General features: G+C 33.3%; 2 protein-coding genes across 6 annotated transcripts in view; both read left to right on the top strand.

Annotated features, from left to right (window-relative positions):
- Positions 1–564, top strand: part of LOC124363074 (eukaryotic translation initiation factor 5B-like) — a 24127-nt gene extending 23563 nt beyond the window's left edge. For both annotated transcript variants that reach the window (XM_046818161.1, XM_046818160.1), the window contains one exon: positions 315–564. In XM_046818161.1, the coding sequence (XP_046674117.1) occupies positions 315–513 (199 nt within the window). In that variant the 3' untranslated portion in view covers positions 514–564. The remainder of the gene's footprint in view (positions 1–314) is intronic.
- A 9647-nt stretch (positions 565–10211) lies between these two features.
- Positions 10212–117973, top strand: LOC124363075 (TGF-beta-activated kinase 1 and MAP3K7-binding protein 2). 4 transcript variants are annotated; one of them, XM_046818165.1, is made up of 9 exons: positions 10212–10443; positions 33726–33870; positions 53656–54328; positions 84127–84275; positions 100229–100334; positions 102776–102856; positions 104064–104195; positions 109187–109252; positions 113335–117973. In XM_046818165.1, exons 2-9 carry the CDS (start codon positions 33763–33765, stop codon positions 113358–113360), a joined length of 1341 nt encoding a protein of 446 aa, XP_046674121.1. In that variant the 5' UTR covers positions 10212–10443; positions 33726–33762; the 3' UTR covers positions 113361–117973. The 4 variants fall into 4 exon arrangements, with proteins under 4 accessions (XP_046674121.1, XP_046674119.1, XP_046674122.1 ...); XM_046818163.1 differs by having other exon boundaries at positions 33729–33870; XM_046818166.1 differs by lacking the exon at positions 33726–33870.
- Positions 117974–123848: the final 5875 nt, after the last annotated feature.

Here is a 123848-nt window from a genome sequence, read left to right on the forward strand (position 1 = left end):
GAGTTGTAATAGTTTTGTAGATGTTAAGAATTAGGAATTTTAGTTATAACTTTCTCTTGAAAAGAGACATTTTTCATTTCATTTCAAAGTCGTTAGTTAAGATATTCTGAAATTGTGAAAACTTCTGTTGCATGTTTGTTGTGGCAACACCAACACGTGTTAAGGTTTATAAAGAAGCAATTACATTTGTTTGTGTTTCTGTATGGAACAGTTTTCTTTATCATAATAGTATAAAGTTTGTGGATATTCATAACAGTATTCCTTTCACAAATCCAGATCAGATAAGCTCTATAAAAATCTCTCCTTGACTCTAGAGTTGACCTTGGAATTAGAGTCGACCCGGAGATAGTGGAGAGGATAGAAGACTTAGCTCCGGACAGAGTGAATGGCATCCCCTGTGTGTTTGATTCTCTGTTCCATCTCTCTGCCAGTCTACAAGAGCTGAAAAACTTACACATGGAGCAGTCCAAGACCAATATTCCAGGGAAGTACCCTCCTTTGAAAGTAAATTAGACCCTTCAATGTTCATCAATTCTGTAATATAAAACTGTATTTGTCCATCAATTATTGTCTTGTCTGAATCATGTGATTAGTTTGATTTATGTTTATGATTAAAAAAACTACAGTGCTTGATTCGAGAGAGAAAGCGCCTGAAAGAGTAAGCACTTTTGGTTTGAGTGGAAAACTTCCCTCGCACCATAGAAATGTATACACTACAAAGATCTCATATTTTTTGGAGGGTTCCTAGACTCTTCTTTCTTCTATGAAATTTCTTCTATGAGATATTTCCATACTTTCCAGACCACCTGGAGGTTCCAGATCCACCACCACCTTCACTTCTTGAACTTGAGCACTATTTTACATACATTTGGTAAAATGAAAGATTCTTTGTATGGTATTAATAAAAAGGTTTTAACGATAATCTTTGGATTAGAGCAGCCCACAAAAAAAAATAGTTCAATGGTGGATGGTGCCTTCTCCTTCTACAACCCACGCCCAACACTGTTGCCTGTTTTAAAGTATATGTGAAATTACTGATCCGTCTCAGCATCTGTTCCAGTAAACAAACATCATCATCTGTCACTGTAATCAAATATATGTACATTTGATTTAATTTATCTGTTTTGCAAACAACATGTAAATGAAGCATACAGTATATGGCCATAGCCAAGTATGTTCCACCTTCCTCTTAGAACAGCGTCTGAAATCTGACACTGTCACAGACTTGACTTATGGAATCTTAAGTCTATCTGGAAAGTTGAAAAACATCGGTGAGGAAGACGTTCAAAACTAACACTGCATAGTATCAACATCAGCAATACCTAGACTACAAACAAGTACTGTCTGTTATAACCAGCAGCTATCCAGTGGAAAAGCTATTCACATTGTGTCATCATCAATGTGGGATTTCCTGCAGTAAGTGGAAGATGTAATGGAGCTAAACAACTTTCTCATTGAATCAACCTTCCCCACAATAGCTATGTTATGTGTAAGAATATCGGTTGCTCCGCTGTTCTTTCGGTTTGAGTCTAAAACATTTTAGTGCATTCAATTGTGCATCTGATGAGATAAATATTCTTCCGAGAACTAAACCTTATAAAGTAAAATATCAGTATATAAAACTATTGCTTCTTGAAATCAAATATATTTCCAAAAGAAATAAAATCTACACAAATGCTAAATTAAAACAGATTAGGAAATAAAATAATACTGTACAAAACTAAACGGTTGCAACCTAGACAATTAATATAAACCCAGTTTGACAATTTTGTAAAAATTGGTAAATAAGAGAGATCAACTTTGGTATTAATTGGTAGAAATTGGCACTGTGGATTTCCACAAAGTAATCTATGAAAATTATACATACATCGGTGTTACACATTTTAAAATACATCTAATAATATTTAAAAGTTATGTACATTTACAAAATCTTTATAAGAATACAATACTAAGGTTAATAAATACATTTTAAATAATTGTTTGAATTTTTTCTTTGCATATTAAGAGGAAGATTCATAAAAAGTTGTGTCCCAATAAAACTAGATTTATTTGTATGAAACTTCATACTATGTTGTTCCATGTACCTACTATACCTTATATTGTAAAAATTAATAGCCTTGAATTGGGTTTTAAACATAAAAAATTGTATTGTCATTTACAGTAAAAAACTTGATGATGAGAAAAGTATACTTATTTTTTATTACCTAAAGTACCTAGTAATATTTGCATCATGAGCATATAAGCAGTATGCCTCAGTTTGGAGCCATCACAACAATCTCCTTCTGATTTAATTACATTTACTTCCTGGATAACTTAAAGTATTTTAAATAAGTTTATAACACTCTATGAAAATCAATGTTATTTGTTTATCATGATTGTTATAGGTTATGTGCTGTAAACATTAAAAAATAAAGAGTTGCAGTTTGTGTTCTTCAGTAAGGTATTTGTTATATGTCTTTTATTAATATAAATCATTATTCTGAATGGACACAACAATTTGGAGACGAGTGGTAATTGATGTTTTATTTTATGTTTTATATTTGTTGTTTAGCCATTTATTGTAACAACATCATGGCTGATGAGAATGTTTTAGTTTTGACTCAACTGAACTGAACCATGGAAGCCGGTGTGGATCCCCTTGAAGCAGCTTCTGAAACAAATGTCCCAAGAGTGCTGGAGAGCAGAAGCATCAGTGTACAATGACGTAGCCAGTCAGTGGGAGGGGCCCAAGGGGTCCGGACCCTCCCATTTTTTCAAATACATTTTTAGTAAACTATTATTGTTATTTAAATAATTCAGTATTACTCACATTTATTGCTGAAAAACCTTTCTCAACAAAGAAACGAATCAAGAACTTTATAAGGAACAAAATGGGGCCTTACTCTCTGTCCGCTACGGGGAAATTCAGTTGTTTGGATCCCCAACATTTTTTCCTGGCTATGTTCTTGTCAGTGTATTACAGCACACACTTTAGTACTGGAGAAGAATGGTATAGTGCTGAATTGTAGGTACTGGAATTAAGTCAATGATAATTAGGTGAATGATGGAGAAGATATATATGGTTTTGACATTGCTGCTCTTCTAAACAAACTTGGTGGTATCATAACAGCATAAGCTAGCTCAACATCTCAAATAAGCAATACAGGATTATTTCCTTGTTCAAACATAAACTTTGAAGCTTTTAATAATTCAAAAGAGACTTTTACATGATATAAAGAAAGGTTAGAAAACTTGTTAAACAAACTTACTTCTAGGATAGGAAATAGTTAAGCAATGAAGGCTCGCATACTGATTGTCTCCGACAGCTTCTGTCCCACTTGTTACTAAATCGTACTCTGAACTTATTGCATTATTGGAACACACACCACTTACGTCCTGCTCCAAATTTTTGCAGTACACTGATTGAGCAACATAAATTTGTATGCCGGGTACAAGATCCAGATGAGTCTATTGCACCTGTTCGAAAGTTTACAATTACTTACCAATTTAAGAGTGAAACACAGGAATGTGACACTTTGGACACCAATCAATTTCTACGAACATAATTTATCAGGGGCACAAGTGATACTTTCAGAGAAAAGCTGTTAGAAAAAAATACTTTTGCACGAGCTTGAGAATTTCTCTTAGAAGCATCTAAACAGGTAAATAGGAAATATATTTTTATTGCTCTAAAAACAGTACACAATTGTACAATAATTTTTTATTTAAAACAATTAGACAATTGTTTATTTTCTTTTATGTCAATAATTTGGTTTCCAGTAAGAAGATATTAGACGATTGCGGAGTGGGGGGACGACGATTATGATAAAGATGATCTCTTAAATCACTGTATTGATAAAATAATAAAGTACGAGATAAAAAGTTATCAGAATTGTTTTAAATATATGTCAAGCGCGTTCGCCGATGGGAAATTTGTTTTGTAGCATTTGTTGGTATTACTTTTGGGAAGAGAATACGAGTGTAGTGTTGGTATCACTCAGTTGCGATTGTTTACTTGTGGAGACTCTTGAGTTGTTTAGGCTTATGGGGTGGAGGTAATGAAGAAGTCAGGTTTATTAATGGCACAAATGTTTTTGAGAGGGTTGCGTAAGCATGGAAGATGATTCTCATAGTTGATGACCTTCAATTGCTACCAGTAGTTTTGTTCAACAAATAAATATAAACCAATTCTTGGAACTTTTTGACACTACCTCACATTAATAATGGGTCTTCTACTAGCCAAAATAATTATTATAAATGTATTGTACCTGCCAAAAATGGTTAAAAAACAACGCCTTTTGGAGTTATTGTACATATATATATATATATATATATACCCTGTATACTATATATATATATATATACTATATATATATATATATATATATATATATATATATATATATATATATATATATATATATATATATATATATATAGTATACAGGGTGTATAAAAAAGAATCATCCGATTTAATAAAATCATAACTATTTTGTTTGTTGAGCTAAATGCGCCAACAACGTGCTGTTGAAAAGAGTACCTTTTAAAATGAGCGCCTACTTGAGTGAACGCCTACTTACTTCATTTCTAGTGAAAATGGCGTCTGCACCACAAAAAGCGTTTTGTGTTCTACGTTTTTCGAAGTGTGAGTCTGTAATAACTGTTCAGCGTGACTTTCTTAATAAGTATGGTGTTGATCCTCCTACATCACAGATAGACAATGGTATGCACAATTTCAAGAAACAGGTTGTCTGTGTAAAGGCAAGTCACCGGGCCGTCCCAGAGTGTCCGATGAAGACGTGGAGCACGTCCGCTATTGTTTAACACGCAGCCCTCAGAAATCTGTTCGCCGCGCTGCTCGACAGCTCAACATGCCTCTTATGTCCGTCTGGCGTGTGTTGCGTCGACGATTACGTATGAAAGGATACAGGCTTCAGATACCGCAAAGCTCTTCGTGAGGGTGATAAAGAACGATGCGTGGAGTTTTGTAACTTCATTTTTGATAAGATGATGGACGATGAACATTTTGTATCGCGCATAGTGTTTAGCGACGTGGCAACATTTCATTTAAATGGAAAGGTAAACCACCATAACTTTAGAATATGGTGCAACATGAGAGAGACTCTCCAAAATTTAATGTGTTTTGCGCGGTTTCACGGGAAAGGTGTACGGTCCATTTTTCTTTGCTGAGAACACTGTTACAGGAATAACATATCTCGATATGCTTGAGAATTATCTTTTCCTCCAATTGGAGACTGATTCGGACGACTTCATTTACCAACAGGATGGGGCACCGCCACATTGGCATCTGGCAATTTTTAAATCAAAGAATTCGTGACCGGTGGATCGGCCGCACTGGACAAAATGACGCATCCTTATATTTCTGGCCTCCAAGGTCACCGGACCTTACTGGATGTGATTTTTTCCTGTGGGGTTTCATCAAAGACTCTGTGTATGTGCCTCCGCTACCAACAACAATGGATGAGCTGAGGAATCGCATTGCAACAGGAGTGGAATCAGTAACTCAGGACATGCTCGCTGCAGTGTGGGATGAATTTGAGTACCGCATGTAAAATTACGAGCATATATATATATATATATATATATATATATATATATATATATATATGCGGTACTCAAATTCATATATATATATATATATATATATATATATATGCTGTGTATCTAAAGGTGGACATATTGAACACCTTTGAAAAAGTAAGAAAAAAAAACTTTTCGAGTTTCCCTTTTAGCCAAAAAAATAGTAATTGTATATGTTTACTACTGTTCGAAATATAGACATGCCAAATCGGATGATTCTTTTTCTTTTTGACACCCTGATATATATAGGCGAAGGATTTACTCTATTAGGGATAGTAACGGTTCCTGTCTAATAGGAGCGCACCGACGAGGGGGAGGACGAATGGGACCTGCCCCCCCCCCCCCAGAGCATTGTATTTCAAAATAATCGATTGCCTAATAGCCTATTTCGACTAAAAATAACATTCATGTCGGAACTTTTAGATAAATCGCAATAAAATCACACCTTACAACTACTGTATTTTAATTTACAAAATATAGGCACTGCATATACAATATTTTTTTCAAAGGTTTAAATATTTGCATTTCACCGTCACGAATCAACCACGAAAGTGAGATTAGTTCTTACTATTTCTATTCTATCTGTAACCGGTTCTTCAGTAACCGAGTAAAAAAATGTACTGATTTAGACTCATACTTTATAGAGTGTTTCTAAAATGGTACAGGTACAAGTTCCAGTAACTGTTACTGCTAAGAGTCCAAGTACAGTACTTTTTACCAAGAACGGCGGTAAGCGTGTAAAGTATCAGTATCGTAAAATTACGTGAAACAGTTACGTATACCGGATACTTTTTGTTTACAGTGACTTGTACTCTCTGTACAGACGAGTAACCGAAAAAAAATATCTTTTGTGGCAGTCCCGACGTGATCAGTTGTCACAGTAGTGAGACTTGCCTGCGAGCTCCGTGTCGTTCTATATATGTGTTAATATGTTGTCATTCGTTATTACTATGAGGCAAAAACGCCCAAGCCAGTCTGGCGATTGCGAGTTGAAACTAACATTTACCGTTTACGGTGAATTAACAAAACACTCAATTTAATAAGTGTTAAAAATTAATCGTTTTGATTACTGGTTTACAAATTTTCATACTCATGATAATGAATAAGAGCTCATAATGAGACGAATGCAGAATTTTGTGAACCACACGTTCAAGAATAAAAGTTACGATAGTTATTTAATAACAACATTTTTAATGCTAATCTTAAAATTACATAGCACATTTACAATTATAGAACACCTGTATCTATCTAATATAAATATTTGATCATAATTGAATTAAGTTCTTATAGAAACAAAGCATTTCAACTTAGCAAATTCATTAATTGTGGGAGGACGGGTGCAGGCATGCAATTATTCTCCTTCAGATTCTTGGCTCTAGGATACAGTCGTAGAGAAACTGGGCAAACTCCATTACATTGTTGAGCTTTACAAATAATGTTATACTATTAAAAGACACATAAACCAACTAACAAAATATAAAAAAAAACTTATGCTCAGCTACTAATCCTACATGGAAGTATCCAACTCCTGTACGTCTGCAGCAATCTGTGTCTAAAACACAGAAAACAAGAAAATGTTATTACCATGTTTGAATGAACAAACCTGCACTACTTCAGAAGCTACACAAGATACTAAGAATCAAGATTCAACAGGTCCAATAAATTCGACTTCTAATAACAAATCAGGTATCACATATGTTGAGCCAACACACAACGTGTGAAACTTCTAGTCATTAAAATAGATTTGTAAAAATTATAGTGTTAAATGGCAAGAAAATCTCTAGCGTGAAAGAATTTGTTGTAGCTAAATGAGTTTATGAGTCATCGAACAATAACAACTCTTTGGTTAAGTTTGTGTATAAGGTATTCATTATATTTCTGTATTCAACTGAAGTAATTTTTATGAATTACTATTACAGCATGTTGAATTTCAGTACATTAACACGCCCAGTTCTCACATATGGTGATTGGGCTTCTGGGCCATGATGCATATCTCCTTTTTCGGTTAGTTGGGTACCAAAAGGAGTATTAGTGATGTAACTCGTTCCTGATTTCGTTGTTACTATTTTACAGGTTTTGTCGACTATTATATTCGTGTATTTAAATTTCAGCAACGAGCAAGAAAAAAAGGCTTCTTTAATTTTTCAAGAAACTCAGAGGTTAGCATTTTTCATAATTACGTGTTTCATTATGATTGTTAATGTAAATAAACTTAATTTCGTTGATAGACTACGGTAAGTTAGTTTTTTTCGATTGTAACCGGAAACTTTAATCTTAGGATTCCGCTGAACTACAATAAAAGAATGAGTTGACACATAATCTTGGAACCAACTATGAACACTGACTTTTCTCTACATTGATTCTTTACCCTCTATCCATTGTTGTCTATTCTTTATATATGGTTCAGATATTCTCATTGTAAACTGATCATTATAAATATTTATACTATAGTATTTTAGTAAAAATAAATTGATTTTGATGTGGAGTTTTGTTTAGGAGATTTCAAAATTATCAGAGTAGAAGAAATTAATGTATAAGATTTGAATGCGTTAATTAGTAAACATCAATCACCAAATGTGTGATTTTTATTATAATTAGTAGTGACAACTAACCTAACTTAGGCCACTGAACAGCAGTTCTTTCTAGACAAAATGAGTTACTCAGTGGCATTGTAAAACGATTTTGGCATATGTTATACTGTTGTGTATAGTAGTTTATAGAAATTACACTTCAGTATACAAGTTAACAAAAATGGACTAATTTTGGACACCCAATTTGTTTTCCATCAAATTTAGAAGTTAAACGAGAAGTTAATTAAGGTATATGCATGCACATGTGACAAAAGAATAGTTACAAACAATACAATACCCAAACTTATTTTAAATAAGCGATGAAAATATAACGATTACCGTACAGGAACAGAATTTTAGGTGCCAAAAGATATATGAGATATAAAATGGTAGTCTAATTCAACTGAACAGGAACTGCAAACTTCCCTTTAGACATAGTTAGAGAAGCCATTTCAGCATCAAAGTTTATTGATGTGTGGAAATAAATTGTCAATGAGAACATTAAAATGCCTATTGGGAGTTTTGCTCAATCAAGTACTGGACACAACAGTGTACGAGTATAACTCTTTAATGTAGTTTCATTATTACCTTTTCCTGGAATCAGAATGAATAACTTCTCTTTTTTTACATAAAATGGCTTTTTCTCTTTCTAACAGGTTTCTACAAAATAAGATTTGAAATTGTCCTATTATAATCTTTAGTATATTTTACGATCACTTTTCTCTAATTTAAAGTTTCTTCAGTTCCTATTTTAAGTTTATTGGGATAAATAGTTAAATTTTGGAATAAATAAAACCAAATATTGCTTCAAGCGCATGGAAATTCTTTGTTAAGTTGTGTATACTATGTTTTTATCTATTTAAATCATAAAGTACATAAATAAAATGCATATATGACTTGTTATAACCTGACGACTTCACTGAGTTTTCTTTTGTTAGATATTTAAATCATTCACAATGCCTATTACTTGTAGCTAACGGCAAAATTAATTTTGACATAATTTGATTTAATTTACAAATTATGATATAGAATTAGGAACAAATATAAAATGTCCAGGGGTGAGGTTGGGGAGAGACAATTGGATTGAGCAAAGATCAGAAACAAGATGACTAAATGAATCGTAGTCCTAAGAAGCATAAGTAGACTTAAACATAGATGTCTACCTACAAGTATCTAAGCTACAACGGCTTGATGGAGTTGCATTTCTCCTATTCAATCCCTCTCTGGGGCATCAGAGACTAACCTACAAGAAGTAGTTTTTATTTTGGACTTGATGAACAATGTTTGGCTTGCAACAGCGCACATTGCAAGGAACACTCTTTAAAATTGAATTTTCAGTATAGTACAGAAACTGTTTACCAAATTATGTCAGTAGCGTTCATACTCATAATACTAGAAATAAGAATTTGTTTTTCTGATTAATACAAACGAGTAGGAATCTAGGCAGAAAAATTCACAATTACCAAGTAAAATGATTAAAAAAAAACGTTTAAGACAGAATTCAAAGGCTTTCTAGTCAGAACTACTTTTATAGCTTGAAAGAATTTCAACAATAAATCACATGTTTGCCAAACCCAACCCGATAACTCTATTCTATTGAAGTTTTCCCTCGTATGCTAGAGAGGAAACCTATGACACCTCCAAAGCTCTAACGAGCCAACGGGGATGAAGATCAAGAATCAAAGCAAGAAAAATAGGTTGATTAAACAATGTAGAAATTGTACAAAGAGTATTGTGTACAATTCTTGTGACAACATTATAAACAATTTAGACAGGCGCCAGAAGTTGTCAATTTAAAAAGTGTTATGTTTGAAAAGATTCTCGACATTAGTTGGATATGGCTGCTTCAAATCAACAGAAAAACATCTTTGTATGTACACTTCAATGATGTTGAAAAACGGTACCATTCCTGCGCGTACCATAAATACACATATACTTCTTGTAGGTTTTTAGTTTATACCAAATCATGGTTGTTATATGTATACATTCTGTCTTGAATGTTTGATATTTTAATCTCTATGCTTAAAATGTCACTTGTGATTTGACAGCAGCTGACCGACTTGTATTTTGTAATGTTTTGCAGCTGATTACGTATATTACGTTTTGATATTGTATTTTGAAGTGAAGTATTTGCGTTGGGTTTATAGTGAAACGGTCAAAATTAATAATTAGCTTATAGTTATAAATTTGCATTATTTCTGAAAGATTGGAAAGCGGTGTTGTGCATATTAATTTTGTAGTGAAAAAGTTTAGACGTGTGACCCTTAGCTGCTTCTTGGTACCATCTAGTTTTGTAAGTTTGTTCTACATTATATTCTGTAGTTTTATTTATATTGGAAATAGGCTATATAGATTAAATCATTTACAGTGTTTACTGCAATGATTGATTACCTACTTTAACAATATTGATCCTGTTTAATGTTAATCTTGCATAGACAACCAACATTCAGGGTTAGTTTTATATTTTTATTTGAATCCAAGAATCTCCTGCTTAATAAATGTTATTCCTGCTCTTGACATTTATGGGAATTAGGTTTAATGTCAAGGGCAAATTTGGTCTCAATGCTTCTATTCAAGTTCTGTGTATTCATAACTTAAATGCGAAACAAGCAACATTTTGTTAGAATATTTACTAATGACACCCCAGAAGACATCAATTCTGTGTAGATTTTATTGTCTTATTTGATTATCATTTTTCTTGGCATATTTAACTCTCTTAGTAGACAAGCCACTATTCTTTCGATTAATATTTTCCTTAAAATAATAAATACCTCAATAAACAATAGCGGTGCATGTCTTAGGGATGAACAGTTTGTAGCTGATCATATTTTAGTGTAGGCTATCACAATCTTTTTTTATTGATTTACAATAATCTGTTTCTCCATAAAATCAGTATCATTGTAAGGAAGTGTATTGCACGAAACTTCTAAATAATTCATATTGTTCTAGTTTTTCCAATACTGTTACCATATATGGTACGTGTCAGCCATTTCATTATTTTGGGATGAATAAATGAACTGTTTCTTTTACCAACACAAAATTAGGATATAGCCTAGTCCTTAAGCTTAATGTGATTCAGCAAGAATGCGACGGACCAGGAATATCCTGAGGTTTATGTCACCATAACAGCCCGGCTCAGCGGCTTTGTAAATTGCATGGTGTTGGTTAGGGAAGAAGAGGAATTATAAAAGTCACCTCCGGGCTAATGTTTACTCCTATCTCTCTTTGTAGACCCCTTAAGTCATTGTACATATATTAAAATTTTATTTCAAAAGTTTTTGTACTTTTTATTTTGTTTGTTTTTTTCTTTTGGTAAATATTAAGATCAGCGACTACCGCTCCAATCGCCGTAATTTTTTGCATACTAACAGGTTAACGTAATTTCACCGAAAAAAATAGTCCCAATTATCGATAACATATAAAAACCAGTTTTTCGGCAGTACAATGTTGTCAATACAAAACACATAAATAACAAGATCTTCGACTATCAAACTAAAAACAATAGCCGACCATAGTCGTTTTGATGAGTTGACAGTAGTCACGTGACAAACAGGAAAGTTTCCGATTGGCCGGGCGGATCACGTGACCTATAGGACGGCTTTGATTGACCGCCAGACGTAAACAAACAAACCCATATGGACAAGGAATAATTAGTGAAGTTATTGACATGGCGTGCGATGGTTCTTATCACACGCTAAAAAAAAACTCTAGCTTGCCTATTCAAAACTCAGATCACGCGATGCTTGCCCGCTGCGCAGTGCTTTGCGCTGCTTGCTCATTTAGAAAAAAAATTAACTTGAGCTTGCAAAGTCCAAGCCCAGATCACGCCATGACTGCTTACACACACAAAACTCAGACAGAACTAATGCAGGTTTCATTACAGGCAAAAGATAAGCGGCGCGCGTTTATCACTGATAAGATAAGATGAGTTTATACTAGAAGTAGTACCTGGACTACTGCCCTACGAACTAATAATACCAAAAAATCGAATAAATGCACTGTCAGTCAGGTTTTTTTTTCAAATTTTTTTTGGGTGGGGGAGAGTAAATGGCTACAGCGATTAATTGGGACTATTTTTTTTCGGTGAAATTACGTTAACCTGTGTTAGTAAGCAAAAAATTACGGCGATCGGAGCAGTAGTCGCTGATCTTAAGATTTACCCTTCTTTTTTATTATTGGTAGCTACAGTGGCATTACTTCATCTTTAATAAAAAGTTTATGTATAAAGCCTTAATTCTTTTTCTGTTGTACAATTTGGTTGGCTTCATTCCATTTCATGTAATGATTTTCATACCAGAAATCTTGAGCAATTTTTCTTGAGTATTTCATTTCTTATTTATTTCATGGAGACTTTAATAAGTGACCTACACTCGTTATTCGATTGTTATTATGGAACTATTCGATATATTATCAAAATTTGTTATTATATATTAATCGTATGAGACAAGAATTATAATACATGTACAACAAGAATAATACATTACAATTTTTAATAACATAAATCAAAAATACGTTACAATATTTATAGATTGCGCGGATAGCAGTGAGAAACCGCTTTTGTGAAGGCAATAGCCAACCCCACATGTATATCTAGAAATTTGTCACATAATTTCCTCATATTCATGTCATTTTCAAATTCCCAACAAGTTAGTTACTTCTTGCTGTTTATTATTTACATGACAAAGGACTGTAACTAATAAGTAGGACTCATATGTTTTTTTAAATAAATTGTAATATCGAATTATTCATTTGGATAAAAACAATTAAACCATTCAATAAAAACAACAGAATAAAGAGTGTAGGCCGCTTATTAAAGTCTACCCTTTATTTCAACAGTTTCCCATTACATAGACTTAATACAATATTGTGCAGTATATAAACTTAACATACAAAAGAGGTTTAAACTTAACAACAATAAATTAAATTCATGAGCAACAAAGTAATCCATAACAACCAAAGGAGAAGCTAAAGTGCATATAGTAATTAACAACAATAAAAATTTGACATAAACAAACAAAGTAGGTGTGGAGCCACTTCAATTTAGTCAAAATTACGTAATACAGTTTGAAATTAGTGCAAAAAATTAATTAAAGTACAGCACAATTAATTGGTCATAGGTTGTGGTTCTGTGTATAGGAATTCTGAGACAGTGCAACAGACAGAGTTTTTCTTACACCACTCCCTGTCAAAAACTGAAAGTTTTCAGATAAATATTTTGGTGAATCTGTATTAATAATAGAGAACAGCTATGACAAAATGCTAATCGATCTTAAATCAGCTTATTTTATAATTGATGAATGAATAAAATATGGTGTAATATGATTCCTTTGACATAAACCAAACAGAAAGCGAATGCAGGAATTTTGTGCTCTTTGCAGTTTAGTTCTAAGGGCTACATTGATTACAAAATTGTAGTAGTTGAAGTAGAGTAAGATAAGTGATTTGATCAACAGAAGATTAGTGTGAACTGGTAGAAGATTAGTGTGGTCCTTGCATTCATTTCAGTGTTTGCATAGCAACAAATATCCTGTTACAGGTGTACACCACTGCATCGGTCCATCCAAGTGTTGTTTATGATTAGTCCTAGACTTTTCACCCTTTCAGTGTATGGTAAGAGTTTTCTGTCTACAGTTATTTTCTGTGTATTTTGTAGGTCAATGGAGTTGGCAAGTCATTGATGACAGACAATCATGGGTTGGGTTTTGTCCGGGTTAAGCTTAAGTCCAGTTTTTAAAGCACATTGAACAAGTCGTTGTATGTCTTCATTCATCCATTTCACAGTTTGGTCTATCTCGATAATGTTAAAGTGTGAGTAGATTTGTAAGTCATCAGCTTAACAGTGAAATTTGCAATGTCGCAATACAGTGTTAATGTCATTTATGTACACAATAAAAAGTAGTGGGCCAAGAATTAATCCTTACAGAACTCCGCTGGTCGGAGACACTCCTTGTAAGCTCCCATCGACTGGCCGAAGATGTCAGCACTGCTCCCCAGCTTGATGGCGTCGTTATAAAGATGAGGAATACATCCGTGTTGACCATAAAGTAGTGGCTGAAATCATTTAGCAAAGAGATTCCTCGATCGATTTTCTCTTGGCACTTTAAAGTCAATGGAGTCCAGAATCTCTAGGCAATCAATAAGTCTGTTTAGCTATTTGTAGAGGAAAAACTGGTCATAAATTAATCTCCGCTGACCAAGAGCCTCAATTTAAAACAAGATTTGAAATTTATTAACTGATACTTCAGAGTAACGGAAGCCCATGCATGTCCCAATCAGCTGCACCAACCTCAACTAAATTTTATCCAAAGGATCAGTGTATCCTCATGTAGGTGTACCAGGTAACAGATGTGTTCTCTAATAACGGGTGCAAAAGTGTCTTGTAGAGCGTAATTAGAGAAGCAGGTGAAGTAAAATCTCGGGACGAACTGAAGATGAACCCTAGCTGTTGGCATGCTTTAACCCTTTTCTGTTTTTCTCTTAAAATATTCTTTAACATTAAAAGGTATTTTTGTTTTGTCTGGCTGTATTTCCTATCCCAAGAATATGACAATATCATAAATCTTATGATTTAACATTATGGGGCAGCTATGTAGGAGTTATACAAGTTTAGAGCACAAAAGGAAGCTGTCAAAATTCTTTTAAAATTGAATTCCGGAGAGTGCGAATTGGTCCAAGGAAGAGATATTCACCAATGAGATGAGAAGCAGGGACAACTTCAGAAATAAGCAACATAGAACGACAGTGTTTCAATACTTTTCATTTCAAATTGGTGTGAGGCTAATCAATAAGCTCCCTGAGAGTTTTAATTAAACATCTAAGTCTAAATAAATCCCAAACAGTTCAAATCTGGATTGAAAAACCTCCTGTTGTCAAATTGATTTTACTTCGTTAAAGAGTTCATAATGGGCCGCTGGGAAAAAAATAGTTGATATTATAATTGATAGTGAAAATGAAACCCCAGTTTTGATACCAAAAGCGATGCCCCAAACCTTATTATTGGCTTTGTAATAATTATTATAGTAGTATTAACACATGCTATACAATTGTATGATTATTTAAGGAATAAAGGATATTATTATTATTAAATTAAGTAAACACACTTTTTGAGTCTTGATTGCCATTTCTTTGTGTGCTTTTGATGAAACTGTGTTCTGAACATGTTTGTAAGGAAACTCAATTTTCTCTGTAGGCTATGTTGTACAAAAACTTTCCCTTTTTTTATTTTCTGATTCGGTATGTTTCTATTCGAATCTTTGATACTTATTTATAGCAGAGTGAGGGTCTCGAAGCCTGCAGTGATGGCCAGGGGCTTTTCCAATCTGTCTTATCAACCTCAGATCAAGGACCAGATCATCCAAAGTGATCTGACGTTGGAAAAGCTGAACGATCTAGGACATGATCTGAGGTTGGGAAAGTACCAATTGGAAATGTGTCTGGCCACCAGATTAGGCTTCAGCAACGCCATCCCGCACTTCTAGGGAAGGCAGAAAAACATCCAAGATAGTACCCAAATTCAAGCTCAGATCACATTCTGAGCACTTGTTAAGGTTACCTTTAACTTTGGTACTACTAGTAACATATTTATGATTACGTAACCTAAACCTACTTAAAACGCGTAATAACAATAAGTAGATAGGGACAGCATGGTCTTCTTCTCAACGACATTACTTTCCTTTGGGAGGCCGAAAACAAAAACTCGGATAATACCAAAGTACTGCAACTCTTTCTGTGACGGATATTTTAATGGTTAGATTGCAAATTTAAATATTCACCTAGTTCTCTTTTGATAAACTGATGATGTCCCTATTCCAAATTACACATATACCTCCAAAAAAGGGAGCTTGTTTTGGTCTTTTACCTAGACTGTTTATGTGGATAAAAAAATTCATTAAAAAGTTACTTTAATGTCTCTGAGGAAAGATAGTAAATGTGTCATCCATGTACATCCACAAAATCTTCAGATTTAATTGAGCTTCTGTGTCATGCAGTGGTCTCGCTTCATATGGGGAAACAGTTCTGTATCAGAACACAAGAGTATGTGGCCTAAGATGGTATTTGGCTTTACAAGATCATTGTTAGGCCCTTGATCGCCATGGTTGTCTTGTTTAGTGGTTAAGCTAGATCAGAAAGCAGAGATCACCAGATTCGATAACATTCCATGTTTAGTTTGCCAGGTATTGGAGACATTGTGTGCCAGTCACATGGAGGTCTTGTAGGATGGTTTCTCTTTCACTTACATGTGAACGGCTAGGTGGGCCCTAGTGCTATAAAACTGCTTCATGGATAAGAAGCCAAGCTAGTTGGCTTGACATATAATACTAATAATTAAAAGGCTAACTTTATATGCTCTGCATAACATTACTAAGTTAACCTGCATACTCTCTGATATCTCACAAGTTAAATATGGAAGTATGTAATCTCACTTCATAAAATTGGTTAAGTACTCTTTTACGAGTCAACCATCTTACTTCTGTATGAAGAAGAAGTTGTGTGTTTTTATAATCTTTAACAGTACAACAATTTATGAACATCCTACATTTAAGTGGTTTAATTTTTAACATGATTAGCCTCTTCTGCAAAATTTGTCAAATATTTCTTCCAGTTAAGGAACCAAAGGTATGGCCTATAATGCTTCTGTATATAAAAAACATTTTAAAAACTATATTTGAATCTTATGTTTTACTCAAGCGAAAGTTAAGCAAACGATCATGGGTTGATTTCTAGCAATGTAGACAATTAATAGGGTTGAGATGACATTTTAAAATTTTAAAAGTATTTATCAAATACATTTAAAATGTCAACAAACCTCTTGTAAGTCCATGAAGATCTTTGCAAAACAGGAATGGTTTAATAATAGATTTTTTATCAATGAACCATACAAAACTAATCCCTTGTTGTGGTGGTTTCATTTAACCCTTAATGCCATTTCAACTTTATTGTAAGTTTATCTATATCATGAACTACCACATTTTTATCATTTGTCTTATTCTTTGAAAAATGCCATTGTTTAACATTGGTATTTTCTTAGCTTGCTTTAAAAACTCCTTACCAAACACAATTTTGGAAATTATACAGCAAACAAGGGTAAATCTCTGTTATTGCTATTTGAACTTAAATTATTTTATAGTTGAAATATATTACAAAGTTAACGGTTTAAAATATGTTTAAGATAACTTTGTGTTGCATAGACTAAATAAATCACAAAAGTAAAAAGTAATACATCAAATATTCTGTCTTCATCTACTATTTTAACTACGTGACTTTAAACTATTCCATGTTTATTTTGTAATTACTTGAACATGTTGTTTATAATATTAAAGTAAAGGAAAATTCAAACTTGACATAAGACGGAATGATAAACTGAGATACAGGCAACTATAAGAAACTGATTGTTTTCAAGCCATTCTGTTTCTTTATTTGTCCAACTTGAAGAGGATTTGAGGTGCTCATGTGATCTGCACTTGATTTTTAGATACTGTCTGAAGGGATGTTTTTAGTTTCTCTCCAGAAGAGCAGAATGGCGTGGGAGGTGCGAATGAAATCCATGCTTATGACCCAAGTGCATTTGTAATCATATTTTTCTGTGGTTAGATCGTGTTGAGTGATTTGGCATGAGAAATTATCAATCATAATAATGTCGCTGCCCATCAATACAGATTTCTGTGACGTCTTTGGTTCCACCCTGCACTTAACTGTTCAGGGGTAATCGGAAAAGACTTTAAACACCTAAAGAGGAGAATCATGCTTTTGGGTGAAAAAAAATCATTCCTCCTGATAGTACCTAAATTCAAGCTCCAATCTCTAAGGCTCTTATATTGATCAATTAAAAGATAAGGTTAAATTTACCCTTTTCTATACCAAAATAATATATCTATCTTATCCTGTAAGGATCTAATATATCACATACTGTAATATAACTAATGGGTTATTATTATTTGATTCATTCCATATTTTCAAATTAATATTTTTGTCTATAGTCTCAAATTTTATTACAAAAGTATTTAATCGTAAAAATATTGAAGGATTTGATACAGTAAATGTAAAGAATTGCTGCATGTAGTTAAAGTATTACCTGATATATTAGCTTGTTTTTACATCGATTATAACTAACGTTTCTTCAGAAGAATGTAATATTTTTCTTTTAACCATTGCTTCAGAACCTGGATAGCTCCTTGTGCTGTATTAGATGTTAATTTTGTTTAGTGAAAACATTAGACTGCGCTATCATTCCAGATAAAATCCTTTTATAGTGTTGTATAAGTTTCTCAACTGTGACGGGCCTGTACAAAATTTTATGAAGGTTTTCAGAGTGGTTTACAAGTGATTTTCTCAAAGTTGTTAAGATCCTGTCGGTGAAATTAATGTTGAAGGAACCTTCTTGTGTCGGCATGCAGTTGAAAAATATCCAAATGATCCTAAATTTACAGTTAAATGAAATAAATAATAAATTCTGATCTCAAATAGAAAAAGGGATATAGTTGCTGGTTTAAAGAAAGTTAGCTGTTAAATAAGAATCTAGTTAAATTCCACTAGTTTATCATAAAATGGGTGTTACTACCCTACACTGTACACTACACAGGCTAGTTTATTGCAGATGATGGATGATGGAGGAAATATCTTCTCAATATTCCAAGAACAACGCTGAATCTATTTCCATTAGACCCAGACCGTGTTTTCCAAGTTACATGAACACTGGATTTATTTATTGGTTGAGTTTTAGCAAAGACTATCGCTGGAAGGGTTGGACAAATTTCATTTCTGTAAATTTGTCTATCTGCACAACATCTCAAAAACAAATTCACATACTTTAAACTATGCATGAAGTTTCAGTTCTGTATAGGCAACAATGAGTTTGATGATGGTGCATGCCACTCCATGGGTTTTGGCTGAGTGTTATATTTTTACATTACTTGTAAGGGTAACCATGAGGGCAACGAGAAAATATGAGAATAACTAATTTGTACATGAACTGAGTATTATATAATATATAAGATTTTAACATGTGATATTTTTATTTATAGAATAAAAAGAAAAAAATGTAGTGGAAAGTCAGTATTAAAAGACATTGACAAGACTCGATTTTTGCTCACTCTTACGTTATAGTGACCTCCCAAGTACATCGGAACTGGCAAGATATTTTGATAAAAATTTCATCAGTATACTTTAAATTTTGCATGAAATTTCTACATAGACAAGAATGGGTTTTATTATGGTGCAATAGACAATAGACAATAGACAATATACTTTAATGACATATTCTTTGAGAACAGTACATCGAGTCAGTGGTCATTAGATTCATAAAAATAAACATGTTTAATTGTCACAAAATTCCTTTTCTGTATAGTAGGGGTTGTCTTGTAGCCATAGATTTAGCTTCTCTTTGAGTGTCTTGATTGGTTCTTGTTTGAGATGGTCTGGTAGGCGGTTGAAATATGCTGCTCCCTTGTATGAGGGTTTCCTTCCAAACAGGCTGAGATGGTGAGTTGGTAGTGCGAAGTCTGCAGCATGACGAGTATTGTGCTGGTGCATGTCTCTATGCCTGAGTTGTGCTGTATTAACAGCATGTAGAATCACTTCTTGAATGTGAAGTGATACTACTGTGAGGATCTTTTAGCTCTTTAAAAGCGTCTCGACAGCTTTCTCGTGGGGCGATATTTGCAAGGCATCTGATTTGCTCTTTTTTGTTGTACCAGAATCCTCTCTAGATTGGTATTACTTGTACCTCCCCAGGTTGCAATACCATACCTCATATGTGATTCAAATAAGGCAAAGTATGATGTTTTTGCTGCTTCCAAGCCACTTATTTGTTTTAGTCTCCTAATTGACATAAGTGCATGATGAGAGCTTTTTTGCAGAGGCCGTCTATGTGCGCTGTCCAGGACAGGGAAGAATCTATTGTTATTCCAAGGTACTTTGTGCTGTTTTTTGAACTCTATATCTGGTAGTGTTATGTTAGTGTTGTTTTTGTTTCTGGTAGTAAAGGTTAGCTGACTGTTTTCTTTCATTAAGAACCAGTTCGTTTTGTTGTGCAGTACTGTTTTGGTAATGTTGAGGGGCGGTGTTGGTGTTTCTGGTGAGTGTTTCAAGTGATCTATGTGCCAGTGTGATGGCTGTATCGTCGGCGTACATTACTGTATGGCAGGAGTCTTGTAGCCAGCTTGGGAGTCATTTGTCAATAGAAGGTACAGTATGGGCCCAGGACAGAGCCTTGCGGAACTCCTCTATGTACACTGATGAGTTCTGATTTCATCTTCTGTTTGATGTTGTTATTTGTGTACTGTATCTCGACAAGCTGCCTCTCCTGTCCATGTAAGTAGCTGTGAAACCATTTTTCCGTTGTCCCTGTCACACCTAGAGCTCTTAATTTTGGGAAAGTAGTCTGTTATGATTGAGACAGTCAAAGGCCTTGCTAAAGTCTAGGAATAGGCTTGTTACTTTGTTTTCCCTCTTCTAGTTCGTCAATTATATGTTCTGTGAATTGTATCATGGCAGTGGCAGTTGACCTTCCTTTTAGGAATCCATGCTGTTGGCTTGTGAGCAAATTGTTTTGCTGTAGGTGAAGGAGAAGTTTTTCCAGAACTACTTTTTCTATTATTTTTTGAGAAAGTTGAGATGAGGGAGATTGGCCTATAACTACCTGTGCTGGTGTTTTTCCGCCGTTTTTGTATATTTTGGATACACTTTTGCTGTTTTCAGTAGATCAGGGAAAATTTCCTTGTGGAGTGATTTATTTGTGATATCTGTCAGGGGGATTGTTATCTCTTCTTTGCAGATCTTGGTTAGTTTTGCTGATATCTCGTCAATGCCTGAAGAAGTTTTTTGGTTTGAGTGAGTTTATGGCTTTTTTTATATCAGAATGCGTCACAGGTTGAAATTTAAATTCAAAATTTGCTGCTGGTGCTGGTTTCGTCTTGTTGTGAGGAGTTTAGGCTGATATTACTGGCTTGTAGTGTTCTGTCTGCAATTGTGAGCAAAAAAGTTGTTGAAGCAATTTGCTATGTCTGCTGGGTCTTGTATGATTTCATTGCCTGTTTGTAGCTTCCATTCAATGGTTGTGTTTGATTTTGCCTTTCTTTCGTTATTTATTACTTGCCATAGTGCTTTGGGCTTGTTATCAGCTTGTTCTATGTGAGCTGTTGCTCGTTCTCGTTTCAGAAGCTTTAATCTTATGTCGTAATCTTTCTTTCTTGCTGCTGCCTCTACCTTGTCCTCAATGCATCCTGTAAGTTGTTCTCTTTCCAGAGCTTGGATATATATATTCTTTAGTCTTGTACATTCTGCATCCCAGCACTGTATTTTTGAACAAGGCTTTCTATTTGTTGTTATTTGAGGGCATGTTCTGTTTAGTGTTTGCTGCAGGATTTCGTGGAAGTTACTATAGGCTAAATTGGCGTCATTTGTTAAGAGTACAGAGTCCCAGTTTTGGCCCTGAAGACTTGTTTTGAAACGATCTGTAGATTTTTGTTAAATATCCTTTTCTTTTCCCTTTCACGTGGTGGGTTGATATTTTTTGGCTTTGCACTGAGATGGCTTGTGCTGTGTGGTCTGAGAGGCCTGATGTTAATTACAGCTGTTTTGGATGAGATGGTCGTCGATATTTGTACAGATCCAGTTAATAGATTTGGCCGTTTCAACAGTGATTCGCGTAGGCGGTAGGTTCTCTCGGACAATACCAAAGGAAGCAAGGAGTTCTTCAATTTTGTTGTTTGTCACTGTTTTCAACTAAGTTGTCAACATTTATATCTCCCATAAGGATCGTTCTCCTTTTTGTTTGTAGAGCGATTTCGAGTTGGGCTGATAAAAATGTTGACTGCATGGTTCAGGTTTCCACTTGGTGGTCTGTAAACTCCCAGTACTTGGATAGTGTGTTTTTTCATAGCTATTTGAAATAGGGCCGATTTCACATATCAGTTCTGATTCAGCTCCGCTCGTGTTTAAGAGCTTTATTTGATTTTCTATTTCCTTTTTTGCATATCCCAGAACACCCCCTTTTTGGTGATTTTTCCTTGTGAAACCTCCGATTAGAGAGTACCCGTCAAGGTTCATGTAATGTAGGTTTTCTTCAAAAATGCCATGTTCTGTTAATATTATAAGGTCCGGGAGGTGATCATTCAGGAAATGGCCCAGCCTATCCAACTTATTTGAGAGCCAATTTAATGTTTTGGTGCATGACGGTGACTTTGTGTGGCCCATGATATGCTTTAGATTGTTTTTGGTTTTTTTGAGGTACGAGTTCAGGAAGATTAGAGTTGGAGACTTTGGTTTGTGTTTTTTCTATTGGGAACTGATGTGTGGCTAAAAAATGGGGTTGTGATATGTTTTTCCATGGAGTGTTCTGGATTACAACTGGTTATTATGTCTGTGGTTTTTGTTCCACGAGCAGTTTTGAGGATGGGGATAAGGGTTATTGCTTTCTTGTGATGTGGGTTCAGTAGGAGTGTCAGTGGAAACATAACTTAACTCTTTTGAGTTGAGGGTGTTTGCATGAGTTATCCATTTGCTCAGTGTGTCATTTGTATTTGGCCGTGATATAGATAAAGGATTCCGTGTGTCTTGTTATTGCTACCAGACAGTGAGGTTTTGAGTCATATATTTCTTCAGGTTTTCTGGAGGTGCGTATTACTGCTATTTTCTCAGCTTGCCTTCCTTGGAATTCATGGATAGTTTTAGTTTTGTATCCTATGCGGTTAGTTCGCGTTTTCTCGGACTGTTTGAAGACCAGGCAGGTGTATTCATCTTTTTCAAGGATTTCCTGACTATTCTTTAAGGCCTTTATGTGGTTTGAGACTTAGTTCCCTTTCACACTCTGCTTGTTGTCTTCATTCCATGGCTATAACTGCTAGAGAGGAAGAGCTGCTGTAGTTCGTGTGCATCTGTATGACATGTTAAGCACCTTGGTGGTTGTTGCTATTTCTGAGATTCTGTAGTATTTTACTTCCTGATTTGTTCTATTTATGTATGGGAATTTGGTTGGTATCACCGATAAGCATTACTTCAATGCATGTCCTGTCATGGAGATTGGCTGACCATCATTGAAGCTTATCACTCTGTAGGCTGCACAATATCTCTATTGTCTGCCGGGGAATGTAAATGGTGTCATCTGTATGATTGTCTGTCTGTCCATTTATCCTAAAGGTCATCTGAAGAATGAAATGAGTTGTATTTGAAATTTTGTATGGAACCTCAGAGAAACCGGTTACATGAGTCACGTGATGTGACGTACTCCAAACTTATAACTTCTAGGAAAGGAATGAGATCAATTTTAAATTTTAAACTTGACTGCACAAAAAAAAACTTTTGTTGAAATTAATATTGAATGTAACAATGAATCAAGAATATTGACAACTTTATGTAGTGATGATAAGTAAAATAAGTTAAGTAGAAAATGTTGTATATAAAATATCCTATTAATCTTGTGAAAATTACTATACCAAAATGTGATGAAAAGAATGTTCTTAATTCTTTTGAAAGATATTTTTATTAAATTTGAAACACTTAAAAATAAAATACATAATTTTTTAATGAAATACAATGAGAATATTGTAGGTCTTTTATTGTTAAAAAATTATTATAATTCTTGTATCGATAAAATTGACCTATTTTTTAATTATAGTAATTAAAAACTAATTTAGTAATCGCTCATCTAAAGACATTGCAAATTAAACATTGAGTCTTGGTTTTATAATTATCTATTTCAAAACTGTTAAAAACTATAGAGCCTGGACATTTTATGCAAGTAGGCTAATATTGCAGAGTGCTGTAAGTGAGCCAAGTGTTTGATCAGCTGGTCTGACAAGTGGGCCGGTCCACCGCCACCACCTCAGCCTCAGCCACCGCCGACTTGTATCTCCGCTATAAATAATTTGTTTGTTGTGAAACTGGTTTTATTTAATCTCCAGGTTGGCATCAAGGCAGCTTGGCACCTGTCTGTCTCAGAAATGGCCTAAATACTTTACCGATTGTCTTTGTCCTGACCCATTCATACTGGCCACAATGACCAAGTGAGGAACCCTGTTAGTAATGGTTTCCGCCAAAACGCCACCCAAATTTATTTATTACAATGTGCTTCATAAGAAAACATTATGCAATAGTAATACAAGCTAAATGGGATGATACATTGTACAATAAATAACACAGAAAACTATTAACATATAACAGGTACCAATAACAAAACTAAATTGTAGCAAAATTCCCCAACAGCATAGTACTACTTAAAAATAAATTTAATAAAAAAATGAGAATGTTAAAAATACTTACACTTGTTCTAATATGTAAAATTAGTTTGGTATACTTTTTGATAGAGTGTTTTTATCTATAATATTCCAGAACTTCAAAACATGACATAATGAAACTTTTTTTCTATATGTCGATATGATTACTATTGATTTTGCTCATTAGTGTTAATATATATATTTAGAAACCTTACAACACTTGACTTACCATAAGACTTTTATTGGAGAGACGGTAGACACTGAACCTTGAACCGGGATAAATATAGTGTGGTTCAAGAACTCCGTTACAACAGATCAAGCAATCTTTAATACAAGTGTGGCTCTTTTCATTTCTCTTATGCACATATCAATAATAATGTTCACGGTGCTGCAAATAAAGAGAATGTCTTCTCCATGAAAAATCTCCAAACAATAACCAACAGGTTTGAATCCGTCAGTTGAAGTGAATTATGTAGATAGGGATCTTGACATCCTTGTCATCAGATTACAAGTTAAATTCTTTATTATTAAGACAATAATCCCCAGGAGGATTTACTTCCGGCTGGTTTATACCTTCTAGTTGAACCTACACTGGGTACGGCATAAACCGATGTGTCACTTAAATCTGAGCAACCTTATGGATGTCCAGGAGCGGCACATCACTAACCGCAAATGTCGAGATTCTGGGGTGTAAGGGTAGATCGATAGGTCTAGTCTACTGCGGGAGATGGCTGTTGGAGTTAGTGGAATTCACTAAGTATCAAAGATTCTTGCTAGCCTACACATAAAGGTAGGCACCTCCTGCCTGTTTTGACCGGTTCAGAGCTGGCTTCCTTTTTTTCCGAGGAGACATGGCTGAGATTAATACCCTAGATTCTTCCTCATGGTTCTTGACAAGAGGCGGCCCCTACTCCCAACCTTTCCCACCCAGAATATCCTGTCACTCCAGAAGTAGCACAAAGGTACTTTTAGGACTATATGCAATTTCTACTCTTCTTGTCCTAAGGGAGAGAAAAAATTGAGACAACGAATTGCATAATTTATTTTGTTGCTTGTTTTTATTCGATCAGGAGAACCCCTCACTGCACTTTGTCCAAAAAGGAGCTTTGGGCTGCTTTCATAGTGACAGGATAATCAGGATAGGTAAGGTTTGGGGTAGAGATTGCCTCTTGTCGAGACCCCATGAGGAGGGTTAACAGGCACTATCTCAGTCTTGTCACCTTGAAAGAAAAGGAGGTCAGCTCTATTCCAGCTCATATTCCAGTCTAGGCGGACATGGAAGACCGGCAGATTGGGGGACAATACTCCCTCATGTTTAGGCTTAAAAGAACTTTTAACATTAAGGGACCCTCACCCACTCCAACAGTCATCCTCCACTCTAAACTAGATCTATTGGCCAGCCTTTTTACCCTAGTATTTCAACATTTGCGGTTAACTATGTGCCACTTTTGAACATTTATTGACTTACGCAGATTTAAGTGATTCATCTGATTTTTCTGTACATATTATAGCTTGTACAAACCAGCCGGAATAAAACTCTCCTGAGGGTTGAGTTTTAATGTTAGTTCATGATGTTTAAAACAACAAATCTGAGGGAATGTAGAATTAAGTATATTTACAAAGTAAGCAACATTGAACAAAATAAACTAATTTCACAGCCCTTAAGTTATTGAGGTAATATTGAGTCTTCTTCTACTGATTGAAAACCAGTTTAAAAACTAAATAATGTAAAAATATACTGCTAACTGTCTGCTTTTACAGAGACAGTCCTTATAATATAGGATGGCATGTCATTTTAGTTCTCATGGTTTATTGCTTCGTTATAATTAATAACACTTTTCAAGAGATTGGTGTATGCCATTTCAAACTATTCAACGTGATGTAAATTTTTCTATTTCATTATAATTGGTTAATTTTATCAAAATCACAGTAGCCATGTTGCTTTATTAGACCATTAACAAAATTGTTTATTTAAGATAATAATAAAGTATTTTTAACAATTTGCCTATAAAGTGGAGTAATGTTTGATAATGGGAGTGTAATCACAGACCACTACTGTGTCCTTCGATAGCGAACATATTATACACAAGTACTACTCTGGGTATAGTACACAATTTTTAACACTTTGGCTACAAAGTGGAGCATCATCATCATACACCACTCTTGTGCCCTTCAGTAGTGAACGTAGTAAACATTTTATTATTGTGAAATGTTAGATTCAATTATATATTCTGTTCAAATATTACAACAAGAACGTAAAAAGAACTTTTCAAGAAGTGCTGGGCCATTTTCCAAGGATATTGTTTGGGTTTTTTTACGTTTTAAATACGAACATGCCTTTAAATTTCAGTATCATATTTTTTTATAAACATTTCCTTTATAATCATTTTGGATTTAGAAAGATTATTGTGTAGACGTGATAACAAAAAGTTGTAATGTTTCTAATTAATTGATTAGGTGTATATGTAAAACGTAATAATAAAAATTCTAAAGTAAGTAAATATACTGTTTAAAAGTTATTCGGAATAAGATAAAATGTTCCACCAAAGCTTTTTGAAAAAAAAAATACAATTTAAAAGTCAGCTAACACGAACAATGTTGGCTGATTTTTCTGACTTATATTTCTCATACTTCTCACAATCTTCCGAATTAGTGGTGTTAAATCTGTCAGTGCATGAAGAAGTTCTTACTGTTTTATTTTACAAAGAATGCAAGTATTGAACAAAACCGTTTGGGTGTAACATAATGAAATGAAGACATTACACAGGTTGATGCTAACATTTTGAGGGTTAATTGAAATTAGACAATATGTAAGGCTTCTATCATGTTTTCAAGTTCATTTTACTTAAAATCAAATTTAAATCTGATATTGCTTTCAGATGGTGGATGATGATAATCTAAGTACAGATCATTAACTGTCACTTTTAACCTATCAGTGATCAAGAACTGTAACAAAATAACCATCATTTGGCTCTTATCCAAGAACTAACAAGTGAATATAGCTTAACAGTGTTCAAGCTACTGTCCTTGTACATGGGGTACAGCACAAGCAGTTCTAGTAACCAAAATAGAGATAATTGTCACTTCTGTCCTGTAAGAGATCAATAATCACATCAAAATAGCCATCACTTGGCTCACTGCCTTGGTGTTTCTGAGGTAGAGAGCCTAATAAACTTTCATCCACTTACACCAGGATTACTCTAATACTCTTCTTCCTTCAAAGTTGTCCTTATTTCACATTTTGTTTTATACTGTCGTTATTTTAGTGACAAAATTAATTTTTAGAGGGTTTAGATCAAGTTAGTTTTCTTTATTTTTTCAGATATTTAGTAGTAATTTTTTTAATTGTTAGATTTGAAAAATGTTATTATAAAACAAGGAGTAACAAGAAAAAATTAATAACTAGGGGATTTATGGTATTTCTGGATTTTAACACTACAATTGTTAATATTTTAGTAGGTTATTTAGTTATTAAAATTACTTCATGGGTTCATAACAGAAACAGTGAAAAGATTTTTTTTGTAATTGACTTTTTACATATTTGATTGTCTTTTAGTTTTTGAACACAGTGATATAAGTTATAAGCTCTTTATAACAATTTTTAACATGATAAAAAACAATTAAAAGTGCTGGTTCTAAAATGTCCTATAGTATAAAATTCACATCTCCCTATTTTACTTAATTTATAAACAAACACTCAAATAATTATTAGAGTGTTTCTTTATAAATTAAGTGTTATATTCCAATAAGAAGAAACTGGTAGAATGTCTTCGTATTTTGTTTCTGTTTCATATTACATATAATTTTATATAATATTCTTATTAATTTGTTAAGTATAATATTCGTATTTGTTAAGTTTCAATACGTAAGGAATAATATTCCAGAAGGAAATATATTAGTCGATTGTTTTGAGTAATAGTTTCCAAGTACCAACACACTATTGTCTCTTTTTGTTTGAAATTAATATATTTCAGGTTCTATCATGTTCTTTTTCTTCTTTTTTTTTTGCTGTTCAGCTTGTTTGGTTTTGTGATCTGTATGATGGGTTTCAGGAAATCCACTGTAATATATCTGGTATAAATTAAGTCCTGATACGCCTGGATATATTCCAATCGGATTGAAGTATTGATGCACAACCCTTACCAGGATAGTAAACAAATTTTCCCCCTTTGAAAAGAAGGTAGAAGGGAGTAACTTTAAATTTTCAAATTGCAACTGCAATCTTTTGACATGCCCTTTTAAAGGTCAATTAAAACTTTTGTACTTACTTGTACTTGAAGTCATATCCAGTTGACCAATGTTGGCGTTGGACGAGTCACAGTGCCTCTTGTAGTAAAGGGTCACTTTGGTTTGGGGGGAGAGGGGCGTATTTAGGGATGAACTCTTGGAGTTTTCGGGTTTTGAGTTTTGAGTTTTAGGATTGGGATTGGGCAGGTCTATGGCAAAAATTTTCAAAAAATTCACCCATTGAGTATTAACTCTTGGTGATAAGGAATGATTTTAATTCACTCTTAAATTTTTTCCCATCAGCAATGTTTTTTATTTGTGTAGGCAGAGATTGAAAGATTTTCAGACCTGCATATTTTGGCTTATTTTCAAAAATCTTTAATCTGTGCTGTATAGAAAAATTGTTTTTGTGTCTAGTGTTATATTTGTGTGTTGTGTTTACATATTCCAGGTTATTGAGTTTGATGTAAAGCGAAATTTCAAAAATGTAAAGGCAAGGTGCTGTTAAAATTCCCAGATTTTTGAAATGATCTCTGCAATGAGCCCTAGGTGGAAGATTCAAAAAGGCCCTAATGGCCTTTTTCTGCCAAACAAGAATCCTTTCTAGATTTGACTCCCTATTCCCCCATAGGCAGATTGAGTAGGAGATGCGCGACTCGAGCAAGCAATGGTATATATTTTTAGATAGTTTGTGGTTTTGAAGTTTGCTGAGGTTGCGTAGGACATAAACGCCCTTGGGCAGCTTATTTTCAATTTTTGTCAATTGCTCACTCCAGTCAAGACCATCGTCCAACATCACCCCTAACAGTTCTGCTGTTTTTGTGACTCCCAACTCAGTTTCACCAATGCATACAGGCCTGTCAGCAAATGGCAAGAAAAAGAAAAAGAAACACAATGACACTAATAAAACAACTCTACAACGTTTCTAGCAAAAGTTAGGAGCAAATGACACAAGAAAAATAATAATCTGAAGAGAATAATAATCTCCATAAATGTCAAGTCTAATGTGTGTTATTTAGACATTGGGTCTAAGCAGTAGAAAACTATAGAATTAGTCATCAGCGGCGAAGTAGAGGAAGAGAAGCAGTGTAGACTGCGTCTCACAGGTCATCTCACACGGTCCGTTTCATTAAATAATGTTTGTACAATGTAATGATGCTCTACCCTACAAATGTCAAGCTTAATGTGCGTTATTATTCTCCCTCAGTGTTAGTATTGGCAGTTTAGACATTGGGTCTTAGCAGTAGAAAACTATAGAATTAGTCATCAGCGACGAAGTAGAGGAAGAGAAGCAGTGTAGACTGCGTCTCACAGGTCATCTCACACGTTCCGTTCCATTAAACAATTTTTTTACAATGTAATGATGCTCTACCCTACAAATGTCAAGCCTAATGTGTGTTATTATTCTCCCTCAGTGTTAGTGTTGGCAGCCACTGAAATGTCCCACTTGCCAAAATAACAAACTAAAATAATATCTGACTAAAGACCAATAGGTGCACAGAGCACAGTTTGTGAGGGAGATCCCACTGCGGTTCTCAGTGCTTTGTAACGTAAAAATAATTGAAGATTACTTGTAATTCACCTTGAGTGATCTCCCCACCTGTAGAGACCTGAAAAAGACCAATCTTTTTTTGTCTTTGAAAATTTTAATTTTTTTACCCTCAACACTTTACCATAAAATATTTATTCCGATCTCTTTTATGAAAATTATCTTAGAAACTGTGAAATAATTTATTTTTGTAAGTTAGTGACATTCGCTCTTTCAGTTATATGATATATCATATTTGTTTCTTAAAAAAAAAAACATTCACATGTGAATGTTCCCATTTTTTGTAGGTGAGCACATATAACTTTGTTACTTTAAACATTGTTAGATTATTAAAAGCCATTCCATTTTTATAAATTTTCAATGTTACGTTCTAAAAATATTTACGTCATACGGTTTACTAGAATTTATAAAGCAAAATTTTATTGCATTTTGTTGTAATAAATACAAAAAACACACTCTCGACAAAAATAAAAACTAATATTTACTGTGATGTTAAAGAAACTTAAAGAGTGATAAGTCAGGGAAAGAAAATAAAATTGCCAATTAGATAAGTTTAGTAGATGATAATATTAATTATATGAATGTCCAATACACACTTATGAACGAAATAAAGTGCAGACACTCATGAACCAAACACAATTGATTGCACAAGTCCTAAAAACAGCACCATCTCTTTCTTTTTGGGTTTTCTAACAAAAAATTAATGAGAGGAACAACAAAGCCAGTATGCTTTGGACAAGTAGTATCAAAATAAGGAACAAGTTTACAGACAATAAACTTATGTCAGGTGTCACATTTATCAGTAAATAGACTGATTTCTATATAAGTGTTTGAGTTGATTACTTTGTAACTACAGGGCTTCAGTAAATATTTACACTTTTTAGTTATAACATATGAAGTCTCCATCAAAATTAGGGTTTCATTACTTTTTTCAGAAGATTAAGTGGTAAACTCAACTTATGTATAGGCAGATTTTTATTGGTTAATCAAAATTTTATTATATTAATTTTTTAGTGATAGGTGGTTTCAGTATTTTCTTACAAAGACTTAAACACAGAATTTTATGACTTTTCACTAGACATGCAGAAGGTCTTCCACATGGCATTTTAACAAGATAGATGTATTTTCCTTCAGTTTTCATAAGATCTTATTTGTTTCTGGTGATTTATTTATCTCTGATAATTTTTTATATAAAAACAGGTATTTTGGTTCACACAATGAATTCTTTTATCTACTATTTATTGATAAAGTTACGTTAAATGCTACAAAATAATAACATCTATTAATGCAGTTTTTTAATCTTAAAAGAATTCTTCAATTTAGGTATTTAAATGTTTTTAGATTTATGATTAAGCATTACCAATATGAATCTAACCTTTTTAAGAGAAAAGTTTGTAGAATATCATGATAACCTTGCAGCGTTCATTGATCTTAGTAGAAGTTAAACACCTTTGTTTTAATATTATATGGTGATAAACTGTATATAATAGAGTTAGTTAATAAGTGTTTTGTCAAAAAAATGAACTATTTTGGGTTCAAACAAAGAGTGTTTGATTACATTTAAAATGACCCTAAAAGAGCCCTGCTCAATTCCCTTGATGCTTAGAATCTCAGAAGCCACCCTGAAATCTTCCCAAGAGGTGAAAACAAATTTATTTTCATCACAAACATTAATCATCTTGTTCTTTGTTGGCGTGGAGGAGAATGCAATTTATTTGACAAGCGTTGATGATGTATGGACCATTGTATCCGTTGTCCCTCAGTTGTCAGAGTAGTTTGAACTCAGAACTGGAGTCTCAACTGTGTTAATGTCGTGTAAGGTCAATAGGAAAGTTGCACTTGATATCATAGATAACTGATGTAGATTTCTTGTGATTAAAAGACAAGCATTGATAACGTATGGACCATTGTATCCGTTGTCCCTCAGTTGTCAAGAGTAGTTTAAACTGGGACATAAGAGGGATCTGGATTAAAAAGAAGCAAAGATGTGTGTCTGCATATAAACTTAGCTTGTTATCATGGTACTTCTAGAAATATTATTTAAAAAAGTACAAAACAAATTGGTGCAAGAATGAACTCTTGAGGGAACATTTCTCTAAAGAGAATTAGATTTTCTTCTGATAACTGGTACTTCAAATATTTGTAAATTGTCATAATTAATAGAATTTAATAAATTATAAATTGTTTAAAAGTAGTACAACTGAAAAAATATCCTATTAAAGGTAACATTGATTGCACTACAAAAAATGTAATTTATCAACTAACCTGTAGATTGCGTCCCAAAGACTCTATTGAAAAAACAATCACTCCATTAAGAGTGAGAATGACCAATCATCGGTTTGATGTTGTTCATCAAAATTATGAGAGACCATTATCTGCTCATGCGATTCAACATAATCAAAATAAATTAGAAAATTGCTTCAGCCTAAAAGGAATTTACCATTTAGAGCCAAATTCCAATCAAAATACTAATCTTATAAATTTAGAAACGTTGAAATCGCACATCAATTAATTTTAAAATCAAGGCAACCAGATGGGTTGAACCTAAGATGATTCTCTTTTCCTTCTTATACAAAAAAATTTTAGTTCTATGTAAACATTTACAAACATTCTACATACAGCTGATTGGAATCTTGTTGTTTATGGTATTTATTTGTTAAAATTTTATTTTGGTATGTTTTTAATTCTTGGTTTGAGTTCTGTTTGTATGTTTTTAATTCAGTGTGTTTCTGATGAAGGGCTCTGAGAACTCGAAAATTAAAACATGAGCACTGGATATTCCTTTTTTGTCTAAACTTTAAAGTACTTAGAATAGTATTGAAGCCGATTGGTATTACAGAAGATATATATATATAGCAGGACCTACATTTCTTTAAGACTTTTAAGCCGTAAAACCTGAAGATATATATATAGCCGTGTTTTTTTTACGGCTTAAAAGTCTTAAAGAAATGTAGGTCCTGCTGGGAAAAAAATTACACTTGATTTTGTAGTTAGGAACTCCTTAATTTGAGAGATTGATTCAAAGATATGCAAGCCAGCAGTGCATAATGATCTGAAACTCCAGAAGACGAGAATTAACTCAGATATGTTAGTGAAGATGTGGTGTGGTGTCAGACGAGCCCAATGTACACTGCCTCGTTTGTAGGTAATTATTTTGGGTTCCAGTAACAGCATCAGCAATTCACCTGCAAGTGGGACTATCAATCAATGACTGAGCTTTTAAACTTTCTAGATGTTTTGAACCAAAGATGTGATTTGATTGTGGCTTAAGTTTTGGGTTTCTTCTTGACTTGTATTAGCCTTTGTTGTCTTCTGTCCTGTGGAAAAACTTTGATGTAACAAACACTTGGTGATGATAATAAAACAGTGTTGCTTTAATACAGAAGAGCATTTCAACAATTTTTAACAAATTCTCTGTCTTTGGGTTTTTAAGTTTTGAAATTAGTCAGTTGTTTGTTAGGATGAGATTAGAGCTTGTAGTTTAAATTCTCTGTTCAACATTTCCTCAGCTGAGTTCTCACGCAAATTATTAAAAATGTGTATGATCTGTGATATTTTCAAGGTCTTCTAATTTTCACCTGTGTGTAGCAGGGCAGAGCGGGGTGGGCCATGAGGGAGCCCTGAGATGGCAGAGTGTTGCTGCTCCAACATCTCTATCATGCAGCTGTTCCATGAGCTCAAACAGAAGTTTCCTGCTGTCCCAGACAGAGTCGTCACAGAGTGTATCAAACTGGTAAACTCCTCCACATTCACTGCATGACTGAGTGTTGGAATTGTTTGACTACCAGAGATTTCAGATGTGAGATTGTTAGCACATCTCCTGCAGTAAATTAGTCAGGGAATACAATCTTCAGCCGGTAATGTTGCCCAGATTTGTGCAGATTAAACATTGCTTGAAGAGTAAACTAAGGATGTATATCACAAATCAAACTATCAACAACATTTGTTCCTCTCACTAACAGCTGAAGTTGCCAATGAATTCTCAACGACATAAGGAGTTTCATCAATGCTATCATGTAACTGTAATTGTCTGCATTAGCTGAGCTTGTCAAAGGATTTTTCTACTTGTCAGTTCAGAGGCTTAGCAGTAATGTGCCTTCTTCAATTCGCAGACTAATTAACTCAACTCAATCACTTAGACGTGATCAATACTGAGCATATCTCCCCATAACTAAGCCTCAAAGAATTTGTCCAGAAGCGTTTGAGAATAAATGAGGAAGAGTTCACACTAGAATAGTTTCTCAGCGTTGCGTAGGGAAGCTACTTGGCACTGATGAAATATTTTTACTTCGCCTAGTCTCAATTACCAAATGCTTAAATAGTAAAAAATGCTGAATGGGTAAAATCTTGCAGATACATTTTTTAAATATTGAAAATAGGAAAATTGTGTGACACATATCGTAGAAATCAGGTTTTGTACTATAATATCTTTCTTACCAATATTTATAGTGTAATTTTTTACTTACATTTATTTATACTTATTTCATACACACATCATATATACATATTATTCATTACATAATCCATGAAGAGCACTTATTTTAGACCAACTGCTAGGGACACTTTTGTACACTTGTCTGATGCTATGCAGCAGTATTCATCTCAGGTTATATCAGCATTATCAGCAATTGCCGAACTAAACCGCCTGGGCATTTTAATTGGTGTGATTGTGTGTTTTCCTTGTGTTTTACTATTTTGTTAATGGAGGTAGTGTACATAACCTAGCTTGAAGGAAACAGGATTTTTCCGGACATTTGCCATCGTTCAGTGAAACAAGAAATCAGTAACACTACGTTTCGAGATCTGCAATCTGATCTCTTCTTCAGGTAAAGAACTAACCTAATAGCACTTTATTTATTTTAACCTAGTTTGTAATTACGTATTAGGTTAGTTCTTTACCTGAAGAAGAGATCAGATTGCAGATCTCGAAACGTATTGTTACTGATTTCTTGTTTCACTGAACGATGGCAAATGTCTGGAAAAATCCTGTTTCCTTCACAATCCTTCCATCGTCAAAAATAACCTTCTAACCTAGCTTGTTCTTTGTCCTGATTTATTACCTGCTCTGAGGAAGAAATTAGTGATGGGAAAAGGTCATATTTATTTATATGATGTCAATTTTTCCAGTGTTTCAGGTGCTTTTAGGTAAGTCCTGGTTCTCTATGAACATTTCTCATATTCACTTTATAGTTTGAACAAGTGTATATAGCCTATTCACTAAATCTGTTCTATCTAGCAAATTAAACATTAATATAGAAAATTTTAGTACTTCAGATAATTTGTTGTTGAAATAAATAATTGGAACTCTACTAAATGCGTTGTATTTATGACTTTATTCTGCTATTTTTATGAATTTTCTCTAGCTTTCATTACTTTAATGTAAAACTTAGATTCTTTTTTGGTAGAATAATTTTGTTTTTCAATTGACCATTACTAACTACCGAACTGTTATCACAATTCTTATGTTTTAAATAGTAATTTAATACAACATCAGTACACTTGCACTTTTCTTGTATAAAAATTTGGTCTTAATCAGATCACAAGTTTCTGAGTGTATTATTAAGTTATTGTTTGTAAATTATATTATTTATGTGTCTAAATGCAGAAATTAGCTACCTAAATTTTAATGTAACCCCCATTGTTGTAACTTTACAGGTTACTTTTGTGGTTAACTTCAAACTCAATTTTTTAAACTTTTTGATCCGAGAATAAATTGTCTTTAGAGCAGACGCACAATTAGTGATCTCAAGAATAATTTTTTCAATTGAATTTGATGGTTTGTATTTTGTGAGGCTTTCATTCACCCGTAGATATTAACAATCCTTGTATTGGTCAGTGACTTCTGACCAGTAGAACTAAAAAAGTTAAGTGTCCAAAAAAACCTGACTTCTAAGCAAACAAATTGTGAGAAGAGTGAGGCTTTTCTTAAAAAAAAACGTGCATGAAAAAGTCACACAATCGTTACTGATATAATTTTCATGTTTTGTAAAAACTTGCCAATACCATATTTGAAATACTAAATTATTAAAAGTGTTGCAATACCAGTAATTGTAATTACAGTCACATGCTCCAAACAGTGACAAAACTAGTTTCCCATATGAAAATCATACACTGGAATCATTAGATCTATATTTTCTCCTTATCACAGGTCATGAATATGTAGACTTCAATACAAAAACAAGTCTACCACAATACGACAAGCTGAAAAAGCAGGAAATCGAAGCTTATTTCTCACATGTAGGCTACTCCAATCAGCTCAAGAAACTTTAAGATAATTCTTGAAAGGTTCATTTAACGGTGACATGTTCAAAATTGCTTTCGGCGACCTGTGAAGTTTTAAACAAAAATCTGTGGTGTTGAAAAATTAGGTGATCCACATATCACATTGTTCTTGCATCTAAACAACACTACTTATGTGTTCATAGAAGATGACTCTAGAATCTATGAAAGCACTAAAATCATTCAAGATGTACTTTCAATTTATCCCCCCCCACTCACTGACCCTAAAAAGAAATAAAAGATTAATTTTATGAGTAAAAACTAAAGGCCTTATGAACTTCTCCGGGTGGATTAAAGTTACCACAATTCTATCTACGTTATCTATCACTTATCAACCTGATCTAATCACCCAGCTGTAGGAACTGCCACCTCTATAAACGATAAGTTTTTGGCAGTTGAATGACCTCTTATGGAACGGTTCTAGTGTGGAGAGAAAATTACAAACTTTTGTATAAATAAAACTGCGTCAAACTTTCAAAACATCTTTGGTATACATCTACAACAATACTTGGTGTAGGGCTGTATTTACCTTCGTGCTGTCCGTAAGGTTTGCCTGCCTGCTTAGAAGGGTAATTGATGCTGATAGGGGAGTAGCGGTAGAGAGAAAAAACAATACCAACACACCAAAATTTATAACAGTTCAAACAAACAACTAATTTCCATATTTTTAACTTATTTTGGTGAAAAAGTTTTGTGTGAAATTAAGGAACCCCTTTGTTTTTGTTTCATCTCGCACATGAATGCCAAGCGAATGCTAAAAATAGCTCAACAAACGGTTCCACTCGTCTTTGGTGTGTTCTGGTGAATGGATGCTTACTAACGATCTAGAGACAGCCACTTTGTTTTTTTATATTTCGCACATGAATGCCAAAAAAACACTGAAAATAGTTAAACAAATTATTGCAATATGTTTCAAAGTATTTTTGATAAGGGTGCTGCCAGCTTTATATGGCTGGATGAGCGTGATACGCATGGACAGTGAGGAGCAGGTGGCGGGATAATGGTTTTTTTTGTACAGAATAATACAGCGTGAAGAGTTTGTGTATTGCCTGACACTGCAGAGCCTCTTACTACACATTGTTGCATCATGCACAAGCTCTGCTGTAGTACGTATTTTAGTGGCTGTCAAATGATGGTTTTCTGTGTTCATTTGCTGGTCACCGCTAAATCCAAAGTTACCACCCCTGAAAATTTGCTGCCCTAGGCCTTGTCGGCCTTACTAGAAATGCTGCACTGAATTGTGCACAATTAGAGAGATTTTAGGGAAACTATTGGGATTGGTGGAATTACTGCACTAAATAAGGTCAACATTTCTTTAAAATGTTGTATGTTTTTATTGCATCAAGTTTCTTTTAAAACTGCTCTTCAGCATATTGATATACACAAAAAATTGTTTTCCAAACTTTGATTATAACCTCATCATCAGTATTGATAAGTAGAGCCAAAGGAGAATTCTCCTGAAATTAGTAGGGATAGTTCCAGAAGTTGGTCAATTGAAACCTAAAGTCACTACTACTAAATTCCAAAAAAGTTCCAACTCTTACTAAATTTTTCTGTAATTATTGAACTACTTAAGGTAATTGGCAAATGTAAGCTTTGTAAACAGTGAAATAATCTAGGATGAAGGAGACTGATAATTGGATGGATGATATCCATGTTTCACCTTATATCAACCATATATCACCATGCATACAAAGTTTTTAAAGGATATATGTGAACGACACATCTTCAAAAATATGTTTATTTTTAAGAAGAGGCCTTTCGAAATGAAATAAATTTCAGGTGATTCCACAAATAAATATTTACATAATGTGTTTATTACAAATAATATTCAAAAATACCAATAAGGTGTAAACTAAATACTTAGGTCTGGAAATATTGAAAAGTATGAAAAGCTTTGACAGTAAAATATTTTTTATACATTTTGAATTCTTAGCTTTTCAAAAAGGCCTTCTCATTATTAATACGTTTTTTATTTATGTTTATATAGGATAGTTTCCAAGCATTAAAGTAAATTGTTTTTGTAGCTTTTTTACAAATTAAAGATTTTTGTTTGAGTTCTATGTCTTTATTCATTGCAGTTTTTGGTTATACTAGATATTTTTCTATTATCCCTTAAGGTATGAGTAAAAAATGTTCTTCAAATCTTGTTTTGATGTTTCTTGTAATTTTGTAATAAGAGTTCTTAATCTGCACAATATTTACAATATGCAGTGTGGGTATTTTTTTAAGAAACTAAAAAAATTATAAAAATTAAAAAACATCATCAATCGTGACTGCATATCAAATTTGCTTAAAATCTCAGTCTTCATTGAACAACTGGTATTTTTATTTTTTGACTGGTGGGTGAATACCGTAATTGATATTTACGCTGAAGATCATATTTAATTTTTTTACTACAGTACTTTCTCTTATGCTACGTGTGATAGAGAAAGTAAAAATACGTTGCTAGTACTGGAGCAGAACGTTTCAGTCGGGAGTTTGAAACGCTTACTGATACCATCAATATCCAGTTGCCAGACGTTACTCCAGAGACCCGCAAAAATAGTGTTTATAATTTGCGTGAATAGAAACTAATTATATCCTGTGTTGTGAGGGCTGTAAATACCGGTGTCCACCCACAGTCGAGGTGGAGAAGTGGGGTGGGGGGGACCACGGTTCTATTTGCAACGCAAGGTGGGCCGTCTCGCTTCCTCCACCACACCGCGCATCGTGCCGCACGTTGATTGATCAGTCCTACCTTTGTCGCATTCCTAACCTACCGTGCTGTCACCAGGTCATATTAATTCTGTGGCGTCCTAGCGATATCGCTTCCACACTAATTGGTCCTTACATAGTACGGAAATAGTATACACCTCCATTACTGGAATAGATATGTTGACATGAGAAATAGGGCTGGGATGTTTCCAATAGATTGAGTCTGTAAAAATTAACCAGAGCCCATTTGTCATTTGGGGGCTCAAAACGTGCTAATCCATCACAATGAGGATCAGCTTTCTTTGGCCTTTTCCCATTGTACATTTCTCGTATGATGGATGGTGATGTGTTTACGCAATATTATATACCATACTTTTCTTAATCTGTAGATAGTTTGGTTTCATTATTTTGCTTCTTTCACCCCACTCTTTAAATTTATAATTTTTTATATCATCAGATCAAATTTACAAGAGTACTAGAGAAAATAATTTAGTTTTCCAATTATAAATTCAATAAAACATTAAACCATTTATGGAGCCTAAACCATTTATGGAGCCTGAAACAGGAAATTCTGCCAGACTCTAGTAGGTTCATGATAAAAAATTCTACGGTTTATATCATAATTTTGCAATTTGTTTACGAATCATTGTCATAACAGCAAAATTTATTAGTTAAACATTTGTAGCTCATAAACTACTCAAGGTTTATGACATAGATAAAGATAAAGATAGATCTTTATTGCACTAAGTTTATAAACAGTGTAAAACACACTGAGGCATTGTCAGAATGTAAAATACTGATACTTAAATTATAAAATGTACATCAGATAAAACTAACTAGCTTAGTTATATTAAAAAAATATCATCCACATATTCTCTTACACTAAATTAACATGTTTCATTTACATCCCTTTTGTGAACACCCTGTATATCTTTATTTATTTAATTTATATACATAAAATAATAAATACCTTATCTTTGTCCCCATGAAGAAAAAAACTCCTGCACCACTTGTGCGTAGCGCTACATAGTAAACAAATACATTTTAATGTATAATAATGTTTTAGGTAATGAAGAAAGTGGACGGGTTTATGTATTATTACATTATTTAACATTTATCATTAGGAAAGGAATGCAAAAATAGTTTTTAAGTAACTGACGTATGTGTTACAGAGGCACTTGTCACTGGCTATCTGTGGTTAATAAAATAGGTTAACCATTTTAAGTGCAAGAGATTATCTAAGATTTTTATTCTGAACACAAGAGCATCAGTAATATATAAGAAATGATAGAAACTCAATCTTTATCTACATAATTAATTACAATAATGACTAGGGAATTGTTCATAAAAATAATCTAATAGTTTTGGACTAAATCTGTCATTAATAAAATATATTAGCCATTTAGAGTGCGAGATATTAACTAAAATTATTATTTTGGAACACACAAGCATCAGTAAAATATAAGAAATGATAGTAAAAACTCAATATTATCTACATAATTAATTACAATAAAGACCAGATAATTATTTGTCAAAATAAACTAATAGTTTTGGGCTAAATATTTACCTATAGCATTTAAAGAACTATTACCAGGCGGATTTAATCTTCATATATATTTTTGTTAAATAATAATTATTATAAATATTAAATTCAGGAATTATGTTTTTTTTTTTGTTCTCTTAGGACAAGAAGCTTATAAATTGCACTTAGTCCTGTAAGAACATTTGCGCTCCTTCCGGAGTGACAGGATATTCAGGATGGGTAAGGTTAGAAAGTAGGGGCCGCCTTCTATCAAGATCCATGAGGAAGAATTAGGGCACTACATCTCATCCCAGAAGAAGGGGAGGCCAGCTCTGAACCAGTCTCTCCAGTCAAAGTAGGCAGGGTGTGGCACACCCTTGTTGAGGCTAGCAAGAACCTCTGAGGTTATGGAATAAACCTCACCAACTCAACAGTCATCTCCCACAGTAGACTAGACTTATCGAATTGCCCATGAACCCCAGAATCTCAACATTTGCGGTTAGTGATGTACCGCTCCTGGACATCCATAAGGTTGCACAGATTTAAGTGACACATCGGTTTTTGCTGTGCCCAGTGGTGGGTTCAACTGGAAGGTATAAACCGGCCAGAAGTGATCCCTGCTGGGTAATTATGTTTCTTAGTTGATAATGGCAATATACATATATTTCGGTTATTTATGTATATCGAGGTACCCGTTTATCGAAGTTGTGGGACCACCGTTACAGGAACCAGTGCTATAAGTTACTACCTATTTAATTTTTGTGGTCTTTTTACGCTTCTCTATAGACTTCGATATTGGACGCAAATATACTATTATGCTCTTTTGTTATGTTACTATGTTATTGTTCTGCTAATTACGTTAAATGCTTGATACTCGGGACCAACATTGCAGGCAAAAAACATACTGAATTTATTTTAGCTTAATTTTTTAAGTATACCTATTAATTAACTTAAAACAAAGCAATTACCAGCACAGCTGTGTTATATACCCTCACACAAGGTACTTCCTCACTCGTTAATATTGCTGGTGCATTCTAGCGGCAAACATAGCAATAAACTCATGTTTGGGACTGTCGTTAAGACAATATCTCAAGACTTACAAGCAATCATAACACAAATTGAGTCATGTCACCCAAATTCTGGATTCAGGAAAAATTAGATCAATCTGTGTATTAGTTAATTTGATAAAGGTTTAAGCGTTCATATTAGTATAATGCACTTTAAAAAACCTGTAAAGTTTAGAAAATGGGTGAGGGACACGGGAGCGCCTTTATATTTTATGAATATATAATTTTTTTAGTCATAAAAAATGGTATTTGGGATTATTTTTATCAAGAGATTATTAGTGCCTCATATATGCCCGAAGTTGAAACAAAAATAACACTTCAGAAAACGGTATTAACGTCGAAACATCTAAAGGACTGTGAATGTCCCGTAAAATAATATTGGCTCTGTTAATGGTGTGTATGCATGTATGTGGGTATTACATACACCTGCAGCTTGCATTAAGGTTTGTCATTGGTTTAACATGCACAGCCCCACAAGTGGCAGAATATTCCAATTTTGAATTTTTCTTTATCCACTTAGTAGTATTTATACTCAACGATATTTAGTTTAAATAAGACTATTTTGTTTCATCGTAACACATTTTGGAGTACTATGACCTTTTATAAAGTATGTTTAAATATACTGGTCATCTATGTGTACTGTAGTGAATATATCCTGAAAATATTACTTCAATAATTGAAACTGCTATGAAGTAAACAATATTAGAATCCACCCAAACTCAACTTCTTGTTGTGCCTTGAACCCATTAAATGTTTTTAACGTTTTGAAGTTGCTTTTGGGTGACAGAAGGACAAAATGGTTTAGTAACAAAATTAAACATTCATTATTATCTAAAGAATAACAGCAAGACCTTTGATAAAGTAACTACAATAAATGAAGGCAAAACAATATTGAATATTAGATTGAATAATGACACTTTAGCTAGATTCTAGGAGTTAACTTTATGTAATTTTAAGATGTTTATCAAATTTTCTATTTCATTTTTGTTGTTTTTTGTTTAATGTACTAAGAGAGTCAAATTCTTGCATTCTTTTAATTAGCTGACCGAAATTTGGACAGCTAATAAAATCAGGCAATTGAAATATCAAGAAATATTCATAAAAGTATACTTAGTTAGATGTATTATTATTATTCAAAGTTCAAAAATTTTCTCACTGTGCAAGTTATTCTCTTATTTAACATATTTGCTATCAGGTGTTTCTTACTTGTGCCAGTATAGCTATTTAAACAGAAAATAATGAAATGCAAAAACGCTGCCACGTAACAGTGTACAAGCCATATTAGCTATCAGGTGTTCTTAAATGTGCCAGTATAGCTATCTCAACAGAGTATAGCCATTTCAACAGAGCAAAATGAAATGCAAGGACAAGCCTTATTGGCTATCAGGTGTTGCTTATATGTGCCAGTATAGCTATTTCAACAGAGTATAGCCATTTCAACAGAGCAAAATGAAATGCAAGGACAAGGCCTTATTGGCTATCAGGTGTTGCTTAAATATGCCAGTATAGCTATCTCAACAGAGTATAGCCATTTCAACACAGAAAAATGAAATGCAAGAACGTTACCACTTAACAGTGGAAAAGCTATATTTGCTATCAGGTGTTGCTTAAATGTGCCAGTATACTATTTCAACAGAGCAAAATGAAATGCAAGAACACTGCCACTTAACAGTGGACAAGCCATATTTGCTATCAGGTGTTGCTTAAATGTGCCAGTATAGCTATTTCAATAGAGCAAAATGAAATGCAAGAACACTGCCACTTAACAGTGGACAAGCCTATATTTGCTATCAGGTGTTGCTTAAATGTGCCAGTATAGCTATTTCAACAGAGCAAAATGAAATGCAAGAACACTGCCACTTAACAGTGGACAAGCTATATTTGCTATTAGGTATTTCTTACATGTGCCAGTATAGCTATTTCAACAGAGAAAAATGAAATGCAAGAATGTTACCACTTTACAGTGAACAACCCTTATTTGCTATCAGGTGTTGCTTACATATGAGCCAGTATACTATTTCAACAGAGAAAAATGAAATGCAAAAACTTTTCCACTAAACCGTGGACCAGCGTTCCATACATGTGTCCAACATCACTGTAGAGACAGAGTATTGAGACAAAATAGAAGACATCACTAATTAATTGACATAGAGGCTCCACAAGACAGCGCACAGATGTGGGTCGCTGGTCTATACAAGCAGTGCATATTTGTGGCACTATTCTGTGGAGGAAAAGGTCACACCACATAAATAGTTTATATTTTTTTTAATTACTTAATACAGTGTTAGCGAGTGTGTTAAATTAAAAATATGTAAGTAAATCAGTACAGCTTATCGTTATGCACATGAAATAATATTAAAATCTGGAATATATCACTAAAGGATTAATGTGCAAATTAGTGATTAGAAATTTGATATTTTTCAGGGATAGGGGCAAATAACTGAACTCGTAAGACAAACTGGTTAAGTAAACAAATCATGCCAAAGCGATGTGACGTACTCTATATTTAGAAACCACAAACCTGGAATAACAGGAACCACGAGACTGGTGTGTCACAGCACTTTGGTACGATTTGTTTACTTACGTGATTTGGTTTTTTACGTGTTACATCACTAATACGAGGAAGAGACCATATTTCAGGTCGTAAAACACAATCTTTTTTATTTTTTCATAACACATCAATGTGTACTGATATGTAAATTCTGATTATAGACTTCTTACAATCGTCCATCATCAAAATTAAACTAGACACTGAACAAAAAGGTACACACTGTTTATTTAATGTTTTCTGAAAATGTCATTCATATGATTAAAATCATCTTTGAACCACTAGATTAAAGTTTGTAAACAAATACAACTGTTTTACTAATTGTAGAATAATACATACAATTATTTTTTTTAGTTTTTAAATTTAAGAAACAAAGCTCAATGTAGAGAATTTTATTTATTTTTAATTCAATTTAAAGGGTAAACAACACAGTGAAACAAATAACAATAATGACCAAACATTCATTATTTTCTAAATTTACATATCGCGCTTTGCAATTGTTGTATAAAGTGTACTCCTTACTTCATGAAAGGGAAATAGAAACATGACTTTCTATTAATATTACCAATAGCTTAACAATAACAGTTTAGGCAATGTTATTGGAGCGTCTACCACGCACCGCTGCAGGAGCTGTTGGTAAACAGGCCTCAGGTTATCAGTGCAGAGGGTGGCGGGAACATGAAACCCGAGCTGAGGAAGGTAACATGTGGTGTCAGTCAAGTCACCTGATGAACAATAGCCGGGAGAGGAATGTAAACACTAGCGGGGAGCGGTGCCAATTCCTCCCACTGTGGCAGTTTGGCCATTGCGGCCCTACCTACACTACACCTCACTGTAGCGTAGCGTCGCGACTCGTGTGTTACCTGTGGTAGATGTGCAGTTCTCGATCGATGTGCTCCGGCACCCGCGTGACACCCGAGTGTAGAACCGTGAACTGTGCGGAAGGTGAGGGGATGTGTGTTTAGTGTTTAGTGGTGTAGTAGTAACAGTTTTATGACTTCTTGTAGGAAACTATAGCTTATAATATTGTCCACTCCAAGTCATATATTATTATCAATCAATTTTGTTTTGTTTTTCACACATTCATCAAGAGTGGTTACAGTGACAAAGTACACATCTAGTGTGGTAAGATCTGGTAAAATAGGAAAATTTCGTAAAAATTATGAAATTAGGTGCAAGTATTTGGTTTTAAGGAAATGTGACAAAAGAATGATACATGTGTGTGAAATTAACATCAATTGGAAAAATAATATTAATAAAGTTAACACTTTAAATCGAAGATAATATAATTAAGTAAGTCAACTATTAAAAGAATAACTAGTACAATTGATTGAGATTGATATATTCATCTATAGTATAAACCAAGCTATTTATAATTCGGTTGTGTAGCTTTGTCTTCAAGGTTTTGGAGTCAAACGTCTTGATAATTCTCTGAAGTATGTTCAAAAGTTGCACTACTGAAGAATTGCTTCTTGTTGTTTAAAATAGTTCTGTGTACTGGCAGAGAAATATCCTTTACATGTTGTGTATTGCACTTGTGTACTTCGTAAGCTTTGGCAATTTGGCTTTGTGAGGCCCTAGTGATAAATAAATAATCAATAATATAAATAGATACAACTGTCTAGATCTCAAAAGGCATCATAAATACAATAAAAACGTAAAACAATAACTCTAAAGTACAATAATTAATCATACCTAAACTATTACTGGACGCTTTTACTATAGAAAAACTATTTGAATAGTAAATTTATACAGCACTAGTTGTTTACCCATGGCTTTACATGCAATTTTCTGCTGAATAACGGGACATTATAGACATATTTTTTCTAATTGACATAGCTCTTATGATTTGTGACAGCTATTGGAAGATATTATCATACATATAGTCATACTTCCTCTTTTTTTTCTTTAAGTACTTAAATATTCCGTGGTACAATCTTAAAAAAGCCAACATTGGGTACGTTACATGTACATATTAACAATTTTGATCATTAATTGAGTTTTCTAGCAATACTAAAATTATATTTATAATATACTAAATTAGTATGAATTAGTCATTGCTGTTTGTAGTACGTTACTGTTATCGTAACACTAGAAATTTCTCATTTCAGTGTGAACTCTGGAATATAATATATCCATCTTTTTTTATTTTTCTTTCCATTAAACACATTTTGGATTATTATTACATTTTAAATCTAAAAATAACAAGTTAGTCCAGCTGCCCTTGGATAATTTGCTTACAAATGAATAGCATTTCATGTGTGTTTATACAGATGAAAGCATGTAAATAAATCTTTGTCACTATTAAAATGTAATTTACTGAGAAAATTTCAACTCCTCGATAGTACTGTGAACTATATCAAACAGCTAATCACATTTAATAAAATCTTCTATTAATAATTTTTGCAACTCTAGAGACCACGATAGAGGCCTGAGGTCGGAATAAAAAATCCTTCCATACTGCGTCTCTAGGACACAAAGATAAATCTATGTACCAAATGTTGTGTCTCTATCTTTAATGTTTTTTTTATAGATGTTGATGAGTGAGTGAGTTAGGATATTATCTTATATAAAGGGGTGCTGAAAAGTCTTGAAACAGTATATCTTCTATACTTGTTAACATGCAAACATAAAGCTTTATACAGTGACATTCAGCATAAAATTGAACTTTTGGGTACAATCAGTAGCTCTTCACCACCTCAGGAAGTTGACCTTAGAGAGTCAGTGGAAAAGTCTTAAATGTAAGCATAGGGTAATATGCATAGCATTTTAAAGGTTTTAATTAGTAGAATATAATGCCACAAATTAGACCTCATATGGTTAATCCTAAACAAAATGGCGGTGCTCAAAATGTTCGATACTAATCTTATGTACAAATTCAAGAATGGCTTAATTTTATAGTAACAATATCAGATGAAGCTGCAATAGTGCACACGCAATTACTGTACACAAAACCTACTTTAAGATGTATTCAGTGTCCTGCTATTCTTCTATAGGAACAGTCCACGAGGAGTTGGTAGAAAATATTTAATGTAAGCATAGGTTGATATGCACATGATGTATAATAAAAGTTAGTCCAATTTAAAAACAAACATTTTTATATTTAGTATGATTGCTATATAATCAAACCTAAAGAAAATGTTTTATTATATTACCACACAATTCATGACAATCCAATACTTTTCTATTCGCTAAAAGATTTACATATACAATTTAAAAATAAAAAGAGAATGCATATTATAATGATACTAACACACCTATAACTTAAAAGAATTATATAATTATGACACAGAGATATAATAATTTTAATGACTTTGAGTTAAGGTTTTAAATAGAATATGTTGGTCTCTTCAATAAAAACTATACTTGGCAGTTTCATTTCTTCACTTTTATGTACATCTAATAACAAAGAAGAAGAAATTGGTATGTATTTTTAACTCAGAAAAGACATGACCCTTTACGTTACCAGAAACACATACAGAAACAAGTGCCATGAGGGATGGAAATACTATGAGAAAAGAATGACAGGAAGAACTCTGTCCCACTCCCACAATATAGATGGGATAAGTGGATGGATTACTGGTACCCACAATACAGATGGATAAGTGGATGCACTACAGGTACCCATAATACGGACAAGATAAGTGGATGGACTACAGGTACCCACAATACATATGGATAAGTGGATGGACTACAGGTACCCATAATACGGACAATATAAGTGGATGGATTACTAGTACCCACAATACAGATAGATAAGTGGATGGACTACATGTACCCATAATACGGACAAGATAAGTGGATGGACTACATGTACCCACAATACAGACGGGATAATTTGATGGACTACAGGTACCCATAATACAGAAGGGACTAGTGGGTGGACTACAGGTACCCACAATACAGACAGGATAATTGGATAGACTACAACTCAGGTTATCATCTTGCTTCACCCAATAAAGAGATCCCTTTGTGGTGAGTTCCCTCAGAGAGCTAAACATGTAAACTCTGATAGTCAGACATCCTCTCAATTAAATGTAAATGACGTATCCTAGCACTTCTATTACATGAACACAAAATTAATGTGAGAACTAGTCACTATACAAGTTTTAACACCACAGATCTTAGGGAGGTAGATGCAAGAGTAAGTCATTCAAATTGTAATATATTTTTGGTGTCATAGATTAGAAATTGTATCTTAAACCTATAAAAGGAAAATTCCCTGTTCAAACATCTTGCCTAATCTGAATCCAAACTGTCTATCAACATGCCTATCTATGTGTATAGACAGTAGTATGCCTATGTGAGAGAAGAAGTATGACTCAAAATTGAGGGTGTTCAGGTCAAACGTTTTTTAGATGATTTTTAACAATTTGACTTGATTGGGTAATTTACCATTCTTGGTTTCCCTACAAGGAGCCACACTGAATTATTATTAAGTGTTAAGTTCTGGCAATCTATTTTTATAGGACCACACACAGTTTTGTAGTTTGTGTTGTTTTGATGTTATGTCCAAAACACTGGAAGGCTGGTGTTTCATTAAACTATACCCTAAATTATATTAAACAACTTGTATCAAACCTAGTAGTGTCTATTTAAACATGCTGTTGAATCAACCAATTTTAATTAATCTAATTTAATCTTATCAAATCTCTTTATCGTCGTAAGGCAATTAATTACATGCATTGACAACGTCAAAACTTCTACCAAAGTTATTGTCATTATCGCAGTTCAATGTTTTACAAAAACTATTATAAAGCCTAGTTTGGGTTACAAACAAATGTTGGAATTTTGAATAGGCCTATTTTAAAAGTTGCGTAAAAATTGTACGAAAGAAATTAATATATAGCCCAACTGAAAATTTAAAGCAAAGAACAAAAGTTACTCTTTAAGTGGATGGAGTATTATATTGTCCGTATTATGGGTACCTATAGTCCATCCACTTATCCATCTGTATTGTGGGTACCTGTAGTCCATCCACTTTACTCTTTGGGCTAGTTCCCTTGTATACCATTCATTGTTGTTTTTGACCACTTTAACTGTGAAATATATGGGAAAATGTACCAATTTACTAATAATAATGAGAAAAAGTGCTTGATAAGTTTTTGAGCACTGTATTTTTTCATTATTAAATAGGGTATTTCAATTGTAAGATAATAAACTCTTAAACAGTTCATCAAGTGACGATTCCTGAAAACTCATCACAAAAGGCATTGTTTTTTTGTCTTTATTTAAGTTCTTAGATGTTTTAAAAAAATCATAATCATATCACATACTGTACGCATTTAAGAAAATCCTATTATGGAATTTTTGAAAAATAAGTTGTTTAGATCACAATGAACTATCCTCCATCGGATGTGAAAAGTAACTACCCTAAAAATTAATTCTTAGGTCCTGTATGCATTAAAAAAGTTTAAATTTCCCAACTTGAGCCAAGATGAATATTAAGCAGCCTACAACAAGACCTATATTATAACTTTTTGAAACTGTAGTTAGATTTTACTAATCCATATTAACCTTTTTAGTACCACAATCAAATATAGAAAAGAATTGGATTGCCTAACACAGTAAGGTACAGATTTACAATCTCTGCTGAAATTATTTCAAACTATTAATTTTAAGTTTAATATGATATAACGTTGATTTAATCAATGTTAGAATTAACTAATATGGTGTATACAGATCTCACAGTTTTTCTGCAGATCATTAAAATGTATGCTTCCGAAACTCAATTTAAAAAGTTCTTACATTTTAAAGTAGTGAACTTAAAAGGTTTGGAAATAACTTTTTCTTACAAAAATTAGCTGTGTAAAAAATACATTCACAGTGGCGGCTAATTTCCGGACTTTATCATGTGCCGTCCAATTTTTTAATAATAATGGTAAAAAACCGCATCAGTTTTTTTTATGTTAAACATTTTATGTATAATGAGAAAAGTATATAGGCTTCACAATTTTGCACATACAAAATTATTTCATTATATTTTTTCAATGCCTCCATGCATCCCAAAGGGTAACTAAAAAATCATACCTACAAAATTGAGCAATCGTGCGCCCGACGGAATACATGATAGTCTGAGGTATTTGTTTAAACGTGGGCTCGTATTATTAAACCGCCAAGACAAGTAAACAACAAAAACAAAATAAACAAATACATAGCAACGTATACCCCGTTGGATTCGCAACGCGCTTTACGAAATTTTGGTGTGTACACTTAGTTGTGAACGTGTCAATTGTACAGTTATTTCTACTGAATTATTGTATTAAGAAACGTTTTAACCACATCAAATCAGTGTCTTTTTTGCATGCCTAAATATAGCTAAACGTCAGCTTCACTATCAACTCCGGTAGTAGTTTTACATGGCTAATGCCTAAAGTTTATTTGAGTAATGCCGTAACATCTAGAAGTGCAAAACAAGAGTCTATTACTGCTGTGGAAGGAAGAGTTAGTGAGTGGAACGCGGCTTAAGCTTGGCACCGGGGAAAGAATGGAAGTAGAATTAAAGAGCCGCAAGTCAGGGAGAGATGCAATTAGTTGAGTTTAATACGTAACTGTAAACCTATCTCTCTGTTGGGTCCCATGTGCAGTACGGAACTTGGCGAGTCTGTTCGCTTGGACTTCAGCCTCGCTGCGAAGGTGTGTTCATTTGATTAATCTCATGCATACCGTACCTCTATCTTGGCCCACATCCACTCATTTCTATATTTTTGCGTGTTAAAAAGTAATTTCCATTTTCTTGAACACTGTACGTGAGGTTCTCTAACTCTGTTACATTCGTGGTAACCTTAACATGTTGTTTTTAAGGCGTTTAAAATACAGGAGTTGAATCACTGTGATGCACAAAACGACTTGAAAATTAGTACTTTTGATGCCATTTCTTAACTATCAAAGAAAGATAAAGCCAAACTTTAAATACAAAATATTTTAAGGTTTTAAGAGAGCTATTGATATGTGTAATAAAAGTCGAACCTTGCAATTATAATTTTTTTAGATTTTACGAGAAGTAACAACTGTTATGTATTTATAGAAAGATACTTCTATGGTAACTTTATATAAATTTTGAATGAAGTAAAAAAAGTTGTACTTCTAACCACCCTTTGTACAAGGAGCAACTAAAATTTTTTTCTAAATTATCATTAAATAGAGAGCTGAAATATGAGGTACTACTCGAACTTTCAAAAGTCCCATTTTCAGGTATTTTTCGAGGTGGAGAATTATTTTCCCAAATTCTTTGTGTTGAAATATGGGGGTTTTTGTTAAAATGAAAAAGGTAGGTTTTTTCGCAGACAGATAGTCTGCCTCACCCTGTATAGTACCCTCTCTCTACATACCTGAGTACCGTATCATGATACACAATGCAGGACAGTCTGTAGAGAAAAGTTTTTGTGTATCAGCATTAAGTGTGGATTTCAAGGACCTCAAATGGCCCCAAGCCCATCCTCTTCCATTGTTACAGACAAAGTCAACATATGAAAGTAGTGAATTTTTTAATACTCCGTCCACAAGAGCTAACCACGTCTTTAAAGTGGTTTCCAAGCAAATATTTTCACCATTGAGGAATATTGTAAAAGATAGAAGAGACAGAAACTAATCTACAATAATGTAAATTTGAACATAATTATATAATATTCTTCTTTGTTCTGTTATGCTATTCTATTAGCACTCTCTCTCTAGACTTGATACACATGAAATAAAGACTGTTGATTCTATATTTTAAATCAGATACACAATAAAACGTTTAATACCTCATATAATATTTATGATTGCATAAAAAACATGTAGGGACGCCAGTAGGAAACCAAAGCAGTATTCTATTTCTGTAAAAGTCGGGAACGAGAAGGAAAAGTTGGAGATATTCTGGGGTTATTGTCTCAACAAGACCAGCATTGGGCCTGTAAAGGTTGCTGCATGTTTGTTTATCGCAATACACACACAGCTATTTCTGGCCCAAACAAGCACAACAAACTGTCTTAATTCTGTAGTCAATCCATTTCTCATCCTGCCGTCTTTTTGATTATCGAAATCGACAATTTAATACAAAATTGTGACCACTCAAAATTTTTTTGATAGATTAAAATATTTTGTCTTACGTTCTTGTTTTTGTAAAAGCAAATTGTAATAACTAAATATATAAAATAGCTAGCCTAGCAACCAGGAAAGTTATGTAATTCATAATTTTATTAAGTTTAAAAGTCGCATTCCACCAAGTATAATAACGGTAATAAATATTGTATCGTTAATGTTTTACGTTCAACTTGTGTTTCTTCATGAACTTGGTAGTTTTAATTGATAATATTGCTTGGTTCTGAATTTAACTTGGCACAAGTTAAATTAACAATAAAATTGTTGCTAATAGGTATGTATTATTCTCAAAATTAACTCTACTTTACCCAATGCAAAGATTTTACTACAGCTGTAATGAAATTAAATGAAAATTGACTTACTTAGGTGAAGTTAAGACTATAAAGTTCTCTCTACCACTTAACCTCATAAAAATACTAAACTAACATATTTACATTAATAACTAAACATAAATCCTTTTATTTGAAAAAAAAGTAATTTTAAAATATATATGTAATAAACCTTAGTGTTAAAAACAAGCATCAGTAATCAATTTAACTTTACACATATTTCTAGTGTTATAAGACATACTCGCTTTATTCAACTTGCATTCCAATGTCCCAAGTACCACAGTTCAAGGTCGCTAACATTATATCCCTCGAGCCCCCGGCATCAAGGTTCTCAGCACCACCCCCCAAAGTGAGTGTGATTATCGATGGCTCTGATGGCTCTGTTCACATGTCACTAGGGATTCACTTTATTCAAATGTTCTGGGAGCTTCTTGAAAAGTTTTATTCTAGCATATAATGGAGTTTTTATTCAAATAATGCTGTCACTATTGGTGTAAATTTTAACACATATTAGGTTTGTGTAAAAAGTATTTAACTTTGAACTTTAGCAGGACTAACTAAAAAATTACCTGATTCGTCACTATAATCTGAAATCATTTTCTTATCAAGAAACTTGGGAAGGAATGATATTAAAAGAAACTACGTCAAGGCTGTAAAGTATTCTATTCTATAAAGATTTTTGAAATTGTATTTAGTTCAATGGTTTTTTTAAAAAAATTATTATTATATTTACAAAAGAACCAATTACATGTACTATCATTTAGTATTTTATAGGAACTTTGGTAGACGGTCATAGTTCAGGTCTTAAGATCTCGTAAATATAGGACTACCATTTGAAATACTTAATTCTGCATAATTGCATTGAAATAATAAGTAATTTTAAGTTGTATACTTACTGCATATTTTTGTTTGTTTGTACATATTTATTTTATGTATAGTATATTTACTGCTTGAAATATATTTATTGTAAAAATTGTGTTTTTTGTGTGTTCAGAACGCCCACGACAAGGAGGCATGTGAGGCCGTGCTGTCCAGAGAAAACCAGTCGTACCGCGGCGGAGCGTGTAGGGCAGGTATGGCTGCAGAGGGCTCCGGTCGCCCCGACTCTTTGCAGTTAGAGGAGACAGTGTGGGACTTTGACCGTCGGTTGCTAGGTCGTCAGTCGTTGGACAGTGTGCGGGGAGCGTTTTCGCGGTTATATGTGCGCGACCATGAAGTGTCAAGTGAACAGTGCCACTGCGGTAGGACGAGAGTGAGTGTACAGTCGGCTCCCTCCACACCCAGTAATCCTTTACCTCCACTGACTGTAGACGTGCGGCACTGCACCACGCTCAGCATGGATCCCACCCCCCACTACGGGCCTTCAGAGCCTTCTCGTCCGTTTACCTCCGTCAACTTGACACTCCGTCCGCCGTCTGCCGACCCCCTACCCATCGACATCAGTTCTGCAGCGGGAGGCCTCACTTACTCCAGCTGCTCCTACGATCCCCGCCAAGGATATCAGTCGCGCCTGCAGATCTCCATTGGCCCAGGTGGAGGGGGAACTGTGTCTGCAGGTCGTACCCTCGCACACAGGCCGCCTCCTTCCCTCCGACCTGCCACTTCCCTACCTGATGTTGCCACTACCTCCTCACAGCTCGTGGATCCCTTGCCACCTGCCACCAGAGGTAAGATTGACCGTCTTTTCTTTGTAACAAAATACAAATACATAGAAACTGTTATATTTAAACCACCTGAAAAGTGTTAAAACTTCTAAAGAGAGTCCAGTGGGCTTCCTTCCTATGTACCTGTTTGCCTAAATTACTAAGGAAGGGTGCCCTAGTCTTTCATGCGATATATAAGTGTAGGCCAAACAGTAATACATACTTATAGTGAACGAAAGCATTGACCTCCAGATAACATGTAGAAGTAGTATTTTCTTCAATACTCACTGATAGGAGTAAGGTCATAGTGTTAATCCTGTACATTTCAAGAAGTGGAAGTGTAGAGACTTGTGTTGTAGTGTTATGCCAATGAAAGTTAAATAGCTCTTGTTTTCTAATTTTTAACTGCTCAAAAAGTGATTCCTCCTGTGATTCAAAATTGTTTAACACACAACTGCGGCAGACACGTTACGATACAGAAGCTAAGTGCATCTATCCAGTCTCACGTAGTATAGAGCTGTATTGAAGGTGTTCAAGGTTGTTTATGATGATGATTTAACTTTGTATCTTTGGAACAAGGCCAGTAGAGGGACAATATAAGTTTATCTTGTGATATATATTCCATATGTAGATCAATTGGAGAGCCAATGGCTGTGCGGTCTAAAACGTCAGACTTTGGATCTGAGTTTAAGATAGTGCAGGTGCAAATTCTGTCTGTGACCATTGCACTTTTCTCAGTGCCATCGACCATGTCCTGTATTGACTCTTCTCCTTATTCTGTTTGGTAAAATCCTCGCACAGGCCTGTAGTCAATGAGTACAGGCAGAATAAGGCTAAAAAGGAGATGTCTCTTCTTTGTTTATATATAAAGAGGGCTGTATCCTGGACAATTGCATCCTGGTAATTCCAGTTTTATTACTTGTATAACAGTTTTTTTTTTACTGTTCTTACACTAGGAATGTCTGTGTTATCAAAATGTTTTGTAAATCAAAAATAATACACGTACAATATATCTCTGCCATATAAAAATTTACATTTTGGAGCACTTATAAGATTTTGTTAAATGCATGTTTAATTAGAATCTGTGATGATAACTTATTTAAGTTTTAAAAATAATTTTATGGTAGGTAGTAGGAGAAGAATTAATCCAAGCTGACCCTAAAACGCTCTTTAAAAAACACAACATTTAAACTAATTCCGTTTAAATTTTGTTTGTTTTATATATATAAAGATATTTTACTTCTTAGTTCAACGCTAAGTGATATCTCCAAAGAACAAGTTAAATGGACAAAACCGTATGTATTTTGGACAATAGCTAAGAATGTAAATTAATTTTTGTTTATTAATTAAATAAATTATAGGTTTATTAAAAAATTTCCAAATGAATAATTTATAATAGAATAAATTTATTCCAACAGTTGTTTTAAAGTAAAATCAAAATCTTTGAACAGAGCAGATTGAATACTTTTAGAGTTAATTATATTTCCATCAACATGGAAAAACCTATTTTATGAAGGACATTTTAATGCAGAAGACAATTATTGCAGTGGATATTCTATAACATATCTGCTGCAGGATAATTAGGATTGGCAATATACTAAGGATCTAGAATCATAGACATAGTTAATACTCCAACATCAAAAGCCCAATTTAAAAGAGTTTAAAACTTTATTATGTTAGGCCTATACAATTAATTTCATTATATAATTTAAAATTTGTTTCAAAATTCAATTCACATGCTTGTAATTAAGAAGATTTTAAATAATTTTGACTCTGATCATCATTAGAAAAAATTAATATTAATAGCTTTTTTGTTTATTGATTTTTGTTAAATTATTGAGGTCATTAAATTTTTAATTATTTTCAAAAACATTATCCTAAGTAAAGAAATTTTATTTATTACTTTTACTCTGGAGATCTACGGAATAATGGGAACTGTGACCACCACAAGTGCAGTGCGTCTGTAGCTTACTATGTACCCACTTGTTTTTCAACACCAATCCTGGTTCCAAGTTGTAGTTAATTAAAAGGTGTTTTCCTCCCTGATTAATGTTGTACCTGCGTTAACACAAGGATCGTACATACGAGCCAACAAAAAGTGGTACCAGTACTTGTACGAGTGTGAAGCGAATATTTAATTGCGGCAAGTCTCCTTTTTGTCAGATTGCATCCAGTGATCATTGTACGGATCACAGGTTGGCGGTGTTTGCTTTCGTTATATAATCTAATAGTTGGCAGTGCTGATAGTGCATTTCTAGCAACATGTTCGGTGTGGAGCTGTACATTAATTAGGCACATAGCGGGATGTACATTCCTTGGACAGGTGCCACGGTGACATTGCCCGATATCTGTAGTACAGCGGTAATGAAGATGATTTTCCAGGGCACACCTGCTGTTGTCCGCATAACAAGCCCGCATTCTCTGGCGTACGTCGTAAACTTGTTATAACCTAAACTGCAGTGGATTGTTTACATGTGCAACTTCAACTCAAACCAGGACACCTAGTTGTATTGGAAAACCACGACTGGTTTAGAAAATTCAACAAGAATTTCACACATCACAAAAATATAACGGTTTGATTTTAAATGAATATTCAGTACCTTTTTTATAGGAGCGGTTTGAATGTAACATCCCATATGAACCAAGTAAAGTTTAGCAAAACCACACATTATTAAATACTATAAAGTTCTTTTTTAAAACCAAGATTCTGTTTTGACTAGAACAAGGGATCTTTTGCTATTTTTACACATGTTGGATAAACAATTGTATTGCAATATTTATAATAGCGCATATTAAAATACCATGCTTCAAATCTTTTTCAAAACATTTTGTATTTAGTATTCCATTCTTAGTAAATAAGTTATGCATGTAAGGTGTTTTGTATATATAATCTCACATCATGTCCATGAACTTGGAACACCAAATTCAAGGTTTCACATTCATTAACAGAAGCTGTATTATCATCACTCTCTTATCAGGGTAACAGTATTAGACTAGACACTGTACCACTTCATATCTCAAGTGCTCATGTTGAACTTTTCAGCTTTTACCTGGTCTCATATAAATGAAGTAGAAGAAACAGCTGTATCATATCACTAAATATCCAATCTGGCTTGTATGGCATTTGGGTCCTGAACTATGAAAGTTTGAACGTACTTTTTGAGGTCTCAATATTCAACCCATCTATCCTTATTGCACACTGTAGCCAAAACAGTGAAAGTTCAACAACAGCTTTCTACAATTGTATTTCTTCATTTTATTTGATAATCCTAGTACGTTTTTAATGAGAAAAGAGTAATAACTGTTGATTATGTGACTGAAAAAATCTGGTAATTTTCAATACTGTCTCGAAGATCATGGCACTCATTCTTCTAGTTGTCGTTTTGGTGAGTTCTCAGGTTTTTTGTCTTCATCATGGCACACACTTTCCTCATGCTTGAGCCAGAATCTGATGGAGAGTGGAACTATTCAAACACAACTCAATGCTCATTAATCTTAATGTAAATTGATGGTTTCACCTCACCAGAAACCTCATCCATTCCACATTGTCAAAAGCTTTTGATGCTGTACCTCTCAGAACAAAGTTGATTTTCGATTGATTCTCTATAAACACTTTTTGTCACCAAAAAACTTGTGCTCTTAGTAACGAATATTCCCAATAACATTCTTGCAACTTTTAAAAAGTCAAAGTCACAGATTCACCAAGTCTAACACAAGATTTAATGGCACACTGTTGTTCAAAACTATGCTATTCTATTTACAAAACATACCAAACTTGAAATATATCATCGTGGTTTTTAATGGGTCACATTGTCACTGGACAATATTAAAACTTGTAATAGGTGTCTGGAAGGACCCAAGTACAAGTTGTTATAAGAATTATATTATAGTATCGCCAGATCGTTCTCTGCAATTCCAGTTTCATTACTCTTCTACCACACCTTATATATTTAATTCTCTTTGCATATGACTTGACCAACTGTTATTGTAAGTAAGTGAAAAAATAAATCTTATTAAAAATAGTATGTTTGGCAAAACAATCATGTTTTCATTTTTATACATTTTTTGCAATTAATTTTTGACCAATATTCACACATTATACTCACATAGTTGGTTATACAGTGTGTTACCATATAGTAAAAAATAGATCTTATATGGGTTAATAAAAAAAAGAGGAAACATACACAGCCATGAGTATATCACGCAACAGCTAGTAGTAGAATGTTTACTTTTGTAGAAAGTTAAATTTAACGCTTTGTGACAAACTTCCAAGTCCATCTTATTTTTGTTTTAGTGTTAAATTCTATTTTAAATTATAATAGGCCTTGTTTAGTTTTTGTTAGGTTGTAGAACGGTGTGAACAAATAAATTATGACAGTTGTGGCCAACGCGGCTATTTTTACCGAAATTCATTAGCAGGATGGTGTTGTGAGCACTTTATCTAGCTTAACCCTGGTACCGATCTCAACAATAAACGTAAAACGTCTTAAACCCACTTAAGCTTCTTGAATAATTGTCAGCGTGAAATGTGTATTCAATGACCACGTTTTGTAACAATTTCTGGCTTTGCAACAATTTTCGTGATCCAAATTACTCCAGATGTTAACTCTGAGAAAATATGGTAATTCGTGGCAAGTAAAACACCATCATAAAATGTTATTCTCTGTATACTATCTTTCTTCTTGACTATAACCAAGATCAACAGAAAGCACAATTTCAAAATTTACAGACAACTAACCCAGGGTAGTTAAAACATATGACAATTTGGTTTCAATTATTTATTTTCATAATTTACCTTAACCTAAAAGTACCTGAAGATGAATTCTTAGAATTTGAAATGTACATTGTAAGAAATAAAAATACATCTAAAAGTGTTAAAAAGGTGTATTATTTTATATAATATATTTATCAGACACTTTTCGAGGCTACATCTCTAATATCTTTCTTCTGTTGAAGAAATCATTATTCCACATTGGTATTTGGTATTTCTCAAAATTCGGTGATAAAATTTTTCTGAAAATTCCTCCCTAATTGCCTAAAGAATATTACTTAAAAATTCAGACTTAACAAAAACAAGTAAAATACTATCTTGAGGGATATTTTGACTACTTTGGAATGTTTTTGGTCTAAATTATTTTAGAAAGTATTTTTTGTACTATTATTGTTTAATTTTAACTCCTGAAATATCCATCTTTGCATGTAATAATAATTGTAAGTCAATCTCTGCCATGCATATATCAAATAAATACTATGACAATGAATTGTTTTTATTTTATTCTTTCTAGCAATTCTGGCTGTCAGAGAAACTTTGGTTATTTGTTGACAGTTTATTCTCTTATTATTTCTGATCTTTTTTAATAAGTAACATTATTTACAAGACTTATTGCATTAATATTTCTTACGTATATTTTGAAAATGTGAAACTTTACATAGTTTTTATTATTTTTTTTATCTCATAAACCATTTTATTCATTTCAAGGCTATAATCTTCTGATTTTTTCAATATTTACATACAAGTGTTTCTAGGCTATAACAAAATAACTGGTATTTTTAACTAAACTTAACAGTTTTCAACTTTTTTATAATTTTACAGTAAATTATAATTGGAAACTGTTTGACTTTTTACAGAATAAAATGAGGGCTTCAGGTGTGCCCCTCAATTGCCTTTTTTCTTTTGTATCATAAATCAAACTCATAAAAAACTAACTTTTAATGGCTTAAAAAAATAAAAAGCAAAATGTTTTGTAGATATTTTTAATTAGTATTGCACGTGAAATAGTACAACTAAGATTTAAGGAGAAAAATTAATGTAATTTCAAAATTAATACAGTAAATATTCTAAAGAAAAAGGGTAAATTTTGGCCAAAGTTGGTTGGCACTTTTGGTATTGACAAGTTTAAGAAAATTTGTACAGTATAAATGTAGAGAATTTTGTGTGGCAGTAAAAGAGTTAATTATAGTTATATGAATATTGAAATATACTAAATACATATAAAAGGTTCTGTATAAAGAATAATTTAAATTGTTTCCTAACAATTTCAAATTTATCAAAAGTTTTGTTATTGAATATATTATTACATCATGTATTGTCTCTTTTCAAACACATTTTGTCAGGCATATAATAAAACATGGATTATAATACATTCTGGTATAGTTTTTAAGTTTTATAGAACTGTGTGTAAGTAAGAATATATTGTTTTTAATAATGGTTTTGGTTTTGTCATTCTTTTTTCCATAATTTAAAATACTGCCAGTATTGTAATTAGTTTTGTCAGTTTTCATATTCCTACTATATTTTATATTATCTATTATCAAATTAGTTTTCAATCACTGAAATATATTATGAATTGAAATTTATTTAATTTCATGCTTATATCATCTGAAGAGTTGGAATATGAAATAAATTTAATGGTTTGAACACTCGATCCATAAATATCTGTCTTTATTTTAGATAAAGATTCGCCCTAGCTGGGGTCTTACATCAGAATAGAACAAGTCTAGTGTCAGTACCCGTCAGATTGCGCACAGGTTCACGGTTTTAGCCACGCTATTTAGAGTATCGGTGAAGGTGGGGGCGTGAATCGTAACACATGGCTAAACAGGCCTGACAATACATCGGAGTGTTGTATCATCTCCATTCATCTCCTGACATGTTTACTCTCCCTGCTGCGGTTTACTCTGTACCTCAGCAGTGACTGATGCTATTTTTAGATGCCAGTGACGCCGGTGCATGCTTTGGACCCAATCGACAAATATGTTTTAGAGTTTAAATATGTTGCTTCTGTTTGTTGTTGGAGAGTTTACATATTCTACCAACTGTAAACATGAAATAAAATTAAAATAAACACGTGTGTACATGCACGCACACACAGACACACATATATTTATTTAATTTTATTAAAAAATTGGATCGTTACTTTAAATTAAGTGGGACAATTTAAACACGTAAATATAATGCACTTGTGATTATTTTTAATCATTTAATCTTTCTGTATTTATTTATCCCTGAAATTATTTTGTGATTCACCTAATGATTATCTTATTTGTCTTGTCCGTGCTAAACAAAACATAATTATGCCCTACTATGAAGAAGTTTTTAAATAAATAGGAAATCATTTTTCTATAAGCAAATTTTTTGTACGCTCTATGCAGGCTGTTAACAAAATAATGTCACAAACTTCTGTTTGTCTGATAGTACTCATGATTCCAATCTAAAATTGTTCTGTAAACATAGGTCGAGAAGTGTGTTGTTGAACCGCTGATCTCCATTTTTTACTTTTTATTAAAAAAAATTACCCTACAGATACAAAACTTTGCACATAGGTTATGACAAATAAGAAGAAAACTTTAAAAAAATTAACAAAATGGCGCCTTTTGAAAATGTTAGACCAAAAACCCAGCTTATAAAAATTTACAAGATCCCAATTATTTTGCAATTTTTTAACAGTTCTAACAGCACCTTTTTCGAGAAAATCCGTCAGTGCATAAGCAAGCACAAACACTTGAAAGGTGTGCTTGCACAAGTTGGGAGCAACAAACATGTCACAGTTGAAAGACATCAGCTGTATATATATATGTTGACTTTGTAACAGGACTGAACTGGCAACTCTAGCTAGTTGCCCCAATTTTACAATAGACATTAGTTTACATTTAGTTGGTTCTTACATTTTGAGAAGACATTTTATAAATTTATGTTTTTGGAGTCCGGTTATTTTCTGTGCTAGTGTGTGTAATTTATTTGTCACAGCTTATTAATGTTTCAAAAGTCATTAAATACCATGTTTGTTTACTTTCATAATCGTATTTAAGACAACAGTTACCGTAAAAATATATTTTGTACAAAAATCACTGTATCCCTCATGCATTACACAATATGCTTAAATTTCATAATATTGAATATTTTCATTTTCTGTATAAATATGTTACATCACTTATTATATGAATCTTTTGTCATGGGAGTAAATATATTATCAATTTTACTACTTCATAATAACCTGGCATCCTTTGATACTAAAACATGGGTTTAATTGTAACCTCATCAATAGAGTAATAATATATGAAATATCAGAAAATATTTTATTAAAGCCTAAAAAACAAGGTTTTACCAGATTATTAAAAATTGAAGTAAAACGTATTTTTATTTGAAAAACATAGGTTCACTATTAATAAATAAATTATAGAACAGTTTTAGTGTTAAATAAAAATGTTTTCTAATTGTTTTATTGCTCTTATTGGTTGGGTGGAGAAATCGAAATTCGAAATTTTAGTAAAAAATTAAGATTTAATTCTTGTTATCCAATTGTCTCATATCAGTCACGGTACACAACACATTGCCTGATGTTGTTCACATATGGCATGGTTGCGCTGAACACAATAACTAGTAATTATCCTCCTGATGTCAGTTGGATAATAAAAACACACCTTTCTGACTTCTGTTTGTCTTGGAACATCTGCAGTAGTTAGGATTCTAAGTCCCTCAAGAAATTAGTAAATTAGTTGGAAAGAAATATTGATGACAGGACTGGTTTGTGTCTTTTTTCCAGAAATGGCAGTGTCAGTTGAAAAACCTTTCCTATCTACAAGGACCCACAGGTGGCAACTCGTATTTCATTTAATTGCTCACTGCCAGCTGTACGGTTGAACCAATTGTCTGTAGTTTCGTTTCGGATTGATCCATAGATACCTCTGATCACTTATTTAAAAAAGTAATCTGCAACAAATATCCTTTAGTCAGCATTTTCTTTCCCTCATAAGGTCTCCCATGAATCATATAGTTGGTAGCAAAGCAGAACCTTTACCCCATACTTTGCGGGTTTGTTTGGTATGCACATTCGTCCTGAAGGGGTATTTCCCTCTGAAGGCAAATAGCTTGTCAGATGTTAACATTTACTTAAGTGCCTAGTTTATATTATTTTTATTTACAATTCAGTGTGAAAGCTTCCTATAACTCTCAGATTGGTGCAAAAAAGGTCTCTACTTCGGTTAGTTATTTGTTGCTTCATCGTCAAATTGAAGGAAAATAAGGATTAATTCAAAGCGATCAGTACTTATTATATCTTTGTAATGAAAACAACTCATCCACCTGCTGTTGAATACCTCCCTAGCAGCTAGATGATTATCATTACTCTACGTAGAATACACCAAATGCAGTATAATTACAGATTTCAGTTCTTGAAGATTTATAGGTTCAGTGTACATACTGTTTTACTTGTGTTATAATTTCCCAGTCGAACCATTTAGTATTTACCAAACTTCTGTTGATCATTGTACGTCTGAAGGAAACATGAGTAGTAGAAATGATTCTTGCACATCTCCCACAATACCCTGTCTTGAAACAACTATGTGTCATGGGATACTCATATTGACGGAACCAGGAAGAGTGTTTTTATTTCTATCAATCAACACTGTAGAATAAAAAGCTGTGAACAGGTGCAGGACCATACGTTGCACTACCAGGGTCAGCATTAGATGGAGAATTGTTAAACAGATTAGGGAACAGCATTAGATGGAGGGCCACCATTAAGGCATGTCTTATTTCTGCATATTTAAACTTCAATATTACCTTTTGTTAATTCACTTACATCTAGAGCTCTATCCCCTGGACAGTAGGTCTGGTCTGCATCTTCATCGTCTGCTTCAGAATCCATATCTTCACCATAATCTTCGACTAAATCTTCCTCTTTTTTCTGAAAGTTCTCAATATCTTCATCTCTGGGTACATTCATCTACTCATCAGCCACTTTCTAGCATAATATGTAATTGGAGCATCCAAATTTACCAAGAAGCACTAAAATCCACATAAAAATTACCAAACTCGAAGTACATGACCATGCTTGTGTAAAATACAAAAATTTAAATATCGTCAAACTGATGAGCTTCAGCTTACAAAAACACTTGTGTGCTTTAGAAGCGAAACTGCGCAACTAACATCCGCTGTTTGGAGAGGGGAAGGTACATACATGCCTTCTTCATATGCATGCATACTTCTCATTCGACTGACATACTCTTCTTGATTTTTCAAACAAGGCATTGTCATTCTGAGATAACAGTATGTAAGCTAGGTTTAATTATGTAATTGGTTGTTCATTATTACTTTATGTCATCAGTTTTTGTTTTACAATTTGTAACTTTAAAAAACTTTCATCTGCTATGTTTCCTTCATTGCCTTCATCTATTTCATTAATTTTGATTCTGATAAAAAGTATACACAAAATATTAATGTTTTATTATCATTTTTAGTTAAACAGATTCAACATTAGACCTATATGATAATTATCAAAAATATTTTTTTTATTTTAAAATATTATTTGAAAGTGAATACTTTGTTTTTGAGATATGAGGTTGATTTGATTTCGACCACACTGTGAAGAGGAATCGTTGGTAAACAGTTGTTGTAAAAGTAAAGAAAGAAAATATTTAAAGAATTTAATAATGAAAGCAATGTTCTGACGCAATGTGAACTGGAAAACATGATGTCAAACTCAACAAATTATTTTACATTTACTGTATTATGGTACATTTGTACCAGTTTCGAAAGATTGGTAGCTACAACAAAGTGAATTTTGTTGTTATATTTTTGTCTTATTTTTGTCTTTTCCATCAGAGACATATTGCTTTTACCAGGAATAAAATTGTATTTTGTTAGTTTATTATTGTTAGATGCTTTTGTTTTATGTTTTGTAGACAGTAGAGTATTTACAAAAAGAATTTTTTGTTTTTTTTAATACATGAAAATGAAAACGTAGAATAGCATTTTGTGTTTGACAAGTTTATTCAGGTTCAGGTTATTTTGGAATATGAAATTTATTACAGTCACAGAATTCTGATGGTTACTATTTTTCATTCATGGTTAGAAATGTGACTGTTGACTATTGTTGATTGGTCTGTGTACCACTACTGATGTCTGACGATATGTGGTGCGGCCGAGCGCTGCGGTGTGTTGTGATTGGACCAAGACGGATGTCGGGAAGTGTACCTGGCAGCAGCTTCTGACAGTAATTATGTGTGGCATTTCTGTTGAACCACTATTTATTGCCACGATGACCTCTTTACACCCTGCAACGCCTCGTGTCGCGCAATATACAGTGTAGGCTATACCTCGAACGGCGCACTTCGGTCATACCAGATATCACCAACCTCCTAATTGTCTGTCTTATAAATAAATGATGCAGGTGATTAGTGAAGGTAATTAGAAAAAATATATGAGGTAAGAGTCGTTAATATTTAACTAGGGCGTGTTCTTGGTTTCTGTCTTCGAAACCTTAAGGTATTCAGAACACTTTTGGTTGTGAGGAACTGGTAACATCCCAGATTATGTTGTAGACTTCAACAAAAATATAGCAATATATTGAAAATACTTATGCAAATAAAAATAAACTTGAAGCAAATATAGCTGCCATTGAAAATTTAAATTAAACAAATGCTTTGCAACTGACTTTTCACCAGAGACTACAAAGAGTAAAATAAATTATAATTGAACATTCAAGCCGAAAAGAAATTTTTTATTTTTTAACTCTCGATTTGTGGGCAAAAGAGCTTTGTGGTATAATTTTAGCATTCTCACCTGGCAAATGACATATCTGGGTTTGAGTCTTTGCAGACCAAATATTTTTTATTCATAATTTTATGTGTAAACACGCGTGCGTGCAAAGTGTGTCCTGAAAGTCAATGATACGAGTCAAAGGAGTCCACTAGTCAACAATTAGCCTTAATGGCAAAACATTGCCCTAATTTAAAAGTCATTTAGTTTCTGAAATATAAAAAGTTTATTACAAAACCAGCTGTTGTAAATAAATAATTTACACAAAATAACTACTACAAAAGAATAATTTCTTGAACAACTATTGTACTTAAATAAATCCATAATACGAGACATGTTTTTTTAAGTAAGTACCGTTTTGGTATATAAAATAATCAAGTAAACTTTTTGTAACAATTTATTTTGATATAAAAGTGCACACTTTTATCTACCTTGCTACATAATTATCATCAATATTAAGGCACTTATCATATCTAAAAACAACCTTTTGTACACTTCTGTAGTCATAGAAGATTACTGCCTGATTTAACAGCATCTGAATGCAATCATTTTGACGCTATGGTCGTTGGTGCAGTGCTGACCTTTCAAATGCTTCTTCTGATGAAATAACAAATGGGCGTTAAATTGGTATTGGATTATCAAATAGGGAGATGTAGTTATAGAAACTGAGATGCATACATTTTATTTACATGTGTTTTTTATACCTGGTAGGTTTCAAGATTGAGCCTGTACAAAGTTTAGAGAAGTATAGATTAACTATAACTAACATAGTAGCAATATGGGGGCATACATAGAAAAAAACTTTCACTTCTTCTTTTGTCATTTCAACAGTCTCAAATCTCGTTCCTTACAAAGGTGACTTTAGGGAATAAAAATAGATCGCAGGGTGCCAAGTCAGGTAAGTAGGGTGGGTGGTCTAAGACAGGGATGTTGTGTTTGACTAAAAATATCTTCGCTGGCAAAGTATTGTGAGCGGGGGCATTGTCCTAGTGGAGGATCCATTTCTTGTTTTTCTTCAAATCGTTTTGTTTTCTCTATACATGATCATGCAAAGTAGTCGCGACGCTAATATAGTAATTCCAATTTACTGCTTGCCCCTGAGGTACCCAATCAATGTGTACAATCCTTCTGATATATATAAAAAACAATTATTATTGCCTTGAATTTCGATTTTGTCATTCACGGTTTTTTTGTTTTGAAGAACCAGGGGATTTCTAATGTATCAATTGACATTTTTTTACGTATTGTAAGTAAATAAATCACAATTCATCACGAGTAATAATGTTTTCTAAGAAGGTCACTTATAAGAAGGATATCAGAACAAATCATTCCTTCTGTTCAGGTGTGACTTTGGTAACAATCTTTGAATACACTTAATGTTTAAACTTTCATTCAGAATTTGCCTAACACTTTCCTTAACTCAGACATAACAAAACGATCTTCTCGAACAAGGTTATCGATTTTTTTAAATATTAGCATCACTTTTTGCTGGCGAAGACGTGCAACTTAAGAGTGTCATCATGGCCATCTTTAAATCATTTTAAACTACCCAAACACTTGTGTTCATGATAAACAATAGTTACCATACACAGAAATGTTTTACGTGAAGATTTTCGAGGTTTTAAAAGAAATTTGATGTTCACTTGCTGTTATTTCCAGAAATTAAACATTTTTCTGACACAGAGACTAAACATGAACTGTTTATAACTGCCACTACAAAGTGCAATGAGTGTAGAAGCCAGATGAAACAGTCGTATGATATTCAGCCCTATTACATTCGTTCTGTGGCTACATCAGTACTAATCCGGTTCGTTCTGCTTAAACCTAGTAGATTCACAAGATTTCTACCACAATTTCGAAATAGTTGCAACTAATTTTGGCACGATTATATTCAATATACCTTCAACGAGTTTGTAAACCATATTTATCGAATAAAACTTCAGTATTACAAATATTTGTACTAGCTCATAAAACATGTACTTTGTTTATTATTTCACAATTTAGAATTATTCAGTTAGATTTTCTAAAATGAATACTTTTTTATCCATACATTATTTTGACAAACGTTATGGGACCCTATATAAAAAATTAAGGGTTTTAGAAGCTTTAGCTTTTTCAAAACCACTTGTGAATAGAACTACTTAGATACTTAGTAAAAATATGTAGATAGATGGAGACTGCTCCATCCAAATAATTGAAAATTATATATCATGTCAGGTATTAAAAAGTCATAACAGCATCAACTTTACAAATTAACCTATACAAGTTATTGAGCAGTTTTTCAATTTGATATTTACAGGTCACTGTCACACATTAAATCCATCTTTGTTCCAATTGTAATTATCTATAGGTAAATTAAATAATTTCATAGTTTTATTCAAAACAGGTTCTATTTTTGAACATTTTTATTGGCTATTCAGTTAAATTATAATACAGTTTTATTCTGTATTTCTTAATGTACATAAATACTCCATGTGTATACATTGATTATCATAAATCATTTTTCTTGGAATTTGGAAATTTGTTTATGGAGCTTTGGTCCTGTTAAAAGTGACAAGTGCTAATGTATAAATTAGCAGTGCCTTAGAGGACAGGTGAACCAGAAACCAGGAACCGGTTGTTAACCTTGCCTAACTCTCACTTGCACTTGACATCTCATGTGTCGTTGGTGAGATATGGAGGGGGAGGTGCCTATACACATACAGACACATGGATGTTATCACAGAACAGATGTTACATACAGGTATAGCATTACATCATATTACATTTGATAAGCACAGTAAAGTGAACTACAACACTTTAAGGATATTTGTATTATTTCAACAGTGCATAACATTAAAAGAAGAATACACATTCTTCATGTAACTGTTAATTAAACTTAATGCAATTTCAGTCAATTGAGAACAGCTGTTTCATATGTGTTTTACTAACTAACCTGTTAGATACATGCGTATAATTTCAGTTACTTTGTTAGATTAGATATTTAGACGAACATTATGACTTTGTACTAATACTTTAAATTGTTTACACAGTTTATTGAATTCACATTAAAAGTACATACAGACACAATTCTTATCACTTAAGACCGTATTTTATTTTTTCTCAGTATTTTAGTATGAAACAATTTTTTAGAATTTCTCCATGTGTTTGTTTTATACACAGTGTTCTGATGTCAGACTTTTAGGATATATAACACATTAAGGAGGAAAATCTTTGTGAATAAGAAGAACGTTAAGTAAGAGAAAAGAAAACATCACACTGTTGGGTAATAAAAATAGAACAAAGCCTGGAGCACTTATATAAAATTCATATAGCGATACACGCTTAAATTGTAACAAACCGCTTGGAGTTGCAGCCATTGCATTTGTGTAATTGGCCGTTTGTTTTGCCTCTGCTTGTTTTCTGGTCACAGTTTTATTGTCATTGTTCTGTAGTTAAAGACAATATTTACACTACTGTTCATTTCTATTTTTGTTGCAGCTGTTATTCAAGTATTTTAGGTACTGATCCTTGTGCGCATGTAACATGTAGGATTAGTTTTCCTCTCAATCTGCATTTTGATTAATTGGAATAAATTCTGAATGTGCTTTATTCGTTATTCAAATTTTATTCAATTTGTAACGTAATATTTTTATCTGGATCCTTTTTTTCTTTAGATTATAATCAGTTTTAGATAAGAAGTGGTTCTTACAGTTGAATTGTTTGTACAATGTTAAGTTTACTGAGGTTTGTTATCAATCAGGCATCTTCACAAAAAAGTCATCTTTATTCTAAAAAATGTATTCTCATAGCTAGTCTATTATCAATGTTTGATTTTCTCATTAATTCAATTCATATACTCAAAAAAATAATTTATTTCCTTAAGTGTCCAAGTGTCTGCATGTAATTTTTGTTAGCTAAATTTAGCTAATTCAGAGAGTGATAAACATTTATATATTATATGAACTAATTTTAACAAATAATTTACGTTGGATATTTCACTAAATTTTCAACAAAACACTATTCTTGCAAAATTGTTGTAGGAATAACGGCTTTCAATGTATTGAATTTAGAACACTTTTTAAATGACACCGCTTTGAAATATAGAGTGATGTTATTTAAATTTTTTGTTGATTTCCCTTTGATTAGACTAAAATAACTGCCAAGTTTCAAATTATTCACATAAACTGTTTTTGAAGTGAGATTTAAAAAATAAAAAACACATATGGACAGACAGACACTGAACACGGCTATGACATATTTTCATGTGCAGCTTTTGCTTGTTTTTGTGTCTACTACCATTTCCTGATGTTGTGCTAACTAGCGAAATACCTATATATATTAAGGGCTCGATTTGAGGCAGACCCTTCCAGAGGGGGGCGCCGAACCTCCTGCTATGTGGGGGGTATTCACTTCACACTCTTGTAGGTTTTGTTCCGGCACCTCATTTTCTAGAATGTTACATGTATGTTATGAAACACACCATGTATTTATTATCTTTTTACCAGTAAACGACAAAAAAATATAAAGAATGTGATTCAACATATCACAAATCTGATGAAAAAATCACATAAACACTGAGTCTGAATCACATTAAGTAATCTGTAAATATATAGACAGAAAGATCTAGTATATGAATATATTTATCGGCACTAAATCTTAAACTTTTTGAACAAAATAGAAAATATGTAAACACTGACTTAAACAACAAGATAATTGCACTGATCAGTGTACTACTTATCTGTAATTTGCCATCCCCTTCAATGCCTCTAGCACAGATAAGATAATGGGTTATAGTCTACTAGCTAACTCACTCTCAGTGCGTCAGTGTTGTCTGAAGCCATGCGATTGTCAGTGTTACTAGTGTGGTGTCATCAGAATACATGAGGAAACAAACATGATCAAAACTATCTGTGGAGGGCATGGTAAATACTAGTGTTGTATTACTATTGGTAATGGAATAGAACAGATATGTACTTTACTTTTACTGGTGATGTTTATTCTTATTTATTCAGTTTGCACAATTTCTTCTTATCTTTCACTTAGTTTATAGTGACATCAATTATTTGTAAAGGTCAATAACAAAAAATAATAACGATACATTGGTTGTTAGTGGATTTTACAATTAGTTGTATACGTTTAAGACACCATACTTGTTACAGTTATTGATTTACCTGTATTGATGGTTGAAAAATTATTTAAATTAGTGCTTATAATTAAAAAAAAAAAAAAAAAAAACAATAATAAGCTTATTGATTTTAATACATACTTAGTAGGAATGCTTGTCATTGTTGAATCATTTTACTAACATGTATCCCAAGTATTGTGTGGGGTAAACGTAAGAAAAAGTTATATATTGGTTTTCTATATTTGGGAAATTTGTTATAAAAATTTTAACTACAATATAAAATTTACTTTTTTAATCGATCAGCAATACTTATAAAAAATTTACATCAAAAGTAGATAAATTAATAAACAATTCCAAATTTTTAGAAAAACTTAGGAAAGATATGTTAAAATCTAATTTTTTACTGTGAATTTCTTATTATATTGATGTATTTTTAGTGGTATTTTCTAGTCAAAATAAGTATATCACAGCTACTAAATGATGAGTATCAAAGTAAAGCACTCCCTGTTTATTTCAACTATGCATTTAATTAAATTATTAGTTTTTCCTCATTACAATTTATAACTTCTGTAGCTCACTCTTCTTAACAGGCTGTTTTATGTGATTGTTCCGATGTGTATGTGTTAATCTGTGTTACTCGATGCAAATTATTTAATTTGGTTTGTTAGTCCTTCCAGTGCCCTTGACACCGAAATGTTTCCAGTGTAAGGATTCCTGATATCATTTCAGTTGGAAGCCCAAGCTCCGGTCCTGATGCAATAAAATGCTGCGGGTTGTTGAAATGAGGATTCGTCTTATCTCTGAGGAGACATCCTGCCAACCAGATAATGGTGTCCTATGATGGTTGACAGGATGTCTTTTTCTACAACCCACACCATTTTATTAACTACGATGTGCCTTTGTTGTTGGTTCAGAGCGTAGTCTGACTTCAAGCATAATTGGGTTGATTTAAATTTAATTGTAAACAAATTAAACAATTCAATATCTAGATGAAAGTGTCTGATGATCCCCTTTAAGAGTCTATGAACTTCTGGATGTGGTGAAGGGAAGATAAAAGTTGTAGACAGAGTCTTTGCTAGGATTTTAGTTCAGAGGTCAGTTATGGAGGGGTTGCTGGACCATCAAACATTTTTGTAAAATAAAAGCCTTAAAGCTTGTTCAGTTAAAAACCAAATCTGTCCTTGAAAATATCACGATAACCCCATATTTCCAAACATTTATTTCTATTCATTGCTGATATGATTCTCAGCCCAACAACCATTGTGTTATAAGAAAATACAAGAAGCGTTTTATAAATTACTTAGTACATAAACATTTGGTATTCAACTGTAATTTGGACAACAAAATACTTCTAACTTGTTATGAAGTTAGGTTGCTTTTGCTCCACTGATTGCACTACAATCCCAAGTTTTTTTCATGGCTTCACATGACAACCAAAATTACAGCTCTGTTACTTAAACTGTTTATGCGATATGATTCTAATATAAGCATTGCACATAGGTTTTAATAACGAAATATTATAATAAGTTACAGGGTGTTTTATGCTTCAAGTGAGATGTTGAATCTAATTAATTCAGTGCAGCTTTTTTCAATCATTCTGTATCGACTCAAATGATACAATTATAGCTTGGATAATAGTAACATCAAAAGTTCAATGGAACTTGGTTTGGAGGCTGTACATTTGACTGTAATGAGTTTAAACCTTACTTTTTATTAATGTTATCACTTCTGCTTCAAAATGTCCTTCAAATCTCTATTGTGTTGGCAAAAAGAAGACAAATACTAAATACTCAAAATACAATTTTTTTCTTTTCTACATTACACAAATAAAGGTAATGAATTACCACAAAGTTAAAAGGCATTCAAAAAGTTACGATACAGGTTTATTTCTAAAGCGGTTGGATTTACACTAAGTAAAAATTTATCGTTGTAATGTAAGCAAAAAGTATCTAGAGTTGTTAAGTAAAAAAGAACAACACTTGGCAACTCTTGTGCCAAGCAACTCATTTTGTGCTAATGTTCCTTTGTTGTGAGATCTTACAAAGTGAACTAAGTGGAGACAGTGTTGTAGATGCTGCTTAGTTATTACATGTTGTGTGCAGCGTAGCGCATACACGGGTGTGAGGTGCATCAGTTGCCCCAGCAAAGGTCAGACGGTTGGCACACACCCCTAGTGTTTATCAGGCTTAGTAGCGGAAATGTCCGCCCTGATTCACTGTCGCTAAACACATAATTACATACCTACAAATCATTACAATGGCCTGTCCCAGTCCACGGAGAACAGAAATAGCTCTGTTTCTGTTTTTAGGTACAGATTGTAGCGTTTCCCTTGTATACAGAAGTTATATAGGCCTGTGCTTTCAGTCTACTGCCGTTATGCAAACAGCTATTGAGGTCAGCTCAGCTTTTGGATTCGAGGGAGTTTTCCTCAGGTTTACACTACTCTTTGCAATATTTTTATGAATCATTTAGTTGTGAATAATATGCTAGCAGTATATCGCTCACGTATCCAAGCAAAGTGGTACTAAAGTATGTTTCTCAGTATACAAAATTCCTTATGAAACAAATTATAATAATTTTTGTTTTTTTGTGGATTGTTTTAATTAACTTCATTGTTAACATCAATACATCTCCTATAACTACAAAATTATTTTGACAATATAACTTTTATATTTTATTGGTGTTTACCAAACAAAATGCTTCAATATCAGCAAATAAATTAATTTGCTATTCCTTATAAAAAGTTTACTTTTTTAACCGAAACTGGCGATAGAGAAATGAAATGAAATGAAACGTTTATTCTCTCTTCACAATCAATTAATTGTAACAAAACAACAACAATATTTATACTTCTATACTTAGTGTTTGATCAAATAAACGTGTTAACTAATTAGGATGTGTTTTTTTCTATTATTGAAAATAAATGTTATAATAGAAATTATTAAACAAAACAGAAATATAAGCTGATGCAGAACTGCTGAGAGAATAAATACACACGCAAGAGAAGATAAACTCTTCTGATTTTGCGTGGGAAGTTACCAGTATTTTATATTTTCAATTTGGAATTTTACTGTTGTCTCCTGTTAACCAAAACACACACACACACACACACACACACACACACAAAACACACATATCCACACATCCAATATGAAAACATAAGCTATCACATGCAATATCATTACTGTATCTATTATCTGTCTTGAGGCAACTACTGTACATTTGAGGCAAAAAATAATTTACCCAAAAGTAAATTTGTTTATAACTTTATTTTTTTTAAATAGATTTTTTACTTATTCTTTAGAGGGACATATTATCTTACCTGTTTGGTTTATTATAGTATTGTTTAAGAAAAGTGTAGTTATTAACTAGTTTAATACAGCAAAACAATTGTTCCAATTGATTAGTATCATGATTTCAAGAGCCAATCCTTGACACGGATTTTTTAAGGTATTCATTGTGGGTGAGTTTTTAATATAAACAGGTAAACTGTTGTAAAACTTGGGTCCGAGGTATATAAAAGACTTCTGTAGCAAAGAGCTATTAACTCTCGGTGGCCTGATCATGCCGATCTGCCTGGTAATATAACCTCCAAGAGTTGTTTGCAGATCAACAGTGACTCCTGGATTACCACTAATTTGGAAAAATAACCATAGCACTTTAAAAACATATAGATGCCGCAGTGGAAGTATTCTTAGCCTAAAAAAACAATGGAAAAGCATGTTCACATCTATTTTTCCGAAAAATAATTCTAATGAATGATTTTTGAATACTTGTAATTTTCTTTAAATGTGATTTAAATGTACTGCCCCCAGCATGACAGACCATAGTTTTTAATTTAGAATGAACAAATGCAAAAATACATTTTTATTAATACATTGTCATGACAAAGTTGTCTAATAAAATAAAACTTTCTAAGAAATACAAGTAAATATGTTCTAATTGTTTTTATATGTACTTTCCAAAGAAGGTTTTCATCAATGTGGAGTCCCAAGTACTTCACAGTGTTGCCTGAGTAAGGGTGACACAATCACATTGATTCTGTTGACAACTCAAATTATGGTACTTCAAAGGTTCATCATAATTGAAAGTTTGAGTTAATGAAAAATTTATATATAGTGATTTCTGAGCATTTAATGCAAGTCCATTGTTACTAAACCATAATCGAAGATAGTATAGATCTTGTTGTATATAATTCCATAGAAGTAGTTCAGTTGGGGCACTATAAGATAAAGCTGTATCATCAGCGAACCCAGTTAGTTTACCATAAAAGGGGCCTCTATAAAGAATCATTAATAAAAATTAAAAATAATATGGGACCCAAAACAGATCCTTGTGGCACACCGCACATAATTGTGCTAGTCGAGCTTTCATAGCCACCAATACAAACAAACTGTTTCCGCTCACGGAGGTATGATCTGAACCACTCATGGGCTACACCACGCACTCCCGCCCTATCCAGCTTTTTTTAGTAACAGCTCATGGTTAACTGTGTCAAAGGCCTTGCTGATATCCAAAAACAAACCCGATGCTTTGGAACTTTTTGGATTATTCAAATTTAATTGAATTTGCGATATAAAATTTTTGTAGAGCCATTTCCGTGTTCATTCCCTCTCTAAAACCAAATTGTGTTGAAGCTATAAGTTTATAATGGTCTAAAAATGGCATAAGTCTTGATTTAACGATTTTTTCTAATAATTTTGAGAAAACTGAAAGTAATGATATTGGCCTATAGTTTTTCGATGGACGTACTTTGTCCTTTCTTAAACACAGGCACAATTTTGGCAATTTTTAGTTTTTTCAGGAAACACCCCCTCACTCAAAACTCTTATTAAAAATATATGTTAGAACTGGAACTATATGTGATGAGATATTTTTTTACTATGAAACTAGAGATAGAATCAGCACCAGGCGCCTTATTTCCAGATATCGAGTTTATCAATTTTACTAATTCCTTTTCTGCTACAGGAAGCCAAAAAATGGAATGAGGAGGCGAGTAAGTCCTGAACAACCTCTCATGATCAAGTCTTTGGTGCTCATTTGGTTTGCTCAAGTGAGGCAGCTAGATCAATAGGTCCACTAATAAAAAAATTTGTTTAAATTCATCCACAATTTGTTGCTGATTACTCGTCAATTCATTGCCTATCTCTAGTGTTAATGTTTTGTCAACACATTTCATCGCTGGGACTAGACCACTCAATTTATTAATTATATTCCACTGCTGACGTGGGTTATTTGAACATTTATCAAACAACCCCTCGTAATATCGCTTTTTAGCGTCTTTGATCCACTTTTCAATTTTCCTTCTAAAAATGTCAAATTTAATTTTAATCGCTCATTGGTTGGCTGGCGTTTTAATAAAATTTAAGCAGTCTATCCCGATTAGCCATAGCTCTGAGAAGACCATTTGTCATCCATGGTTTCAATTTTTTTAGATTTATTTACGTTGAATTTATTTTTTATCTCAATTTTAGAGAGGGCGATCGCCTCGTTTATAATATCAATAAACTTATTAAACGAGCTGTTTACATCACTGCTCATAAATACACTATCCCAAGATTCAAGCTCTAACAGATTGTTTAGCAGTTTTAAGTCAGTGGAATATCTACGCTTATTAAGCAAATTATTTTTTTCAGTATTGTCTACACATACAGACAGGCAGATAGTGCGATGATCCGTAATTAACGAGTCTATGACAGCAGGAATAGCCACGGTAGGCCGCTGAGTTCTAAACAGGACGTGATCTATACAGCTAGTGGTAGTGTCAGTAACTCTAGTATCGACGTCAATTAACTGCTCAAAACCCGAAACTACTCACAATCTCTACATAGTTATCAATATGATTGTTATCAAGTTTAGTATTAATGTTCATATCTCCCAGACAAAAAAACATTAACTTCCGCCTATTGCATCCAAACATATCTTTAAAAATGTTCTAAAAAATCAGATATTGACATTTCATGCCACCTATAGATTGCTAAGATAAAAAATGTATAATTATTACTAAGGGTAAAACTTGCCAACAACGAATCAGCTCCTCGCAAACTAACTTCTCGGCGCTGACATCTTATGTTTAGATTTATAATAAACTATTATTCCGCCACATCTGTTTGTACTGCCAACAGCTATCATATTGTATCCGTCAAGTGAAAACACTGAGGCGTCATTCTCAGTGGATAGCCATTGCTTTCAGTCAATATAATGATATCAGGCTGGACAGTAAACCCATTGGCGACCGCCGCAAACAAATCAAAGTTCTTTCTTACACTTCTAATGTTCTGATGAAGCACGAAATAAATTTTGTTGTTGATTAAAGTCGGCATTAAATGATTCAACACTAGAGTAAACTTTTGTTTTTTGTGACATGGCATTGAGGTAAGATTCAACGTTATTCTGATTTAAAAGGTTAATTGCTTGTCAATGTCAATACACTATCCCCTATCAACACTCAATTAATTACCTGCTAGTTAATAAATTTTCTCATCTCATGTTTGCTTATAAATTTAGAACTTAGCGCCTAATTTCTTAAAATATCAAAATAATTCATGACAAACAGTTAATAAAACACGGCCAATAAGAGATGATCGAGAAAAATAACTAATGTGAATAAACTAAACTGAAACATTTACACAGAGCACCCAGACAATCAGACACAAAACATAACAGGAAAAAAAAACAAGAATTCATACACATGAGACAACCAAGATGGTCATATATAATGGATAATTAGTTTGTTTTTGTATCCAATATGTTTTTTACCTTCTTTTAGCATTGTAAAAAATTTAAAATCTGAATATTCCAGCTAATCTATTATTAATATTAAAGAAGTTGTGTTTTTTAATATCTGCCAACTCACATAATTTAGTCGTTATAACAGATTTTATATTTCTCAGCATTTCTCTTACATAAATGAACAGATCCAACACTGTAACAACAAACATGTATATTACAGTAATCTAAATATGTTGACGTACTTCAGTGGGTGATATAAAACTAACAAATAACAATTATGAAGTATAGATTTCTAAACATTACTGATGAAAAACTAACATTTACTATTGCCAGAATACTAAAAAAATGTAGTAACAGATCCTTCACACTCAAAAATAACAATAACAAAAGTTTAATCCATTTATCAATATATATTTACAATGGCTGTACATTTATTAAACACATACAGACAGACGCATATCTACACATGCGTATGAATGTGTTCATATTCTGCCACACGTACCAGACTAGTATTAATTAAAAGTCTGAGATTAAACTATTATAATGTTTTATATAATAATATTTACTATATTTACTAATATTTTACTCTTCTAATAATACCAAATATATGTTAGGCTATTACGATACCCAAAAGTAATAAACAGTTCCACTGGCATTTAACTTTTGCCTGAATATAAAATAAAACATTCATTCTTCGAAAAAGTTTGACAAGGAAAATAAAATTTATAAAATAAACACCAAATTATTCCACCAAGAGTATTATAACTAATCAATCTATCACAATATACCCACGGATATTTTATTGTTTTATGGTTCCCATTATTAAATAAACTCTCCCACTGATACTTTACGTTTAACTGATTATAAAAACAAATATAAATTTCTTTAAAACAGTTAATATAGAAAATTAAAGTAAAATACATTAAGCATAACTTACAGTTCATTGTTAGGGTCATACAGAGGTCCTCAAATCAGCAAAAAAGAGAAAAACTACTTCAGTTTTCCAATTTGCGTATGCTGAAGTACAGTTTGGGTCTGCTGCTGCTCCTCTTCCTTCGACAGCTGGCTGGGCGGAGACGTTGATCTCTGTCCTTCCGATGTGTTACTGCCAAGTCTATGAAGGTCCTCGTACGATTCGATGTTGAGTACCTGGGCTTTTTCATGCTTCCTGACGAAAATGCGTCCATTTCTTACCCATACAAACTGGTATTGTGTTTCTCTGGCAAAACGTTTTGTCTCCCACAAAAAAGTCCCTTGAAGAAAGGCGAGAGATTTTCAGAGATAAAAATTTTTGTTGACATCCTCCCCACGATGTCCTTGGACAGGATGGAAGTCCTCTTCTTTCGCGCCGCCTCCAGCAGTGTCATTGCAGTACTCCTGCTCTTGTACTGGACGATTATCATGTTCGGCCGGCCATTACAACCCGTCGGCACACGATGCGCAGCCTCTATATCATTCTGAGAAAAACTTACACCCAATATGTCCGTCACCTTCCTAATCAGATCCTCAATGTTCTCCCCTCTTGTTTCTTCAATACCATGAATTTCAATATTTTGTTTCCGTCCGTATTGTTCCAAAGTGTTAAAGCGGCGAGACAGTCCCATCAAATCTTTTCTAGTACCACTTTCATTATTTTTGACACAAACAAGTTCTCTTTTTAGTTCTTTATTTTCCTCGCGCAATTTATTTACTTCCTTTATCATGTCATCGTACTGTTTGAGAATGAAAAATCACGGCCTTTCCTAATTCATCCACTTGTTTTTTTTAAATCATCCAAAACATTCATTTTAGATTTAACTTCATCCAACACGTTAAGTTTTTTATTTATGGCACGAACATGTTCTTCACCGATTCTTCATCATCTACGTTAGAGTCCGTGTCACTACTCTCAATTGTGTTTCCAAGAACTGTACCGGCTTCAACTTTACACGATGCACAGACCCACTTCCTTTTTCTTTCTAGAGTCATATTATTACATTTTTTTGCCCGCAGAAGATAGGTGTAAGGATCCAATCAATTCTCTTTTATTACATTGAATTTTGAACACATCATTACAAAAATCTTGTAAAAGTTGAACTTTTTATAAGTTTAACCATTCTACAGCTGCAAATGTCTTATGATCCTTAAGAATATGAAGGACTTACCCATTCCATTTATCAAAACTAATTATGTATTGTGATATGAAAAGAGATCTTTTTATTTTCAACTTTTTTGAGAAAATAAAAAATATGACATTGCTTTTATGAATAGTTTTGCTATAAGTTTAGTATTTTGCTATTATCTACCTGAACATGTGATGTGTACCTGGAATATGAATTCACAAAAGGGTTCAGTTTAATAACCCCCTCCAGGATGTTTTAAATCATTCAAGGTTTTGTAACTTTAATGTTTAAAGCACTGTTTTAAAACTAATATTGTTTTAGAAAACAAATCTTATCTTATGAACAATTGTTTGGTTTTTTGTTTGTTATGCACAAAATCGTTTGTCTACTTAAACGCTTTTTAAACGTGAAGTAACAAAATAGAATGGTACCCCTATTTAATAAAATGAACACTTATAAGATCTTTGTTGATTATGTGTGTCATTTAGGAAGAGGTCACTATATTTTTAACAAGAGACTACAAACTTTCTTCTGTTCTGTAATGTCTCCAAATACGTTTTTATGTGGCTGATTTCTGCATTTGTTAAATAATAAATAATTGTCTCATAAAAATGGCTATTATATTATAACAAATAGATTTTTTGTTTATTATAATTTCTTATTTTGCTTTTATTAAGTGTTATACTTTGGTAATCAGTACTAGACGTATGTTTATAATCCAATCTTATTAGAATCATAATATAATACAAAGTGAAAATAATAGATTAAAACAGAAGAATATTGAACAATTCTATCATTTGACAGTGTAAAACTTTCTATAATACTGCAATATTGAAAAAGAATCCTCAAGAATTCGCACAAGTTCTTGTGACGTGTTTTTAGTGCTACCTGCGCATATAAGCAGTTGGTTTCCAATGTTATAGTATAAATGGTTATTGTTTTTGGTTTGTTACACGAATTTGTCTAAAATGTCAAGCAATACTCTATACCATAAGAAAGAAATTGTTGCAATATTTCCAGTAGATGCTGAGTTAACAAGCATCAAAGTTAAAAAATTCTAACTTCCGAGAAACAGAAGAAAACGAAAATGTTGCAAGGTTGGATATTGTTATTGCAGTTTTTAGATCAGTATGACATTTATAGCAGTTAATTATGAAGCAAAGATAAATAATGTATCAACATTATATTAGGATATAACTGGTGTATTGGCTCTAGGCAAATACTTAGGAAAGTTTTTCTATAACACATATACACAGATGAGCAATATAAAAAAAAAACAAGTGATCATAGATGAGTGTTATAGGTCTACATTTTTTGTAACTATACAACATATATTACATTATCTACAAAGGTATTACACTAAAGTAGATTAGGTCTAGGTCTAGTGAAAAGTAAAAACAAAATACTGATAGTGTTGAACGTGGAAGGACAGAGAATTTTTTTAAATAAGTCGGTAATGGCGTGCGCTGTGGGAAGGATTGTCGGAGTCCTCATTGCTCTCAATCAGGTCCTAGCCAACATAAGAAAATAAAATAGCTTTACTCCATATATGTAATATGTATGACAACTACCTGAACTACTTTCAAGTGCTCAGCCTTCTAATGTCAAATCTTTCGCAAAAAACAAAGTGTAAGCATAAAAACAATATTTATTTTCATTGACGTCGAACTCAACTAGAAAAAACCCTAAAAATAACACGTTATTCAGCATATTTCAAGTTATAATTATCATTAATAAAAAATTTGATAAGGATTTAAAGAGGTTATTCAATATAACATGTTTAATACTTGTAACTGTTTAGTTGTCTCTGTTGTTTGCAGCTACCAGAATATTTCAAGTTGCTGCAAATTTTAGCATTGAATTATAAATCTTCTTGTTAACTGTTACATATCAAAATCAGAAGACTTTGTTCATGAACATAGAGTACAGATTTTCATCAAATAGTTTACTTTAGTAGAGTCAAATTAATATAATATCTTGTTTAGAGGTCAATAGGAAATGTTCTCCAGTTCAGGAACTCATTGATGGCGTAAAATGGTCTTTCTAGCAATCAAACGGTGAGTCATCGTCTCGTGTTGTGCGCTCCTTTTCTTCTGGCTACTTATGGTTAGACAGTAGGTTGAGGAACTTTGGCCGTGTGTAGGGAGCTTCCTCTTCTAAGATGGTGAAATGGTGCGTCGGAAAAGTAAACTTTGAAACCTGTCAGATGTCATATCTGTGCCTATTGATACCTCTCTGAAGTTGTAGAGACTAGCTTAAGTAGCCACCTCTAAGATGTACAGGCAAACCACTGTTAGAATCTTCAGTTCTTTGAATTTATGTCGACATGTCTTCTCATAGACTGTTATAAACTGAGTTACATAATCAAAGCTGACGATCAAAACTACTGAGATTGGGCTTTTTGTGCTAGAATTCATGCCAGTAATGTGAGATCTGAGATCTCATTTCTCTTGATATAAATGCTATTGCCACTGTACAACACTGGTCTGTAGGGAAGTATAGCTGTGGGGACTCTGTGTCTCTTTCACAGCTAGCTCTCCATTGCCATTATATATAGTTGGTGTGATTTTTACCGATCGAAAGTGTATGATTTCATCAGTTGATCAACATTTAGAGAAGTTGGGAAGTATAGCAGGGAGGACTCTTGGTCTCTTTCACAGGTAGCTCTCCGCTGCCAATATATAATTATATAGTTGGTGTTACTTGTACCTATCCAAAGTGTATGATTTCATCTGTTGATCTACATTTAGAGAAAATATTGCAATTAATGTTAATTTAACAACAAGTCTTATGTTTGAGTCTGTAGTTTGGCATGTGGGGATATTAGGGTTAGAGAAAATGTAGAACATTATTACTTCTTATATTATAATAAATTAATACTTATGAACAATGAATTAAGTTTTTTTAATATTTACAGTTTGTTCTCAAAAATAATTTTAAATAATTAGGCAACATAAATAAATAATATAAAGCATGTAAAATGTTTTATTAATCATTAGGATACTGAACAATATTACGTTAGAGCTGATATAAAAGGATTTCACAACAGAAATGTAATAAACATTGTACAATTTTTAATTTTCCTTAAACTAAAAGATGTGATGGGAAAATGAGAAATACTCGTATGCTAAGCAACATAATCTGAGGGGTTTTCTCCAAATAATGAGGAACTTTTCAGTATACTCTGAAGACCAGTATATAATTATTGTGATTACACACTCGTTTAGGTTGATCAATTACCACAATTCCTTTTTTAGATAATGTAGCCAAGAAATATATTGAAGGAATTAGTCAGAATGATTTATTTAAGTGCACGGCTGACAAAGAACAATGCCAGTTTTCTTTGTGTCACCTACTTACTCCACGCGACCGAACGGTACAGTGAGAGTTGGCAGCAGTGTTTCCGTGGGTGAAGTGCCCTTGGTCGCACCTGCAGCCCGACTTCGACTCCATTGATTCACATCCACGCAACGCAGCGCAGCGCGGCCATGGTGTCATGATTCATATGGCATGATGCACTCCCAGCTGTGTGACATGTCGTGTGTAATAGACCTCGACGTTTACACTGACACCAGAGTATTTTTGGACTACCTGCAATGCCACTAATAAGTGAGGGGAGGGGAGGGGAGGGGAGGGTTTTAACAGTTCATTCAGAGGTGTCTAATTACATGATGGATGCTTTGGAAAATGTTTAATTTGATATCACATTTAGAAAGAGTCTGGAGATTCGATAAGAAATGTAAAGCTGTAATTCCGAAGCTGTAAACTTTTGAATTTCCAATTTTGTTTTAAATCGTTGTTAGTGGTGTATTTAAATATTTTTTCTGTCACTATGAGTAGCCCACTTTGCAAAAAAACTAGGTCAAAAAACTGGTGTCAGTGTTTAATATTGACATGATATATTAAATATCAGACATTGTCATGGCTCAAAATACAAAAAAAAAAAATACAAAAATAATCATCTGGATTATTTTTTAATGTTATTTTGAAAGTTTAATATTTTTTCCGAGTTAATTCTATTTTTTCGCAACAGAAAGATTTATATGATTTTAGACATTTGCCATAATTATATGTTAAAAAAATAAGCATTATAATATAAACAGTTTTTGTTGTAACGTATAGCAATGGCAAATGTCTGAACTCCTTTATTCTTTAAATTATCTATTGTTAATAACAAACTATAAACGAACAAAAATAAATATATATTTTGAGAATCCACAAAATATGCCTCCTAATGCATGACCTGGTTAGTATATGATATTTTACATATTTAGGTATCAAGTAGTTGTAATTTTAAACTGTGAAAGATAAGACTATAATTGTGTTGTTTTGTGTGTTGCAGTGCGTGTGACGGAACAGCTGGAGCGCAAGGAGAAACTGTCACGCGAACTACACAAGTACAGAGAACGGCTAAGCAGCATGCAGTTAAATGTCACGTCCATGCAGGCGGACCTGGAGACTAGACTGAGAGCCCCCGCCCCTTCTCTCAGGGTATGTACATGTATGTCTATGGGCAGTTTTCTAGAGTGTGTTCAACAAGAAAAAGTGAGAGTTATGTTCTATAATTAATACTGTTTACTAGTCCACCCTTATACTGCTAATGGCACAGTGTAGCGGGTACAACGATTATCGCAAGATAACCAGATCAAGCAACGTCGAGCGTGGCTGCTGCTTGGATGGGTGACCGCTGAGCGATCCTGTCCTTGCAAGCAGCCCGCCTGCTCGGCCATTGGTGGTGGTTCGGAAGTCACCTTTAAACCATTGGTCACTTTGCCTGGTAAAATAAGACATCTTTACTTTACTTTACTCTTTCCAAGATAGAGTACTGTAACAACTATCTAATCAACAATCAACTGTCTGTAACAACACGTTTGAACAAAAACTTTGATTGGATTCAAATAGTTATTTTATTTTATTTTCAAGCTTTATTGCGATACGTATAAAAGAAATAAAACCAAATTTAACAATCATATTAATTAAAATATTGTCCCTCCCACCAAAAGTAAATGGATGTAAGGCACTCTGTTCTTTGTTCAGCCTATCAAGCAGTTCAAAATACTCTAGAGTTTAATGGTCCGATGCACTTTTATGTTTCCTTCTCATTGGATGTGAAAAAACAGCTGCATTTAATCCATATGGTTTAATGTTAAATTTTAAAGTGACTTGTTATAGAATTTCTTTTCATTTTTATAATCGCTAAAGAAACAGTCACATTATGTCTTTTGAATCTATACTCTGAGACAAAAGTGTATAATTGAAAATATTTGTATTTATGAATGATCACAACAGATGTTGTTTATGAACAGCGTCACAAATCATGAATCCAGTAAATTTTAAAATGTATAAACTCCTAATATCCTAAAACTCCTAATAGTTCTAGGCTGAAGGGAAAACGTAATAATAATAAACTTATAATAATTCAAGTATAGTCTGGAAATTTTAGGAATGGTATTAACTTGGATTAACTGATTTTTGTTTATAAAGTAGAAGCTGATCTTCTGTTTAACCTTATTCTGCCTGTCCCCATGACACACTGGCCTGTGCAAGTTATCAAACAGAATAAAGACGAGTGTTGAGAGAAAAAGCAGCCAAGGTCACAGACAGGATTCGAATCTGTGCTATCTCTAACTCTGATCCAAAGTCTGATGCCTTATTTAATATGATTTATGTATTTATTAGTTACATAATTTAGAGTAAGTTGATAGATGAATGGAGTCTTATGTTAATTTCTGGAAGAGTTTTGGCTGTTACTATTGGAAAACTGTTTAATGATTTTGAAAATCTACATTTTAGGGTGCTTAGGTCTTTTGCATGACGGGTTTTGTAACTATGGACATCTTGTGTTCTCCCAAACAGCAATACATTCTCTTTTATGTATATAAGCGAGTTTTATCACATATTGGCCTTGAACTGTTAATATCCTGAGGCGTTTGAAAATAGGCCTGCAATGCTCCAGATGGTCTGACGATGTAAAGATGTGCAGCGCAAGTCAGCTTATCGGCTGATGGTTGCTGACTTGTGGAGGAATGGCGCGTCTAAAACGGGCCACGGCACCATCACCGAAGCTGTAAACCCAAACGCTATTCTCTAAATGGTCTCAGACATAATGAGAACGGAGTTCGTTTTCAATAAGCCATTCTCTGTTGACTTCTACTCCAGAGATGAGTGGAAATCGCAAGATAACATCCCAACAATAAGAAAGAGCTTTGTCTGGTACACGGATGGCTCGCTTATTAAGGGCAGAACCGGATATGGAGTGTTTAGTCAATCCCCTAGAACTGCCCTTTGCGGCAGTTTGGGACGGAACTGCTCCATATTTCAAGCCGAAATCTATGGTATCCTGGCCTGTGCCAACCTAGGCCTCACCAGAGGATACCAAGGAAATAACATCTGCATAATGTCAGACAGTCAGGCAGCTCTTAAAGCTCTTGACTCCAACAGCATTTCATCCAAGCTTGTGTGGGAGTGCTTCAACACTCTCTGCAAGCTTGGATCACGCAACTTTGTACGTCTTGGTTGGGTACCGGGCCATACAGGCATAGGTGGCAACGAATGCGCCGACAGGCTTGCCAAAAGCGGAGCAAGCATGCCATACACCGGTCCAGAACCGAGTTGTGGTATAAGCAAGTCAGCTGCTTACCAAAGTATAAACAAATGGTCCAGGAAGACACACCGCTTGCGGTGGCAGAGTCACCAAGGACAAGCACTCGGCAAAAGACTGCTTACTGATTCTAGCTCCGGCTTCACCAGATGGCTGATGGGGCTGGGCAGGGATCAGGTTAAGCAAGTGATTGCCTTGATCACTGGACACGGCCACTTCAGGAAACACCTAAACACTCTAGGTTTACGAAATGAGGACTCGGAGTGTAGACTCTGCAATAAGTCTGAAGAGACTGCAAAACACATAATACTGGACTGTGAGAGACTGGGAGCAAGGAGAAGGGCTCTTTTCGGTGATAAACAACCAGGCGACGAACCAGATGCTAGTATCGGGGAAAAGCTTCTTAGCCTAATTAAGGGCACAAAGATAGGCTTACCCCTCTAACATCAAAGGGGCACACAATAAGCTCAGGTTGACGTGTGAGGATCTGTGAATCCACCCCAATACCCCCAAAAAAAAAAAAAGATGTGCAGCGCCTTGTTTTGGAGAACAAGTATTCTGGTGCATGCTGATGCATGGCCCTAAAGCAGAATACCATACGCTAGGTGGCTGTGAAAAAGTGCGTGGTACACTGTTACCAGGTACCGCTCTGGTACCACGTTTCTCAGTTTTCCCAGCAAGAAGATAATCCTGGAGAGTTTTGTGCTAACTTTGTCCATGTTACAATTCAAATTTAACTTTGGGTCCAGCCAGAAACCGAGTAATTTAACAGCCTCATTACAGTTGTCTATGACATCTCCATTTTTTAGAGTACAAAATATCAGTTGTGTTTTTCTCCATTTAATTTTAGTTTGTTTGTGGTGAACCACCTCTGGCATCTGCTAACAAGTCTTCGGCTTTCTGAAGCACAGAGTATATAAGTTTTTCTCTGGACAGAAGCGTAGTGTCATCTGCAAACATTAGAAAATGTGATGGGAAATGTAAGCATTCAAATGAAGTACAGATTGAAGAGATGTGTGGCTGTGCAGGGCTGACAGATATAGAAGTACAGTCACTGTACTTTTCCCACCCCCACCATGTGTCATGCTTTACTCTTATAAATTACATGTTTCTAGCTAGTTTTATTTTTTCAATCTTGAAACTGGTTCCTGCAACTTTTTATTGTTTTAAAGCAACCGAACATTATTAGAAAGCAGGAGTATATAAATTAATTAATTACAACTTTAATATGTCAAAACCAAACTAAGACATGATGAAGTATTTACACTCCCAGAAGAACGTGATGTAGTTTAAAAAATCAAATGTTAAATTAAGTTACATTTTACAAATTTATATTTCAATGTTTTACTTAAAATAACAGGATGATGAAGCTATATTGTTAATTCAATTAGTAACTAATATTAAATTTTTAAAAAAAACATACTTAATACTTTGTTTTCATTAGGCTTGTCAAAAGACTCACAAAATAAAAGGTATTGATTTTGTTGGTTTTAAATTTAGTGATAGTCACAAATACATTAAAGTACTGTTGCTTTTGTTGGTTCAGTAGATTGAAAGAAGTGTTGAAATTGGTTTTAATGATATTTAACTGCACTCAAAATAATATGTAGAATAAAACAAGCTTTCCATCATTTTACATCTGTAATAAAATCAAACTATAAGTTTTTAATTATAGTGGTTTTAAAACCACTATACATGTGTTATATTCAGTTATATTCAATTTTAATTCAATGTTTAAAACAAATTAAACACATCTGGAAGATGGCTGTGTAGAAATTTTTAGATGTGTGTAATTTTTCTGTTTTAAAATAGGTCTATTATTAACAAGTAACTTTTTTTATTTAAAAGATAAATACTTTACTAATCAATAGAATAATATAGTACCTGGAATGACATTTGACAGATTGTTCTAAATTAGCAATTAGTAGTAATATATTAACCATAAAATATTTAGTTTTAAAACATTAACCAAATTTATTTTTTTAATTTTGATATTAACATTAAAGTTAAAGAGTTAAGTACAGTATCACTGAAAAGCTGTTTTCTTGTGTAAAATATTAATCTTATTAGCTTAATATTAATTCATTAAAATATTAATTAATATTAACTTTCTCTTTATCAGATACGGTTTACCAAAACACTTTGCTCTATATTTACCTGTGTATTTCAGCAATTTTTAGTACTCTCTGAAATAAAAATTCTTACTATACAATTGATTGAAAATATAGAATAAGAAACATAAAGAATTTATACTATGTACGAGCATATTGCTGTATGTATGTGTTCTCAAGACCTCATTAAGGGTTCCAGTAAGAATTTGTAAATGCTAAATAATCGGTTGGCAAGACTGAGATTTATGTGTACAGTGACATCATGGCCCAAAACTGTTAACGGGTCAGAGTTAATAAACACATTCCAACACCGTAATCTGTAACTGCCAAATACATCATGTTGTGGTAATATCAAAGTTTTATTCGCATGTAACCTTTTCAAAGTGGACGTGTTAAGATTAGTCAAACAGAATGGCATAAATTAGCAATGATAGTTGGCACAAGTAGAATGGTTCTGGGAAGTAACACCCACCAGCAACCAGGCTGCCAGTGTTGCTCATTGACCTGTGCCATAACCCATCGCTTGGTGTATTCCTCATATACCAACAAACTAATGTTTGTAAAACCATTAATTAGCAATGATAGTTGGCACAAGTAGAATGGTTCTGGGAAGTAACACCCACCAGCAACCAGGCTGCCAGTGTTGCTCATTGACCTGTGCCATAACCCATCGCTTGGTGTATTCCTCATATACCAACAAACTAATGTTTGTAAAACCATTAATTACCAATGATAGTTGACACAAGTAGAATGGTTCTGGAAGTAACACCCACCAGCAACCAGGCTGCCAGTGTTGCTCATTGACCTGTGCCATAACCCATCGCTTGGTGTATTCCTCATATACCAACAAACTAATGTTTGTAAAACCATTAATTAGCAATGATAGTTGGCACAAGTAGAATGGTTCTGGAAGTAACACCCACCAGCAACCAGGCTGCCAGTGTTGCTCATTGACCTGTGCCATAACCCATCGCTTGGTGTATTCCTCATATACCAACAAACTAATGTTTGTAAAACCATTAATTAGCAATGATAGTTGGCACAAGCAGAATGGTTCTGGGAAGTAACACCCACCAGCAACCAGGCTGCCAGTGTTGCTCATTGACCTGTGCCATAACCCATCGCTTGGTGTATTCCTCATATACCAACAAACTAATGTTTGTAAAACCATTAATTAACAATGATAGTTGGCACAAGCAGAATGGTTCTGGAAGTAACACCCACCAGCAACCAGGCTGCCAGTGTTGCTCATTGACCTGTGCCATAACCCATCGCTTGGTGTATTCCTCATATACCAACAAACTGTAATATTTGTAAAACCATTAATTAGCAATGATAGTTGGCACAAGCAGAATGGTTCTGGAAGTAACACCCACCAGCAACCAGGCTGCCAGTGTTGCTCATTGACCTGTGCCATAACCCATCGCTTGGTGTATTCCTCATATACCAACAAACTAATGTTTGTAAAACCATAAATTAGCAATGATAGTTGGCACAAGCAGAATGGTTCTGGGAAGTAACACCCACCAGCAACCAGGCTGCCAGTGTTGCTCATTGACCTGTGCCATAACCCATCGCTTGGTGTATTCCTCATATACCAACAAACTGTAATATTTGTAAAACCATAAATTAGCAATGATAGTTGGCACAAGCAGAATGGTTCTGGAAGTAACACCCACCAGCAACCAGGCTGCCAGTGTTGCTCATTGACCTGTGCCATAACCCATCGCTTGGTGTATTCCTCATATACCAACAAGCTGATATTTGTAAAACCATAAATTAGCAATGATAGTTGGCACAAGCAGAATGGTTCTGGGAAGTAACACCCACCAGCAACCAGGCTGCCAGTGTTGCTCATTGACCTGTGCCATAACCCATCGCTTGGTGTATTCCTCATATACCAACAAGCTGATATTTGTAAAACCATAAATTAGCAATGATAGTTGGCACAAGCAGAATGGTTCTGGGAAGTAACACCCACCAGCAACCAGGCTGCCAGTGTTGCTCATTGACCTGTGCCATAACCCATCGCTTGGTGTATTCCTCATATACCAACAAACTGTAATATTTGTAAAACCATAAATTAGCAATGATAGTTGGCACAAGCAGAATGGTTCTGGAGGTAACACCCACCAGCAACCAGGCTGCCAGTGTTGCTCATTGACCTGTGCCATAATCCATCGCTTGGTGTATTCCTCATATACCAACAAACTAATGTTTTTAAAACCATAAATTAGCAATGATAGTTGGCACAAGTAGAATGATTCTGGAAGTAACACCCACCAGCAACCAGGCTGCCAGTGTTGCTCATTGACCTGTGCCATAATCCATCGCTTGGTGTATTCCTCATATACCAACAAACTAATGTTTTTAAAACCATAAATTAGCAATGATAGTTGGCACAAGCAGATTGGTTCTGGAGGTAACACCCACCAGCAACCAGGATGCCAGTGTTGCTCATTGACTTGTGCTATAATTCATCCCTTGGGGTATTCTGTATATACCAACAAACTGTAATATCTGTAAAAAAACCATGAAACAGTTATCAGTAAAAAAAATAAGAATACCTAGTTCAATAATTGCTGTTGATATAGTATCTCTCACATGTTATGTTTATTAATCTAACATGTTTAAATTTGGTTATGTGTTTATCACACAATTCTTTGTTTAAAGGTTATTTTTGACGATGGAAGGATTGTGAAGGAAACAGGATTTTTTCCGGACATTTGCCATCGTTCAGTGAAACAAGAAAACAGTAACACTACGTTTCGAGATCTGCAATCTGATCTCTTCTTCAGGTAAAGAACTAACCTAATACATAATTACAAACTAAGTTAAAATAAACAAATCTTACTAAAGCGTTGTGGCACGCCTAAGTCAGGAATCACAACCTACATGTTGTTGTCAACTTCACTAACACTAAAGACATGCACTTGATACAAAACTTATTGCAAGTTAGTGAAGTTGACAACAACATGTAGGTTGTGATTCCTGACTTAGGCGTGCCACAACGCTTTAGTAAGATTTGTTTATTTTAACTTAGTTTGTAATTATGTATTAGGTTAGTTCTTTACCTGAAGAAGAGATCAGATTGCAGATCTCGAAACGTAGTGTTACTGTTTTCTTGTTTCACTGAACGATGGCAAATGTCCGGAAAAATCCTGTTTCCTTTATCACACAATAAGAAAAAGTGGTAGAGTAAAATTCTTGTTCATTTAAAAACTTCTTTTTTTCTTCCCTGTATTTTAGAATAACCTTGTTGGTATTAGTTCAAATGAAGTATTTCTTTTCTCCATGTGTGTTACAAGGGTATCCGTTTCATGGTAGGTTCCTTTTTGTCACCTTACTCTTTTTTATATGTATGTGGTGATTTATTCTCCTTTCAGTATAAAGTATCCACTGTTAAATAGTATCCACTTGTTTGTATACACTATCTTTAGATGCTAACAGTTTATTTTGTATAACATGCAGTTAATGATTGTGGTGTCAATTATTTTACTCTAGTCACAACCTACTATCAACCTCTATCTTGAGTGCGCTGTAAAATAGACATAACCACTTAACAGTGTAACATAGATAATAATAAAATTCAATTTACTGAACCAGAATAAAACTTAAATTTATTATGTAAGTAAACTGTTTTGAAATATTTGAATTTAATTGTGTGTATTTTCATTAACATTATCTCTAATACGTTTTTCTACAAAAAAGATGTCTTTTTTTGTTCTCACAAATCTCAATTAATGTTTTTGTAGTATAAAATAAGGGAATAAAATATTTTGAAACTTTGGTTGATTCCCAAAATTTAGAAATACAAACCAATCATCATCATCATATTTTATTGTCACAATGAACGTTTTCAAACACAAAAATAGCTGCAAAAACAGATGACACTGTCAGAGTATAAAATTTAACTGTAGACATAAAATATAGTCATATAGTTTTACACAGATTATTAGTGAATATTCAACTTAGCATTCCTTATGAACAGAAATATATGCATATTATAGAATTTAAAGTTTTTACCTATACCAAAAACGCATGTAAACTGTAATACATTTTTTCTAGTGGGTAATCAGCAAGACCACCTTAGAATGTGTTGGTGTTTATTTGACTTTTTACGTTAGAATGTAGTTTATTAAACAGTTTTCCCCCATGTATGGGTGTTTTACCTATAATTTTATTCTGTGTCTTGGGTATTGAAAACCCCTATTAAATCTTGTGCAATACTCATGAACAACATCATCACTTATTAAATTTTGGTAGTTAGATTGCACCATTAACAATGTCTTGAAAATAATTAAACAGGAAAACTTAATAACCAAATAATAAGATTGTTTGTTACCAAGGACTTACAAATGCCCTATTGTATCAATAACATTATTCCTGTAGCCAACATATATGAAAAAGGCAAACATAACCTTAAATTGCCAAAATGAAATAGTTAAACAAATAATGTGTTAAAACCACCTTTGAATGTGTTGGTGTTTATTTTACTTTTTTAGGTCAGAATGTAGTTTATTAAACAGTTTTCCCCCATGTATGGGTGTTTTACCTATAATTTTATTGTATGTCTTGGGTATTGAAAACCCCTATTAAATCTTGTGCCATGCTCATGAACAACATCACCACTTATTAAAGTTTGGTAGTTAGATTGCACCATTAACAATGTCTTGAAAATAATTAAACAGGGAACTGTATAACCAAATAATAAGATTGTTTGTTACCAAGGACTTACAAATTAATACCCTGTTGTATCAATAACATTAGATCTGTAGCCAACATGTATGATATTGTCAATTCCAAAGTGTAATATCGTAAAAAGACAAACATAACCTTAAATTGTCAAAATGAAATTGTTACACAAATGGAACTTTACTACGTAGGGAATATCTGAATATATACTCTACTTGAGAAAGTAACATTATACACTAAAAACTGTATTTATTTCCCTCTTAATTATTTACAGAATAAAATATATTATTTAACTACTGGCAAATATAATCCAAAACAACAGTAGTGTCACCCGGTACATCGCGCCGGTATGTATTCGGTCCAATAATTAGTGTTGCATGTTAGCGACAGTTCTCATTAATGGGGGTTGGCAGGTGGCCAGTTGTGGAGGGGGAGGGGGTTGCCAGGAATGTGCAGCGGAGATGTGTTGCACCGGATTTAGCCTTTCCCTCCCACCGGCACTGTCCACTGTTTGGATTTGTTATTGACTGCAACATTCTTGACGACAACTCCTCACTGTCAATAACCGCGACTGATGTCGTAGTTGCGGCGAGCGCGTTGTTGCTCATAACGGTTAACACGGTTCGCGGTGTCTCGGCTACACTCTGTGTTGTGTGGACTCGGCCAACATGCTTCATTAAGTTGTGTTCCCAGACGATTTCACTCTTCCTCCGCTGAGCGTTCGGTGGTCACTGTTTGCCTTGGAGTGTTGGGTCGGCGCCAGATGGCGAGCCTATAAACATTAATAGCGGGATTCTTGAGGCGCCTGCTTGCAGGGAATTTTCAGTCACAAGGGGCTTTTAGGAATCGCTATAAGAAGTTTCGTTTCTCACAACAAGACAATGCTGTGAATTTTTGTATGAAAGCCATCCTAATTATTGAAAAGTTTCGTTTAGAATATTTAAAGACTACTAATTAATATTTCTACTCTGTATTTTGCTTCATTTTAATTTTTTACCTTATCTGTGTGCTGTATATTTGCACTTAGCATTTCGGAAATACCGTATAAGTTGTAACAACAAAACAAAAACTGTTTGGATAATTAGGAATGATACCGGCAATGCTAAATATACTATTGGTGAGAGAAGTCAGCTCTTTTATGAACAGCATCTGATTTATACCCAGAAAAAAATCAGGTAGTCCACATTTGGTGGCCGTTTCATAAATGTATGTAAAAATCTTGTAAAAGTTCGAATAAGACCTAATTCTTTTTTTTAAATATCACAATACAAATGCTAAAACATAATTTTCTGAACATAATGAAAAAACATTAAAACAATGAAATCTAATGTGTTATAAAACGTCTAATCATCCAAAACCTTGGTATTATAATTAATTACCACTTTTATAATGATATATTGTTCATTTCATTAAAATACCTTTTTATACAAGTGAACCTCTTGTATATGTTTTCCATCAGTAAATCTTGTCATCTCACACAATTTTATAATTGTAAAAGTAAATAATTGTCTTGGGAATATGCTTTTGTAAAAGAAATGTAAGCAAAACCTACATATTTGTTTAAAATTATCCCATTTTCTACTCTACTTTCTTCTTGTAATATCCTTTGTAGATTAATTTGGTATAAATGTACAATAATTGAAACCTGTAATTAAATTTATTAGAGTGAATTATTTTTTTTTTATCAGAGAAACAAGAACATTAATGGATAGCATTTATATGGAAAAATGCCAACTTTGCAGGTAATTACAAAAATTGCTCAAATTTAGCGGTTGTAAATTGCTTATATTTTCATATTTAGAACATTTATTTTATTTATAGAATTCACAGGCTTAGTATTACAAATTTTAAGTTACGTTCATTTCTTTCATTTTAAAATTGCGTTAGTTGCAATTTATTTATTGTAACTTTTTTTTATTGTACAGCATACTACTATATTTAAATGAAATAAGCTGTATTACATTATTTAAAACTAAATGTTTTCCTACTAGTTTTTTTATGAAAGGTCATTTATTGACAAAATGTATAAAATAAATAAGAATTGTGAATGGAAAATCATAGAATTTTTTTCAAATTCTTTACTATATTTGGCTAACTGATCAGCTGGTTTTAGATAACAAAAATAAATCAATGAGAAATCAGATGCCTTTTTTTGTTATTATTCTATAGTAAAACAAAAAACTCAAGTTTACAGTAACTTTGTTATTGTAAAGTAGTAGTTTTGTATGAACTAAAGTAAATGCCATTGGTATAATTTCTTGTATTGTTTAAAATTCTTTTTATAGTACCAGTGAAATTTTCAGCAGCCAACTATTGAGACATGCACATTATGTTTGCCACTGCTTTTAGCTTCTGCTTAAAGCGAGAAGATTGTATTCAAATTTTCTTCCTAGCTGTCAACAACAGCTATATGTAAGCTGCTAACAGAAAAGTTAATCATAGATTAAGATAGACAGACGAAGATTCTCCTTGTAAAGAATACAGTGGGTAAGCTTGAATTATTTTGGTGTGCATATCGATGAACCTGTCTTCTTCTCTGTAGAAAATCTTCATGAATCATGACCCCCAGATCCCAAATTTGAATATTTTTGGGCTTGTGAACAGGAAAGTGCTATAATTTATAATTAATACATACAAAATATGGTAAGTAAATATTATTTACTTTTATATTTTGGATAAGCTAGCAGGCAGCCCCATTCAATTATAATTTCTAAACTGACAGCTGTTTGTAATGAATTTTTATTTTACACATTACACGTTAAAATAGTTTCTATAAACATTAAGCACTTTAAAACAATAAATAGTTATATCTCAATTATGAATCTCTCTCTCGAAGTGGTAGTTCAAAATTCATGTAGCAGCAAGCCATATTTATACAAACTAATATGCACTGTATATAATTTTTTTCTCAGAATCATGTAGAATTTTGTAGTGTAAAAACATTACGACAATATAAATACATTTGTTGTTCACTAGTTTTCTTTAGAAAATTTTAATTTTGTACTAAAAAATAAGGGAGAGCGCCTGAGGAAAAATGATGTAATCTGAATAAGCTTCCAAGATACCTTAAATGGTAGTAGACACAAAAACAAGCAAAAAAGTTTGTATGAATATGTCCTATCTCACTTTGTTTAGTGTCTGTCTGCCCGTACATGTTATTAATTACTAAAATTACATCTTAAGAACGGTTCATACGAATAACTCGAAACTTGGCATTTATATAAATCTAATCAAAGGAACATTAATAAAAGGTGAAATGTCTTTAAACTTTTATTCGTACAAAAGTATTACAATTATAATGTTTTGTTGTAAATCGTATGACAAAACCAACAGTATCCTATTTGTTTAAATTGGTTGAAAAATAAAAGAGTTACAGCTATTTTAGATGTTGGGTGTGTGTCAAAACGTATACTTGTTATATTATAACAGTTAGTGTACTAAAATACTTATTTTAGTACACGAAACGACTTCAGCAAACGCTCTTACCAATGTAAACTTACAAGATGCCAAAATATCCATTTCCAATAACAAATAATTTACAATGATTTTCAATCATATGATATTAGAAAAATGCATCCATAAAATCCAGTGGTTGAAGCATGTAATTCTGGTGATGATTTTACCATATTAAAAGTGAAAATATGCATGCATCATATTGACTGGATGTCAAAGGATGGATGTCAAAATGGATGTCTTTTGCAAAAACATTAACATTTCCTTATTATCAGGCAATTGTCAGTTAAACATTCTTAAGCAAAATTAAATATGTACTTCTTTAAATCCATCCATTTGTAACCAGTTGTTGTAGTCATGATGATAACTAATATAAAATCAAACCAATTTATCGGCTCTCAAAACAATGATGCATAAAAAACTAACTAAACGCACACTCTTCGAAAATCCTGTTTAGTCGTTCACAATACTGTTGCAATAGCCTAAGGCTAAATTAATTGAATTTCAGTATGGTTATAATTCTGTCAGTGGATATAACTGACCTTAATGGCATCGTTCCATAATGTTTATATACCTGCACTCGAGGGACCTGCTGTAACAGAACCTTGTTGCAGTGCTGGCACAGTTTCTACCAGTATAAAATACACTAATGCTGTACAGTAAATGAGCTCACACTCAGTGCAACAGTGCCTTGTAAATCTTCTGGTTTCATCTCCATTTTATGTTAGACCGCTTTATTCATCCGTGATCTGTGCCAGAATTACGTTTTATTGGTCGTCGAGTGAGTATATTCTTTGTTTGTATGTTCACTGTCACTTACTGTCTTGTTGTTCGTCAAAGTCTTTTCAAAAACCGTTTCAAGCGCTAGAAAAATTTTAACTTAAAGTTTAAAGTTATTAATTTTAACTTAGTAAAAAGTAATTTGCCCAAAATTAACATACGTAGTAAAACGTTATAGAAGCGTTTCAGAAGCGTTTTAGAGTGCTTTCAGACTGTTTTTGTTTTTTTTTAGATAGTTATTGATTTGACGCTTTTTAACTGAAATGTGATAGTCTGACTTTAAAACCTGAGAAAAGAATTTAGTCCCCTGGAACGCCTGATTTAGCCGCTAACAAAGGTAATTTGTTGGTGGGAAGCATAACGAATGTACATAACGGTAACGAATGTTGCGCTGCGCCGCGCCGTGGCTGGTATTCTTGGCACAGTTTCTGCGGTTGATTGCCCGACTCGTTGATTGACATTGTCTCAGTTGCCCAATGCCGTCCGGCTACTCTACTTCTACATTTACCTGTTGGTGTAATAACTTGTGTCGCTACAGCGATGTTGTTCACCGGCGTAATGTATCACTGTAATGTCCTTCCCAGTACGCTCTGTAACAGTCAATTTACTTGTAGCCGCTTCATGTCGCGTTTAAATGTTTGGTTGTTAAAATTCCTATGATATTTTTAAACTTGACATTCAGATATTATGTATTGCTTCTGTGAGAAGAAAATAAACCACAATAATTACCTAGTATTATTAAAATGCTATAATTGTTCTGTATTTTTATTATTGCTGGCTGTGCAGTAAGAATTGTCTTTTATGGCGAATCGTACTGAATATTTAACATGTACTTATGAACTGTTAAAAATCAATAACTTACTAAATACATTTGAATATAAATAAAAATATTATCTGCTTGATTTCCAGTGTTTATTTGAACTATATGCTACTTTTACCACTTATCGAAATCAAATTAAGGTGAACAATTTAAAATAATTCTACAGATAGAATCCTACCTGATTCAGCACTAAATTCTAACAAAATGTATTCTTTATTTGCATAATTTAAAATTTCATCTGTTTTTATCTTTTTTCTTTTCATAAGTTGTATCTGTCAATCAGTCAAAATATTCTTTATTCATCAGTATTACAAGAATACACTAAATGGTCAGTACATTCTTGCTATATCGTTCCAACAAACAGACTGAAATTAAATTAAATTTATCCAGCCCCTTGAGTGTTAGGTTTCGCTAATGCTCAGCCAATAAATAAAACACTAACCTTTTTCTAGTAGTCAAGTTCTAATTTGGTTTGAATTAAGCAATATATTACAGCCAATGCCCTACTCAGACAAAGAAATATTATAATTGATAATACTCATAGTATTACTTTTAAAATCGTGAAAGATATTGTTTCATCAAACCCACATGATTATGTGAAAATGTAAAAAGTGTTTAATGTAGAATCAGTGTCTATAATTAGTGTGGCACCCATTTTCATTCAAATAAAACAAAAAAATATCAATTGTGAGTTTGGTTCTTTTGAAAAGAGTGAGGTACATTAAGTTGATTATTATTTATTGTGGCATTGTCATTCTTACATCAGTATATTGGGTATGGAAAAATGGCTAAATTAAAAAAAAAAACCCAGCCCAGATGCGTATTAATTATATCTTTAAAATAAGTCATCTTCTATAAATCTATGAAAAAGTCAAGATCACTTTACTACAGCTTGCTCTTAAGTCAAATCTTTCTGATAGGAATAAGATTTAAGTATGTCTAAGTAGTTAAAACAACAGTCATAGGCTGTGACAATCCTTACTGAAAATCACTTCCACAATGCTCAACTTCCACGTTGCTCAACATCCACGAAATTTGTAAAAAGTATTGTGGTGACTGTGATTGAACATATTTTCTATGTAGTATTTATACAAAATTTAGATAATAATCAATTCATTATTATGTAGACCTTATTTTTATTAGTCTTTTGTAACAAAATCATTTCAATACTGCTTAATGATTGAATGTCTCTTTTAGAATGACTTTTCCCATGTAATGTTTGAGCTTTTTTCTGCACTTTGGTACACGTGTGACCGAAATCATTCTCCCAGGCAGGATGTAGGCACGATTGCACGCAGTTCCGCATCCCTGACACATCTGGTTATCATACCAGCACCACTCCAGCTGCAACTCGGCCAAACTGAACGGCTGAATTAAATACAGCACAATTTATCCGGACATTACTGCCCACTTTCCATATTATTGCTGTGTGCTCGGCCAAACTAGAGTGCATACTTGTACCTGTTCCAAAACCCTCACACTGATCTTTTTCTCGACTGCAGTTTGGGCAACAGGAAGTACTTTTATTGTAGAATTGCAGTTTTCAATTGGGATTTACTATGCAACCTATCTTGTAGCTTAAAATTCTCTGAACACGTTTTGTCCATTTGGGCTGTGTTTCTGTACGACACAAAGGCATAAGTGGAATGAACAATAGATAAAACATTAAAAGCCATTATATCCTCAAAATATAAAAGCGAGTAGTGAGTGTGATTAATTAATCCATGAGAAAATTTATTTCGCCTCTTTCGCATTTTTACACAATTTCAAAATTTTTTGTATAAAAATTGTATGCATTCGTACTTTATAGCAGGGAATTTAATCAAAATTACCCAGAAATCTGAAGGGAATTGTAGGGTTTTCTATAGGCAACACTGGAACATAAACTATGACATACCCCATCTACTTAGTGAGTTGTCTGTCACTATTACAGTTATAGTTACTGTTTTATACCGTCGTAGTGATGGCAGAGGAACTGTTACAGGTCAAGAGGCTGCGAGAGGAGATCCTGTTGCTGCAGAGGGAGTGCAACCGTATGACTGTGGAGGTCGACCGTTACGCTGAGATCAGGCACGTCAACTCTGACACCCGTGAGTACTCTCCCTTCTTTGGATCTTTATTCCAAATTACAATGGAAGTTGAGAATGTAAGGGGGGTATATTCTGTATAACCTATTACACAGACAATGTAGCTTGTTGACTGTTTCAGTATCAAGCTTATACTTTTTGCCATTTGCTCTCCCGAAACACCCAACAACTTTTTCTAAAAAAACAAACTTTCTGCTCCGGTATGTAATTTTACAATAACTTGCCATCTATGTTCAAGTTGGCCAATACTCTATTGTTCTTTTTATGAAATAAGCTCAAGTTTTGGTTAATTAAAAAAGAATATTATAGTCCTGGTAACTGCTATTTAATTGATAGGACTTGTAGTTCATTTTATTATGTAGACATTAGCTCATTCTTAAATGCTATATGTTTTGATGATTGTTATGCATGTTTATGTCCTCAACAGTAAAAACACTTTAATTTCAGTTTATTTGTGATCGTATCATCCTATTCTTCAATTTACTTTGTATTGATGTTTTGGTTTACACATTGATGAACATAACTGCAATTCTGATAAAATCATAGTGTCCATCATTGTATTAAACATTAAAGAAGATGATTCATGTATTTTATGTATGGTGTCCTATCTTTTTACCCCTACTCTTATAGCTTTTTTGGAGAGGGGAGGCAGAAGTATCCATCCCTTCACTCCCATTGGCCAAAACCCAATGAGTAGAATAAAATCAAATGTCCAAAACAGCACTGGACCCTATCATCCAATTCTTGAACAAAAAATTAAATCTTCGATCAGCTAAGTATAAAAATCAGTCACTGTTACAACTCGTATGGTACCTCAACACAACACCAAAGTCATTGAAAATAGTTTAAATTGTTTGCGGTCACAGTATATCTAATTACCAAATCACATATACTGAAGTGGGAATGAATGGATGTTTCAAATAAAATATATACCATGGATATCTTAGATCTATGTTTTTTCAGTTATATTTTGACCATGGAGAACTCGGTCGGAAAACAATAAATGTGCTAATTACGAAGAACTGAAAAGGCAAGAAGTAAAAACTTTCTCTATAAATATACTCCAATCAACTATGGAAACTTCCAGATTATCCACCATACAAATTTCCTCTGCTAATTATTAACTGTTACATCAGTATAATACTATGAATACCAACTTTATCACCAGTTCACTTTCCTCTTAATGCAGTGTTTGGAATCTGATGCTATTACAGACTTGACTCATGGAGCCATGTTTGTTTGAAGAGACCGAAGAGTTGACAACAAAGAAGATCAAAACAAACAATTTACATCGTTTCGACATCATTGACAGCTAGATCGCAAAATATGAAATATAGTGTAATTCAGGTGAGTTGGCATTCTCATTATCTCATCAGGTGCACAATTAACTGCACTAAGACGTTTCTAACAAGATCTGTTAAACACGGTGGAGCAACCGAGTTTTCTACAAACACGGCACCGGATTCTAGGAGTCAAGTCTGTAACAGCATCAGATTCCAGACGCTGCATTAAGAGGAAGGTGTAAAACTTGACATTCATTTTAAATCAACCCTTCCCACTATGGCTACGTTGTGTGTAGTATAATACTGTTGTACTAAAAGTTCTGTAATACTCACTGTTAGACCTTCAGACATAATAATTATAAGAACCTGTGAGTGTTAAAAAAAATCACCATTGCTTCGAATTTTGATTTTGACATACTATCTTAGTGAACTTTGGCACTTATCGTTGGTTGTTGTTGTTACTTGCACTAGTATTAGTCATATCAATAGATTTTAGAGAATCAGCACATATGTTTACTCTAGAGCCTTTTCTTTTATTGCAGATTCTTTGTGTTTCAGTGATCATTCAAAATTTGCTAAACTGTTTCTTTGTTGATTCTTCAAATCATACTTAGCAAGCACATGAATACTTAATCAATAATGGTTATTTTGGATTAAAACTCCAAATTTTTCATCCATTGTTAATGTTGAAGATCGCCCTTGTGTGAATTATCTTCAACATTTACCCTTCCCTCTTTAAAAGACTCAAAATCTTAATATTTTCTTATTTAACAAATATTCATCACCATACACTTGTTTCAACAAAGAATGGCCATGTGCTTGATTTTCTAAATTTAACTTATTTTTTTGGTCTTTCAATACACATTATTCAAAAAGGCAGCTGAAACACAGACTGACACAAATAAAGGACAAGTCCCAACCGAGTGTGATCGACAGTTTGTCAGCTGGCGAGAGTGGCATTTGTCAATAATGTACTCGATCAGGTCAACAAGGGCTGTGATAATTGACCTGTGATGGTGGAATTTCAAAATGGTACTTGCTTAAAAAATGGACCTTGTAAATGCCATAGTTAGTGCCACTTGAGAATATACAATATAATCTGTCATTGTACACACAAATATTGTTGTCTGATGCTTAAAAAGGTGTATATTTTGTTACCAGTGCTTCTCGGAGAGACAAATGAAGAGTTCTACAAAAACATTTACCGAGGTCAGCTATTCCCTCGCCAGTCAGTACGGCAGAGTGAGTATACATATGTCTAATTAACAATTCAGTGTTAATACAAAGTAAATAAACAGCTTATTTTAAATCGCACATTATTTTTTGTGTTGATATTAGAATTTAAACGCTTTAATGATAGACAATTTACATATTAATCTCATGTATACTTTATTGAATAATAAAAGCAGAAAGTTGCAATGCAAACATTATTTTGATACTCCTGCTTGTCTACAAACTTTCTGGGCTTCTTCTCTTTAATATTGATAGTTAAGTATGTACAAAAGTCTTGAAAGCAAAGAAGTATTTTTTTAACTACCTGAAAGTTATTTATCCTTCAGAAAAGGTATAAGGAGCTGAATGTAACGAAAAAAAGAAAAATTTGTAGTGCACAAACCAAAAATTTCTTATTCATTCTTATGGCTGAGGTTTTCCTTCTCAATCCCTCCTAGTACAAGTCACTCTATAGTGGCAGGTCATTCTTAGCTTCATGTAAGGTTTTTAGTTATATTTAGATAAATAATTTAGTTCATAGTGTAAATAGAAATAATATTTTTAAAACATAATATTTATAGTGCTTTGTGAGTTTTTTTAATTTATTTCTTGATAGTAAATTTTATTTAATAAGATTTAAAAATGGAATTATTTCTGTAAATGTCATAATAAAACAAACTTTGCAAACATCTACAATAATGGAGGATTCAAAGTGTTTTCAAAATAAATTTTCATCTGTTGTTGACAATATAGCATCATAAACAAAGAAGAAGAAAAGAAAGTTATGAAAACATTAGCTTATGCATGGTTAAGTGGCGTCTGAATCATTTTAAATTATTGATGCTGTACACTATAACATAAACAAAAGCAAAAGTTATGGACTGCGAGAAGTGACACTCATTTTCATTATTTATGAAGACATTACTTGGAAAAATTATTGTAAATTTGACTACCGCAAAAGTTCTCCACTGTTTCCAATGACTTTCTAGATATCTGCAAATATTCTCTAGGACCTAGAAAGTTAATTTACAATATCTAACTAGCTATCTAAACCATGTACCTACAACAATTATGTTTTAACTGTAACACATTTGTTCTAGTCCAGCAGAATTTTATCTGAGACTAAGAAATAGAGCTCTAACGATGAAACTAATATTGTATTTATATTTATCTAAAAATTACGAGACACCATGTCAAGTGAAAAGATAAACGTATGACTCATGTTGCATGTTCGCAGGACCAGTGGCCATGGCGGGGGCAAGCGGAGGGGGAGGGGAGGGTCACAACTGGACCTGTCACGTCTGTACATTCCACAACCACCCGGCACTGAACAAGTGTGAGCAGTGCGACATGCCTCGTATCAACACAGGTAGTCTGTCGTCAACACATGTTGGCCGCTCACTCAGCACCCCCACATAGACTAGCCTAAAGTGACCCTGACCTCCTCAACTGCTGTGATACCAGATTAGGGCACCACTTTTTATTCCGTATAATTCTGTGTAATAAGTTAAACATCTCCTCAGTGGCTTCTTTTTGAGTGACGTTTCTAGAGAATATAACGATAAATGTCAAAGGTTTGGAAGTATATAGATGGTGGAAGTTTGCCGACAATGATAGATTTTAAAAGATATGAACGGTGAATTAAAATTTTTAATCTTTAAATCGTTGACATAGTCTGTAATATCATACCCAATATCGTGTGTTTTGGTTTCCCTCAGTTGAAATGAAATGAAATGAAAAATGACTTTATTAGAGGCGAAGTTAGGACTATAAAGTCCTCTCTACCACTTAACCTCAAGATAATTCCTCAAGATAATCACCTCAGTTGGTGATTGATAATTCAGGTATTCACTGCTCGGCCCCACTTAGGTACTTTCTGTCAACTATAATCAGGATTGGCACTGAAAGTGATTTTATCTGAAAATATGATTCAATTACTTATATGCACCGGGATTGTGGAAATGACATGTGAGTAGTGACTTACATACCATACTCTCGCACAAATGTTGCATGGCCACAAGGTTGTCTCAACAACTTGGATTTTTCCAAGAGTTCTATTGATTGAGTGATGTTCATCAGTTGGTGAGGTTTAGGGGTGGGGATTCATCACTGTAAACCTCTCACTCAGCACATTCGCAACATTTCACAAATTACAATATTAAAAAAATTTGTAACCCGAATTATTCCTGTAAGTTATACATTGATAATGTTTCATTGTACATCTAAATCTTGAGTTCCACTAAATCAATTTCAATTATTGCTAGGCCCTACATCATAGAAAAGCTCTCACTCAGAAAAATTCAGAAAGCTTGACTGTACAAATTTGTTTTTATAATAATTATTTGTGGTCTATAAGATATACATTGAAAATGAATTTGTACTTCCTAAAAACAACAGTCAGACCAAACATTTTGATTTTATTGACCGAAGTAACCAAATGACAATTCTTCATATTGACCAATGTGGCCAACAGTATGATACTGTTGATCAACGTAGGAGTTAAGATTGACTGTTAGAAATCCCGAATTAAACCACAAAAGATGTAGTAAAATTAATATGGGCATTTAGAATCTTACAATGGCTGTTCTTAGTTTAGTAGTGAACTAGGTCACTGTTCAGAAATTAAAAATGTTTGACAAGAATGTTAGAAAGAACAATTATAAGATTTTTTTATAAGGGTATTGTTGTGAATGTTCCCTTATTGGAAAGAAATTCTTGATTTGCAAAAATGGACCAGCTGGAAGTGAATCATAAACAGAGACAGAAGTGGAAATCCAAATTTTTTCTGGCACATTCTCCGATTGTGATCCTAATAAATGACAGGCACGGTTGCATGGATTTCAAATTATGGGCAGTTAAGGCTGAACTCATATTAATTGCCGGCTTTATGATTTTTCTTGATCTATTGGTGAAACCTAGTCCATTTTTTGAGACCATAGCATTTAACCTGAACAATCTTTATTGCTAGTATTCTAATATAAGGTATGAAAATGGCTCAGACCACATGTCATGTAACAAACCCCTGAAATGACATTGGGCTCAAGTCTATAGCTCAAGTGAGATGTCTATAGTTTTTGAGATGTCAGGTAGTAATGAAATCTTTTAAATGACACTCAACCAAATCCCATGGATAAACATGCCCTATCATCATTCTTGTCCCTATAGACATGAAATTTAATGCAAAACCTGAACTCTACAGATGAAATCATTCTCGAAGTATCCTGCGGATAGTTCGAAATGTGCAACCAGATCCCGAAGAGAGACATGACCATCATCAAACATGACAATGCCAATGTAAAAATGAAGTTACATAAAAAATCTTAAGTCCATAGCTCAATGTGTTTTTGAGATATTTTGCAGAAAATAGACACACAGATAGATATACAGACAGACATAAAAGGAATTTTGCCGTAACCCTTTTTGAATATTTTTACATTGGTCTTATGGATAACCATGATGGCAACAAGAAAATTTCGGACAGAATAAATTTGTAATCAGACATGATTGTGATACCATTTTTACCGGAGATTAACTCTTGTCATAACTGATATGACTAAGGGTTAAACTATAATCTATACAAAAAACACATTTACAATTGTATTTATTGTAACAATGTAATTGTTAAAACTATTTTAACAGGCTTTTGAGAAAAGGGTGTTTGGATTGGAAGAAGAATATAATCGTAGAGAAATATAGTCGTAAATTCTCATATTACGCAAGGACACATCACATCCTAATTTGGTTCTTTGGATTCTAAAACTTTAAAATCTATGAATGACAGCAAACTTCCTCGGTTTTTTATCTGTCTTTCTGTTGTACCTAGAACATATTTTAGTGGATCTAAACTTGTTTAGAAATCAGTTTAATAATTTGGCTAAATAGTAAATTCATACTGATATGTAGTGATTAGCCTAAACCCATACTAGGTGCTACAGTGAACTATGATTTATAATTTAAATAGATCTTTTAGTTACAATTCTGTTTTAGTTGTTTTTATTTTAATATAGGGCTTGTTGACTGCTCTTTTATAAAGAACTTTTTATAATTGAAATTTTAGTCTGTAAGAATTTAAGCTCTTTTATCGTTTAGTTTGATATTTTCTTTAAAGTATCTTCAGAATAATATAAGTTAATCTTATTTAAATTCAGTCAAGTTTGCACTTTATAAAAACCGTGTCACCAGTCATACCTACCTGTCTTAATTTTCAAAATTTGACTCATTATTCTGAGATTCATTTATGTACACACAAAATTAAATACATTAACGCTACTAAAATTCTGTATTTAGAAAAATTGCTGGCTTGATATGGAATTTTGTGACTATATTTAAATTTAGGTTAGGAGATTTTGTATTAACCCTTTGTTATGGTTTCTTATAATGTACTCAGTGCCCCCTGTTATGGGGCTTCCATTAACAAATGTGATTCAATAGTGCATCAATATAGTAAAATCTCAATAATTTAGCTAATTATAACCAGAAGATAGATCATGAATGTCTTATTAAAATACACACATTGATGCTCAGAATACATCTTTGATGACAATTTTAACTTTTTACCATTTACAACTGAACAAAACCGGCATCACGATTATTATTACTGTCGAACGATAAAACAATCATTGTTCATTCAACAATTAATTCCACACTGTTTTGATCAGTCATTCTAACAATTATATTCATACACATTAGAACAAAAACATTTTATCAAGGTAAAGTTAATTTAATTAATGCAAAATAATGCCAGATATGATACTGTAAATAAGCAATTCCTCTATTAATGCAGTCAGTAGTCTATTAAATATTTGTGTATTCTCAGTAAAAGGAAGGAAGTTATATTCTGTTAATATTGCTGTATAGAAATTTTTCTCTCAAGCAACCACCATATAACATACTGATGACGTATAATGTACGTCGCCATTGTACGACTTGTCAAGGCTGTGAAATGTCACGTCCAAACATCAAAGAGAATTTATTTGGTGTTATAATCAATACACCCCACTTTCAGCTTAATAACAATAACATTATAACACAAGGTAATAAATGCTGTATAATATCACATTACATAGAATATTTTTATACTGCATTAAGTTTCATGCATTTAAAAATAGTCCATGAATGAAGACTTTGAGGTAGGTTAATAGCGAGGTAGGTTAGTAGCGAGGTAGGTTAGTAGTTTTTAGAAATAATGATTGTGATTCTATTACCTGAGTGAAATTACATGGTACCTTAAATGTTTTATATTTAAATGTAGTTTAACGGTTTAAATAAATGAGTAAACCAAATTAGTGCTAGTATAGGTGTTTTGATATACATTAATAATGTTTAATGTGAAACAAATATTAGATTATTTTCTTTTTATTTGTTTAATTTTTACTTACCGTTACTGTATTCTACTAGATTATATATTAGTTCTTAAATTAACTCACAACAGAAAATAAAAACAGTCTAAACAGTAAATCTATTGCTATGATTTACTTTTAACTTAGTTCATATGACTTTGTTGAGCATTTATTTGCATTTTATTAACTTTCTGAAACTTTTAATACTGTTTGTGTGTATTTCATATAACAATTACCATAAAATATTGTAAGTTGTGTGCATTACGTTTTTGTTGCAATGTTTTGCATGTTAAATGTTGTCTTTAGTTGTAATTTGTTTAATAAATTGTTTGTGTTTTAGCATGACATTTTTATTCCTTTTATTTAAGCCCTTCTCAATTCAACTACTTACAGGTGAGTACTCTGATATTATTTTATTTTTATTTTTTAAGTTTTGCTTAGTGTTCAACTAATATGGCATGTTTATATGATGTAAAATATGTAAAAAATATGGAACAGCATAAAATGAGTCCCTTGACTGGTTCATCTTGGCACAAACAATCGGTAAAACTCTATATTTTTCAGTTGAAATTAATTGTTGTAAACTAATTCCTTGGGATCGATTTAGTGGGGAATCTGTTTAAACTAAACCTTTGCAGTTAGCCATTTGACCACCAGGCATTTGAAACGGTGGTCTGAAACACTCTGAATACTTTCATTATATTTTTCAACTTTTTTTCATCTTTTGGAGTAATTAAGGAAAATTCACATTTCTACATTAGTAAGTAATACATTTTTAGTAATATCCAATTGCTGTTAGAAAAAGAAATAATGTCATAATTTTGTATATCAAATGACGCAATAAAAAAAGAATAAGCAAATATTTGTTACACATGCAAAAATGGTCGATAGGTTATCAACATAATAATATAAGTATAAATATTAAATTGTTATAGCCTATTGTGGTGTGAAGTGAAGGACATTTTAGGCTCGTGGTGTGTAGGATATTAGACAATAGAGATAACAGTGTCTTGTGTTGCAGAACCTGAAACTCGGGACATCCATATCCACGTCACTCATCACAATGTTCCTTCATCACCCTACAGAAGTAAGTCAATTAATTTAGTGTTGTTTTTATGGATTGCTACAAACTATTTTTCTGCCCGAGTAATCGTAATTTAATTTTTGAGATTATGTAGATGAGTCATTATGTTAGCAAGTTGTGACGACACTCAAAATAATAGTTGTAAGGCCAGAATGGTTCAAGGTAGCTCCTAAACCAGTTTAGAGCAGGACCTCTGATACTCAGGTTGTCAAGTTTGTTTAAAATTAAGTTATGGCCAAGGTAATCAAATGCCTTACTAAAATCAAGCATAATACCTGTAACTAGTTCTCCTTACTCAAGGGGATCAATTATAAACTCAACAAGTTCAAATATTGCAGTAGTAGTTGATCGTCCTTTTAAGAAACCATGTTGTCTCTTTGTCAGTAACTTATGTCGCTTACTATGGTCCATCAATCTCTTAAGTACGACTCGTTCAATCACTTTGGAGAAGGTTGAGATGAGTGAGATTGGTCTGTAGTTACTGACTTGCTTTGGACTTCCGCTTTCAAACTTAGGTTATACTTTGGCCAGTTTTAAGGCCATTAGGAATTTTCCTGATCTTAGTGACACATTGGTTATGAAAATCAGAGGTGATAATAAGAGTTTCACAGCATTGTTGTAATAACTTGGATGAGACTCCGTCCACTCCTGATGAGGTTTTGGGCTTGAAGCTCTTGATTATACTTTGAATTTCTTCTGTGTCAGTGTCTGGCAGATGTGTGAGGTGGCTTTTCATAGGCTGTACTTGTATGTTGTTGGCTATTTTTATGTGATGTGTGTTGTTGGCAAGTGTTTTATTCACTATGTTGGTGAGGAAATTGTTTGAAGTGTTCTGCCACTTCCCTTGGGTTGCTTATTTCCCTGTTGTCCACTTTCAGATTTAGTTTGAATTTTCTGCTGTATATTGTTTTTATTTCAAAATTTATTATGTGCCACACAGCCGTACATTTATTATTAGATTTGTTAATGTAATCTGCTGACGCCTGCTGCCTTAGTATTTTGAGTCAGAGAACATAGTCCTTTTTGGCTTTGGCTGTTTTTGCCTTATCTTTGTGTTATCTTGATCAGTGCCTGTAAGCTGATGTTTATTCAGACATTTGAGATATTCTGCCTTAAGATCAAGTGGTCCTTTGTCTATAAATGTATTTTGTTTTGACTTTGGCTTTGATTTTGACCTCACCATGGCGCAAGCAGCATCCGTGGCCATTGTCAGTGTTGCTAAGAAGGTATTACATGCATTATCAACATTTTGGAATTCATATAAATTGTTCCAATCTTTATTTTCAAGTAGTGCCTTCAATGTATTAATGTTTTCTTTCTTGAACTGTCGTTGAATAGAACTCGTAGAGGGGATGTCATGCATTTTAAACTGTGCTGAGGTCAATTGGGCTGTGTGCTCTGATATGCCTGCTTCAATTACTGATGTTTGTCATTTTTTAAATTTATGCATACACAGTCAATGGAACTGGGGAGTTACTATTGTGGGAGGAAGGGTCAGTCTGGACAGGTTATGTCCCATTAATGTTTCATTTAAAATACAATTATCTCTTATGTCATGTTGCTTTAAAATATCCACATTTACATCACCCATCAAAATTAGGGGATGATTTTCTGCTCTTGTATCTTCCAGTATATTGGATATTATATTCAGAGCATCAATAAGATTTTCATTAGGTGGTCTGTAGATGCGTACAACATAAAGGTGTTCTTTTCTTAGAGACATTTTTACCATCACCATTTCATAGGTTAGTTCCATGCAGTGATGTACGATGTCTATTTTCTCAATTTTCCCTCCATATTCTTCTGTCACATAAATGGTCACTCCTCCTCTTTTATCTACCGTCCGACTAAAATCAATCTTAAGTACATATTCTGGGTTTCTTGTGTTCAGTAGTAACTCATGCTGAAGAACATGTTCCGTCAATATGACTATGTTTGGCTATATGTCCTCAAGAAGATGGATGATGCGGTTTTTCTTGTTTTGCATCTCCTGGACATTTTGGTAAAGAATTTGTACTATTTTGTTAGGTTTTTTCCTCAATTTTATTGCTGTGCATTGGAATATTCTTGATTTGTAGTGTTTCTTTGTGTACTGGATTTGCTCTAAAAAATTACTGCTTGGAGGGGTTGGAGTAGAAATTTCTATGTCAGCCCTGATTTCAGTTCTATTTATTGTTAAGTTCAATTTTGGAGTTTCCTGTTGTTCATTTACTAGGGAGCTAGAAACAGCTGTTTTTTTTCAATATTTTTAATATGTTTGTAGAAGAATTGTTCAATAGTCTCCCCTTCTTCTAGTCTGTAAGCATTGATGGGGATACATTTATTAAAAACTGTCTTTGCAATTATAATGTCCCTCTGAGAACCTCTGTTTTTGGCTGTTGGTGTTGTGTGTGGGGGCTTACAAGTCTCTCTTGGAGTTTTTTTGACAGACTCTTTGTGTTGTAGGATTGGCTATGAAGTGGAGGTAAATTTGTGTCATGATTTTGTTTATTTGCATCTGGTATCCTAATGTATTCTAAATTTGAATTATTTTGATTAAATTTAGCTGCATGAAGGGGTACACTAAACACGTTCTCTTTTGTCATAATGCTTCTCCTTTTCCTAGGGGATGGGCTAGTCTATGTGGTCAATTTGGGAAAGGGTTCGTTTTCCTGGCTCAAGTCAGTTGCCAGAGTCCAGAGCGTCCCTTCCATCTGGTTAAGTTTAGTTTTTATTTCTTTAAGCTCTATCAAGAGAGGTGCTTAACTTGCTACATTGTTTGTATTGTCAATAAAAAGGGGGGTGGTTTGTGTATTGGAGTCCTGGTAAGTTTTGTTTACTGTTTCCTGTCCTTTAGTCTTCTTCTTGAGCAAGAAGGGATTTTTCTTGTTCGGCTATTGTTTTTAAATGTGTGTCAATGAGTTGGCCTAGTTTAAGGTCATGTTCTTCAAAGATAGATTTTGTTTCTTGCCAGAGTTTCTTCTCTCTGTCAAGCTGACCTTGTAGTTCAGCACTGTGTTGTAGTAGGTTTTCAATTCTATCAATGTACTTTTTTCACTGGTTTCCATTTCTTCTAACTTTCCTTTCATTATTTTTAACCTGGTTTCTTGCTTAAACTTTTCTTCTTTCAGGACATTGTTCTTCTCTAGCAAGGCAGATCCTATTTTAGCAGCCATCTGTAATTTATTTTGCACAGTTATGGAAACCCAAAACATTGCACAATTGATTGAAAAGATTGTGATTAGTTCCAGTGGCGTAACCAGGACGGCTGAGGGGGATGAAACTGAACAAAGAGCACACTATACTGGGGGTGGAATACATGTGAATATAAATATAATAGATAGGATAAATTGGATATAAATAAATTCAAAGTAAAATATTTAACTGTTATATTGGGTATTTTAATGTTCAGAACTTTTGAGGGATTTTATCCCCCTCCCCCTTCAGTTATGCCACTGATCAGTTATGTGACTATTGTATTGCTACCTAGTAAATAGTAAGACAACTAAAGAGTCAAAGATTAATGGCACAACCATACATCATAGCATTACAACGGTTTAATAGGTTTAGAATTCAAAAGTCATAGTCATTTAAAAATTGTCTTTGTTGTGTGAAATTTTAATACTTACTTGTTTTAAGATCAATGGAGGTTCTTTAGATTGTTAGAGATAAAGTGATAAACTGTTCAGGGTGGTCACCCGAGTAGGAAAGGCAGAAAACCGGGAATTTTAATGACCGGGAGTCTTTCTGTAGAACTGGAAAAATATAAAAAAACAATTGTTCTGTCTCCAAGAACTTGTGAAATCAAGTAATAATTTGCAAGCTCTTTTAATCAGGACCTGATTAATTTCTAAACACCTTACTTTACGCGACATGATCCCAAAAATGAACAGTTTCATGGGATTCCTACAAATACAGCTGGTGACGATAAACCGTCAGCATTGCACATGGCTTAAGGGTATACAGTACTCTGTAGTACTTGTTTAGTTAGTTTGACTAGAGAATCAAAAATTTTCAACTGGGAAAAACCGGGAATTAGAAGCGTTCTTGAGTGGCCACCCTGCTGTTATTGTGTTATAAATATTATAATATTGTGTTTGTTGCAGGAGTGGTCCACAGCTGGGTTGTATGATACAGCTTTCTACTTCTGCCTCGTAAATACTTCAATTTATTTTATACCTCGATCGTTATTAGAAGACTACCAAACGCCAGTCAATTAATTAATAAATCAAATCTTTTTTTGTAATTTTATGGCCTAAAACGGATCCTGATTTTAACACAAATAATTTTTTAAAAACCTAATATGTGTGTGTATACAGTCAAAATATATTGTCAGTGAAAAAATTTTAAATAATTTGACCTGGTAATTAGTTGTATACACTAAAACTTTATAAAGTGGTGATAAATATGTTGCTATCTATAAATAATAATTATATAATTTTTGTATAAACTTAAACAGAAGCAATTTGTAAGTGTATGACAAAAATTTTATTTAAATTGTATCCTTAATGTATAAGTATTTGTAATTATTTATCCTGTATTGAAGATGTGTTTTCTCAAGGTCCTTTTAATGCCCTATCTTGTGTAGAACAATAATAATTAATGTTAAAACATAGCTGTGATATTTTCACTTCACTCTACAGTGTCTTGTTTAAAACTTGTAAAATATTCATCATGTTTGTCAATATTTTATAATTTAATATGTGTAAAGGGTGTTTTGTCTATCTCAGATTTTTGATTCTGAATTATTCAGAAAGACGGCTAAGTAGATCATCCACCTCAATCATTGAAAATCTTACAGTAAAAATGTTGTGTTTATAATTTTTTTTAATTTACTAGGTGATAATTTCTTAAAATATTGTATTTGAAATAGTTTATATGAAGTATTTAAAAGACTTGAAATTATAAAAATATAAAAAACCGTTATATTAACTTTATGATATAAAAGGTGGATTATGTTGGTTTTCTGTTGCCCGTTGGATTTCAAATATGAGTACGGTAAACTTCATAAGTGACAAAATGAAAGGTTATTTTACTTTAAGCGAAGGTGCAAGTTTATTTAGTTATGACATGGTTGTATATTGTATTTGATGTATGTTACCTACTGTACTCTTATTATCCGATATTTTTTACATTCCGACCATAGCCAAATCATGTACAATACGGATAATCAAGAGTCCTCATAACTTTTAAACGAGAGCATGTAAATGCAATATTCCCGTCCTTTTCTATTAGCCGAAGTAGTGAATTTGGAGAAGTCTAATATTTTGGTCAACTGATCTCCAGATCCGATTTGTGTAGAATTGTAGATTGTACACCCTCTTGCAGTTTGATAGTATAGAGTGATGTAAGGACTGTTACGTGACATAATTTTAATTATTTCTTTGGCATGTTTCAAAAAATTGTTGATCAATCAATCAATTACTTATTGTGTTTTTGTATCAAAACGCATAAAAACATATAAATTAAAGGTATAACTAAATATATTAAGATAATGAACTGATAATAAACTATTCAGATACAGCTCTCCCCTCACCATTCTCACTCCGATGAAGCCTTAGAGATGTGCCTCAAAAATTTGTTCATATCCTTCCTTCCAATACCACCTCCTCAAAGAAGCAATATGGACTTTGCTTAAAACCTCTCACTCTCACTTCCTAGCACAAATTAACACTTGTCAAATTTTTGAACAGAAAGTTTCATACTTGTACAAATAGAACGGACAGGTGTTGTTTCAGGATATTTGTCTCCCACATAATAGTTAGCTCAACAATAAATGCCAAATCAGAGAATACGCCACGGATAAGTTGGAGCAAAGTAACAGCCAAGACAAGTGGGAACTTGTAAAATACATCCTTCATCAACACTCCATTGCAAATTCAACTACAAATAAAACTGTGAGGTCTACAGTGAATTCTGAGCTAGGAAACCGACTAAACGATCAACACTTTGTTATCGACATTAAATTTATGTGGTTGGCCTCTCATATCGCCTGGCCACAATGGTGGCCATGGCTGTTTTCTGTGTCAGGTTGTTGATTTATGACCATGTGGTCTTTCTGCTCAGCGGGTCAACGGGCCACTTGTATTGCGCAGTTATAAAATTCAATCCTTATCCAGTTGTGGCTGGAAAGTGCTGCAATCTCTCGGCCAATAAGTAACTAAATTAATATTACTGTATTTTGCAGCACATACTATGTAAACATCGTTCAGAATTATTTTTGATCCAAGTGTCAGTCACTGTAGCTGCTATAGTATATCCTATCAATGTATTCAAATACTAGTGCATTTGGTGGAGACAAGGCTCAAAATATGGAAATGAGTTTATATTCTGTTGATACTAGAGACCTAATTGAGACTGATTGTATTGTATTCTGCAAATTAAACATTTTTTTAATATCAAACTATAACTTAAATCACATATTACTAAGTTCATTTAATAACGAATTCGATAAAGTTTCAACCTTGAAGCTAATCTTTGTAACTATTTGAGAATTTAATTTAAATCCGAGTAAAAGTGACGTAGATGGTTACGCAATCACAGAGTGGTGATGCAGGTTACAGCCGGTCACTGTGTGGCCCGGAGAGCTGAGAGGACAACCACCTGAGACTCCATCCGAACGTTAGCGAGAGATAAGTTTTTGCCACATCAGTGCCCTCTCGATCCAAAGAGTTAAGGATGACTATTCAGTTAACAACTTTTTATTTATATGTTTATCGTTACAGATCAATATTTTTGGTTTCAGACCTAATTGTAATATATTAGCTCTATTTCAAGCTTCAAACGCTTTATATCGGATACATTAATGTGTTACAACATTTAGCCAGAGTTTTGAGTAATCTTTCTACGGCTTACATAGTGAGGTGCATGACATTTTACTAGGACTTTCTGAACCTGAATAATGTTCTACTTACTCTGCAGAAAACTGTAGTTTTGTAAAATAGTATAAATTAGTTTTCTGATTGGGAGTTATAAACCACGGATCCCCTCCAAGGAGGTGTACTAGTTTAGAATTGCTTTTGTTAATTTAAAGAATTGAGACCGGGCGTGTCTGATGCTTGATTGGGAAAGGGAAAATTCTATTATTATTTTTTCTTAAAATGTATCAATTTTGTCTCTTGTAGAGAAAACTATTGTATTACATTTCAGAATCAAAAACTTGAAAATTATCTAAAAATGTTTGACCATACTTAAAATGCTATATTTAATGCATCTTAAAACTTATAAGTAATGGACAGTTTTAGTTGTTAAAGTAATATGACATAAAAATGATTTTGGGAATATCCAGGAAAACTGAATCAGTGTGTAAAGTACAATTTGTTCTATCAACAAATTCTTTAAAACCCAGATCTTGTATGTTATAAGATTAGAATCATTACCCTGCCAGTACTAGTTTACTCATCTTCATATGCTTAACTTTAATAAAACTTTTATAAATATATGAACAATCAATTTTGCATCACATTGATTGATTTTTTTGGTGGTATCTTAGAGGTAGCTTCCAATTAACTACCTAGGTATTTTAAATAAATACAGAACTATAAGTCTTCCAAAGAAATGTAGCCAAGATGCTTTCAAAAAGCATATCATAATTTAATTTTTAAATTATAATTTTTTAGAGACTGGAGAATGTACAGATTTGAATGTGTCAATACTAAATAAGCAGAAGTAGGCAATTTTTAAATTGGTGCCTTTTTTTAGCAATGTTACTGTGTATAGAGTTTTAACTTAAAGGCAGGGAGTGAGTTTTCCACGAACTCAAGGCTATACAATTCTATAAAAGTTAGTTGGGTAGCCTATCATGTTGAGATGCTCTGTTACGTCTTCCATCCAAAATTTTATCCTCAATCTTCCCAGAAATCCATTGGAATAGTCCAAAAATGAAAATAAACATAAAGTTGGTCAATTTAAAAGGTATTAATTACAAATAATAAAATTTCTCATACAATCAATATTCGAGATAGGAAAGTCTCATTTAATCTAGCCATCTGTTTAAACCAGAAAGAAAGCCTCATTTAAACATCTGAGATAGTTGATGAAACACTCTGTATCCCAATTAATTTTTATCTTAACTAATTTTATGATAACTATTTAATTCCAAATCTTCCTATCATATTAATTAATAAGATATATCAATGTAATAAAACCAATGTAAAAACTGGAAAAGTATGTTATTCAACATCTTATTGATATATGAACACTACTTATGGGTGTTATTGTTATTTAAATTTTCAGATTCAGCACTATTAAGGTCATATTGTGGCAAACTTCATAGATAAAACTTGCAATTTAATTGAGGTTACTATGCGCTTAACCTTATCTTATAACTAGCATACATATTGTATATACTGTGAATATTGTATATTGCTTATTAGTCAGAAATACTGAAGTAATTGTAGAAATAATATTATGCAATAAGCAATTTTCCTATTTACTCCTTTAGTTTAATTTATTTGTATAGACAATAAGGAATGTAAATTATGTTTAGACAAGTACCTATATTTAGAAATTGTCCGACTTGTTGAAATGTTAAAAATTGTGTTTTTTACTGAAGTTATTTGTTATTTATTAATAGTTTTTGTCTAATCTGTGTTTACAATTTTTCAAGTTGACTTAAAAGCCTTTACTGGTTTATTTATATTGTTTCCCAAATAAAATAAATACATTATGAAAATATTATTGTTATAGAGCTTTTAAACACCAGAATGACTGCATAATTTAACAATAAAATATGTTAATTTCTCACTTGCGAATTTTATTTTTTTACTCAGAGAAACCTTTTAGTTTTTTACCTGTCACATATGTGAAACAAGAGTATTTAACATATTTAAAGGAATGTATCAACTTTAGAATTGACATCAAAGTAGAAGATTGCATCCTCTGCAGTCAATGTCTTAAACTAAAATGTAAACATATAGGGGTGGAGGTTCAAGACATGCATCAAACTTAGAACAGCCATGATGTAGGAAATTGTGTCCCCCACATTCATTGTGTTATCTTGTATGGTGGCTGAAAGCAGAACAAAGCACAGCAGCAAAGAAGGTACACAGTCTTCAGAGGCTAGCATGCGTATGTACAACTATGGCACTGGAAGTTGTACCAGGATACACTGCTCTGAGACAGGAAGTGATGAAAGCAGTCACATTAAGTGCAGTAAAGCTTTTGATTAGAAAGCCTACATCTTCAGAAGGATATTTGGCAATAACAAAGAAATACTCGTTTGATAAACCATACAGTATCTCCATAGAAAATAGAGATAAATAGCATACAAATGTGGCCTACTCTACTAAAGGTGCCTCTGAGGTTTGAACTATCAGTGCCAGGATTCAAAGGCTGGTTTTGGTGTATAATGGCCAGTAGCCAGACTGGTGGTGTCCTTAGGGAAGCATACCATGGTATTCCAAGCAAAAGACATGGAAAGTGAAAAGCACCAATAGATCTATACAGGGTAATCCTAAAGGAGCTGAATATCTAATACTATCCGATAATCAGGTTGCTTTAAATGCCCTAGACATCTATTCTTTAGAGTCAAAGTAGCATATCATGGGAATCCTGAATGCCCGTACGGAACTAGCAGAGAGGTTGGTTGGGTGCCAGGTCATGAAGGCATTCCTGGAAATGAAATAGCAGACATACTGGCCAAGGAAGGCTCTGAAAGTATATTGGTAGGGCCAGAACAGACTGTGGGGTTCAAACGCAACACAGCCCTCTTCGGAAACATCTGATGAAGGTGTGATTAAGATAGTCTGATGAAAGAATTTGCAGGCTTATTTCTTGAGCCCAAAGGAAATAAGAGAACAGGAACCCACTAAGCATTTCTAGAAGTGTCAGATTTGAGGAATACACTTAGGTAAGGAAGGTATAAAGGCCTATTTAGGACTAGGTGCAAGGGCCTAGACTAATCCCTCAATAAAAACTATTTTTTGTAGGTTGGCTTTTGAGTTACCCTGTAGAAATACTGTAACTGATGTTTATATTAAGAGTAGTAATCTTCTCAACTGGTTGCCCATTTTGTCACTATGTAGTAATACAATATCTCATTTGTGCCTACTGTTTACATTTGGAACAGATATCTCCTCTATCCGGTAATCAGGTGGCTTTAAACAGGTTGCCATTAAGTCACTCTGTGGGAATAAGTTTTCTTATTTGTTCCTACTGTTAGCAGTTACGCCAGACATGAAATGAAAAATGCCTTTATTAAAGAGGTGAAGTTATGGCTGTCAAGCCCTCTCCACCACTCAACTTCATATCATATACAGTAAATGAACAATACTTGAATACAGGCACATGTAAACTTTTACTTTTACTAAACTAATACTTAACTTTATAATAAAATGTAAACAAAATTGCTTAATTCACATAAAATAACCCATGAATGTAATAATATAATTTTAATGAAAGATAAAAAAAGCTAACAATGTTAAAGAGAAAATAAAAAGAACAATAACACATTCAATCGTTCCAATACACTGTCTGATTTCACACACACTGCAAGCACCACCGCCCGTCACACCCACAGCCCCCCCAGTAGCAAGTCCCTGACCCTCGCCCCGAAGCACGCACAAGCCTCAATACTTCTAATATTATCAGGGAGAGCGTTCCAAATGCGCCAAGCCTGAACAGTAAGCAACCTATTAAAAGTTGTTGATCTATGAATGGGAATTGATAGTAAAGTGGCTCCCCTTCTAGAAGGTCGTTCACTAATATCAGAGATAAAATTGAAGTGATCGGACAGATAATTAGGAGTTTTAGTTTTGAGAATTGAATGAAGAGTGGAAAGAATATGGAATCAGCGTAGTTCTTGGAGTTTCATGAGTGATAAGTAATTCTGTACACGCTTAAGTCTGTCCGATTGCTCAACAGTCAAATCACTGATCACGTCACAGTAGTTAATTAATGTGAGGAAATATAAGTGTCTTAACCAGCAAAGACTTTGTTATGTATTATTGTAACATGGTCTGTCTATTTCAGGTTTGTACCCATAGTCAGCCCGAGATTCTTTACTTTATTTTGGTAATTTGGTTCACTACTGTTAAGTTTTAGTTTTGGCATGGTATCAAGGCCAAATCAGTCTGAAGCTACCTATAATCATTGCTTGCGTCATGTTTTCATTCAGTTTCAGTCCATGTTTTTTAGCCCAAAAGTTAATAGCTTCAATATCCAAGTTGAGCAGTGACACAGCTGTGTCTAGTTCGTTAAGTAAACAGTGAAAGTATGTTTGTAAAGATGTATATTTGAATACCTTATGATTAAAGTAATATCGTTTAAAGTGAGAATAGAAGGGGCCCAAGAACGGAGCCTTGTGGAACTCCCCTTGTAACAGTTTTCCAGTCAGATATTTTATCCCCCACCTTCACACATTGTCGACGTCCAGTGAGATAAGACACAACCATCAGAAAAACAGTACTTGTTTAATTTGATGAGGAGAAGAGAGGAAAAGTCAAAGGCCGTAGAAAAGTCAAAAAGTATTAAAGTAGTCACTAGTCTCTTATCCATTGCCAATCGGATATCATCGGTGATTTTCAATAAAGCTGTTGTGGTACTGTGATTAGATCTGAATCCCGATTGGAATTTGTTTAAAATATCATGGGTATTGAGATAAGAAGAAAACTGTTGGTGTACTACTCTTTCGACACGTTTTGAGAGATACGATAGAATACTTATTGGGCATAGTTCAGGAGTGTGAGGGTTAGACATTTTTTTTCAATGGGCAAACTAGAGCATATTTCCAGACATTGGGGTAAACAGAAGTATTTAAAATTCCTACTGTAATAGGCAGTGTGATTGGCAACATATATTTCAGAAAGCGTAGAGGTATATTATCAGCCTCAACTGCGTTACTGATCATCCTCAAGAAAGCATCCAGTACGTTGGCCTCACTCACAGGTGGAAACGATAGCTTGTGGCCGTTGAGACAATTTGTGGCAATAAGTGTTCTCCTGTCCTTGTCTTAGAACTAGCTTTGAATAGTCACATCTCTTATGCATGTACTTTCTCATAGTTCAAAACCATTTGTCACACTGTGGAGAGTTCTTTCCCACATTTTGTAAAGAGTTGATCACCATTGTTGAACATGTTCAATCAATATAAGGGAACTCCATTTTAAAGTAGTTAGGTGTAATCTCGTTTGCTAAATCATTAATCATCCATGATTACAAGTTATCAAATTTTGATGTTATCAATGTTAACATTGTAACATTAAGTGAAGATGTTATCTACATTTATCTAGACATTAATTGTCCAATAGTTTAACAAGTTGCCTGTGGCTGACACCTCAAGGCGTAGAGGCTGTGTTCTTTTAAATCTTACTCAGTATTGACCAGCAGTGAAGATAAATCTTTGAGAGTATACAAAATGTCATAACTGTTGCCAATCAAACATTAATATTGCCCCTTGCAGAGCTAAATTTTAGGTATGACAACTACCTATTTCTACTACATATTAATTTATACTTCTACTTACAAAATAGTGATAAACATTATTAAAAGATGAGCTCTTTACGTTATAGTGTACAGAACCGGACCTTGTGAGTTGACCAATTATTACATCCAATCTAGATAAAAATATTTTCAAAACTGGTTTGGATTAAAACAGTTAAGAAATACTATGTTTTCATTTGTCAATTGACATAAAAAAACAATTTAAAATAAATCAAATAGGCATTAAAAACAAAAATAACGGTCTAGCTAACACTTACAGCTGTTTTGACAGAATTAAAAATATAAAATACTCCAGTTTTTGTGCCAGATGTCTTTTTAACAATGTCAGTATAGTAGTCTGTATGATCAATTCCAGTTTACTAATTGTTTTATTCACCTCAACAAAACCTTTTAACCCTGTAACTTACGAACATCAGCTAACTCCTCTGTAATTACTTTAAATTCGTTGTTCACGCCATGAACAAGCAAAATAGCTTGAGCCAAGTTAGTATCGTCAATTGATTCATCCTAATTGAAAACTACTTAAAATACTTGCAAGTATCTTGCGGTTGAAACCTAATTTGAATTTGCTGATAAACTACAAGCATGCCGAATTTCTAGTAGCATTAAATAAAGATAGTTTATCAGAAAAACTTTCTTCCACTTCTTTTATTAGTCAGCAATCTGTAAAATGTTTACCTCTTTTAGCAAAAATGTGGCTGATTTTTACAACACGTTTGTTCCATTGCAATCGCTTGGTAAGAACTAGTGAAGTGAACATGACTCCATTACATACCTTTTCTTGAATGCTTTTCGTCTTATGTACAATCAGGAATAGACACAGTACCGCCTAACAAGTAAAGTCTACATGCAGTACTGTCCAAGAGAGCAAAGACTGGGCATGTGTACATCTCTTTCCATTGTGTCCATAGTTTGGCTGGAACATTTTCAAGCCTTATTCTATGTAATATTGTGTATCTTATCCTATGAGACCATATACCAGGGCTTACCTTTGATCTAACCGACTCACTTTTAGTAGATGTACATGAATAGGGAATAACGTTTTGTATTGAACATAAGTCACGGGATAAAAAAATTAGCTCCCAAACTGGATATGGCCCACAAGCCATGGGTGATATATAGTGTGGTGTAGTGTCTAAACAACCAGTGATTTAACTAGAAATTTTCAATATCCTGTTCCTTTGTTGGAAATAATTAATTAAAAACTATTTGCCATTACCTCCTGGGGTTTGGCTACTCTCAGCCTAGCATCAAAGGAAGATGGAATGTTAGCTTATTAATTGGGTATTATGCCAAAGTGTTATTACTTTAAAAGTGTCTTTGAGCATCACCACTCAAAGCTTTTAACCCTTTGCGCTCGGATGGCAGCACTGCTGGTCACTACCATTTCTTTGCCAGCTCAAATTTGGATAGATCAGGATTTTAGGATTTGTTGGCTGTTGCGGTTTCTTTATCAACATGGACATAATTACCAATTGTCTTCTTATCCTGAGATTAGTCCAGCACAGCTTGCCATTCAAACATATTTGTTGTTATATTTTATGTGGTTGCTGAGGAAATACAAGAAAGGAACCACAATGTCAATGCTTGCCTCTCAATCTGAGACCACATTTTGGTAAGATTTTTTTGCTGCCAAACTAACAAAAATAACAGTGGCCTGTAGCCCTTGCCATCTGATTAGAGGGACTGTTCTTAAAACATCACTCCAATGACAAAGGATTAATATTTCAACTGTATAGCCATAGGTTTTCCTTCCTTAGAAGCTTGAAGGAAACTGTGTTTAAAGACATTATCACTTTGTGAGATGAAATGAGTCATTTAACATGTCATATATTTATACAGAACTTGTGATTTTGAAGATCAGTGCATAACAATGTAACTACCATTTACTGAACTTTGAGACCTTTTCCAAATTTTAATTTAACACATGATTTTGAATATTTTATTCAGCCAACCTTTTTTATCACAGAACTTTAATTCACAACTTTAATTGTATCACAATGATAAAGTACATTTAATCTTTGATTGATATTGTGGAAGAAATAACTTTTTAAATATTTTTACTTTTATTTATTTAGCCTTCAATTGGCAAAAACTCAATATCAGGCATTTTAGTTATATTCTAGATAATAGCACCCGATATCAGGTCTTTTCAAACAGCCTACGTTTTTGTTATTACA

This window comes from Homalodisca vitripennis, chromosome 5, assembly GCF_021130785.1.
Source record: "Homalodisca vitripennis isolate AUS2020 chromosome 5, UT_GWSS_2.1, whole genome shotgun sequence".
Lineage (NCBI taxonomy): Eukaryota > Metazoa > Arthropoda > Insecta > Hemiptera > Cicadellidae > Homalodisca > Homalodisca vitripennis.

Coding starts and splice junctions, on each gene's coding strand:
- LOC124363075 (XM_046818165.1), top strand. CDS start 33,763: ATGGCAGAGTGTTGCTGCTCCAACATCTCTATCATGCAGCTGTTCCAT. Junction 84,276..100,228: donor CCCCCGCCCCTTCTCTCAGG/GTATGTACATGT, acceptor GAACTGTTACAG/GTCAAGAGGCTGCGAGAGGA. Junction 100,335..102,775: donor GCACGTCAACTCTGACACCC/GTGAGTACTCTC, acceptor TTTTGTTACCAG/TGCTTCTCGGAGAGACAAAT.